Source organism: Haliotis cracherodii, unplaced genomic scaffold, assembly GCF_022045235.1.
Source record: "Haliotis cracherodii isolate W230 unplaced genomic scaffold, xgHalCrac1.p SCAF_17, whole genome shotgun sequence".
In the NCBI taxonomy this organism is placed as follows: Eukaryota; Metazoa; Mollusca; class Gastropoda; order Lepetellida; family Haliotidae; genus Haliotis; species Haliotis cracherodii.
In genome coordinates this window covers 6,055,381-6,178,952 of record NW_027266272.1, presented here as the reverse complement: position 1 = coordinate 6,178,952, position 123,572 = coordinate 6,055,381, and the positions used below count along the sequence as shown (strand labels likewise).

The 123,572-nt window shown below is 40.8% G+C and overlaps 2 protein-coding genes across 3 annotated transcripts; both read right to left on the bottom strand.

The window, feature by feature from the left end:
* Positions 1-26,920: 26,920 nt before the first annotated feature.
* LOC139464858 (uncharacterized) lies at positions 26,921-51,989 on the bottom strand. Its single transcript, XM_071246411.1, has 23 exons — positions 51,877-51,989; positions 47,193-47,261; positions 46,789-46,886; positions 46,455-46,550; positions 45,265-45,387; positions 44,691-44,984; positions 43,645-43,780; positions 41,971-42,190; positions 39,741-40,431; positions 39,349-39,517; positions 38,717-38,834; positions 38,440-38,619; positions 37,597-37,633; positions 35,976-36,239; positions 32,460-32,504; positions 32,173-32,351; positions 31,788-31,980; positions 31,560-31,679; positions 31,074-31,228; positions 29,225-29,338; positions 28,860-28,974; positions 28,133-28,226; positions 26,921-27,683 (listed from the first exon to the last, which is right to left on the bottom strand). Exons 1-23 carry the CDS (start codon positions 51,945-51,947, stop codon positions 27,545-27,547), a joined length of 3,720 nt encoding a protein of 1,239 aa, XP_071102512.1. The 5' UTR covers positions 51,948-51,989; the 3' UTR covers positions 26,921-27,544.
* A 6,483-nt stretch (positions 51,990-58,472) lies between these two features.
* On the bottom strand, positions 58,473-86,033 carry LOC139464856 (uncharacterized). 2 transcript variants are annotated; one of them, XM_071246407.1, is made up of 23 exons: positions 85,817-86,033; positions 77,465-77,533; positions 77,050-77,147; positions 76,729-76,824; positions 74,672-74,794; positions 74,118-74,411; positions 73,447-73,582; positions 72,031-72,250; positions 69,197-69,881; positions 68,835-69,009; positions 67,782-67,899; positions 67,488-67,670; positions 67,169-67,205; positions 66,457-66,720; positions 64,680-64,724; positions 64,380-64,558; positions 64,000-64,192; positions 63,771-63,905; positions 62,539-62,693; positions 61,567-61,680; positions 61,212-61,326; positions 61,029-61,122; positions 58,473-60,236 (listed from the first exon to the last, which is right to left on the bottom strand). In XM_071246407.1, the coding sequence occupies exons 1-23, from the start codon at positions 85,885-85,887 to the stop codon at positions 60,098-60,100; spliced, it is 3,738 nt and encodes a 1,245-aa protein (XP_071102508.1). In that variant the 5' UTR covers positions 85,888-86,033; the 3' UTR covers positions 58,473-60,097. The 2 variants fall into 2 exon arrangements, with proteins under 2 accessions (XP_071102508.1, XP_071102509.1); XM_071246408.1 differs by having other exon boundaries at positions 63,771-63,890; positions 85,817-86,032.
* Between the last annotated feature and the right edge of the window lie 37,539 nt (positions 86,034-123,572).

The window sequence follows — 123,572 nt, the reverse complement described above, 5'->3', positions numbered from 1 at the left end:
AGGGCAGCTTATTTCTTCTATCCTGTGTATGTAGGGCAGCTTATTTCTTCTATCCTGTGTATGTAGGGTTGCTTGTTTCTTCTATCCTGTGTATGTAGGGCAGCTTGTTTCTTCTATCCTGTGTATGTAGGGCTGCTTATTTCTTCTATGCTGTGTATGTATGGAAGCATGCTCTTACCCAATGTATTCTCGCGTGGGCGTGTGCCAGCGTGCGTGGAGGAAAGTTAATGTAACACTCTAACAGGAAAAACTGACTACACAATGCCGCGCTATTATCATACAAACGTGCATTGTAATATTTATCAAACACATGTTCAATGTTTGTATATTCTGTTAATGTTAAATTTGAAATTTTCCTCACCCAGGGTGCACAGTAGACATTCCTCGTCGTACAGAGGACAAGTGTTAACATGGAATTGACAATCATGCTGTTATCTACAGGTAGATAAGATCACAATGCAAAGGTGTAAACATAACCACAACGTGAAATTGAAATGCATTGTCCGACTATGGCATTCTAGTGCCCTCGAAGTGATGCGATCTTCCCTGCGGGCAGTTCATGTTGCCATTTTAGGTAATTTCAAATGCGATCTCATGTCGGTGTATAAACTTACAATAGTTCTTGGTAGTTTGCCAGACACATGCAACTGTTTACCCAATATTACCCGCTAAGCGTCCAAGGTACAACTACGCAAGCAAGCAAACAAGCTTTGTTTTGTTTATTTGTTTGTTTGTTTGTTGTTTTACGCCGCACTCAGCAATATTCCAGCTTTATGATGGCGGTCTGTATATAATCGGTACAATAGATTGACATCATGAGCGTCGATCCACGCGATTGGGATACGATGACATGCATCAACCAAGTCAGTGATCCGGACCACCCGATCCCGTTTGTCGCTTCTTACGACAAGCATGGTCACCTTTTACCGCAAGTATGGGTTGCTGAAGACCTATGCTACCCCAGATCTTCACGGGTCAGCAAGCAGGCAAACAAGCAAGCAAACACGCACGCACGCAGTGTGGTATTCAGGAAGCTATGTCATTGAAAACAGTCAATTTAGAAATATATCGATAAAATCCTGTTTATATTTAAAATCAACCGTTAATAACATCCGAAGAACAATTAGCGCTCTGGCCGACTTTCTTATCTTTATTATTCTACCTTGAATAGAGTCTGAAATAACGCCTATACACATTGTGAATTTATAAATAAATTGTCCGACATTGCTTTACAGTGTCCTTGTAGTCATTGTACCTTTTCTGTAGGCAGTTTCTGCTGTCATTTTAGGTAGCTTCTAGTGCGATATGATGTCGGTGTATAAAGTGACACCTGCTCGTGGTAGTTTGTCACATACATATACATGTTTTGCCAATATCGCTGAGTGTAGGTTTCAGTTCCACGGCATTACGTCGTACTATGATACTCTGCACTGAACACAGGTTATAAGTAAGTACCGCACAGTTAGGTGGTACTCAGAATTCAATCGGATATTACATATTACATGAAATAATGTTCAGCTCGTTGTATATTAACTGTTATTAGTTTTGGAAGGATAACTACCATGAAACGTCAGAAAATGAACACCCCTGTGCCTGAAGTTATTTATTTCCTGCCCAGTATTGACGCAAGCACGCACGCACATACGCACGCACGCGGTAACTGATTCTTTGAAACTATAACGTAAATAACTTATGCAAACACATACATTATACTGGATTACTTCTTTACTTCTTCATATCTAAACACGTTCAGTCGGCTAATCGACATAACTGTGAAGATATTTGTGTCCGTAATGTTAAATCAATTCTGTCTCACAAACCGGGCTGTTTTAAAACAGCTACTCTGTCTGTCGGCTCTCTCACAGCGAATATCAGTGTCACGGAGTATACTGTGTGTACAGCGGATTCTCATGATTATCGAACGTGTTCTGTCGCTTATATATATTCTCTTGCATTGACAAGTTATACCTTTTAGAAATGATACTGACATTTCATAAAAGCGGCTGACGTAGTTTCCTAACTGTGTTATCCACCTCGGTAAATACGATGAATCACGATTCAGATATTTCTATAATAGCTTCAAAGTGACAATATATCCTGTTTGTCAATGCTTGAACAGGGCAATACGGGTGAAGTGGGAAGGAGGAAAGTTTCTGGAGGAAACGTACTGATGAGATATGTGTCATGATACGACATTACTTTATTCTGCTCGGCTTTTTATAGCTAAACTGACGATGTTTGGAAAGTATACCGATTAGTGCTCGCTGGTATTTTACTGTTGACTGATAACGTTCGCTTGCCATGCCACTGTTTTAATACTGTTATGTGCACGAATATAATGCCTCACTATTGCAAATGTTCTTCACAGGGTCATTTTATGCAGCATCGCCCAAACGCAGCAACTTGCGACGATCTGTCATTTGTTACGTTCTGTCGAACATTACTATTACCTAACTCACCTCCCATGAACTATATATATTGTTTTCAATTATATTGTTTTATTCTCAATTACGAACGTACGTTTATATGGTTATCACACAACGGATGAGGTGTGGTTGTTTGTCATCCTGACATGAAGACAAAAAATAGCAAAGTCCACGAGCACCAGGGACATTGTACATAAGTGAAGGATGTTTGTGTATTTATGAACAATAAAAGCGACAATGCCATTTCCATAATCATGTGAGGGCTCTGAACTATATTATTAAAAGGGAAAAAACTAACAGAGGAAAGCCTGTTCACAGAATATACACCTGGTTATTATCAGAACAGAAATAAACGACTTGTAAAACTATAAACTTCCCGCACATATATGATACAAGTTGGACTACAGCAGAGAACTCGAGCTCTAAGCAAAAAGTAAGGTTCTTAAAAGATTTTCTGAGTCATATAGACAAACAACAGTGGTCATTTGAAATCTTGGAATACAGAGAAGAAAAAGTAAATGGGAAAAAAACAACACTCAGAAGTTTTAAATTTGAGTCCGCTCCTAGCTCGTATTTTAAAAGTATTAAACGAAGAGTCGAAATAAGTATTCTTTCCAAGTTCAGGTGTGGTTACCTTCCACACTTCATTGAAACCGGATGCTATGCCAAGCTACCCACCCCTTTGATGCAAAGGACATGTACATACGGTACAAGCTGCAATGGTGCTCTTAAAGATGAGACACATTTCCTCGCCGACCGTCATCTCTATTCTGACAGGATGCGACCTAATTCGTGCTGCCGAATCTTTGAACCCTGACCTTACCTTATATGACTGCGCATAAATTATGTTACATAGCATAATACAACCTATAGTCTCTCTGTGCCGACATTATAAGACTACAGTATAACAGAAGAATACAGACTAAACTTCAGTCAAATTATGTTACATTCCATAATGTGTTTATCTAGAGCCTCTCCTTGTCAAAATGTTAAGGTGAGGTGAGATGGGGTCTAACGTAACGTCCAAGATTTTTGCACTTACATAACGATGCGCACATGTGTATGACTGCGTACAGTTTAACATGATTACCCCACTCAGACAAAGTATACCGACTCCGATCCCTTGTTTTAGCATCTTAAGCCGAGCCTCAGACAGGGTAACAAGACGTACCATTTTAAGACTGCAGTAAAACAGATGAATGCAGACTAAAGTAATTTTATGAATGATTCAGTTACCTTTAGCCGTGCTTGTGTCTCCATTTACGAATGCTTCAGGTTTTGTTTGTTGTCAGTGTGCAACGTCTATTAAGAGGGCTGTAACAGCTTGTTTTTGTTTACAATACAAATCTTACTACTCGATGTATCTGGATTACTGGAACCGTGGTGACATAGGAGCTAGAGGTCCCTTATATCCCCACATACCCAGGATAGGAGTAAATTATATCCTCACATACCCGAGCGAAAGCTCGTCAGATACCACAACTATTCACGAGTTTCATAAAATTGGTATTACACGGGAGCTCGTTTAGTATTCTATATTTCTGACATACACAGGATGGAAGTAAATTATATTCTGACATACCCAGGATGAAAGTAAATTATATTCTGACATACCAAGGATGGAAGTAAATTATATTCTGACATACCCAGGATGAAAGTAAATTATATTCTAACATGTGACAGTGAGATTTATATTTCCACAGTAAGAAGTATATGTCCACCTTGAGATTCATATGTTCACTGTAAGAAGTATTTGCCCACAGTGAGATGTATATGACCACAATAAGAAGCATATGTCCACAAAGAGAAGTATATGTCCACAGTAAGAAGTATATGTCCACAGCGAGAAGTATATGTCCACAGTAAGAAGTATATGTCCACTGGGAGAAGTATATGTCCACAGTAAGAAGTATATGTCCACTGTGAGAAGTATCTGCCCACAGTAAGAAGTATATGTCCACAGTAAGAAGTATATGTCCACTGGGAGAAGTATCTGCCCACAGTAAGAAGTATATGTCCACAGTAAGAAGTATATGTCCACAGTAAGAAGTATATGTCCACTGGGAGAAGTATCTGCCCACAGTAAGAAGTATATGTCCACTTTGAGAAGTATATGTCCACAGTAAGAAGTATATGTCCACTGTGAGAATTATCTGCCCACAGTAAGAAGTATATGTCCACTGTGAAAAGTATATGTCCACAGTAAGAAGTATATGTCCACAGCGAGAAGTATATGTCCACAGTGAGAAGTATCTGCCCACAGTAAGAAGTATATGTCCACAGTGAGAAGTATATGTCCACAGTAAGAAGTATATGTCCACAGTAAGAAGTATATGTCCACTGGGAGACGTATCTGCCCACGGTAAGAAGTATATGTCCACAGCGAGAAGTATATGTCCACAGTAAGAAGTATATGTCCACAGTGAGAAGTATATGTCCACTGTTAGAAGTATATGTCCACAGTAAGAAGTATATGTCCACAGTAAGAAGTATATGTCCACAGTAAGAAGTATATGTCCACTGTGAGAAGTATATGTCCACTGTAAGAAGTATATGTCCACAGTAAGAAGTATATGTCCACAGTAAGAAGTATATGTCCACTGTGAGAAGTATATGTCCACTGTAAGAAGTATATGTCCACTGGGAGAAGTATCTGCCCACAGTAAGAAGTATATGTCCACTGGGAGAAGTATCTGCCTACAGTAAGAAGTATATGTCCACAGCGAGAAGTATATGTCCACAGTAAGAAGTATATGTCCACTGTGATAAGTATATGTCCACTTTAAGAAGTATATGTCCACTGGGAGAAGTATCTGCCCACAGTAAGAAGTATATGTCCACAGCGAGAAGTATATGTCCACAGTAAGAAGTATATGTCCACTGTGAGAAGTATATGTCCACTGTAAGAAGTATATTTCCACAATAAGAAGTATATGTCCACAGTAAGAAGAATATGTCCACAGTGAGAAGTATATGTCCACAGTAAGAAGTGTATGTCCGCTGTGAGAAGTATCTGTCTACAGTAAGAAGTGCATGTCCACAGTAAGAAGTATATGTCCACAGTAAGAAGTATATGTCCATAGCGAGAAGTATATGTCCACAGTAAGAAGTATATGTCCACAGTGAGAAGTATATGTCCACCGTGAGAAGTATATGTCCACAGTGAGAAGTATATGTCCACCGTGAGAAGTATATGTCCACAGTGAGAAGTATATGTCCACAGTGAGAAGTATCTGCCATCAATAAGAAGTGCATGTCCACAGTAAGAAGTATATCTCCACTGTGAGATTCATATGTCCACAGTAAAAGGTAAATGCCCACTGTGAGAAGTATATATCAACAGTGAGATTTATTTGTCCACAGTAAGAAGTATATGTCCACAATGAGATTTATATGTCCACAGTGAGACTTATATGTCCACAGTAAGAAGTGTATGTCCACAGTAAGAAGTGTATGTCCACAGTGAGAAGTATATGTCCATAGTAAGAAGTGTATGTCCACAGTAAGACGTATATGTCGACAGTGAGATTAGTATGTCCACAGTAAGAAGAATATGTCCACAGTGAGAAGTATTTATCCACAGTGAAAAGCATATGCCCACATTGAGAACTGTATTTCAACAATGAGATTTATATGTCCACAGTTAGAAGTTTTGCAACTTCAATATAAGACCAAGTCTTTTGCACTTTTGTTTTTCAATGTTATCTCCATTCACCTCTATGTAATCCGCAGATTGGCCCCCTAACCACGCCTCTGTGGCAGCCTTTGTGTCCTCTTCATCCTGGAAGCGTCTTCCGCGTAGGGCAGATTTCTTTTGCCGGAGGAGAAAATAGTAACTGGGGGGCTAAGTCTGGGCTGTAGGGTGGGTGATTTAACTGTTCGAACACAGACTAAGCCCCCAGCGACTATTTCCTGTTCCGGCAGAGGTTAGAGGGCCAAACTGCGGATTTCTATAAAAGTGGTATTAAAAGTTTGAAGGACAAATGGAATAAGTGCATTGAGGTGAATGGAGATTACAGTAAACAACGGTTATAACGAATACGCTTATAACGAACTGACGGATATAACGAACTAAATTATATATATGCTTATAACGAAATACGGTTATAACGAATTAAAAATAGTAGTCCCTTTGAGTTCGTTATAACCGTAGTTTACTGTATATTGAAAAATAAAAGTGCAAAAGATATTCTGCGACTTGGTCTTATATTGAAGTTGCAAAACGTATTGAACGCCCCTCGTCTATATCCACATTGAAAACTGTATTTCAACAGTGAGATATATATGTCCAAAGTGAGAAGTATATGTCCACAATAAGAAGTATATGTCCAAACCAGAAACCAACTATTAAGAAAAAGACCGCTTGATGAATTTGAAATTTTCAAACTTTTTTAGGTACAATCGAGCATGTTCTTTAAACAAAGATTTGAATGAACGGTACACGACCAGCTCAAAAGTTGTTTGATCAGACCTATAGCATTCAAGATTTCAGAAAACCTTTCAAAGAGCTCTATGGTTGAAACATGGAGGACTTAACAAAATGATGTCCCTATCACTTTTATTATCTCATAGGGTAAGAGCCCATCTACTCCCATACAGAGAAGATATGTGTACCAGATAACCTAACACGTGAAAACATCAAACTCGACAGTCGGTGATGAGGTCAAAATATTTTATAATACCATCACAAAAGGAGAGCGAAATTATCCATCTGTAAACAGGTTGGTTGAAAGGCATTCTGTGGATTCAAATGTGCATCTTTTCCCTGCTAGGTTTTTGGTAATGTACAAAGTGCAAGCTTTGACAGGTTGCAAAATACCACAGGCAGCACTAAGGGTTTTCAGAAAGGAATACTTGAGGCACAAGACAAAATTATAGTCGCGATTTAGGACAGGCAGAATGATAGTAGATATGGCTACTGATTCCGCTTGGCTAGGCTTCGTGCCCTCGCAAAATTGTTTCGAAATTTATGTCTCAAAAGTTGCCAAAACATATAAAATGCCTGAGCTACGTCACAGTTAGACACTGATTTTCAGTATATTAGACTGTTCTTTTGATAATGATAGCAATTATCTCTGTAGTTTATCCAGATTCCCGAGGGTTAATTCTGACTGGATCGCCGAATGACGAGGGCGACGCCATGTTTGTTTATAAACAGTGAAAGTAGTCCCTACTTTCCTTTGATACTTGCATCTCTATCCGCATATGACCCCAACGGATATCGTTTTTATCCGTTGGCTTTATCCTGCCGAGAAACCTACCCATTATATGATAAAAAGTATTATCATACATGTGGACCTCACAAAACATGCAGATGTTTAAACTCAGTTTACGTTTGTAGTAGCTGGCACCAAGGTTAAAGAGGGATGTGGCAATTCAAGGTTATATACTCATTCAAATCATTCAAGGAGCTCAAGGATCTGAACTCATACAGCTATTTTGCCAAGTTACCCTGCTTTGTCATCATGGAATTTGTTCGCGTGATCACCCTGTTCATCAGCCGACGAACGTCACCAAATACTACGTCAAGCCTTAAAATGCATAACGAGTGGCTGGGACTCTCAACTGCTCCTTTTAATATGGATGTATGTAGGACGGCGAATCTGTACAAACTGTCTAATCTAATCTGATTTTCAAGAAACGCAAGCGATGAAATCACTCGAAAATTCGTGCATTTGAAGATAGTTTGCTTGGATTAGTCCGTGGGTTGATGTAGTTGGCTTTGATTAAATGCAGGACATGCGGACAAACACTTGACATCGAGAGGGTATACGCCTCACATTACTACGCTCATCCCGATGAGATAATGCTTTCGCTCGTTACATTTGTTAAGAGACAAACGTTTGTTTGATAATAATGAAATTAAACAAGCGTTTCATTGAATTTACAATGTCATAATAATAGAACAGTCCACTATGTCCCATTATTTGTTTGTAGTGAATGAATCGCATTTCTGAAAGTCGCTTACCCAGACCACTGGACGCTGAAGTTGACAAGTACTCCCAGAAGGACAACCGAGAGAAGGAAGTGTATCTTCATTCTACACAAGCTGCCCTCAACACCCCCGATAAGTCAGACGCTAACACTGTTGTCTCAACAGACTGTTGAATAGAGTGCGGCTGTATACCGACTGTATAGAGGCGAGTGTGGGTACATTTTATACCAGAAACTCCATGACGTATATTACTGTGTCGTTTGGAAGCTTTTGTGTTCACCTGTCTCGTCATGTTTTAATATAATGCTTAAGGCACACCTGAATTGAGGAAGTTCTTATCCAATAAGAGGTCTTTATTTGATCAGGTTGACTACACCTAGATTGCTGTTTGAACGCAGCTTTTATTGATCAAGTGGTATTGTACTGCGATAGAAATCAATATGTTGTGTCTTCAGCGTTTCTAACAACATGTCGTCCAAGGCGCCCCGAGTTGCGTCCCTTGGGCAGGCCAGAAACCTATGATTGGGGGTTCGAATCCTGGTTCGCCACGATTACGTCAGCTCCATACCCATGCTCGGTTTCATCGAAGTTGTGAACATCTGAGACTACTTCTACTTCCGGAATCTAGATTCGAGTGATTTCTCTGACTTAAGCCATGTTATAGTTGATATACAGTTTCTCTATAATATTGCATGGTGACCTATAGTTTCGTCTTACAGACTACATTGCAGAGATTGTGACCTCGAAATAAGAGTTTTATACTAATTAATAAAGTAATCTATAGATACTAATTTACAGCTTGTAATGGAAATTTAAGACCTGCAGATTGATTTATTGGTTCTACTGTATATTCCGAGGCACTATCATTACCACCACTTACTTACCAATATTAATCACAGGTACAACATTATTGCAATATCATTTAGACGTTTCAAAGAATTAATGGGTGATATTCTGTTCTTCATTTATTTCTTCATTTCGATATAAATGTTAATAAAATAATATACGATTGGAAATGTTTCACTGATTCACCGACACGGAAATTGAAGCTTTATCTGTACCGTTTCTCCTCATACTTATTGGCATATCTCTCCCTCTTTGGGGTGATATATTCGGCCACTGTGCTTATCTGCTCAGCCAAGCTACATCTACATCTCAGTTGCGAGCACAATCATGTTCTAATCGCCAGAAATGACGTCATGATAGAACAATGTTTATCGTGAAATACACCACGCTTCGATCTTCTTTGCTCTTTGCGATTTATTGCGTAGCTTTCTTGTGTATACGAATATAATGCCTGCCCGTTTGATATGAATATAGACCAATACAAAAAGACATTGGCTGACATTGGGTTGACGTGCATCTCGACATTGAAAGACACTACCTCGCCTGTCAAGGAAGTGCAAAGTGAATCGGGACTCTTCGGGAAACATGGCACGTGACGAGCAGCGATTACCCCAGTTTCGACGTTGTGTAAACATTGTCCATTGTCGTTGTTGGCAATATGACGATTCGTAGGAGTCGGCACACTAACGGGTGTTTTTGGGTGTTAAGGTTTACAGACATAAACGTTCTTGCGTAGTTCAACGCTTATCCTTGTTCTAATACTTGGATATAAAATGTATGTGTCATGATCACCTACATTTTTGTAACAGTAAAGTTCTTATTGCACGTATTTGTCTCCCTTATAATCCACAACTGATATGCAACAATTATAGAATAACCCACGAGGTACGAGTGATTACAGAAAATATTTCACGAGTGAAATTAATGTTTTAAGTTCCGAGCTTTAGCGAGGAACTTAAAACATTAATTTCACGAGTGACATATTTTCCGTAATCACTCGTACCGAGTGGGTTATTCTATTTATTATCCATATTCATATTAAAGACATGTTTCAAGAAAAAAAACAATCAACTGTCGCCGATCAAGAATCAGCTGTTTTGTATCAATCCGCGTGTGAAACACCGTCCACTCACTCCAGACGCATTACTTAATTAACGTGTTGCTACATGTGTTAAAAAATTAGTTCTGTTACAAAACTGTAAAGATCATATTATTGCAGTTATATTTCTGTCCGATTTACACAGCGTACACTATCTAGCATTGATAAGGAAGACAGGTTTCCAAAAAGGTTCATCAGTTTTTTTAATCAAAGCTTGTTTCGCAACTGACAGACAGGCCCCGTCGTGCATCGGCAGATACATGCATTTTACATTGAGAAGAGGAATCACGGAAAACCTGTCAATTTTTGTATGTGTCATTTGACAAAATTGCCAAAACCTATAACAACAACATAGACGGAATGTACAGAAGTCTTGTTTGTTAGAGAAAAGTTACGAAAAGAAGGTAGAAATCTAAACTTTGAAAAGTACGATTGCTGTCACAGTGTCGGAATGAATGACCCGACTTGACTTGACTTGAAGCAAAGGACTAAAAGAATTGCCCTGAAATATTCATCTTCTATTGGAAGTGGGTTTTCGAAGTTACCACCTGCCCTTGCGAATACATCTCATCAGCAAATCATTAAAGACTTGAGTAAAACAAGTAGCCGCTATGGGGGGTCACATATTCCAGTGACTTCAAAATCCAATAGTAAGATACAGAATCATAGCCTTTTCTGTAGTCTATCAAGCACAATGAGAGGTGAAGTTAGTAAGTTTTAGAATTTATTGAAAGATCATTTTAACGAGCAGCCCGTAATGCCATTGGAAGATCTGTAAGACTATGTAAATAGTAGATTATATATATAATATCATTGTATTCAGACAAATAATATGGCGGAAGATTTTGGGATCACCTTTCACTTGGGAGTAGTATTGTTCGACCTTTGCACAAACACGGCAGAACATTTCCTGTATCCACAAGCGAATTATAACAGTGAAGTAATTGTGTTTGGACAGTTTCCAATACCGGTTTCGAAAACCATCAGGCCCTGACGCCGTATTAGATTTAGACTTCTCAATAACTTATTGAAGGCAATCGTGTGTATTGAAACACTCCAATGGTGAACTTATTTTGTCATATATATTATTTCTTTTATCCACTACCCATTGTTCATCGAGGTTCCAGTTGCCGGGTATAGACCACGGCTATTACCAAAACCTTTCAATGGAATCCACGGCTGGTCTTTCCTTATCAATTCCAGTTTCATTAGTTTTAAACAGCTTATTTCTTAATATAAATTTATTTTGTCCCAGTTTCTTTTCCTTTGCCTTTAAGGAATCAAGAATTTGATTTAGAATTATCTATTGTCTTATATTTTGTTTCTAGCTTTTTCAAAATTGACGTTTTGACATTGATTGCCCTGAGAAACGTCATTTCAAGAAAATTTCTATCCAGGACATACCTTTACGTTTTTCAGTTAGTTTGACCTGGAACCAGTTTTTATGGTAGACATGTGGATGACATTTCCAAATTTGATGTCCGATGCAATTCGCTTATTTGACGTGAACCATATGTTCCCGTGGTTTTCCATGTGAACAAATGACATGTCGTTGCAAGTGTTTGTGACGGGTGCCACCGGTGGGGCAGGCCACGCCCACCTTTTCGTTAACACCTGGTATACATTTGATATTTGATAGTGATTCATAAACACACGTTCGTGATATAGTCGGAATCGGTAATTGACTGATTTCATTACAGAATAACACAAACATAATATACAACGGATCATCAGAAAGAGGGGTCGGAGTCGAGAGAAAACTCAAAATCTTCGAGGCCACCATCAGGAATTTTATTTTGTGAGCTCATGAATGGGTCATCAGTGACAATTGTATCAGGTAATGCGAACTTTAATTTGCAATTTCGAGTCTGCTTCTGTTGGACCTGGGAGTTCATGCAATGGTGCCTGACGAATGTTGGCAGTCAGCTCGCAAGGAGCAAATATATACTTTTCCCCTGAGCTGGTCACGGATGTCATATAGCTGGAATATTACTGAGTGCGGCGTACTACACAACAACCAAATAATCAATAACCATGACAACCACTACTTCTACTACTACAATAATTGCTACTTATTAATCTCAAGAACTACGAGTTCCACAGATACAACTATTATAGCTACTGTTTTGAGAGTCAACTTGTCACGTCAGCATGGTCTTACGCAATATCATGCACAACGGGATAAAGGACATACAGTATTCGCTATATTCAGAAGTGTTCTGGTCATAATAGTAAATATCCCAAAGGGATATGTGCAAATAAGAAAGTCAGGGCTTCGCGTTTATCCGCAACATTTCAAAGAGTGAGCATTCACAAGATCTTCGTTTTTTTCTCCTTTGTCAACACAAACAATGCTAGTCTTAACGCCGGGCGTGACGAATTGAACATGAAAAGATCAACTGTGAATACCTTCTGCGGCTCAAAAGGTGGCGTTTTATTTATTTATTGCATGCCAATAATCCACCTAACAGTGGGAATGCAGATCGAAAAACCTGGATAATGCGAGCACAAAGAAAATTGCCATTTAATATATTCACTTTGAAAGTGTCTCCCATAACAGACTAATCAAATATATACTGAGCAGCAAAAGAAACGTCACCCCAAGTAATATTGCATGAAAATTTGTCATTTAAATATCTGGGTAATGTGTGTCAAAGTTTCTGAAATTGAACATTAGCTTGTCCTGAAAAATGAAATTTGATGATAAAAAAACCAAAGCAGATGACAATAAAACCGATCGCCCAAACGCATCACGGCTACGGCCATAGTAACCCGATGCGTTCCCCCATTTCATGCCCTATATAAATCCACCAAGACCGGATAACATTCATTTGTTATTGAATTGCTACCATATGCCAAGATTGACAAGAAATCAGCGACACCAAGCCCTGGGACGATTGCAAGCTGGACTAACCGCCCGGCAAAAAGCCAATGCATTTCAACCAACACTACAGATGTCCGACCACGTAGTGGAAGACAAAGTGTCAGCACCCGACGTCAGGATCGTCAGATTGTTCGACAGCATCTTCAAGATCGCTTTGTTACTGCTGCGGAAACTGCTCGACAGACCACACCAGTGACACGTTAGGGCGATGCCCACACTTCGAGAGCAACAAGAAGCATAATGGCATCAGAACCATGCAGTGGCCTGCCCTCAGTCCAGATTTAAATCCCATTGAGCACCTGTGGGACCAGATTCAAAGACGGCTGAATGACGTCCGACCAAGGCCGACAACTGCAGCTGAACTGCCTCAGGCGTTCCTCAGAGCGTGGGCTCAAGTGCCTATGGCCTTCATCAACCGCCTCATCCATTCCATGTATCGAAGTTGCACGGCAGTGATCAATGCACATGGCGGACACACGAGATACTGACTTGTGATGCTATTTTCTCAGAGACAAGTGTTGTGTTTCACTTTAAGAATATTTGACACTTTAATTTCAACCTTGATGATCAGTTTTGCCACGTTTCATTTTTTTCAATACGTTTCAAAGTATGTTTACAATGTTTGGACAAATCAGGTTGCTTATATATCTATCCATGGTGACGTTTCTTTTGCGGTTCAGTATATAACACACCTTGCCGGCATTGGTCACCAAGTCAGCGAACGTGACCACCCAATCCCGTTTGTCGCCTCTTACGACAAGCATAGTCGCCTTTAACGGCAAGCTTGGGTTTCTGAAGATCTATTCTACCCCGGATCTTCACGGGTTGTACGCTTATGTAGGGCACTTGATAACACGTCTAATGCGAACTGTGAAATATTTACTATTTGCTCTGGAGACGACCCCCTCTTAATCCGGTTTAAGCAAGACACCTGCCTGATTTCGAGAAAAGTTCGCAAGACGTCCAAGAGGAAAAATTAGTTGATCAACTTACTGCGAATTAACACAATCTTGTGAAACACCTTTTAATCCCTATTGTCTAACCCTTCACCGCCGCCTGACGGATTATATATCATATAATTATCATCGTAAGTGATGCCATAAATAGTCAGAAACTTCAGCCAAAGACCAACATTATATTAATAGAGCATTTGACATGTTTACATACAGTAGGGGCCGAAGTGAAACACAATCATAATAATAATCACTAAACGTCGTGAACAGGTGGAAGCAGCGAAAGACACAGGGAAAACAAGGATGGTGGTGTGTGATAAACTTTCCATACCATGGGAAAAGATGTGTGATACTGAAAACAGTGTTGTGAAACTTCTATGAGAAGCATTTAGAAGTATAAGTACAAATTAAGGCTAAGATTTATGGAAGAACAATTACTTTATTACAATTAGGAGCGACGTTTTGGTGTAGATTCTAACACCGTTAGCACGTTGACAAGTATGTATACAGGTAGGAGGGAGTGTTTATACTGTAGATTTATATCAGATGTAGTTACACTGGAATGGAGAAGTGTGTTAGGTACACAAATGAGTAGTAAACATATTGACCGGCGAAGTCAGTAATAAACTTTTGCTTGTATTACTGAGGGGCGGTCGGGTAGCCTAGTGGTTAAAGCGTTCGTTCGTCACGCCGAAGATCCGGGTTCGATTCTTGTGTGAAGCCCATTTCTGGTGGGATTGTTGGAATATTGCTTAAAGCGACGTTAAAACATACTCACTCACTCATTCATTATATTACTGACTTCGCTGGTCATATGTTTACTTCCCTTTTGTGTACATAACAGGCTATACATGTACAGATTGAAATGAATGCAGCAAACACATATTTTGCCATGTGTCTCCGAATCTTGTCAACCACATTAGTGTAAAAAGGACAGAAAATTCAATGATATAAATGATTTCATTGGATTTATCGAAAAGGACAAGTTCAGGTTTGTTGGCCTGGATACGTGTGAGGTTGTATACGGGCCTATTCCAAATAATGTTTGTATTTATAATTTTCCATGACGCCCTCTACATACTCCGGGTCGTAGCATTGATTGACCTCTGTGTCAAAATCACAAGCATTGCGAAGACGGTAATAAAATGATCGAGCCACTCAATCATGTCGCTTAAGATACTGTGTTTGAGTCAAAGCTGGGCATCCACTGACAATGTGTTGGATAGTCTCATTAATTCATTGCATCATCTACATTTCAAATGTACATTTTGATGCAAAATCAAACATTGACGGTTTCTATTGGGAAGTGACTGGTCCTGAGCAGCAAGCAGAAAACCATCTGTTTCCTTTTCAGGCCAGTCGACTTCATCCAAGCAAAGGACTCTGCAGGGTTGCTTATCTATACACACTGCACATAAACTCAATGCAGTGGTCGTTCAGATAGCCTGTCCTTGCATAACTGAGTCTGGGCCGATTTGATATGGCACTTCGCTTGGTTGATACGCATTTCTGTATCGTCAAGCAGTACCGAACTATCAACAAAATCAACACTGACATTGAGATTATGTCAAACATCCTTAGCTTGTTTAAGAAAACTCGAATGTCTTGTTTTCATCATGATTCTTGACATGCTTTACAAGAGGAAAAATGAATAAATAAATAAATAATAAATGATAAATAAATGTGTGCAAAACTGCACAATACAATTGTATCACGAAGAATCTTCACGTTAATCAAACCACGCCCTACCAGTATAAGTGGTATCGAAAAACGATTGAGGGACGGGCGAGGGTGTAGGGATCTATTGTCTGATATTATCCTTCGCGTTAGGGTGTCAATACCAGGATTTTTTCAATAACTTGCATTTGTCAAGTCCAAAGGAGAATCTATTGTTTTACTGTGGATCCTCCATTGGCAACAAGTTCAAGGTCATCCATGTAAAGGAGGTGAGCAAGGGGTGTTGGGGATCTGTGTTGAGGAGGTCCAGGATGATAATCTTCCTCTTTGCTGAGCAAAAAGCTTAAAGGATTTAGTGACAAACAGAAAACCAAACACATCCAAAACATTGAGTGGTTTCGGTGGTTTTAGCCTCTTCAGGGATCATTTTTTGAAGAACCAATTGATCCTTACAACCCCAGCGGCCCTCTCTGGCTCCTTTCTGCTCCATGTGAATAATGTAATTGGAAGCGCAGTATGATGGCACAAGATCTGTATATAAGACACCCTGTAAATATTTTCTACAGTGTATTCAGACAAGTAATAGAGCGGAAGTTTTGGGGAATCAGTCAAATCACCTTTCTTTGGGAGAAGTATTATTCGATCTTTGCACAACCAAGGCAGAACAGCCACTGTAAACACAAGAGAATTTAAACAGTGAAGTAATGGCGATTTGGACACATGGGAACAGTTTCCAATACCGGATCTGGTCTGAAGATGTGTAAGCCACAATACTAACCGTTTTCAGATATATAGATTGGTTGCGGCTGTATTGGGTTTAACTTCTGATTTATTCTTTCTCATGAAGTTTGTATTAAGAAATCGTATCGCTACTTGTGGGCTATGTCCTAGTCATGCACAACACGATAAAGGACAGCAAGTATTCGTTATATTCAGAGGATTTTGGGTCATATGCAAATATAACCTTGAAGGAAACAACGTGCAGGCAATTCGACCTCACACAAGTATCACCATTCACACAGACAGACCTGCAGCTTTGTCTGTTGTCATTTGAGATATACGAGTACGGTGTTTGAATTGGTTGGTGTTGTCACAGCAAAACATGTGAACAGTGTTCGATGGTTTCAGGTTTATCTGCTATTATGAATCTTTTGAATGGTATTATGTCACAGCATGTGTAAAGTTGTACACATGCTACATTTCAAAGAGTGAAATTCACAACAATAAAAAAAACTTCGATGCGTTCTCTTTTGTCAACACGAATAATGCTGGCGTCTTCGCCAGGCGTCGTACACGGAATACCTTCAGCCTTTCAAAAGCTAGCTAGCAGTTATGGCTTTTCATTTACACTTGAAATAAATCGTCCTATATGAATAACACCTGAATTTTAATACCCCCATTTATTATATGCCTATAGTCCACCTAACGTTAAGAACGAACGACAAAACACCTGAGCATACAGGAAGATATGTATATTTATACGTGTACGTAAAACAAGTGTATACCATATTTTGAAAAGCCTATTATCGACACGTTTCTATAGCCATTTAGCCACTATTACCAATACTCATAATCCTTTGTGTGTTTTGTATATTTCCATGAAATGTGACAACCTTAATGCATTGACCTATACATTCACTCCGAAAGTGTCACGATCGACTGATCGAATTCTTACATCGACCCAGTTGCAATCATCTAATCGTCTATAGCTGGAGATACACTAAGGTTGAGATGTTTTGATTATACATTTGGACATGTATTCTGAAAGTAATATACCACTGTGCGTCTGCCTACTTTCATACGTATTTCATACACTTAATATCCAATGTTAATTGTTGAACAGATCAAACAGTTGATGGACGCTCTTTTATTTGTTATGCAATTTTCTTTCTGACATGGCTGTGTTGTCCGCATTCTACCCCATCTGATTTCCATACGTGAAGTTGGGTTCTGCCTGCTATGGTTGTAACTAGGCTATTGCAAAGGAAATGTAAAAATAAGAATAGCAATTAATAAAGTGCCTAAAATACATCAAAGCTGCTCATTTGCGCCGCCTATAAGAATAAAATCAATCCACACACACACACACACACACACACACACACACACACACACACACACACACACACACACACACACACACACAATTGTATGACGCTCTTTGAAATCTTGGTAGAATGAGCATGCTCGATTGTATCTCAAAAGTTGTGAAATGTAAACACCAAAGGCTGGAGCTGCTGGAATATTGCTCGACATGAAGGGAAAATTGACGATTGGAAAGTTGAAATTATCCCTCTTGTCATACAGTCTTTTGGAGGGTGTTGTGTCACTCTGAAACTCTATGCATAGATCTAAATATGAAACAGATGATTATTTCTGGTTCAGGTTGGTAAATCAGTGGAAAGGAATTGGTAATTTGATTGTTATTGAACGATATCAAATAATCGATATGCCTGAAGCTTAAGTTAAATTTCTTGGTCACATTACCTTGTTTTGACTTTTCCAATCCCAGCTGAAATTCGGATTTATTTGCATAAAGAAACCGATCCGCAAGAAGGTAGGCACAATTGGTGCCCATGGGGATGCCTACTTCTTACCCCTACATTTCACGTAGATGTTATCAGTGAGGATGTGCGGCATTCCACATATTGTTTTCTCAGTATATATATATAAGGGTATGAGACCACATTCATCATAAACAATTACATTAGAAGTACTACGTTCAACACCAAATATTCTTTTACAAGCGTATGAATGCACGGATTCAATTTCGTTTATCAAACAATTAAAGTAGTGATGCTTACATATAATGGTTATGTTATATTAGGCTTTGTCAGTTGGAACAACTACAACCGTTTCATGTAGGGCAGCCAGACTTCGGATGACATTCAACAGGTTCCTCTTCAGGAAACCCTGCACACAAGGGACAGGAGTAACAAGCAGCCCTAGACACGAGGGACAGAAGTAACAAGCAGCCCTACACACGAGGGGCAGAAGTAACAAGCAGCCCTACACACGAGGGACAGAAGTAACAAGCAGCCCTACACATATGGTACAGAAGTAACAAGCAGCCCTAGACACGAGGGACAGAAGTAACAAGCAGCCCTACACATATGGTACAGAAGTAACAAGCAGCCCTACACACGAGGGACAGAAGTAACAAGCAGCCCTACACATATGGTACAGAAGTAACAAGCAGCCCTACACACGAGGGGCAGAAGTAACAAGCAGCCCTACACATATGGTACAGAAGTAACAAGCAGCCCTAGACACGAGGGACAGAAGTAACAAGCAGCCCTACACATATGGTACAGAAGTAACAACCAGCCCTACACATGAGGGACAGAAGTAACAAGCAGCCCTACACATATGGTACAGAAGTAACAAGCAGCCCTACATATGAGGGACAGAAGCAACAAGCAGCCCTACACACGAGGGACAGAAGTAACAAGCAGCCCTACACACGAGTGACAGAAGTAACAAGCAGCCCTACACATATGGTACAGAAGTAACAAGCAGCCCTACACATGAGGGACAGAGGTAAAAAGCAGCCCTACACACGAGGGACAGAAGTAACAAGCAGCCCTACACACGAGGGACAGAAGTAACAAGCAGCCCTACACACGAGGGACAGAAGTAGGAAACAGCCCTACACACGAGGGACAGAAGTAACAAGCAGCCCTACACACGAGGGACAGAAGTAACAAGCAGCCCTACACACGAGGGACAGAAGTAACAAGCAGCCCTACATACGAGGGACAGAAGTAACAAGCAGCCCTACACACGAGGGACAGAAGTAACAAGCAGCCCTAGACACGAGGGACAGAAGTAACAAGCAGCCCTACACACGAGGGACAGAAGTAACAGGCAGCCCTACACATATGGTACAGAAGTAACAAGCAGCCCTACACACGAGGGGCAGAAGTAACAAGCAGCCCTACACACGAGGGGCAGAAGTAACAAGCAGCCCTACACACGAGGGACAGAAGTAACAAGCAGCCCTACACACGAGGGACAGAAGTAACAAGCAGCCCTACACACGAGGGACAGAAGTAACAACCAGCCCTACACATATGGTACAGAAGTAACAAGCAGCCCTACACACGAGGGACAGAAGTAACAAGCAGCCCTGCACACGAGGGACAGAAGTAACAAGCAGCCCTGCACACGAGGGACAGAAGTAACAAGCAGCCCTACACACGAGGGACAGAAGCAACAAGCAGCCCTATACACGATGGAAAGAATTAACAAGCAGCCCTACACACGAGGGACAGAAGTAACAAGCAGCCCTACACACGAGGGACAGAAGTAACAAGCAGCCCTACACACGAGGGACAGAAGTAACAAGCAGCCCTACACATATGGTACAGAAGTAACAAGCAGCCCTACACATGAGGGACAGAAGTAACAAGCAGCCCTACACACGAGGGACAGAAGTAACAAGCAGCCCTACACACGAGGGACAGAAGTAACAAGCAGCCCTACACATATGGTACAGAAGTAACAAGCAGCCCTACACACGAGGGGCAGAAGTAACAAGCAGCCCTACACATATGGTACAGAAGTAACAAGCAGCCCTAGACACGAGGGACAGAAGTAACAAGCAGCCCTACACATATGGTACAGAAGTAACAACCAGCCCTACACATGAGGGACAGAAGTAACAAGCAGCCCTACACATATGGTACAGAAGTAACAAGCAGCCCTACATATGATGGACAGAAGCAACAAGCAGCCCTACACACGAGGGACAGAAGTAACAAGCAGCCCTACACACGAGTGACAGAAGTAACAAGCAGCCCTACACATATGGTACAGAAGTAACAAGCAGCCCTACACATGAGGGACAGAGGTAAAAAGCAGCCCTACACACGAGGGACAGAAGTAACAAGCAGCCCTACACACGAGGGACAGAAGTAACAAGCAGCCCTACACACGAGGGACAGAAGTAGGAAACAGCCCTACACACGAGGGACAGAAGTAACAAGCAGCCCTACACACGAGGGACAGAAGTAACAAGCAGCCCTACACACGAGGGACAGAAGTAACAAGCAGCCCTACATACGAGGGACAGAAGTAACAAGCAGCCCTACACACGAGGGACAGAAGTAACAAGCAGCCCTAGACACGAGGGACAGAAGTAACAAGCAGCCCTACACACGAGGGACAGAAGTAACAGGCAGCCCTACACATATGGTACAGAAGTAACAAGCAGCCCTACACACGAGGGGCAGAAGTAACAAGCAGCCCTACACACGAGGGGCAGAAGTAACAAGCAGCCCTACACACGAGGGACAGAAGTAACAAGCAGCCCTACACACGAGGGACAGAAGTAACAAGCAGCCCTACACACGAGGGACAGAAGTAACAACCAGCCCTACACATATGGTACAGAAGTAACAAGCAGCCCTACACACGAGGGACAGAAGTAACAAGCAGCCCTGCACACGAGGGACAGAAGTAACAAGCAGCCCTGCACACGAGGGACAGAAGTAACAAGCAGCCCTACACACGAGGGACAGAAGCAACAAGCAGCCCTATACACGATGGAAAGAATTAACAAGCAGCCCTACACACGAGGGACAGAAGTAACAAGCAGCCCTACACACGAGGGACAGAAGTAACAAGCAGCCCTACACACGAGGGACAGAAGTAACAAGCAGCCCTACACATATGGTACAGAAGTAACAAGCAGCCCTACACATGAGGGACAGAAGTAACAAGCAGCTCTACACACGAGGGACAGAAGTAACAAGCAGCCCTACACACGAGGGACAGAAGTAACAAGCAGCCCTACACACGAAGGACAGAAGTAACAAGCAGCCCTACACACGAGGGACAGAAGTAACAAGCAGCCCTACACACGAGGGACGAAAGTAACAAGCAGCCATACACATATGGTACAGAAGTAACAAGCAGCCCTACACACAAGGGACAGAAGTAACAAGCAGCCCTACACACGGGGGACAGAAGTAACAAGCAGCCCTACACACGAGGGACAGAAGTAACAAGCAGCCCTACACACGGGGGACAGAAGTAACAAGCAGCCCTACACACGAGGGACGAAAGTAACAAGCAGCCCTACACATATGGTACAGAAGTAACAAACAGCCCTTCAAAAATGGGAAAGAAGTAACAAGCAGTCCTATATATGCGCGATTAAAGAAACAAGTAGCCCCCGCATACGTGGCACAGACGTTCGAAGCAAGCCACCATACAGAAACAGGATAGACGTTATACACAGTCCAACATACCTAGGATAGCAGAAACAAGCAGCGTTACACGCACGTGACAGAAGTAACAAATAGTCTCACAAACACGTGAAGAAGTAAGAAGCTTCCCCAAACAGTCGTGACAGGAGTAAAACCCAAACTTATATAACTAGACTAAAGATATAAACTATCTTACATACATGTACACATATGATAGAAGTAACGAAAGGTCAAACTTACATGACAATGGGATTAACATGACAATCCTTAATGTTCATGCATGAGGTAGACATGCTATGAAATCCTAGAAGGGACATTGTTGCGTTGCCGCGATGTCGCTCTTACAAACTCCCTTGAAAAACGTCACCATGAGCCAAAGCGACAATGCGACATTTTGACCATTTTTCTCATTGTCGTGTTGTCGCATCATCGTGTTTTGAAAACTAATTTTGATTGTTATGAAAGGGAGGCAGTGCGACACCGTGACATTGTACAAAGTCAAAATATTGTCGACAATGTCCCATCTAGGATTCCATAACATGCAATTACAAAAGAATTGAAGTAACAAGCAACCCTACACACACGGGATAGATGTGAGAAGAAGTGCTGTCAACATGGGGTAGATGTAACAAATATCTCGACATACCAGGGAAAGTAGTGGTCAAATCCCAAATATACCCGACCGAGATAAGTGTAACATATATCCCCACTTTCCCAGAAGAGAAGTAACAAATATTCCCACAAACCCGGGAATCTAGTGACACAATCCCCACTTATCCAGGAAAGAAATGAGGACAGAAAACGAAGACAGAAATAATCCTCTAGATTTCATTTCATTTCATTATTGTGTCCACAGTGAGAACTGTATGCCTGTAGTGAGAACCATATGTGTACACTGAGAACTCGGGCAAAAGAAAGTATACACTTGAAAAATGGATTTGACCAAAAACATTATGAACGTTATAAAAACGTTGCTAGGCTGAAACAGTCACCGAAACACTGCACACCTAAAGCACAACTATGATACCAGTATAACATACATCTTCATCGAATGACAATTTTTTGTTTCCTTAATTTTAGCCACCATTAAATATGACGTATACATTCTTTTGCCCGGCAGTTTACATGCCAACGCAGAGAAATTCACAAGTAGTTTACTGAACCTATACTGGGATATTGTAGGCTGCACATCTTCATAACATTAGTCAAATGTTGTTTGTGTCGTAAGGAAGTTGTACCACCATGCATGTAATATCCCCAACTTAGTTCCATCTGTGACAAGATGATTCTTAAGCTCATTCCCTTCAGTGTGATTCTACGGTGCTTCAGTTACTTTCATATACAATGTCTGTGTTATTCTATCAAGAGTGATGGGGTTAACGTCACTTCAATGAGTACAGTAATCAAAGAATGAGGGAAGCCCGTAGAGGCGTAGGTCAGAGAGGTTTACCATTGTTTCGAAGACGTGAGCACGATCATTTCCCCTAAAGTATATTTAACAATCTTCAAATAGCCCTGGGCAAAACGGTTTATGATTATAGAACAAACACAATATATTTTAACTACGTATGCATACTTCAAATGACAATTTATAATATTTTTCAGGCTTGACAGCTCGACAGCTCTCACGATATTAATAGGCGTCCGAGAGTCTAAGAGGGGAAATACGGTACGCTACGATTTTGACGTTCTCGGTTGTAAGCCTGATTGCTTTGATGAGATTACGACATTTAATGGAGGCATAACTTATAACGTTTATGAAACTGTTAGGGATATGTCGGTGCGAACACGGAATTTCCACATTGAAACAAACGATAAATAAAGCAAATCATAGCAATTGAAAGTGTTGCAAAAATCTTTATTTATGACAACATGTTTTGAAACCTTTTGTGATCGATATTTATTGATACGTTAGAAATTGGCATGAGAGGATTTGAAAGTCCATCGAAAACCAACACAGGAATTTGATCACAAGAGCTATCAAACTTGATGAAATTAAATTCAGAACACACACAATTAAGCAAAACAAACCCGAATCACTGTGTCAAGGCCATAACTGTACCTATTCTTTCATATGCTTTCATATGACATCTTCAAACCCTCGTGTCAAACTGCCGGCTCATCTGCAACAACGGCTGTTCAGTCGTACTCAATGCAGCTCCCCTGGCAATCACGTTGTACCAGCAGGCTCATGCGTACTCAGTAAATCTACAGATTAATGTTGAATCGCATCATAAATCGGAGTTGTCATCTTGTTTCTGTAACTTGTCAGAGGCACGGAGAGATTTAACAACAACGTTTTGCAGCCTTTGACAGTTGTGTGTTTTCAGTAACCGTGATGTAAGTTAAGTTCTGCTATATCCAATTCCAGTGTGGAGAGGCATTTATTGTTAATTTGTATTATTTACTGGGGGTAATTGCTATTTAACTGATCAGACTTACACACGAAAAGATGTAGTTAATTCATAAAGTTTGTTCGAGAAATAAGTTAGTTCAGCATTTTCTAAACTATGTCTACAAATTGGAAATGGCGCTCCGTTCCCAGTTAAAATAAGAGATATCTACTCTGCAATGGGAAACATCAAATTTCAAATATAGTTGGATTATCTCCTACATATACAAATTCAAAACATTTGGAGGCAAACTGTTATTGTTCACACAGTCCTACTTCTGGGGAGGTACACGTTGTTATAACGTTAGTAAACATTCATTTAAGTGGACGTGCATGCTGCAATAACGTTTGTACACATCGTCGTAAGGTTATATACATGTTACTGTCACCGTTTAAACATATGTCAGAGGTGACTAAGACTTAATCAGAAATCGGGTATAGTTGATTCCGTCATTAAGCACTATCGAAGGTAATCCATTTTAACGTAATATCTATAGCCTCTGGTAAACAATAGATGTAATATCAATGACCAGTTTGTCTGCTCCAGACAAGGCACATCGTGACCTCAAATTAACGTACGGGTGAGAGATGAACAACTTATCGCCGAAAGAATTTCTGATTGATAATCGTTTTAAGTTTGTTGAAAATCTCCAAATGAGGAAGTACTAGTATTGGTGTTACAATACCGGTGACAACAATCGTTTGTGAAGGCCTCAAATGGAGAGATTTTTAAAAACCTGGGTGGAGTTGTACCCCTTTCACCTCACGGATCGGGGTATACTCGGTGATGCTTGATTTGTGGTGTCACTGACGATCAGTTTCTCTTGTTGTACACCAGGCCTAGCACTGGTCACCTCGCTGTGTCGCTCACATTCCGAACCCGTAGCAATGACAACGAGAAGACATACATATTTTACGTTCTTTTTATTAGAAAAATATTTAACATTGCAATTACCGGGATCTGTATTGAATAAACAAACACAGGTTATATTTTGACAAATGTGCTAGGCTATAAAAAGGGAAATAAAAATTCGAACAACGAAAATAAAATGATGAAGGGGTTTCTCTACCTACCCATCCGCGTTCCGAAATTCTGTACAGTTCCACGTATTCACACACAATTGAACACATGTCATCTCTTTATTTTGTGGGATATATATGCTTTAGGAAACACCCGAATACAGAGTAGATAGCAAACTCACTCTCGCATGCTGAACCACGGTCCTTTTATCATATACAGAACAATGCACCAGCTTCCATACAGAACATCTGGCACACGGGCGCATACACGTCTTTCTTGTCCTTACTCTTGCCGCACACGAGAGCAACTCCCAAGTGATTTGTTACCGTATCACAAAAGGCCTAAGATCTTCCATTACGGGCTTCTCACCAATAAGACCCTGAACAACTAACAGACCAATGCCGTTATTTTTTCAAGTACCAGCACACTACTAAAATCAGAAATAAGATCTTTGCCCCAAGAAACACAAACATGATCAATATCAGTGACCACACCGAACCAGCCCACACAGAAGAGCTCTTTACCCCCAGATATACCGAACTCTATGGCCATAAATGTTCCGCCCTTTTCGCGCCATCAAACCATTTATGACCTATAATATGACACTTGCTACTCCTCCACTAATAAGACTACCCTTTTATGACCCTAGATGATCCCAAGATGATATCTCCACTAAATAAAGCGACAAAACCCTTTCCATATCAAATAGAGATCTCTGCATAAAGCAGGATAGAATTTCGCTTCTGACTATATCATGAGCGTGTGTTTATGAATCACTATCAAATAGTAATGATACCACGTGTTCGCGAAAGGATGGGAGTATTCTGCCCCACTGGTGGCACCCGCCACAAACACATGCAAAGGCAAGTCATTTGTTCAGCTGAAAAAACAACATGGGAACATATAGTACAAACCAAAATAGGGAACTACATCGGACATAATTTGTGTCAATGATGCGTCAAATTTGGAAATGTACTAACCTTGATCAAACAACTTCTGAGCAATAGTCGTATGAAGAAAGAGCATGCTCGATTTTATCTCACAATTTGTGAAGTGTAAACGCCAAAGGCTGGAGCTGCTGGAATGTAGCTCGACACGAAGGGAAAGTTGACTTTGGAAAGTTGAAGTCATCCTTCTCATCACACAGTCTTGTGAAGAGTGTTTTGTCACTCTGAATCTTTATGCATAGATCTGATCATGAAACAGTTTCGTTGGTCTCCTTTATTTCTCGTTGCGATGGGAAAATCTGTTGAAGGGATTTGGCAATTTGATTGTAATTAAAAGATAGGAAATAATCGATATGCCGGAAACTTAAGTTAAACTTCTTGGCCAAATTACTTTGTTTTGACTTTGCCAATCCAAGCAGAAATTCCGATCCATATGCATAAAGAAACAGATCTGCAAGAAGGGGAGCACATTTAAAGTTAAATGACCATCCTTCTGAACCATAACTCAATCCTTACTGACTGACCATTTCGCAAACATTGTCCACAATGCGTGGCAATCATTTCACGAAAAGACGTTATTTGAAGCACCTCTTATTACAACGATAGTTGAGTCTTAAAAGGAAAAGACAACAAGGCAAGGTTTCAGGAAATCATGCAATATGTATCTTCACTCAACAGTCTGGTATAGAGTCACCTAAAATGTGATGGTAACAATAGTATTAATGTGCAATTGTGGAGTCCATATGACCGGGTGAGGAGAATACAAAGAAAGTACCACTTATATAAGTAGAGTACACATTGTAAGGACACGTACAATTAATACTTCGGATAATTAGGGAGATATATTCCAAACTAATCACACCTTGTTTCAATTGTTGGGAATCGATCACGGACACACACACATTGTGTAAAATAACAAATGGGAAGAATGTAATAAAACTCTGCTTGTAACCCATAGCGGCAACTACCATTTCCACCGCTTTTATACAGTTTTAATTTACAGGAGGGTGTTATATATGAGAAGACCAATCTGTGAACCACGCTCGTTACTAACAAAACTGTATATAACGTACAACCTGTATTATAAAAAAAGTCAGGAAATATTTGTATAATTAAATGTCCGAAATAGGACAGGGGTCCACCAATGCCACTTTAGCGTTGGTAGTAGTAGTTCTGGTCGCTATCGTCGCTTCGCAGACCGAACGAAGTCTCAAGGTTGTCCACCACGTTCCTGAATGTGGGACGGTTCGCGGGGGACTCGGACCAGCAGTCCTGCATCATCCGGTAGTGACTGAAAACAGACAGAGAGAGTTGTACTAAAAACATGTTTATGTTTTTCTCTCTCTATATATATCAGTCTGGGCAGGTGTAAGTGAATGGTGTATATGTCAATATTGAACCGCTGTAACTATGGGAGTACCGATGAAAAGGCTTCACACATTGTGTTCTAGTGTGAAGTGAAACCTCTTTAGGATATTGAACGAAGCACGAACCACTTGGCTTCTCAAACATCCACGATGTGTGCGTTGTAAGATGGTTTCACAGGTATTGTATATTTCACTAAAACTCCAACATCACATTTTAAGAGAAATGAAGAGTATACCTGATGATTAAACAAATATAACGTCAACCATACCTGATAGTGAATGTAATAGTATTGGTAAATAGAAACAATTAGTTTAGCACCCAAAATAGTGTTGAAACATATAACACGTCTATTGATAGATGAATGTTACTTACATATCCTCTGCATACTCTGGCCTTGACATTCTGTAACCGCCCTTGACCTTTGTGGGTATATCACGACCTCTGATGTCAGGGTAAGGGTTTTCACCTGGATAGGAATTGGTATCAGTCTGTTGCTACCTTTCCTTAGACCTTGTTTAGAAGCGTCCATTGATTTCAGTGTAAGTCATTTTACATGTTCGTTTCATTTCCTCGGGGTTAGACTTTGTAAATCTACGATTTCGTAGTGCTTCCTACCTTCATTTAGATTTCCTAAAACATGTAAATGCAGGACAACTTCTAATTAAATCCGCACATGTTGCCGTTAATTCGATCGCTGAATATTATTAGAAATATATATCCCGAAGCCATGACTTTAAATGTTCCAAATGTTTTAAAAATATATTATTAGTTGGAGTCTATGATTAGATATTTGTTTTTAAATGATTATTTGTAATACGCTGTAAAACGCATTGATATCGCAATGGCATGAAACCCACCTCCATACACAACATTCCCATCTACCACTACGATCATCAACACATAAACATTCACATCCATACACAATCAGTCACATAAACAAACCACTGGGCTCATCAACATTCAACGAGACACATTCATACACAAATGGTCACATCCATACACATCCACAAACAAAAATACACGTCCACACGCAACCAGATACATTCACATACAACAGGATACGTCAGTAAAACTAGATACATGCAGAGCAAACACCTACCCATGCTGAAGATCTCCCACATTGTCACACCATAGGACCACATGTCACTCTTCTCGTTAGCATCCTTGAGGGACCTCAGACACTCTGGAGCTGTCCATTTGATAGGGATACGGTCCTACATCAGACACAAGCAACATTAAAATTAGATTCAGGCAATGAACGTGATGGCATTACATCGCACAAGCATATCAATCGTGAACATGCTTGATCGGGTGTTCAATGACAGTGTAGCAAAAAAATTGTTTAAAATAATAGTGCGTCGTGTATGTTGAATCGATGGGCAACCTTGAGAGTAAATATACACGTTTGCCCTTATAATTACGTTGATAAGACACACACACACAAACAGACGTGTGTACCCTTACCACCTTGTTTTCATCAGAAGACTCATCGACCTTCCTTGGACCACAGCCTGCAACCTTGATCTCCAGCAGGAAGGTCAACAAACAGTTACGTGCAGCTAGTTTGCGGTGAACGATCTGAAACAAGTGCACAAGATTCTAACACTGACGCCAACCTGGCATGAAGATATCTATGTTCGATGCCCTAAGTCGTCCTGACATGTACAATCCTGCCTTGTTATAATGCCACCTCTGTTGCAATGGAAGATATGGCATTATAACTAGTCTGGCATAACCAGGGTGGACTAACCAGGGAGGTGAAAAACAGACATTACTGACATGATATATACATATAGACGATTAAAATAAGAACCAAGGCATATCCCTTCAATCCAAGCTACTTCTTCGAATAGGACTTCAGCAAATCACTCAGGATGACAATTGGGGTCACTTTATTGTCAATATAGTCTTTAGAAATGACTATTTATTTAAGCTTATAGATAAGGATAATATCATTAATATCAACCTAATATGTTTGTTAATTTAAGAACATTAATGATTCTCTGTGTGAGCATTAGCTGTGAAATCAACTGAGCAAGTGGGGATTATTTCCAAAAGTTTCGTTTCATGGCATTGGCATTATAATCGAAAAGCATGGCATTAAGGCCAGGGGCATTATAACCAAGGAGGACTGAAGATTGAAAACCTCATCCAAGCATGGATGATCAAGATTCGTATAGTGAGCTCGCCATAGTAAGGACGACAAAGATGAATACGACCACGGCCATGCAATTTCGGTCAAGAAGCACACACGACCACCCCAGCCATGCACACGGGATCAAGGTAGATACACTGACCAAAGCAAGTTGGATCAAGACTGACCTCACCATTTCAAGAAGTACGAAGATGGACACACTGACCTCGCTATTCAAAGAAGTACGAAAAGGATACACTGACCTCGCCATTTCAAGAAGTATGAAAAGGATACACTGACCTCGCCATTTCAAGAAGTACGAAAAGGAAACACTGATCTCGCCATTTCAAGAAGTATGAAGATGGATCCACTGACCTCGCCATTTAAAGCAGTATGAAGGATGGACTCTCTGACCTCGCCATATCAGGAAGTACGAAGATGGACACACTGACCTTGCTATTTCAAGAAGTACGAGGAAGGATGCACTGACCTCTCCATTTCAAGCAGTATGAAGGATGGACTCTCTGACCTCGCCATATCAGGAAGTACGAAGATGGACACACTGACCTTGTTATTTCAAGAAGTACGAAGAAGGATGCACTGACCTCGGCATTTCAAGAAGTACGCAAACGATACACTGATCTCGCCATTTCAAGAAGTATGAAGATGGACAAACTGACCTTGCCATTTCAAGAAGTACGAAGATGGACAAACTGACCTTGCCATTTCAAGAAGTACGAAGATGGACACACTGACCTCGCCATTTCAAAAAGTACGAAGATGAATGCACTGACCTCGCCATTTCAAGAAGTATGAAGATGGATTCACTGACCTCTCTATTTCAAGAGGTACGAAGATAGACACACTGACCTCGCCATTTCAAGCAGTATGAAGGATGGACTCTCTGACCTCGCCATTTCAAGAAGTACGAAGATGGACACACTGACCTTGCGATTTGAAGAAGTACGAAGATAGATACACTGACCTCGCGATTTGAAGAAATATGAAGATGGACACACTGACCTCGCAATTTCAAGAAATACGAAGATGGATACACTGACCTCGCCATTTCAAGCAGTATGAAGGATAGATACAAAAACCTTCCCATTTCAAAATAGCCTCACTCTGTTAGTTCGAAATCAATAGAACAGACACATTAGAAACTGTAATGGCATTTACCCCCTTGGACGCCAGATACTCCATTCCACGTGCGATCTCAAGGGTGAAGTTCTGTATTCTGTCCAGGATGTCTTCATTGGTGTTTGATCTCTGCTTGGTCAGCCACTTGTCCAGTTGACCAGTCTCGCAGTACTCCAGCACCATGACGGGACCCACTGGCAGACACCACAGAAAAAGTCCCATGGTATGCAGGCAGACACCAATGACACATACATATACATGTTCTACTGGCATTAATTTCAAGACGTCAACACCAAACAATAATCAATCTCGTATAACTATTGTCGAAAAAGGCAACAGATGGAAATTAGAAGAATGGATAGTTAAAACGACAGTGATAACACCATATGTTCGCTAAATGGGTAACAAGCATGACCATTAGCAACCACCACTCACAATTGGCATAAACAGTAAGTGTTTTTTGACATCTTAAAACAGAAATAAACTAAAACATTGTTCAGCAACAAATTTAAGGCACAAACTCACGAGCATCGTTCTCCATGACGGCCCCGAGGAAGCCCAGTACGTTGCGGTGCTCACCGACCTGTGTAGCAGCAAAGTTGATCTTAGCCAGCATCAGAAGGATGTCGTCCTCACTCTCCCGCACTGTGAAACAAAGATGAAGATACTGAATTTGATACCAGTACCACAACACTATAATGTAACGTCAACCCATTTTGATTAAATTTTGTTCACACCAAAAGTTAGTTTTACCTTTCAGAACCTTAGCAACCACATCCTTGACGTTCTTTGGTGTCACTGTCCACTTGGCCGTATATATCTTGGCAAACTTGCCGGTAGCGATGACCTCTGTCAGGATGATATCCTCTGGAGGGACGTACCATGGCTCCCCAAGGTCCATGCTGCCGTAGATGTAGATATCGTCGTCCTTGGAGTATGTCGTGTTCTGTAGCAGATAAGGAGAGTTGTGTGAAGCTAACGGAAGTATATTAAAGGTAATTTTGTGGGGTAGCTATTTCGCTTTGTTTGTAATTCTTAACGATTCCTTACAAACCCAGTAGCAAGTTCTGTTTTGGAGAAAGATTATATCTTCATACTCTAATGCACATCGGAAAATACACAAAGTTTTTAATCTTACAATATATGCCCATCTGCTGGCGCGATTTCTTTGTTTGAGAGCTGTGGTACCAGTTGAAGTCTCTACATGTGGCCTCTCCCTGTACTTCTTGTGGCGTTGAAGGAGACCGCCGAGAAGCCCGAGTTTGAACAGGACAAGGCCCAGGATAACGATTATCACTATCAGCAGAATTATTACTCCTGGATAAAAAATACAACATTGTGTATTACATCCATTGATTGCGACGATTAAAATTCTATTGAAATAGTAAATCATTATCATAGAAACAATTATTTAAGTTCATTTACCTATCACAATACCAGCTACTGCTCCACCTGAAAGTCCGTCAGATACTGCAACAGAGAATAGGAACTGAAGTTGACTACATCTTTTTCGGTGAGGAAATGTATGTCACACTAAAATATATTCCTTATAATCTAAATCAATGTGACGTTTGATCCTGCGGATTTGACACCTGTTGTTTTTCATAAGCTACCAATTGTAGTTTTGTAACCGTCATGCACTTGGCAACTGATTGATTATATAGTGTAGTGAAGGTGTGAGTTAGTTGGGTTTTGACCCGATAAACAATCAAGTCTGGACAAGACAATCCAGTGATTGACATCATGAGCATCGATCCATGCACATGGGATACAATGACACTCATCAACCAAGTCAATGAGCGAGCGTGACCATCCGATCCCGATAGTCGCCTCTTAGGATAATCATAGTCGACTGGGCCACCCGTGACCCGATTATACAGGTGAAAGTCCATTCATGAGACACAATACACAATAAATTCTACTCCTAAAATGCAATATAGCACCGAGATATATTCTCTCAAACCAAGCACCAAGTTGATCCTTAACATTTGCTAGCTAATCCTACCAAAACATGAATAAAATATTCTCCAAATGATTGAGCCTTAGCCTATTACAAATCACTTCCATAAATTCAAAACTGCAAAATTTGGTTCGATACGACAGTGCGTGATACATACTACATGGCGATGTTTTGTGTTGTTTATCAAGACTGTTTTACATATATCAGATTGTAACTCAATATTTGGATCATTTAAGTAATATAACTTAAATATGCTGTTCATCCTCCATAGCGTTGATATTCCTCATTTTATGTAATCGTCCTGATCTTGGAGTTTTAGTATATCGCCAAATCTCGATGCTTAAATAATTTGATGAGCATCACAATCTTGCCAATAAATTACGAAATTTCTTTCTATTCATACTCTACAACTGGTCAGTATTATCTGGGCGTCTTCAACATTCTCTGATATATAAACAATTGTTGGAGAATGTAGCCACTGTTGAAAAGAATTGATAAATACACTCTAACATTTCACACATTATTCATACCCAACAAAACCACTATTGCATAACATTTTATTCCCATCATTTACGCAGGGACAACGTGTATCTGTATCATATAACATCATCATATTGTGACATTTCTTATGGTATCTCAATGAATTTAGTTTAAGGAGTTTTAGCCAGTTCTTTATATCTTCTAATGTCTAAGTAGAGGTAGTCCACTATGTATTTTAGATTTTGGTTTTGGCTCTAGGAACAAGAGTCATCAGAAAGATGACATATCCCCCCGGCAGCTGTCTGTAAAGTAACCACTAGTAAATGTGCAATTCTGTATGTAATGAGTCAACAGTTGAATTTTCTTTAAGAAGCATACATTGTTTATGAATGGTTTTTGAATTCTGGCCCGGAAACAAACCCGTTCCTCAATGAAGTCTAGGTCCAACTTCATTCCATAAAAAATGTAAAAAATAAAAATTCGTAAAAAATATATATCAAAAGGCACCACTTCAGTATGTGCCTGATGGCTTTGCCAAGTTTCGATCAAATAAACTGAATGGTTTTCGAATTCTGCCCCGGAAACAAACCCCATCACCAATTGAGTCTATGTCCAACTTCATTCCATACAATTTAAATAAATATAAATTAGAAAAATCCCAAAATATCAAAAGGCACCACTTCAGTATGTGCCTGATAGATTTGCCAAGTTTCGATCAAATAAACTGAATGGTTTTCAAATTCTGCCCGGAAACAAACCCCATCACCAATTGATTCTATGTCCAACTTCATTCCATAAAAATTTAAAAAAATAAAAATTAGAAAAATCCCAAAATATCAAAAGGCACCACTTCAGTATGTGCCTGATAGATTTGCCAAGTTTCGATCAAATAAACTGAATGGTTTTCAAATTCTGCCCGGAAACAAACCCCATCCCCAATTGAGTCTATGTCCAACTTCATTCCATAACAATTAAACAAAATAAAAATTAGAAAAATCCCAAAATATCAAAAGGCACCACTTCAATATTTGCCTGATAGCTTTGCCAAGTTTCGATCAAATACACTGAATGGTTTTCGAATTCTGCCCCGGAAAAGAACCCCATCCCCAATTGAGTCTATGTCCAACTTCATTCCATAAAAACTTAAAAAAATAAAAATTAGAAAAATCCCAAAATATCAAAGGGCACTACTTCAGTGTGTGCCTGATAGATTTGCCAAGTTTCGATCAAATACACTGAATGGTTTTCAAATTCTGCCCGGAAACAAACCCCATCACCAATTGAGTCTATGTCCAACTTCATTCCATAACAATTAAACAAAATAAAAATTAGAAAAATCCCAAAATATCAAAAGGCACCACTTCAGTATTTGCCTGATAGATTTGCCAAATTTCGATCAAATACACTGAATGGTTTTCGAATTCTGCCCCGGAAAAGAACCCCATCCCCAATTGAGTCTATGTCCAACTTCATTCCATATGAATTTAAAAAAATAAAAATTAGAAAAATCCCAAAATATCAAAAGGCACCACTTCAGTATGTGCCTGATAGCTTTGCCATGTTTCGATCAAATACACTGAATGGTTTTGGAATTCTGCCCCGGAAAAGGAAATGATTACGGACGGACAGACGGACGGACGGACGGACAGACAGACTGGCTGATCGCTATATCCCCCCGCATTATATGCCGGGGGGATAAAAATGAGTTTCCAATTATCACAGTTACATTCTAAAGCATCAAATTGCCAAATGTGCTTGAGAAGATGATATTATCACCTGCAAATAATGAAAGATAAGGGTGAACAACATCTAGATTTAATGGAATACCTTTTGCAAAACTGCTTCGTGTTTGTGATGCTAATTAGTTTAGAACGAAACTAAAAACGCAGTATACACCCTTGTCGCACTCCACGTTTGCATTCAAACATGTGATACATTAACCCTTGACACTCATTTTCATTGGATAATAATTTCACGATTTTGAAATTAGGTCCACCCGCATTTGATAATCTCTAAAATTTGCACCTGTGTACAGAATCAAACGCTTCAGAAATGTTAACAAACAATGCAGAGAATTGTCCACCTACTAAAGCGCTATATCTGAAAATGCAACATGCATACATCTGTCGAATATCCTTCCCTAAATCTAGCTTGAGATTCAGAAACATTATCAATATCAGTGACCAAGGACACAAGCCTGGTATTGATAATATAAGTAGATATTCTACTGAAAATAACCTTTTTATCGCCCTGTAGTTGACATTTTTAGAAGCACAAAATTTCAATCGACAATGTTTCCGGGAAGTATCCATTATCAATTATCACATCAAATACCAGTTCTAATCATCCGAGTTCATAGATAATTAAGAGATGGTGTCATCTATTCTATAAGCTTTGTTACATATTAGATGACAAGGCATTTTGAGAAAAATCTCAATGCAGAACGCGAAAAAACGTAGATTGTACAAATCGCAAAGCTTCACAATCAGAAAAACAGTTACCTGTTGTGGCGGTCACCGGGACAGCCCTGCTCTTGAACTCCCCATACTGGGAGATGACCACGATGGTGTAGGTTGTGTCCGGCTGGAGGCCGACCAGAGTGTGGGAGGTCGCTGTCTTGTGCAGTAGGGTCATCACCGTCTGTCCATTCACCTCGTAGTTGATCCACATTTCTGTCCGATTGTAGCAGCTGAGGGTGTGTTTCCACGTTACAGTCACTAAGTTCGTTTCTTTCTTTGTGACAGTCACGTCTACTGGTGCTAGCGCTGAAACACACAGAGAAGAGGCAACTTAGGTATAATGCCAGATACTGGAATTATCAAGGCATTGGAATAACACTGAATCCTATTTTTTTCAAATAAAAGCGACAGAGCTCTTTCCAGTCCATTTTACGACATTCGATTATATCATATAACTAACGACAAAAAATAAAGGAACTAATCATTTGAATGTAGCTATCGTTGAGCTGTACATTTACAATACCGTGGAGCTGCATCTGATCGCAATATCTAATCACAATGAAATTTGACAGCATGAAATCTGAAATCAAAAAGTGTAATTTAAAAAAAACTCACAACCTAAACTAGATCGTCTCATCACATGAACTGCACTACGACATGAACTCAAATCTGCTCCTATTATCAGCAGAGAATTCCGTACAATAACCGGAAGGCGAATTTCAACATTAATCGTTAAAAGCCGGATCCATGCAGCTCGCCTGAAGGCAGTCTGTCCTGTATAGTGTGTGACCCTAACAGTTTACCAGAGGCGATAGAGAACAGGCTAGGTAACATCAGGGACGGGGTGTGCGCCATTACCGTTACACCATGTTGAGAGACGAATCAAATTTTTGCCTCCGATTCACAGGTGCCAGAAAACGTTGATGGCGACGTAGCGGTGAGCCGTATGCCAGGGCAACAATTCTTGACCCAGATCGGGGCGGTAATGTCATGATGTTGGATCACACATGACTAGCCATCTGATTTGGCAATTAATTTTGAATGGACATATGTCTGGCCAGGGATATGTTGACGAAATTTTGAGTCCTGTTTTGCTAGAATTATCGGTAGAAATTTTGAACAGTGGTTACTGCAAGATGACAATGCCAGGCGACATCGTGTTCAGGTCGTCACCGATTATCTCCGACGAGAAGGCATACAGACATTGGACTATCAATCGGGCATCTGTTGGATGTTCTCGGGCGAAGGGTGTACGCCAGAGACCAAACACCCGCGAGCGTAGCCCGTCTCAGGATAGCCCTTCGGATGGATTGATTGCCAATACCAAGGGCAACCATACGTCAGTTAGGAACAGTATGTGTGCACTATAAATTTATCCGTTCATTAGTTTTTATCGGTAGTATAAAATCATGTTTGTATGAATCCACAAATAGTCGTGATACCAGTTCTCAGAGAACTTTCACAAACACATGCAAAGGAAAGTCAAGTGTTCACTTGTACAAACGACAGGAATTGCATCCGATATCCCTTTAGTCGCTAGGCGGTGTGTTTCGAAGTCGCCATGTGTAACAAGGTAACAAGGTAAAGACACGGTGAATCAGCATCTACTGTTTTTAACAAAGGCATTTAATTTTCAACTTTTTCCCTTTAATATACTACTTACATGCTTGTGTTCCATTCAACGTATCTAGTTTATCCACCTACAACAAAGAAAAGTGCTCTAAGCTATTAATAGAATACCCCTTGGGTGTTTCGGGTTAAGATAGGATCTCAGCAACCTGGCATGGCCGTAAGAGACGACCAAATGGATCGGGTGGTAAGGGTGAGTGACGTGGTTGATTGACCCGACGGCGTGGATAGTTGGGCATACTATGGATCACTGGGTTGTCTGGTCTAGACTCGATTATTTACAGGCTGCTGTTATAAAGCTAGGATATTACTGAGAGCGGCTTTGAAAACAAAACATTTAGGGAATATATCTTACATTGCATACATTAACACTCTTAGTGAGACGGGCCCGTGAAGATCCGGGGTAAAATAGGTCTTCAGCAACCCATGCTTGCCTTAAAAGGCGTCCATGCTTGTCGCAAGAGGCGACTAACGGGATCTGGTGGTCAGGCTTGTTGACTTCGTTGATGCATGTCATCGTATCCCAATTGCGTGGATCGATGCTCATGATATCAATCACTGGATTGTCTAGTCCAGACTCGATTATTTACAGACCGCCGTCATATAGCTGGTATGTTGCTGAGTGCGACGTTAAACAACAAACCAATCTTTTTTAATACAAAACGTACAACATGCCACCATGACTATCATGCAACTATTTCTGTTTCTGTGTATATTTATTTTGTGTTAATTGTGTTAAATTTTATTATATTAAACATACATGACATGAACGTCGTATTTGCAAGCAAATCTGAAACTCTTTTTCATGCAACAGAATAGAATCGTTTACATCATTACCCTTTGTCCAGCATTAAGAACTCGTATTAACCACACTCACAGTAAAGCTCCTTGTTGTATGGATGCCCGCCATGTTCACAAAATTCATGTCCATAGTCACCGTCTGTCCTTCCAACATTGGGTGCTTTAACCAACAGTTGCTGATGGGCAGAACCTGTGTCTGGTTGAAGCAGACTGGATTGACGGTAGTACAGTAACACGTTGTAAAGCTGTTACACGCCTGTGGAAAAAGTTGTGTTGTAATGCAATTACATTTGAGACCATTTTTTATACAAAGAAGCAATAAAATGAGAAACGGTTCTCTCAAAGGTACTTACATGTATGGTTCTGAGAGGCAAAGTTTCATTAACGATCACTAGGTCGTTTTTCACTTTCCTGACGAAAAGGTCCACACGTTTCAGACCACTCTGCATGTCCCGAACATTCACTTCAACACTGAAATCATAGGAGGGACTATTTAATTATTTGTTCTAGAATATAGCAAATTGATCTTTATGATTAGAACAAATAACGTCATTGTTTCAATGAAAGCGATCGTTTGGAAAAAATATGTCAAAATATATATTTAAAAGGGCCCGGTGTGAGAGTCCATTATCATTTGATTGTAATACTATTTTACTGTTATTTTAAAAACATGAAGTATTTGCTGTGATGACTGATGTTTTGCAACAGAAAGAAGCCAATATCCTTTCAGCAAAGGGCCCGCTAGTCACTGAACTTGAAGTCTGAAAAATCTGTATTCTTTATCTAAATGCCATAAGTTATTCTGACCGCTACTGCAGTGCCACGTATTCCACTCAGGCAACTGAATTCAATAACTAAATACATACATTCCATGCCATGAAAGGCTTTTAACAGGCGACGGGCAGACATGACGACAGACAGACAACAGGCAAGTCATTGTGTGGTGATGTTACAAAAATCACTATGTAGTTTAACAGAAACTCACGTTGAACTAAATGGTGCATTGTTCGTCTGGATGTTCCTCCTGAACATAGGCTGCTCGACTTCAGGCGGTGTATCATCAAAGTGAACCCTGGTAGAATCTATCCGGGTGTTACCTAGGACATCTGTAGCTCTCACCCAAACTGTTACTGTGTCTCTGTTCGTCAGTGAAGCTACAAATGGACGTGTCAATCATAATGTTTATTCCTCGTTATATATTTTAGTTATGAAAGGACTGTTTACATGATTAAAATGAATTAAATGATAATAAATGAATTATTTACCCCGATAAATTAACAATTGTAGCATATCATTTTCTGCAGAAAATGTGTTAAGATAACACACGAATAATTTGCACTGCTAAAAGAAAATAATACTATTTTGACGTATAGTAACCAGCATTTATGGTGTATGTTTCAGTGAGTCCGACATCAACCCAGTCTGAATCTGATGTTGGTATCGTCTGATTCATGCCATCATTGCTGTCCTTCCTATTGGCAACCTCAAACTTGACAACACCTCTCTTGTTAGGTATTGCGTCTACTGTCCGCTGTCCGTCGTGGTCATCCTGTCCGGAGTCTTTAGGGATGACCTTCAAGAAGTCCTCGAGCTGTGGGGGGTAGGCGCGGACTTCGTTCAACCACTTGCCCTCCTCATGCATCAGGTTCACAAAGTGGTTGGTCCATGTGACCGTGACGGGTCTAGAAGGATCGTCTTGCCAGTTGTATCCCCCTTTAGGATCAGCGGAGGATATGTAAAGTCGGTTATCTGCCCCTGTATCTATGGTAACGTTAGAAACAGCATCGTATATGGCGATCCTCCTTACAAAGACAGAGTTATTGGCCTTGTCGGAGGCCTCCAGGATGAAGGAGTACACTCCAGGCTGTGAAGGTGTGTAGGTCGCCTGGAAGGAGTTGGAGGCCGATGATGACTGATTGACTTCAATAGGTCCATATATAGGCCTCAAGGGTTCAAATTCTTTTAGAAGTTGATTTCCGTCCACCTGTAGTTTGAACACCTCCCAGGCGTAGCGGTGCATGCCAGAAGGAACATCAGTCCAGTTCGACCAGCGGAGACTTACTGGACTCTGAGAAACGAATATAGATAACATGTACCTGTTCCAAGTTGAGAATTATCAGACATATACATGTTCATGATCTTCCAACTCTTGAATGCAAGACTACATTAAAAGACTTAACCATTCCATATCTAGTTTTGTTTCCAAGAGATCTCATGTTCAGCAGTCCCGAGATTAAGCGAGGGACAAAGAAAATTATTTCACGAGGGACATACATTCATCAGTATCGGTAATTAATGAAGTACGTTTACTTCGTTTTACAATTAGAATGTTATTGATTTATAAGGGAGACAAAAATGAATTGTTGAGAGACCTAAATATCTGCGTGCGTGCGTACATGCGTGCGTGTTCGATTCAAACATTTGAAATCATTAGGATTTCTTGTCAGAAATATCAGTGGGCGGATTATTGTATTTACTTCGTTTCACAATTAGAAAACGAATTACTACATTTCGCTGTCCGAGACCCTTTAAAGTTAAATCTCTTCACATCTGCTCATCTATTCAACTTACAGTGTACAGTATTCGTATATGTTCGTACTTTTTCGTCGATACGTGTACTTTCAAAAGCGACTTTATTCCGTTAAGACCTAGAAGTTCCATACAAGTATTGACACACGCGTTTTCCATAACAATTTGGTATGATACCTGTTAACGTCGCACAACGCGAGTTATGATAATAAAAAGTTTAATGGCATATGAATGAAAAGTAGACATGTTATTATATAGTTTTTTGATTACCGATCACATGCTTTTAGTTAAGTTACACCGTATAAAACAACCTTAAAAATTACTTTTGAGAACTTTGCCGTGACAAACGTCATAAATAAAATTAAATATATTGTATAAATTGTAAATACAAAGAGCTTTGCTTCAAATTCCCAAAGTAAGATTAAAGAAATGAAACAATATTGTCTGCCGTCACCAACTCGTCATTCCAATACATTGATGTCAGCAAAACAGTGTTCTTGTTGTATCACGGTTATGTTAAGTCTTGCTGTGGAAAGAAAAGTGACGCAAGTCTCAGACGTCTACTAGTTATGGAGCTGACTAACCTAGATAATCGGGGTGAAACGGGATTCGAACCTACAATCAAATGTTTCTGGTGTGCCAAAGGGACACAACGAATTGCAGCGCATCAGACGACTGAGCGACCCGAGCCCCCCAAAGACCTTTACAAATATCTCATGATGACTGCGAGACCTGAATATTTGTGCGTGCGTACGTACTTGAATCACAGCTTGGAAATCATTAGGACTTCTAGTCTAATATGCAAACACGATTGTTATTGGGAGGACGACATATTCAGGTATATTCATTTTGTTTGCGAAGTCAGCGACTAGATGAAACGTTAGTCATTAAAACATATGCTATATGGGCATTATAACGTGACGCTGTATCACTTCACTATTATACAGTTACGAGGAAATGCTTCCCCAAGTCAAAGTCTTTACAAATACATTGTCGATAAACATTATGTTTGATGACAACTCCTGTAATATCAGTTGTCTGCCAGTGTGGATTTTTCTTTACAAGTGATAATTGCTACCTTCGTCACATCCTGGCTCAATGAAAATGGTCTATCTGTACAGGATGACGCTGGTCCCAGGCAGCTGTGAGTTGGTTTGGTGAAGTCGAAACGGAACTCCATTGACTGGTCAACCATATGCCCCGTGTACGACTGGTTCCATCTGTCTCGAAGACCGCTTACAGTTAGTTCCTGGAGTTCTCGGTAACCCCCGCTCCATGCCGTGAATGTTAATGTCAGTCTGAGGTTGAGAAAAAGACGATGCATAGAGAGAATGAATAGTTGGGCTTTTTATTCTTTTTATCTGAATTTCTTCAAGCAAGCTTAAGAGTATTAAAACAAAAAATATGTTGACCTTGCACGCTTGTCATGATGGCATTTTTGTCAACATATACACCCCCTCTTTCTTCTGATATGAAGGCATGTTTTTTTACTGCGTATAACATCATTCTGAAATTGTTTTTTAGAAAACTGTCATTTTAGTAAGTGAACAGTTAGGGAACAGTTTAGAGCCTGTTCCTGACACAAATTAACCATGTAGACACGTTCACTTGAATGAGCCGCGCTTGTGCACGCACATTCTTGAAAGAATTACACAAATGTACAAATACACCTAAATGAACAGCCCATCTCCAGATATAAACTTCAACGAACCGCGCATATGCACAAATAAGCTCCACTTAACTACCCATCTGCACACTTACACTGAATGAACCGCACATATGCACACGTATATTTGAATGGACCTCGTTTGCACTAATTTCTTCGAATTAACCGCCCATTTGCACACATAGACTTGAATGAATTGCGTATTTCAACACATATATACTTGAATGAACAACGCATGGGAACACGTACACTGACTAATATGCTTGGATGAACCCCGAATGTATTCGCATACACTTGAATAAACCGCACGTATGCACACATGGAATTCAATGCATCATTAAGTGAATTTTCTGAAGTCAAACATCGACTGTTTACAGCTAGTAATAGTAAGTAAAGGAACCTGTTTCTGTTAACTGAGTTTAAAAGTTTGACGATTACTTCAAAAGTGACGCTTGCCGAAAGTGCTGAGAACTATTATGGTTTGAAAACTAAGAATCATTATCAGGCCACATCTGGACTTTGAGAAGCGTATCGTACAACAAATAAGGGACACACAACGAATTGCGGCGTCCTTGGCTCCTGGCCCCTTTTATTATTAACCACAACAGAGGAACGTCTTGAGAGTTAAGCATACTGGATTTTGTTTCGGGATTATCTCACGTTTCAACTATTTGTTTTAAAAACATAGTCCAGCACCAAACAGTGCACGGTAGGTTGCCTTTCCAATTAAGGTCACAAAAGTAAGCTTATTTCTATTTTATCATCAGGTTGTGTTATAAATTACAACAGAACAATAGTTGATTTAATTTTGTATCGTTCCCAACATGAGTTTGTTTATGACTGGACACGTTCTAATGCAGAAATTTTATCACTTTTAATTCATTGCATATACCATTTTTATGGCATCAAATTCGACAGCCTGTCGAAAATAGATATTTATGAATTCATATAATACATCCATCTTTCATAATGAGCACACATTACGAATAAAGGAGCATGACATATTTTGTAATACAATAACCAATACCTCTTGGCTATGTTAGAAAATGTTCATGGAAGCAATTATCGACATTGCTCTTGGCTTACCTATCTCCATTTTCCAGAGATCTGTCATAGTCCGGCTTGGTAATGTCACAGTAGTAGGTGTCGGAGGTGGGGTTGAGATCAGACACTTCCGGTGTACAGGGCAGAGTTGTGTCAAGACTGACAACAGGGATTGACCCTAGAAGAAAGATTGTAAGTGAGTAGGTATTTTAGACAATCGTGTAATCGTGGTATTAGTACATTGACTGATTTGGTTTGATACAGCTTGCACGCCTGTAGATTTTGATACATGAACGATACTATTTCTAATGATGTCTTATACAGCAAATGAATGTTGTTGGGGGCATGAAAGAAACAATATTGAATTTTTACAATGAAGTACCCTGATAGTGCTAATCAGGAATGTGTTGTGTCTGAAAAGTGTTTTCATAGTCATAATATAATATTTTATACTACTACTACTATTACTACTACTACTACTACTACTACTACTACTACTACATTTGCTGTTTCAACTTTGATATGGCTACTTTTGGGAATTGCAATCAATAAGTAGTAAAGAATCCTTTATCGGGGAACCAATTGCATGGTTACGATGTTAGATTGAGCAGGACTCGGGCACCCTTCCTTTCAGCAATTCTACACCTTGAACATTAGAATGTAGTTAGGCACCTGGCTATGTTAATCTTTTATGCAAGTTGCTTGAGAAAGATCCATGTTGACTGATTATTTCTATTGTTAAATATGTTAGTCAGTAGCTATAATCACTGTCAATATGTACATTGCCTATATGAATCAGCTGATATACATATTTTTAGCCAATATACCTATTGCCTGATTATAGACATTAAGTGCCACATATGACCACCTTCATATGGACTACTAAATAAAGGCAAGCTTGAAAAAATGAGACTTTAATCAGCGCTGAAAGATCTGTAAAGTTGGAGAAAGTTGCAGCAGCAAAGGAAGAGGAGCGTTGAAAACTCGATGGATAAATATCGTTTGTAATAAATGTATGTTCATAATTCTACCATATTCATCTAACTTAGGCATTCCTTGATCAACATATACCATGAACTGTTACTCACCCGTCAAAGGCAGCTTCTCATGATGAATGTCTACTTCAGCCTTTGCAATTCCGATACCATAGCTCTTGATGAAGGCAGGTGACTCAGGTAGGTTTGTAGCCATGTAGTGGGCAGACGCAGTGACGTTCACCCAGTTAAATCTTTCCCTGTTTGTCCACACGGAGTCGGACACATTGGACATGGTTGAGTCTACGTACAAAGAATACTTCTCCATGGTCGGCATCCCGGTACCTCGCTGCCAGAAGGACAATCTGGCGCCTATCTCAAATATCTCTGGCTTCTGGGTTGATTCCACTGTAATAAAAATGTGTAGCTATATGTACAGTGATCACGGGAATTCCGTCGCTAGCTAATCCATGCATCATCACACTGTTTTTATTTTGTAATTTTGAATCTATCCATTTTGTCCAGTTATGTCTAGAAAACGGTATTAATAAAGGAATGATTCCTGTAGAGAACGACTGCAGAGCCATTTTATAAATTTGTACTTTGTGGTTGGGAGGAATATGGCGATGGGGCGTAATTGTCTTTGTAATTGACCTAACTTAGCTATGTAGAAATAATGAACCAGTACATTTTCTACAATAGTCACTCGGACTGCTTGATAGAGACTGGAATCCCGATGAACAGTCACAGTTGACACTGGTGCCTGGGGTACAGATGCCGGGGAAACAGGGCCGCTCGTAGTTACATACCACTGAAATAATAAGAAAACAATTCTAGATATAGAACAAGATCTAGATGACATATGGTTTATATATCAATTATAAGGTGAACACAAGATTGTTATTTTTGTTTCTCATTAAAGGTTGGTCGGTCTCCTGTGCTGCTTCAGTTCTACCATCAGGTTAATCGGAAGTTAGGGCCTGCTGTAATTAGGATGATGACTTCTTGGATGCAACCTGATTTGTTTAGATGGTCAGCTCGAAGACAGAACCTGTACATGTGGCGTGCCAAATCAGTCCTATAAACCACAGACGTCAAGCTCCAGGATATCACCTTTACATTTAGGATGATAGTCTTCGATCTATTATGACCTGCAGACCTGGGATTGTAATCTGTATGAGAGAATTTTAAGAATACTGGAGAGATTGGATAGTAAGTGCCAGGATACCTAGCATGAAGGCTTGATGATAGTTCCCAGGTTCTGAAACAGATCGTTAGGGTAGCAGCTGCATATTAGGATTTGCAAGCTTCAGTGTAGGGAATACAACGAGGAGCGACATGCACATGGCGTTGGCCAATAAATATTCTCTTGAGCAGACATGTTCTCAAAACATGGCATGGCATATATGAAGCCCGTTGAAAAGACTGGCCACTTTTGATGCTTAAATAGTTTCAGTTTGGTGTTGCTCAAAACAAATAGATAGTTTTCTAAACAACATTCACACTCTTTGGTCCATGCCTGTATGGCGGAAATGTTTTTGCCTAAAGGATATGTCCAAAGCATTATGCAAACAGGCACCCGACTTCCGTCATGATCAGTAACGATTCCGGAAGAAGTAGTTTACCCAGGGACTGAAGCAGAAACTATTGCAGAAGACCAGGCGAAACCACATTCTTCATACATGAACTGATTTCACCATTATGTAGCTACTGTAGTCTACAGGTAATTATAAGTAAGTATTCCATCCACCAATCGTTCAGATTTTATGTTAAATGAAACACACTGGTTTACAATTTTACTATTTTAAGTGTCTCTTGCTAGTAGTTTTACCCTTATAATTAGGGTGTCACAAAATGACATTAACAATATATACGTACACGTGTTGCACGTCGGTCCTACAGCTCCATCATTACACCGACAGGTGTTGGGTAGCACACAGGTACCTCCGTTCTTACAGGAAGGGTTGCAGATTGCTGGAAATACAATACCAAACTAATACATTATTCTCACAAGGGCTTTCAACACAATCGTAAAGTGCCACCTTATTGTAGAAACGAAGTTGACTGTTTCATTGAAAGACAAACTAGCTAGGAAAAACTATGTTTAACGACAGCATGTATGCTGCATGTATAGGAATTATACTGATTTGTGATTGCTATGTATTTATCATAAGTTAAGTATTACAACATGGTAAACAGGGACCAGTCTTACGTCGGTTACAGTTCTGGGAGGAGGAGGTTGTCCAGCCACTGCAGCAGAAATATTGCACCTGATAATCTGGCACCCAGTACCATCTCCATCTGCAGCATCTGAACAGAGGACGCAGAATACCGTCACATTGATGACAGTCAACAAACATATACCACATGCTAAACTATACAACTGTAATTGTTCAGTTGTTGCAATTAGTACACATATAGTATAAATATTGATATTATGGATATTCTATAAACTTGGATTAAGGTAGAACTTTAAACACACTATAAGTGATTTGTGTAGGGGTAATTGTGTATCATAGAAAACGACTGAAATAGAGAATGAATAAATTCAAGGAATATTTCACCATATAACTATTCATGTGAATGACTGTTATCACATGCACTGGGTGCACTTACCCCAGCCACGTCCGATACAAGCATCGCCGCTCACGTCTGTAACTACAGATTGTACGAGAACAAACGTTTCTGAAACAAAGACATAGGAGTAACCACATGAGCAAGCATGACGGACAATATGAAACTTTGTGACACTGATCCACAGGATTACACAATATGTATTTACAGTAAATGTATACAGTGAAGACGCATCTTTCATTGTAAGGAAATTGATAATTACATAATTGAAGTTGTAATAAATTATAAGAGAAAAGGGTGGGTGAATTGTAAGATCGAGACAATTGACAGGATAAGCCAAGGCGTTTATTGCGTTTATTGTTCACATATCAGTTCATAGTGGTAATACATTTATAAAAGAAAGCACATCAATATCTAAATAAACGGGACTAAATATTTCCACAGACATATAAAAATCTGCTACAAGCTAGCGTACGATTCCAATGAAATCATAAGCATGTGTTTATAAATCACTATCCAATAGTGACGATACAATGTGTGGTGGCAAAAAGGCAAGCGTAACATGACCCAATGGTGATATCCGTCACAAGCAGTTGCAATGCAAGTCAAGTATTCACCTGAATATAGACTTGAACATATGGTACGAGTCATTTTTTCCACTTTTAACAGTTTTATTCCCGTCGTTATCGTTTTTCTGAGGATTCAAATGGTTGCATAGTGTTTTAGGATAACTAACTACACTTCGGTAGGAATTACACATGCTTTGAGTGAACTATAATCCCAAAAGAAGAAGGATTTACCTGTATTTATTCCGGAACATACACTATTGCTTTCTGTTATGATCATTTTGCTTGTCTGCACGTTTCGTCACTCTACACTCACTCGGATGGGGCTTCAGGCTTCTGTAAAAGCTTTTGTGATTTCTTGCTTATTTCGTCACGTTCGTGTTCCTGATGCAGATGTTGAGTTTACTTTGATGGGATTTTTTACATCTTTTCTAATTTGGTTAATTAACAATCATGGCGATTAAGATTGTCTTGGAGATAATTCAAAAACCGTCTCCCACGAAAATTATTCAATACATTGCTTATATTTTCGAACAACGACAGAGTTTTACCAACTGTATATTTTTACTTCAGTAAAATTGCTATGGTCAGATAGTCTTATGGACACCTCATGTATTCAAGGATCCTAGTCATCCTTTTCAATGCAGGGAACACATCCCATTCAGTTCAAGAAACTCATCCCGCCCAGTGCAGCTAATACATCCCATTCAGAGCAGAGTATACATCACATTCCGTAAAGGGTGTGTATCAGGTCGTGTTATTGTTTACGTGTTACATTTTAGATGTATACGCGTTTCCGTGATGTCATATCATGACGTCACAGGTTTCTGCGTACGCCACTGAATAAATGGCCAGATGTGTTTTCACTGGGTTAGCTGAAAGTGGATGTTCAAAACATGACACACAACAAACACTGACCATTACTGGTTCACACCCACTGTCCACACTTACAAGCTGACCAATAAGAATTTTATAACTGATTACATGTGTGTGTGTGTCCTTATCCACACACTGACCAGTACTGATTACATAAGTATGTATTCATCCACACACTGATCAATTCTGAATGCATAAGTATGTATTCATCCACACACTGATCAATTCTGAATGCATAAGTATGTATTCATCCACACACTGATCAATTCTGAATGCATAAGTATGTATTCATCCACACGCTGACCAATACTGATTGCATAAGTATGTTTTCATCAACATACTGACCAATACTGATTGCATAAGTATGTTTTCACCCACACACTGACCAATACTGATTGCATAAGTGTGTTTTCATCAACATACTGACCAATACTGATTGCATAAGTATGTATTCATCCACATACTGATCAATACTGATTGAATAAGCATGTATTCATCGACATACTTACCAATGCTGATTGAATAAGTATGTATTCATCCACACACTGATCAATACTGATTGCATAAGTATGTTTTCATCAACATACTGACCAATACTGATTACATAAGTATGTATTCATCCACATACTGATCAATACTGATTGAATAAGTATGTATTCATCCACACACTGATCAATACTGATTGCATAAGTATGCATTTATCCACACACTGACCAATACTGACTACATACCTATGCATTAATCCACACACTGACCAATACTGATCACACAAGTATGCATTCGTCCACACACTGACCAATACTGATTACATAAGAATGTATTCATCCACACACTGACCAATGCTGATTACACAAGTATGCATTCGTCCACAAACTGACCAATACTGATTACATGAGAATGTATTCATCCACACACTGACCAATACTGATTACATAAGTATGTATTCGTCCACACACTGACCAATACTGATAAAACAAGAATGTATTCATCCACACACTGACCAATATTGATTACCTAAGTATATATTCATCCACACAGTGACCAATACGCCTAAGCCGTCTACGGCGCTGTCTAAGGCGCCGCAATTCGCTGTGCAGAGTTGCGTCCCTTGGGCAAGCCAGAAACCTATGATTGTGGGTTCGAATCCCGGATCGCCCCGATTATGTTTCTAGGTTTGTCAGCATAATACCCGTGCTCGTGGGTTTCACCGAAATGGTAAACGTCTAAAACCTTCATCACTTCGGGCTTTCCTCCCACATTAAGCTCACACGTCGTGATATGACTGGAATACTGTTAAAAGCGGCGTTTACCCCAACTCACTCACTCACTCACTCATCCACACACTGACCAATACTGATTACATGTGTGTGTCATCTACACTATATTTAGTGTCGTTGTTTATAGTCTTATTTTGTAAATGGGTCCAGCCACATGCAGAGGCAGTCGATGATGCAGTCGTATCGTATATGAATACGTTCAAATCCCATAGACAAGCATCCTAAACTCAAGGACATAAGAAACCCCACATTGTATACTTTCAAAGCCAAAACATAACAAAGCTATATTTTGTAACGGCGATTACTGTATTTCAAAACAGGTTAGGTTTACATGTTTGCATAAACACTGACAAAAATCAAGCAGAAGATTCGATGCAGAGAAAGTCAGTCGTCTTTTGGCGTGCACAGGGATCAGACGCAATTCTGCCTGCTATGCATGTGATAACGCCACTCTTGTCTCTGGACGTGGCTGACGATGCCTAATCTGTCGTCCCAAGTGGTCCCACAGATGTTCTGTTGGAGACATGTCAGGAGATCTTGTCGGCCAAGGTTCACGTTGTTGGCGTTGACAAATGCTCTGGTAATGCGGGCTGTATGAGGCGTGGCGTTATCTTGCGGGAATAACGTTTGCGGGTGACGTTGAAAAAATGGCAGTACAACTGGCGCTAACACTTCATTCATGTAGCGTGCAGCAGCTCTCAAACCATAGTGACGAAGTCGTCTGGACAGTCGTTCTGATGATGAGATGACGATTTGTTCCTAAGGCGAAGCAGTCGTAAATAGCTGTCTTGCTGAGTGGCAGTAACTCAGGGCCTACCGCTCCTAGGCTATCTGCTGTTCCACATGTCTGCCAAAACCGACTGACCAAACTCAGTATCGTCCTTCTCGAACAACCCATTACCACAGCAACATGGGCCTGCGTTGCCCCCATATCCAACATTTCCATTGCCCTTTATCTGTTTCAGTATTATCGAGGCATGACCACCTTTGGTAACTGGATGTGCCAAAAAATATTTTCGCACCCTTTATATTCCAGATTTTCATACGGGCATCTGTCCAAGGGTTATGACTTTTTCCGAGCAGGAAGGGTATACTCACACCCAGCACGTGCTTTTGCTCATGTCAATGAAAGATTTTAATCTATATTAAAGGTATTTTGTCATTGGTTGAAAATATATTGAAAACAATACTTGAGGTGACGTTTCTTATGAAAGCAAAATCGACGAATAATATTGCTTACATCTTCATGTAGCCTGCCATTATTAATGTTTAGTCAACTAGGAGCGTAGAAAAATGCTCATGTAACGAATATTTACCTCTGACCACTCAAAGGTGAGCACAAGGTATGTCTTTAGATGAAATTTGAACTAGCCTGATTTGTGTGAAAACAAGAACAAAATTTACCCGTGAAGATTCGTGGTAGAATAGGCCTTTAGCAACCCATGCTGGCCGTAAAAGGCGACTATCCTTGCCGTAAACGCCGACTATAATTGTCGAGTGGTCAGGATCGCTGACTTGGTTGATGCATGTCATCGTATCCCATTTGCGTGGATTGATGCTCATGATGTCAATCACTGAATTGTCTGGTCCAGATTCGATTATTTACAGATCGTCGTTATACAGCTGGAATATTGCTGAGTGCGGCGTTAAACAACAAACGAACGAACGAACAGTAACACGTGAACATTAGAGGCATCAGGGGAAACATTTATAGGTTGTTGTGGCAGGGTGTTTGTCCCATACATTGTTAAACAAGGACAGAAAGAATGCACCACAGTTATTACAGAAATATGTCTAATAAGTACTTAACTTAATATAGGATTATTATTTCAATGCGTGCTGTGTCATATACAGAAACCGAATAATTCTCTTTGAACTTATATATATTTCACATTCGTTGCCAACATTATTTCAAATGCATTTTTATTTTGAAACGAAAAAACACGACTTCATGTACAACTCATTGTGAAATTCTGGTTCAATGCCAAGTAGCAATTGGTCACTTACCCACTCCATTGGATGCTGAGGTCAATCAATCCCGCCAGGATCAGCAGCTGAAAGATGTAGGTTGTCTTCATTTTGGAGTAAGACCAGCTCCAGCTCACTCAGTTCTTGTTCCCGGTAGTATACGGTGCAGTGGGTGGACACCGACTGATGGCTGCGACCCTTGCCAATGCAAGCTATATTCTACAGACAAGGAAGTAATATTTAGTATCGCGATCCTGTTACAAGTAATCTGTGTGCACATCTTAGAGAGCCTCCAACCCCCACCCCCCCCCCCCCCCCCCACCCACCCACACACACACACCTTTATGATCTCAAATAACAATTTGTTGCATATATGCATGCATCGACGACAGAACACGCTCGATGGTCTCATGGGGCCTGTCTCAGGGCATTAAACCCGACATGTTTGGGGTTGGATGGTGGTTGGGGTGGGTGGTTGGCGGATGAGTTGGGAGTGTAGAGTGGGTGGGTTGGGGGCTTTTCCTCTCCCCTTTTTTCACCATTGGACCCACATGAATGTATATTAACTATACCGTCAATACAGATATGCATATTATCCTATACTTGCATGTATCTACAATATACTGTATTTACATGGAATTAATATATATACTCACACGCAAAAGAAACGCAAGTCGAGTATGCAGTTTACATGTTATTTATTTTCAACAGTAAAGACAAGAAATATTAATAGGGCAAGATTGACCAAAAATTTACTGGAGACAGTTTAATGGATTAAAAGGCAGATGACATAATTGTTTGTTTTTTTCAAATGTTAAGGGCTTACACAGTTTCGGATCAATACCCAAAATATCAGTCAATACCTGGTGTGACCACCATTAGCATTGATCACTGCCACACATCTCCTGTACATCGAGTGGATCAGACGATTTGTGAAGGCCCTAGGGATCCTCCTGCCCACATCCAGAGCAGCTGTGCGTAGTTCATCAGCAGTTGTAGGGACTGGGCGCACATTGTGCAGACGCCTTTGTACCTCATCCCACAAGTGTTCGATGGGGTTCAGATCATGGCTGAGGGTTGGCCACGGTAGAACACGGATATTGTGTTGTTGCAGAAAGGCCATGGTAGCTCTGAGGACGAGCGTTGTCCTGCTGGAAAATGTGTTGTTGATGTTGTGCAAAAAATTGAACAACGTGGGGTCTGATCACTTGGTTGACATACCGCTGAGCAGTGATGCCGTGGTCCCGACCATGACCAACATTCAGAAAGCACATGGGTCCAAGTCTCGCATTAGGCCCAATCCCTGCCCATATCATGACGCTAGGTCGAATCCATGGATCCCTTTCCACGACGTTTCTGTCAGCGAAACGATCACCTCGACGCCGCCAAATTCTGACTCTTCCGTCTGCATGGGACTTTCATCAGAGAAGATGACACGCTTACACTCACGATGACGCCAATTGTGATGAACCTGTGCCCACTGAAGTCGTGCTTGTCGATGCCGTGGTTGGAGAACATGACGACGTGCTGGTCGGCGACATCTGAGGTTGTTGGAACGGAGACGTCGGATCACAGTGTCCCGGCTAATGTGTCGATAATGTGTTCCTTTGGTCTGTCAGGCAACATCTTGGACAGACTCTCCAGCTTCCAAACGTCCGATAGCCGGATTTCTCTGAATTTGAGTTAGGCGTGGCATTGTTGACCAAGGAGTGGTAGGTAGGTCGAAGAATCGGCCACAGTTTTATATCCACTACAGTTCGTGACAGTTCGTTCATTTTCGATTTCGCGAGAAATAGGTGCATGATACCCATATAATCATTGAAATGGTGCGTTTTGGCGATTCGTTTTTTATGTTGCGTTTTTACTCGGGGCTTCCACTTTTGCCTATTTGTTTAAAATCACTTGCGTTTGTTTTGCGTTTGAGTACACTATACTGTACTCACATGTATGTAGACTAAACTTAGTTGCATGTATATATTCTATAATGTACCTACATGTATATTTTGCTTTGTACGTCCACTGGAATGGTTTCGGCGGATAATCGAAACTACTTGTTTTCTTGCGTTGACTGTTCAAATTTTCTTGAGGTGGATCGACTGTTCTGCTGCAGGGCTGAATACCCCATAGTTAATCATAAACACACCAGCATTTATCTGTGCTGAATGAACTACGAAAGAAAAAGATATGTTTTGGTCGAGACTTTTAACACCCCCCCCCCCCCCCCCCTCTCCCCCACTGTGCAAAACAAACATATCTTTCAAACGCTTTTCGTTATTTATGAGCATCAGTTTTGGGTTTCAAGAAAATCATTGCGAATTTTAATGCAAATTGTGTGAGTGCGGATGTTACTGGTAAGGCTGTAATATACATCCTTTCTAGTTGTATAGGCTCATTTCAGCCACACCTCCTACAATGTCGTGAGAGGCATAATGGACAACAATTGCTTTTAACGATTGAGTTCGTCGTGGATGGCGATACGTGCTCTGTCGTATCAATGGGAAGTAGGGACCGCCTCTGTTGTGCAGTAGACAGAACGTCCGTCCGTGAAGGTCGTTGGTTCGTTCATCGGCCGCGTGGCCCAAATACGTTAAAGATTAGTACTTGTTATTACCCTGCCTCTGGTGTTGGGCATTGGGGTTATCAAAGGAGGACTGGTCGGCTCGGCGTGAGTGTACATTGTCGGAGGCTAGTATAAGAAGCCACACACACAGACACAAACATGCACCCCATTTCAACTCTTCTCACCAGAGGCTGTGTAGAAAGCATATACACTCTTCAAAAACGCACAGGTAATTTTTTAGTAAATACATTGTACCTTATAAAGTCGATATATTTAATATCATAGATGCAATTATGAAATTTTGGAGCTCGAGAGTCACATGTTGTCGCTGTACAAAGGCATTGAAAACTGTTCATTGCCATGTCACTTAGGCCACAAGGTTTCGATGAACTCAGTATATCGTGTGTCCGCACCGGGCAGCAATCACGGCTCTGCATCTCCTCGGCACTGATTTGACGAAGGGTACGAATTCTGTCCAGGTGTGGGAGCGTCTGCGTTGTTATCTGACATTGACGTACACGTTCATCGAGTACATCCGAAAGGTTGAGATCTGGAGATCTCGACGGCCAGGGCAAGACAGTGATGTTGACATCATGACGGTTGTCTCTCGTGACACGAGCTGTGTGCGGTGGAGCGCTGTCCTGTTGAAACAGCTCCCTCTGGCGGTCAGTGATTGGAAGAAGGTGAGGTTGAAGAATTTGATTCAAAGCGTTTGGCTTTCAATTTTCCCTGAACCTCAACCAAGTCACATCTTGTGCTGTATTAGTATTATATGCCCCCCCCACCCCCCCCCCCCACCCCCACCCCCAACTTGAAAAAGGTTGACAATTGAATGACAAATTATTGACTTGTGCTTGCCTTTTAATAGCCACAACGACAAGTTACGAAAGCCATATCTTGCACGTGCATTTTGCTTTACTGTTTTCCTCAATGACATTTTTTAACAAATTATTTATTTATTTATTTTGCAAATCGACAACGCCTGCGTTTTGACGCACCGTTTGTCGAATATCAGGCCACCAACATTTTCCAATAACATATATCCAATTTAGATACCGGATGTTTTGTTAAGTCAGTTTCAGTGAACTACACTCGTTTCTTTTTTGAAGAGTGTATATTAACTGATAGAGCCTTGTGCCACATAGTTGCGTTTATATACACTGCTCTATCAGTGGCACAATTGAAGTATTCATACCATAAGAGCATGTCAACTCTACTGAGCTGTCAAGGACTTCATATGAACTTAAACAGAAGTGTATGCATCTCCATATTTGTCAGACATTAGTGAGCGTGACCTTTCTGGTGTCAAGCTTAAACGGAGACGCGATAGACTGGGAACATGCACGTTATAATGTAGATATGCATATATTAGCGTCATGAAGGACACGGGACTCAACTGTATCTTTTCGTGACTACCGCATTTGAAACAGGACACGGGTCTTATCTACACGTGACTTCCGCATTTGAAAGAGACACCATGCTCAAATTTTAATCCTTGATTCAAATAGAAGAAGATTTTTCATTTTCCGTTCGTTGGAATGCTTTATTCCGGGGCACGGTTTTATAACTTATTGTTTCAAAGGAGTTTTTTATTACCATGGTTTCGGGAATTGCCATGGCACTTGGAGCAATGTATCCGAAAACTGGGCTGTGGCAGATCAGAAAGAGACATGAGGACATCATATCTAGCCGAACCTAACACTAGGCCCCATTTACGTCAGATTTAAAACACTACAGGTAGTTGATGTTCCACTCTGTATCTGACTCAAACACGATATTACTGTACTGTACACTGTAACCTAAAAGCTAAACACGTCCCATTTTGTAAACATGCTTTGGGGTCTATAAATAGGTTACCTAAATACTTTAAGTGTAACACGCCAAGGATGCATTCTTCGCCCACCGATGTTTGTTATCCATAAGCAAACTTTATTGAAAATTATGGAGGACAAACAGAATTTAGTACTAAACACTGTCCAGAAATAAAGCACTGCAAAACTTAAGTTCCAACAAACAACTCTATTAATATTAAATAGATCACCATTGTATAACTATATAACTAATTGTTTGTTTCAATTTAGTCACTTCAAACATGGGTATATACTTTCTTTTGCCCGGCGGGTTACATGCCAACATTGATAACTCGCAAGTAGTTTACTGAATCTTTCATTGAAGGGACATTGTAGTCTGCACATCTTCATAACATTCTTGAGAAATACAGAGAAAGGTTGTAACAACATACATTTGTGACAAGTTGATTTTTTACTCAATCGCTTCAGTGTTATTCTACGGCGCTTCAGCAACTTGTATGACACTACTTTGTGTAGCTTACTCATTCGAAGATTTAGAGAAAGGGTGTGGTTTAACGCTACGTTTCACAGTATTTCTGTATCTAGTGTGGATGGAAAGCCCGTAGTAGCATAGGTCACAGGCATTTCAGGGTAGTAACTTTAAATGATTCCAAGTATCACTGCACATAACTGTTTACGATTACAGTACAAACACAAAAGGCGGACCAAATTGTTTTAACGACATACTTTTCATTCAATTCGTATAGTCCTAGTTGCCTAACAGCTAGCGAGTTTAGAATCTTTGACGAAACAAGATGTACGGGTGACATTCCACAATCGTTGGCTATATTAAGAAAGGTTGATGCAAATATACAAGCAAAAACATTTAGAGGCAAAAGTGTTTAACCGTAATGTTTATAAAGTCCTATCTCTGGGCAGGTACAAGTGGTTATAACGTTTGTAAACATCTATTAAAACGTTTAAAAATATGATCATAACATCATACATGTACCTCTCATAAACATAGCCTCTCATAAACAATACATAACGTTACATGAGGTTTCTGAGTTTGTTTGGTGTTCATCGTCGCACTCAGGAATATTTCAAATATATGACGCCGGCTGGTAAATAATTGAGTTTGGCTGAGAGACTGATATTATGAGCGTCGACAAAATGAATCAGGCTTGGTACCTTAATTGATTGGGTAAAGCCATACAAATACGTCGCTTATATTATCAATCACCCGTTTGTCAGGTCCAGACAAGGCACATCGTCATCTCAAAATAACGTACGAGAGAGAGATGCACAACTTATCGCGGAAACAATTTCTGATTGATAATCGTTTTATGTTTGTTGAAATATGTTTGGGCACACATGCATTATACCGGACACCAATCCGCCATGTTTGTTTGATGCTACTAATAAATATTGTGTATCTACTTTGGTAATAAAGATTTCATTTACTTTCGAAAGCATTTAATTCAAGCCGTTTAGTGGGGGGTAAGTCCCCCCAAACTCCCTGTACTTTCAGCGAGGCGACAAAAATGGCGTCTGAAAAAAACCAGAAACCGTTACTAAGGAATGAGATCGTGCACATTCTTAACCAGAATGGCTGAAGGTGTCCGGTATACTGCATTCCTGGCTATGTTTGCTGACAATGTATCTCCAAATGAGGAAGTATTGATGTTGCATTACCGGTGAAACCAGTCACTTGGGAAGATCTCAAATGGACAGATTTTAAAACAGGGATGGAGTTGCTCCGCTTCCATATCACGCCGGATATGCAGGGTGATGCTTGATTTTTTTTTTTTGGGGGGGGGGGGGGGGGGGGGGGGGGCGGGGGGACACAGGTGGCCCAGTCGTCTAAGGCGCCGCGATTCGCTGTGCAGAGTTGCGTCCCTTAGGAACGCCAGCAACCTATGATTGTGGGTTCGAATCACGGTTCGCACCGATTATGTTTCTAGGTTTGTCAGCACCATACCCGTGCTCGTGGGTTTCACCGAAGTGGTCAACGTCTGTCACCTGCACCACTTCGGGCTTTCCTCCCACATTAAGCTGACACGCAGTGATTAAACTGGAATACTGTTAATAGCGGCGTTAAACCCAACTCACTCACTCACTTGATTTTTGGTGTCACTCACGATGAAGTGCTCTCGTTGTACACCGACGTACACAGCACATCAGACCTAGGTGAGATTACCTCTGATACTGACCCAACGCATTGTGTCGCACACATTCCAAGTTGTGGCAATGACAACGCAAAGACATACATAATTTTTGTGCCCTTTATTAGAAAAAATGAAACATTACAATTTACAAAGTAATCGGTATTGAATATGTAAACACAGGTAATATTGTAGTAAACGTGCTAAGCTAAATAAGGAAATAACAATTCGTACAAAGAAAATTAGGCGATGAAGCGGTTTCTCTACCTATCCATCAGCGTTCTGAAATACTGTACAGTTCCAGGTGTTCACACACATTTGAGCTCACGTCCACTCTAGTTTGTGTGAGAAATGTGCTTAAGCAAACACTCGCATACAGAGCAGCTAGTGAGATCACTCTCACATGTTGAACCACGCACCTTTCCTCCAATACCGGGGGGCACGGGTGGCCCAGTCGTCTAAGGCGCTGCGATTCGCTGTGCAGAGTTGCGTCCCTAGGGTACGCCAGAGACCTATGGTTGTTTCGAATCACGGTTCGCCCCGATTATGTTTCTATGTTTGTCAGCACCATACCCGTGCTCGTGGGTTTCACCGAAGTGGTCAACGTCTGTCACCTGCATCACTCCGGGCTTTCCTCCCACATTAAGGTGACACGCCGTGATTAAACTGGAATACTGTTAAAAGCGGCGTTAAACCCAACTCAGTCACTCACTCCTCCAATACAGTACAACGCAACTGCTCTCGCAGACAGAACATATGCGGCCGCACACGCCACATACCGAACATCGGGCACACAGACGCATATATGTTTTTATTTTCCTTACTCTTGCCGCCCGTGAGGATAACTCCCAAGTGACATGTTACCCTATCGAAAAAGACCTAAGGCCGTTTCTTGATCACGAGCTGCTCACCAAAAAGACCCTGAACAACTAACATACCAACACAGTAAATTTCTCCAGTGCTAGCCCAACAGTGACAATATCAGAAATAAGATCTTTACTCCGAGGAACACTGAACCTAAATGATCACACTGACCCAGCCAACACCTCAGACCTCCATGCTACCTTATCTTTACCCCCAGATATACCCAACCATGTGACCATAAATCTTCCGCTTTAATATCACAAATGCTGCTCCGCCACTAATAGAAATACCTTGATAATCCCAAGGCGACACCTCCACTAAAGCTAAGTGACCATCCTTCTACACTATTAACCAATGCCAACTAACCAAAATATTGTCAACTATGTGTGTCGATTTTATTTTACAAAAGGGTCGCCCGGGTAGCCTAATGGTTAAAGCGTTCGCTCCTCACGCCGGAGACCCGGGTTCGATTCCCGACATGGGTACATTGTTAGATGCCCATTTGTGGTGTCCCCCGCCGGAATGTTGCTGGAAAATTGCTAAAAGCGGCGTACTCACTCACTCACTCACCAATTAGAAAAAGCCGTTACTTGAAGAAGCTCAATTTATAACGATAGCTGGAGGTTAAAGGAAAGGAAAGCAAGCCATTATCTCTACTACACAGTCTCGTATTCAGTTAGACTCTGCATGACATAACCTAAGATATGAGAGTAACAACAATATCAATGTGCATTATATTGGCGTCAGTATAACCGGTTGATGGGAATGAAATCAAGTACAACTTGTATATACAGTGTGCACTATGCACGAACACGTAATGCACCAGATACTACAGGGATACAGACTGGGATATAGACAAGGAAGGATCCTCCAATGCCACTTTAGCGTTGGTAGTAGTAGTTCTGGTCGCTGCCGTCGGGTCGCAGACCGAACGATGTCTCAAGGTTGTCCACCACGTTCCTGAATGTGGGACGGTTCGCCGGGGACTCGGACCAGCAGTCCTGCATCATCCGGTAGTGACTGAAAACAGACAGAGAGAGTTGTACTAAAAACTTGTTTGTGTTTCTCTATTTATCAAATGAACTTAATTCATAACAAGTAATATGCTGAACATTCGCGTTCACTAGAGGCATGATACGGAGCATGACACCTTCCGGGACCATGACACTGCCATGACCACGGCACTGTCATGAGAATGCAGTTAGGGCCATGCCGCCATTCGGATCACGACAACACTATGATGGTGTCATCACCAAAACCGTGACACCGTCAGAACTATGGCTACACCAGGAGCATGACACCGTCAGGATCATGCCGCCACATTGACACCGGGAACGTCATCATGAAGAAGCCGTTAGGACCATGCCACCATCAGGAATGCTACACGGCAATCATCATGCAATCACCAATATCATCAAGACCATGACCCATAAGGACGATCAAGACCAGGACACCCAACATCTTTTGGCAGGTATGAGTGAATTGGGGTATATTGCAATAATCCACCAATGTAGCCACGGGGCTACCAATATAACATTTCACGTATTAGTTTGTGAAATGAAACATTGGTCTTCAGCGTGTGAAACAAACCCCGGATCACTTGACTTCCTAACCATCCACGATGTGTCTATAGAGTTATGCCTTAATGTTGTATATTTGCCTTGCACTGCGAGAACACATATTATAAGAAATTGACCATACATTAGTCATATAGTGTACGTAACGGTATGTGTATCAACAAGGAAAAACAACAACAACCAAAACTAATGTTGGAACATATCATATGTATATTGATGGATAAATGTTACTTACATATCCTCTGCATACTCTGGCCTTGACATTCTGTATCCACCTTTGACCTTTGTAGGAATATCACGACCTCTGATGTCAGCGTAAGGGTTTCCACCTGGACAGTAAATGGCATCATTTCAAATCTATTGCTACCTTTCCTCAGTCCTATGTTAGAAACTCCACTAAAGTCACTGACACACCTACCCATGCTGAAGATCTCCCACATTGTCACACCATAGGACCATGCGTCACTCTTCTCGTTAGCGTCCTTGAGGGACCTCAGACACTCGGGGGCTGTCCATTTGATGGGGATACGATCCTACATCAGAAACAAGCAGCATCATTGCAATGCATTAGATTTCGGGTAATGGACAAAGAAGGATGTAAATCGGGAACATGCTTGATCGGGTGTTGTACCCTAAACATCGTCTAAAATAAGTGTCCGATGTTTGTGTTGAATTGATGGACATCCTGGAGAGTAAATATACACTTTTGCCTCATAATTGCGTTGATACGACACTGACACTGACACATAGACATACAGTTGCTGTGCCCTTACCCCTTTGTTGTCGTCAGCAGACTCATCCAGCTTGCTTGGACCACATCCTGCAACCTTGATCTCCAGCAGGAATGTCAACAAACAGTTACGTGCAGCTAGTTTGCGGTGAACGATCTGAAACAATGCACATGATTCACATGCTGACTTCAATATGGCATGTAAGATGACGCTCTATGCCACAATTTCACCCTGCTTTGTAGATTGAAAACTAACCTTTTTCAAGCATGAATGGTCAACATTCATGCACTGACCTCTCTGCGATCAAGATGTATATGCCCACGGACATGCTTTTTTTATCAAGAACACACTAACCACAACCATGTACTAGGGATCAAGTTAGATACACCGTCCATAGCAAGTTAACTTGAGACAGCCAGACCTCGCCAGAAGATGGATACGCTGACATTGCCATTTCACGAAGTATGAAGATGGATAAACTGGCCTTGCTATTTTAAGAAATATAAAGAGTGAGTGAGTGAGTTGGGTTTAACGCCGCTTTTAACAGTATTCCAGTTAAATCACGGCGTGTCAGCTTAATGTGGGAGTAAAGTGATGCAGGTCTCAGACGTTTACCACTTCGGTGAAACCCACGAGCACGGGTATGGTGCTGACAAACCTAGAAACATAATCGGGGCGAACCGGGATTCGAACCAAAATCATAGGTTTCTGGCTTGCCCAAGGGACGCAACTCTGCACACGGAATCGCGGCACCTGAGACGACTGGGCCACCCGTGCCCCCCAGAAGTATAAAGATGGATAAACTGACCGAGCTGTTTCAAGAAGTATCCGAATGTTCTCATTCAGCCCTACACACTTTGTAAACCGGTCCTCGCCTAAGCACATGGTATGTAACAATAGTGAGAAAGGGATCACGAACCAGTGCTTTCTTGACGCCATTCGCTATGCAAGGACCCGCTGGTCGGGTGTTGAAATCCAAGTGTTGTTCTTCGTATGAATTCGTATGACACTTACCCCTTTGGACGCCAGATACTCCATCCCACGTGCAATCTCCAGGGCGAAGTTCTGTATCCTGTCAAGGGTGTCCTCGTTGATGTTTGATCTCTGCTTGGTCAGCCACTTGTCCAGCTGGCCAGTCTCGCAGTACTCCAGCACCATGACGGGACCCACTTGACACAAAACAGACATACAGAAACATGTTATACTGACAGACACCGTAGAAAGCGCCATCAAACAGGAAGTTGGCACATATGTTCTCGTGGAATCGATTTTAAGACGTCAACGGTGAAGAATAAGTAGTTTTTAAAGAAAACAAATTTATATCTTTCCGAGTTGTTTCGGACATTTTTGACAGAAAAATAGCACCATTTCTGCTGTATGGTTCAGAAATATGGGGATGTCATTATAATGATAACCATAGAAAAAATTCATGCCATGTACTTTAAACGTTTTTTAGGTGTCGGTTAATATGCCTCTAACAAAGCCATTCTAGGAGAAACTGGTCGTACCAGTCTTTTTGTTTCATCCCAGCTACGGGCAGTTAAATATTGGATAAAGCTACTTGGTATGAATTCAAATAGTTTTCCTCTTTATTGTTATAATATGTTAAAAGCCTTGGATGAAAAGGGTAAATATTGTTTATGGGTGTCTGATATCAAAAATATTCTTTGTATGTCTGTTTTTTCTCTTGCATGGATATCTCAAGATGTTGGAAATGATAAACTATTTATCTTCATGCTTAAGGAAAGATTAGTTGATATATTTTCACAAGATTGGCACTGTCAAATATCATTCTCAAGGTTATGCCATTATACGAATATAAAATCTTTACTTGTTCCTGAAAAATATGTATCTGTACTTCAGGATAGAACTTTGAGAAGATCTTTGTGTAAATTACGTATATCATTACATAATTTGAATGTTAACAATCTCAGAAAGAAAAATGTACAAGATAAAGAAAGTAGTTTATGCACGACCTGCATTATCTGTAGCAGCCATTACTCACACAATTTTCATAAAAAGTGTTTGTTTGTCAATTTATAACAGTAATGTACAAACAAATGTCAGATCAAAAACTGTTCAGCAATAATCTTGATCAGTGACGACACTATGCAGTGGCGAAATGGGCAGTAAGCACGATGACTTGTAACACCCACCACTCACACAATTTGCATAAAAAAGTAAGCATTTGTTGCCATTGTAAAACTGAATTAATGTTCTTCAACAAATTTAAAGCACGAACTCACGAGCATCGTTCTCCATGACGGCCCCGAGGAAGCCTAATACGTTGCGGTGCTCGCCGACCTGTGTAGCGGCAAAGTTTATCTTAGCCAACATCAGAAGAATGTCGTCCTCACTCTCCCGCGCTGTAAAACAATGATCTACATATTGAATTTGATACCAGTACTCCAATACTATGATCCAACGTCAGCCCATTTTGATTAAATTTTGTTCAAATCAAAAAGTTCATTTTACCTTTCAGAACCTTAGCAGCCACTTCCTTGACGTTCTTAGGTGTCTCAATCCACTTGGCCTTGTAGATCTTGGCAAACTTGCCGGTAGCGATAACCTCTGTCAGGCTGATGTCCTCTGGGGGAACGTACCAGGGCTCCCCTAGGTCCATGCTGCCGTAGATGTAGATGTCGTCGTCCTTGGTGTATGTCGTGTTCTGTGGCAGATAAGGAGGGTTAAGCGCAGCTACAGTAAGCTTCTAAAATGTCAACTGGTGGGGTAGCTGTTTTATTTGTAAATCCTTTCGATTCCTCACAAACCCAGTAGCTAGTGTTGTTTTAGAGAGAGACGATTTATTTCTTACCATATAGACACATCAGACAGTGTAAAAAGTTACATCTTACATCATATGCCCATCTGCTGGTGCGATTTCTTTGTTTGAGAGCTGTGGTACCAGTTGAAGTCTCTACATGTGGTCTCTCCCTGTACGTCTTGTGCCTTTGAAGGAGACCACCGAGAAGCCCGAGTTTGAACAGGACAAGGCCCAGGATAACGATTATCACTATCAGCAGGAGTAACACTCCTGGATAAAAAAAAAGAAGAAAAACAACAACATTGTGTGTGACACTATTTATTGAGATGATTAAAATTCAAGTGAAAGAGTGACTTTTGCTTATGAAAAGATCTGACTTAAGTACACTCACCTATCACAATACCAGCTACTGTTCCACCGGAAAGTCCGTCAGATACTGCAAGAGATGCCAACAACTGAAGTTGTGTACATGTGAATCAATGAGTAAATAATTTTAGTTTTGACTCTATCAACGCTCCAATACATTGATTTGAACACAATGTCAATAAAAGGTTTAACATCTGGCTATAACTGAATGCCGTTTGCAACTGCTATGGATTTCTGATGCTAATTGATTCATGATTCAATATACAATCTTTCCGCACAACGAATTTGCATTCTTAAATATCATGATCCGACATTACACCCTTGGCTCGTTCTCGCCTTCCCTAAATTCAGCTTGAGATTCAGAGAACCTATAGCATTGGCAAACGCACAGGTCACTTATTAATAATACGTAAACATTTTACTAAATATACAGAGTTATCCCCCTGTAGTTGTTGACATCATTGGAAGCACGCAATACCAATAGACAATGTATCCGGGAAGTATCCATTATCAAAATCATATAAGGTAATAATTCAATATATCAGACAAGACGATCAACCGATTTAGTAAACAATTCAGAAAATGTGTCATCCATTCCACGAGATTTGTAACATTTTAGATGACGAATGCTATTTAATATTTCACCTTTTGTGAGAATATCCTCGGTAATAACTTAAGGGAAATCATTTCTACAATCTTGCATCACGTATAACGTCATCCTGTACAGCTGTATGTTCACCAGCAAATAATTCTCCAAACTGTACACATGAGTCATAAAGATTAATATGATATTAAACATATTCCCTACAACTCAATTCAATTAATTCATTAAATAACAGATAAGAAATTCTTGGAATTGTTAATGTTATTCTTTACATATTGCTTCTTATGTTCAAAATGAAGTCATTCCTGCAACATTGTCATCTGGACGGCCAACGAAAATATAGCCTGTACAGCCGAATCTGGTACAACCAATCACACAACTTGCCAAGAATCGGTCCACACTCAGCAACGTAAGAAATGGCATAAGAATACCACAATGCTCATCAGCTTTTCTTCAGAAACGCGTCTCTTTAATTCAATGTACATATAAGACGTTTCTCACCAATGTAAATGGAACAAACTAAATAATTCTCCAAACTGTACACATGAGTCATAAAGATTAATATGATATTAAACATATTCCCTACAACTCAATTCAATTAATTCATTAAATAACAGATAAGAAATTCTTGGAATTGTTAATGTTATTCTTTACATATTGCTTCTTATGTTCAAAATGAAGTCATTCCTGCAACATTGTCATCTGGACGGCCAACGAAAATATAGCCTGTACAGCCGAATCTGGTACAACCAATCACACAACTTGCCAAGAATCGGTCCACACTCAGCAACGTAAGAAATGGCATAAGAATACCACAATGCTCATCAGCTTTTCTTCAGAAACGCGTCTCTTTAATTCAATGTACATATAAGACGTTTCTCACCAATGTAAATGGAACAAACTAAATCTGATAAATCAATAACTACTTGTATGTTGATGTTTTGTTTGCTTTGTTTGTCTGCCGCACTCAGCAATATTCCAGCTACATGACGGCGATCTGTAAATATACATGCATGTTACAATGACAATATGCCACCTTGTATTAAGTGAATGCTATATTAATACTAAAAGGTATTATATTACAAAACGAGCCAGATATTCATTCGCGTGTCATAAATATACATATCAGATCATGTAGAACGGGGAAACACTCGGTTTACTATAAACGCAAAAGCTTCACAAACACTAAAACAGTTACCTGTTGTGACGGTCACCGGGACAGCCCTGCTCTTGAACTCCCCATACTGGGAGATGACCACGATGGTGTAGGTTGTGTCCGGCTGGAGGCCGACCAGAGTGTGGGAGGTCGCTGTCTTGTGCAGTAGGGCCATCATCGGCTGTCCATTCACCTCGTAGCTGATCCACATCTCTGTCCGATTGTAGCAGCTGAGGGTGTGTTTCCACGTCACAGTCACTAAGTTCGTTTCTTTCTTTGTGACAGTCACGTCTACAGGTGCTAGCGCTGAGATGAATAAAAAAAGAGGAAACCTAGATATGTCATAAATACTGGAACCATCACGAGTCCAAGACATTGCAATAATACTGAGTCATATGCTTTCAAATAGTAACGGAGTCCATTCTACGATTCCCACTATTCCATAAGCACGTGTTTGAAACGCTATTAAATAATAATGACAACAGGTTTTTGCAATAGGGTGAGCGTATCCTGTCCTACCAGTGGTATCCGTCACACAAACATGAAAAGGAAAGCCTGGAGTTGAACTGAACAAACACAGAAACAAGTCAAAATAGGGAATTGCAACCGACATAATTTTTGTCGCTATGTAGCCTGAGTTTTTCAAAAGCGCGCTGACATGGTACTGTTATTCACAGTAAATCATCGTCCTTTGTATTTAACTTGGAAACAAAATGTTGACCTTAAATCGCAATCACATTAACATCCTACTTACATCCTTGTGTTCCAGTCAGTGTATCTAGTTTATCCACCTGTAATAAAGATAAATGTCACATTAATTGAACAGAGCAAATATTGGATCAAATTAACACTCTATGAAACAACATATATACATACTATGATATTGTTTTTAAATATTTATTTCATTTCTAATTGTATTGTATGCCTGAACATGGACATCGTATTGGTTTGCCTGAACATGGACATCGTATTGGTTTTCATAATCTTAAAATCCTTTTTTTACATCACAGAATAGAACCAATTGTATCATTATCATTTGTCCAGCATCTAAAACTTAAATTAACCACACTCACAGTGAAGCTCTTTGTTGTATGGATTCCCGCCATGTTCACGAAATCCATGTCCATTGTCACCGTCTGTCCCTCCAACATTGGGTGTTTTAACCAGCAGTTGCTGATGGGCAGAAACTGCTTCTTGTTGAAGCAGACCCGATTGACGGTGGTACAGTAACACGTTGTAAAGCCTGTGTCACACGCCTGTGGAGAAAGTTGTGTTAAATGGATATAGCGGGTGGAAATGAAATGTGAGCCAGTTTTGTTATGAGGAACAGTAAGTGTCCAACGGTTCACTACAATATATGTACTTACATCAATGGTTCTGAGAGGCAAAGTTTCATTAACAATCATTAGATTGTTGCTCACTTTCCTGACGAAAAGGTTCACACGTTTCAGACCACTCTGCATGTCCCGAACATTTACTTCAACACTGCAATAAAAGGATGTAGACATTGTTGATTATTTGTTTAGAATAAAGCCATAAGACAAACAGAAAGATGAAGATTGTTCAGCAGGAACGGTCAATGTGAGCTGAATGTAATATGAAATGATTAAGCAAAATAACGGCATCGTTTCTTGCAGCCGTAACGACCTTTTGAATAAGTGAGTGAGTGAGTTAGGTTTTACGCCGCTTTTAACAATATTCCAGCAATATCACGGCGGGGGACACCAGAAATGGGCTTCACACATTCTACCCATGTCGGGATTCGAACCCGGGTCTTCGGCGTGACGAACGCTACCCGACCGCCCTAACGACCTTTTGAAAAAAAATACAAAAAAGACATGGTATCATATGATTGTAATCGTATTTCATTGTTAAGGCAAAAAACAGTAAAATAAAGTATTTTGTATGATGAAGGGTTTTTCATATTCGAATTACCCCACAATAGCAAACGTTATGTGCAGTTGATCGCCCAAACAATGTTTTTGAACCAAATCTCTTTGTTAACTGTAAGTATATCCCACCAAACTATCACCTCTGGGAGAAGGATGCAGATGCCCAGAGAATTGTAGAATATTTAACGATAACTGAATAAGTTAATCCAATGCCAATGAGAATTTGAAGTCACATAGTGGTTCTAAACGTTTTAAGACTTTATAAGTATGAATATGTATAAACTATCTCCCCCCGGAATGAAAAGAAATCTAATCAATGTGAGTAACTTCACATCAACAAATGGTTTCGATTCCGAGACCACCCCGCGTTTGAGAGGAAGATTCCGTAAGATCATCATTAGTCGCAGCTTAACAGAAGAACGGACACAAAACAGGCGACGAACAATATGCCCTGCTGGTGAACTAACAAACAACACAAAATGTGTTAAAATGGACAGATACCAAATGAGTATGTATGCAACAACTCACGTCGAACTAAATGGAACCTTGTTGGTCTGGAAGTTCCTCCGGAACACAGGCTGCTCGACTTCAGGTGGTGTATCATCAAAGTTAACCCTGGTGGAATCTATCCGGGTGTTACCTAGGACATCTGTAGCTCTCACCCAAACTGTGACTGTGTCGTGGTTCGACAAATGAGTTGCGTCTGAACATATGAATCATACATGTATTTATTCATTATTTCAGAACCAAAAGATATTTACGTGATGTGAATGCAGTTATTTGTTGAGATACCATATGTGTTATTTGTCCCGTTTAATGTTATGTTGAAGCACACCTTGTCCTGCAGATGTTTTGTTACAATAATAACAATGCTGAGGCGAATAAGTTACCTGCAGGTATGGTGTATGTTTCACTGAGTCCGACATCCACCCAGCCTGTGGTTGGTTCCGACTGATTCACACCGGCTTTGCTGTCCTTCTTATAAACAATCTCAAACTTGATAACACCTCTCTTGTTTGGTACTGCGTCTACTGTCCTGTTTCCTTCGTGGTCATCCTGTCCGGAGTCTCTAGGGATCCTCTTCAAGAAACGTTCGAGCTGTGGGGGGTAGGCGAGGACTTGGTTCAACCACTTGCCCTCCTCATGCATCAGGTTCACAAAGTGGTTGGTCCATGTGACCTTGATATCCCGAGAAGGATCATCTTGCCAGTTGTATCCCCCATTAGCATCAGCAGATGATATGTACAGACGGTTATCTGCTCTAGTATCTATGGTAACATTAGAAACAGGGTCGTATATGGCGATTCTCCTGACAAAGAGAGAGTTATTGGCCTTGTCGGAGGCCTCTAGGATGAAGGAGTAAACTCCAGGCTGTAAAGGTGTGTAGGTGGCCTGGAAGGAGTTGGAGGCTGATGATGACTGATTGACTTCAATAGGTCCATGTATGGGATTCAAGGGTTTAAACTCCTTCAGCACCTGATTCCCGTCCACCTGTAGTTTGAACACTTCCCAGGCGTAGCGGTGCATGCCAGAAAGAACATCAGCCCAGTCGGACCATCGGAGACTTAATGGACTCTGAGAATGAAATATATAACATTATAAAACATTAAATGAGCTTCCCGTTGCATATCCAGTCTAGGTTCCAAGTGTAATAATATTTAACTGTGCAGAAATGTAGCAATGTACAGAGAAAATTATTTCCAAGGACATACCTGTATTGGTAATGTACCTTTACTATATTTTACATTAGAATATAATTGCTTTATTAAGGAAACAAAGCGAACGTTGTAGAATGTCTACATTTGGCTGTCCGAGACCCTTCATAGTTGTATCTTCTCGCATCACCTCATCTATACAACTATTCAACCAAACAATTTACAGTCGTTCAGAATTCGTCGATTTTCACTTTCGATACATGAATTTTCAAAAGCGATTATATTCTGTTTGAACCTAGAACATCCAATTTTATATGTTCTGCTTGCTTCTTGTTTAACGCCAAACTCAGCAATATTCAAGCTATATAACGGCGGTCTGTAAATAACCGAATCTGGGTCAGACAATCCAGTGATTGACATCATCAGCATCGATCCACGCAATAAGGATACGTTTTGTTTGTGCAATTACAAATCTCGCCGATAGAGATTATCCAAAAGAGCACGGAATTTACATTTACATGTTGATTGTCTTCTCAAAGCCTTTGGTGTACTAATCTTGCCTATTTTAACCTATGGTTGTGAAACCTTGGGATAAAAAGAACCATTCATACATTTGAAATTAATTAAACTTGCCTTTAATCTTAGAAACTCAACACCGGATTGTGAATTTGGGAGATTTCCAATAAGTATAATCATATATAAGAGAATGATTTCGTTTTGGCACAAATAACCGAATGTTATAAAATTTTCAACTCTAATATTGAAATACATAAATTCTATAAATAATGCCAATAACAATACAAACAATTAGATGGAGTTCAATAATAGCTTATCAAACAGGAGTGGTCTTCCTGTAGTTTGTAATCAACCGGATTCTGTAAGTCACGGCTGGTTAGTTTTAAGAATTGAAAACATTTAAAAAGATCAATTTATTCTAAAATGGAATACCCATTTAACTACAAAATCCAAAGCTTCCAATTATAGAATTTACAAAACTTATTTTAAACTAGAGCAATATCTCCTCTTATCATCACAAATCTTTACTCAAATTTTAAAATTCAGTACCTTAAATAACAATTTGCCGATTGAGACTGGCCGCTGGGAGGGCATTGCACGTGAATATCGCACATGTTAGCTTTGCACCTCCCCTGCCATAGCCGACGAGTTCCACTACCTCTTTAGATGTCAATATTTTGATCAGCAAAGAAAAACATTAATTGACTATAGATATCTAAATTGGTCAAATATTATTTCCTTTAAGCATTTGATGTCAAATATGATAACTTACAATCATAACAAACTATCTGAATTTATACTAAAGTAGACCACTGTTGCCATTTTATCACTCTGTATTTTTGTATATACACATGTTATTATGTTGCTCATGTACCACCGGCAGTTGGTTTGAGTTAATAACGAAATTGAAAATTGAAAATTGATGACATGCATCAACCAAGTCGGCGACCTGGCAACCCGATCCCGTTAATCGCCTCTTACGACAAGCATAGTCGCTTTTACACCAAGCAATGGGTTGCTGAAGACCTATTCTACCCCGGATCTTCACGGGGGTCCCAATTTTATATGAAATTTAATTAATGTAATTTATGATGCATTTGTATAAATAACAATTTGGATTTAATGAATAAAGCCATAAAGTCTTTGTAATGTGGATATATGAACCAAACAAACGTACAAGGTCAGCAGTCTAAGATAAGCCAATTACGTTCCTTGCAAGTATGGAGACACGCGTTTTTCATAGCAATTTGTTATGATGCCTGTTTACGTAGTACAACGTGGGTAATAATGTCGAATACATTTTTGGACCCAAGTTTCAGGCAATATGAATGCAAATGAAACAGGGTATCCTTTAGTTTATTTTGAATAACGAACATATGCTTGTGTTAACGTTTAGTTCCACCGTATTTGGACTTAACACTGAGCTTTTTCAATGACAAACATCATAAAATGATATCAAATGTATACAATAAACTTTAAATAGCATTTTGCTACAAGTTGACAACGTGAGATATTATTTCTCATTATTTCTCTTTACAAATAATGATTATTACCTTCGTCACATCTTGGCCCAATGAAAATGGTCTATCTGTACAGGAGGACCCTTGACTCAGGCAGGTGTGAGTTGGTTTGATGAAGTCAAAACGGAACTCCATTGACTGTTCAACCATATGTCCTGTGTAAGTCTGGTTCCCCTTGTCTCTCAGGCCGCTTACAGTTAATTCCTGGAGTTCTCGGTAACCTCCACTCCATGTCTTGAATGTTAAAGCCAGTCTGAAGTTGAGAAAAGAATATATGTTTATAACGATTTTTAAGGTGGACGTGCTATTCTTTTTATCTCAACATGTTCAAAATGTATCAAATAATCATGTTGACACAGCTAACTTGACATGATGCTATTTCCGTCAATAAATACACGACCTCTTCCTATAGATATGCAGGCCATTATTCTTCATGGTGAAAATCATCAAATGTTTTATTTCACCTTTCACATTTTGAAAAAAAAGAAAGTTATCATTTCATTAAATGACCGAATGTCTTCAAAATGGGTATCAGTGTACAAAACTGTTTTAAGCTTACACATTGCATACACAGACTTGCAAGGACCAAGAATGTGCACACATATACTTGAAGGAACCACACATGTGCACGCATATACTTGAAGGAACCACGCATATGCACGCATATACTTGGATGATGTCCTTAGGTGCATTTCCTGAAGTCGAATATGTTTAATAATAGTAAAGTAAGTGCAGGAACCTTTTTCTTTTTACTGAGTTTGAACGTTTGAGGATCACTTTGAAAGTGGCGCATATCGGAAGCGACCAGCACGATTAAGGTTTTGACACTAAGGATTATTAGCAGGGTGCATGGGGACTTTGAACCAACTCAAGCACACACTGCGAATTGCAGCGTCCTTGGCTACTGGCCTCCTTTGTATACAAGGACAGAGGGACTAGTAAGTTTAGTGAAAAGAATCTTGCCTCCATATACTGGAGTTAGTTTCGAGGATATTATCTCAGGTAATTATTATTTGATTTGAAAACATAGTCAGGACCCAGAACTGCACGGTGTGTTGCGCTATAGACTAGGATTACAAAACTAATCTTTAAAAAACTATTTTATCATCAGATGATCTTATCGAATTCTGAAGTCAAGAACAAAAACTGATTTAATCATTCTTAACAAGGTATGCTGATTACAGGACATGTTCACGTATAATAATATTGTCACATTTAAGTCATTGAATATACCATTTTTATGTGATCCAATTTGACAGCTGTCTTGTCGACAATAGATTTCCACTATTTCATAATATACTTCCTTCTCACAGTGAACACACATTATGATTGAATGAGTCTTGTAATACAATAATCAATCGCTCTTAGCGATGTCAGAAAATGTTCAGGAAAACTATTAACAATGATGATGTTGGCCTTCCAACCGTTGACAAATAGAGTACAGCTTACCTGTCTCCGTTTTCCAGAGATCTGTCATAGTCCTGTTTGGTAATGTCACAGTAGTAGGTGTCGGAGGTGGGGTTGAGATCAGACACTTCCGGTGTACAGGGCAGAGTTATGTCAAGACTGACAACAGGGATTGACCCTAGAAGAAAGATGGTGAGGAAGAAGGTATCTTTAACAGTTATTAACTTCAGTATTAATTGAACACATCAGGGAAATTTGGTTTGATATGTTTTAAAAGTATCGGGTTTCTGATACAATAACAATACTATTTCTAATGATGTCTTATTCCGCTGATGAAGATTGTTTTGGACGTGAGAGAAAATCATGGCTCGTTTTTAACACCGTGTTATCAACCCTACAAGCGTCCGTAATGAACACGCTCAGAATGTAACGCAATGATAGTATTGACCATGAAGGTGTTGTCTCTTTGGAAAAGTGTATTGATAGTCTTAATATAATATGTTAATATTGTAATGAACAACTTTTGACCTCTGTCTTATGACATATGTTTATGCCCAAATATGTGATAATTATATTTAGTGACACAGTGAAATTAGGAGTAAAACCGCAAAAACGAAATAAAATGATATTATTTGTAACAACAGTAATTCATATGTCTTTTAAGATCTTATTAAGATATTCCTTGATCAGCATATACCATGAACCGTTCTCACCCGTCAAAGGCAGCTTCTCATGGTGAATGTCTACTTCAGCCTTTGCAATTCCGATACCATAGCTCTTGATGAAGGCAGGTGACTCAGGTAGGTTTGTAGCCATGTAGTGGGCAGACGCAGTGACGTTCACCCAGTTAAATCTTTCCCTGTTTGTCCACACGGAGTCGGAGACATTGGTCATGGTTGAGTCCACGTACAAAGAATACTTCTCCATGGTCGGCATCCCGGTACCCCTCTGCCAGAAGGACAATCTGGCGCCTATCTCATATATCTCTGGCTTCTGGGTTGATTCCACTGTAACAAAAATGTGAAGCTAGATTTACAATGAACACGGGCATTCCTTCGCTAGTTAATCAATACGTCATCACACTGTTTTTACTTTGTAATTTGGATTCTATCAATTATGTCCAGTTAAGTCTAGAAAATGGTATTGGTAAAGGAATGATTCCTTTAGAGAACGACTGCAGAGCCCTTTTATAAGGTTGTACTTTGTGGTTGGGAGGAATATGGCGGTCGGGCGTAATTGGAACTATGTACAAATAATGAACCAGTACATTTTCTACAATAGTCACTCGGACTGCTTGGTGGAGACTGGAATCCTGATGAACAGTCACAGTTGACACTGGTGCCCGGGGTACAGATACCGGGGAAACAGGGCCGCACGTAGTTACATACCACTGAAATTATACAAAACAATTCCAAATATAGAACCAGATGACATATGATTAAATATCATTGATAGGATAAGATAAAAATGAATAAATATTGGGTTTTGGTCATTATGAGTTGGTCAGTTTCCTGTTATTCAGTTTCTCTCACACTTCTATTCTGTCGTTCAACCTGTCTTTAGACTGGTGATTGGTTGGACCGGGTTTGCACGGGAGAAAAGGTAATCTGGGACGCGGATTTGCAATCATATTTGAAGGTCGGCACAGACCCAGAACCATCAAAACTCCATCCAGCCCAGCAACCCTCTAACCCTTCCCGAAATCACTTTGTACCAATGGGGTGGTAGGTTCCAGGAACGGACTTTCAGACTTTTTCTAGTTAGATCCAGGATATACGACTTGTGATGACAAATAAAGGACAGGATCTGCAGACTTGGGATAGGGTGTAACACTATTTGCCATGGACATTTTGTGGGCCCTAACAACTGCACTGAATAGTCGTGCAACTGCACTGTATAATTGACAAACTCAGCAGAATAATAATTGGTCAGCTGACGTACTTATATAAGCAGCCTAACACTGATGGCTGACATATCAATGTCAAGTGCTTATGTAAACAACATAATTGCTGACATAGCGACTGTCAAGTTAATCAGAACTGACTAGCTCAGCAGAATAATCGGCCAGCTGCCTTTAAAAGCAGGCAGGTTGTGTTAACAAGTGAGAACCGGCAAACCATCGGAGGAGCGCAGTCTCAGTAGTAGAGAGGAAAACCAGGGACAAGGAGAGACGAGAACTGACCAGCTAGTCCAGCCCTCAGCTGCCCAAGTGTCAACGTGACTTCCTGTGTTCGACTCTGTAACTACTGATCGCCCGCTTCTGTAGTTCTACTGTGTTAATAAAGAAACCATTCTTTGCCACCACTACGGCTCGTCCTTCTAAGTTCACGGAGGTGTTACAAGGGAACTCCAGTAGAGGACTTTCAGAATGATAGTGCATGCACACGTGTTATGGACAGATCAATGACAGAAACTTCAGAGTTTAGATTGTAAACTAGAGATAGTATTTCCAAGGAAAGGACGTTAAATTTGAAACAGTAAGTTCCAGTGCAGAACCTGCAGAATTGTCATCAGTTAAACTTGAAGGTAGGTCCTGCTATAACTGGGATGATGACAACTAGGCTGCAACCTGATTATTTTGTATACAAGATCAAGGATAGAACAGGTATATGTACTTCAAAATCAGTCCTAAACAACTCAGATAACAAGCTCCATAAGCTTCAGGCTATTGCGACCTGCAGTCCTGTTATTGTAAGCTGAATGACATGATCATAAGAAAGGTTTAATGTGAACAGGAAGTACCAGGATATCTACGAGCAATACCTGGGATAGTAATCCCCGGGATAGTATATGCAAATTGGGATTTGTGAGCTTCAGATCAGGTAAGACATGCAGTAAAAGTGCCAACTTGCGACTTGTGGCAATCTCAAAGTAAGGGCCTGCACGTTGCGTGGGTCCTTGATATTCGCGCGAGCAGGCATGTTTCAAAAACATGTCATGACATGGAGACCGATTTTGAAGATGAAATAATTTTCAGTTTGCAGTAGCTGAAGAAAATTCGAGAGTCTCCTCTCTTTAGTCCTTGCCAGTATAACGGATATGGTTTTGTTTGAAGGATATGGCCTTAGCATTGTGCACACAGTGACATTTCCGATTGTAAAATAGTCCCTGTCATGGCAACAGGCGTCTGTTCAAAAGATCAGGCAAACCCTTGTCCTTTAGAAAATAATTGATTTCATCACTGTGAATCTTCTGTAGTTTCAGTAAGTATTCAATTCACTTATGAAAACAATTGCAGTAAATATTTCACTATTTTAAGTGTCTCCTGTTAGAGGTTGTACTCTTATAAGTAGGGTGTCACAATATTACATTAACGATACGTACACGTGTTGCACGTCAGTCCTACAGCTCCGTCATTACACCGACATGTGTTGGGCCGCACGCAGGTACCTCCGTTCTCACAGGAAGGGTTGCAGATTGCTGGAAATACAATTCCAAACCAATACATTACCCTCACTGCGGCCTGACTGAAATACAAACAACAATAAAAGACGTATGTTAACGACAGCATGCATGTTGCATGCTCAGGTTCTTTTAGTCCATTTGGAATTGCCATGATCCTCACTGACTTCAATCAATGAATTATGCGCCTGTGAGAAGTTACGCAAAGTGTGATAACGTGCTACAAACAGGGACCAGACTTACGTCGATTACAGTTCTGGTAAGAGGAGGTTGTCCAGCCAGTGCAGCAGAAATATTGCACACGATAATCTGGCACCCAGTACCATCTCCATGCGCAGCAGCTGAACAAAGGAAGCAGAATACCGTCACATTGATGACAAAAAATATATACCACATGCTGAACTACAGGCACGCGTACGGTAAGTTTTCACTTTTTTTGTCATAAGTATATATAAAGCAAATATTTTGATACTGTAAATATATTTTAAACCAGTAATAGAGCAAGGTGCTGCAAACGCTACGAATGTTGTGTAGGGATAATTTAATTGTGTAATCAAAGTTAACTATTGAAATAAATAATGAAGTAATTTGTAGGTTATCTTTCACCATATTACAAATTATGTGAATGATTGTTATCACATGCACAGGGTGCACTTACCCCAGCCACGTCCGATACACACATCGCCGCTCACTTCTGTAACTACAGATTGTACGAGAACAAAAGTTTCTGAAACAAAGACGTATAGATAATGAATGTCATATATTTACAAGGTTACAATAGAAACAAGGTTACACTCAATACTCATGTATACTAAACACCAAATACCTTTCTTATTTTGACGAGGAAATAATAATTTAATAATCGAAGTTGTAATATATTTGTGATAATGAAAGTTGAATGCATAGATTCACAAAAGACAAGATAAGACAAGATGTTTATTGTTTATCAGTTTTCTGGTACGTATATAAAGCTACTTTTGTTTACAGAAATAATATTTTTGTTACTAAAAGCACATCAATAAACAAAACCCTCTCCATAATTATGAGAAATACTTGAATCTGTTCCATTGTGTTCCCGTATATGTTATAAATATGTGTTTGTTAATCACTATCAAATAGTCATGATACCATGTGTTCGCGAAACCGTGAGTGTATCCGACACCACCAGTGGCACTCTTCACAAACACAAGCAAGGCAAGTGACGTGTTCACCTGGACAAAGACGAGAACACATTTGGGATGTCAAATGAACACGGAGTGTTTGAATGGCGTTTCATAGATGAAACAACTTATTGTTAAAGCGATGTTTCGGTGTAGATCATCATCATCACTAAAGTGTTCTAGCGTCCACTTCAGAAAGTTTTAATTCGTAGACTTGATCAGGTGGGTTTACATAAAAATGAGACATCTGAAAAGTCGTATGAAAAAAATCTGTATCACAGGGAGAACCGTTGTGTTATATATTTAGGGTTAGTTGCCAAGAGTTATCTCTTGTTTCATTTTAAGGACGCTTCATCTCTCAGTCTTACTCCTGGTTGTCTTTCCGGCAGTATATCGTGCACATACCTGGGGTGTGACTTGGACACTTTCAAATGGCACCTTTTGCCACGTCATTATCGAGGTTAGGCATTCATTCGCCCTCGACTCATCAATTCATGCTGATGTCATTTATATCTTTGTACAGGAGAGAGAGAGAGAGAGAGAGAGAGAGAGAGGGGGGGGGGGGGGGGAGGGAGAGAGAGAGATTCTTTATTTCCTCCAGATGTCATTCCGAAGATTACAATGAAAATATATTCAATTACACGCAGTTAACACCAAAACAAGGCATAACATATTTACAATTACACACAGTTTATCAAATTCAGATACCTAAATGATGACAGATATTCACTAGAAGATATATATCAAAAGATGCCTTAGTTATAGATACGAGGCGAATTGTAATATAATAGTTTCCCAGGTGTGTTGATTCAGATAGTGAGTAAATTTTGTTTCGGCCCCAAATAAGACTAATAACATATCTGTTTCGTCTTGCATTTCAAAATCAACATATTTTTAACATCAAGTACGTCAATGAGAGAAGAGAAAAACGCATTTCTTTCTGATAACATCTTACCACAATATAAAATAATGCGGCTTTCATAGTCGAAAGCATTCCTATTACCTATGCCTATATTAAGATATGGTTAATTTCCATTTTTATCATGAATATATATTTTATTATTACATATAAGATCGCAGCACGTTTTAATGTTGTCACGTGTGCTGCCAAAAACATTTAATCCTTCATTTAAAGTATATAAAGTAACAGCGTTTGAATATTATATTGTGCTATTCTATTCAACGTAATTGTATTAAGACCTTTTGTCTCGCCATTGCCGAGGGAAAAATTCTTTCTCCCTGTCAAATCCGTGGTTTCTGTTTGGTTGCTTTGCTCATCCTGAGTTGGCAGTAGGTCTTGTGTTTACCAAAGCAACGTATCTACGCCAGCACATTAATTGGAGCCCATCACGCCAAGACCAAGGATTTCACCCTGGTCACACCAATGATCAGCATAGCATAGATCACCGTACGAATACAGAGGATCTCTCAACCAGCAGATGTACCAATTTCAGTTGCTTAGGATTTCCCACCTTTTCGCCGGAGAAACCCCAGGACCGAAAACGGAGTCATCACTTGATCATATACCCAAATGTTATGTACCGTACAACCTTACAACAGGAAGCACCAACAAATCTAGTTTGTGACACGCATAATGCGATGTATTGATTTTAAAGCAAGTGTTCGTAATATGACTGGTGTGAAAAGCAGCATTTCAGAGTATAAATATTACAACCGTCATGATCGTTCACAACGTACAACCTGTTATGTCTGTCTAAATGTCCCGCTGGCTTAATTATTTGTGGTCATATCTAAACTGTTACACTTGTATTCAATTTACATTCGTCTACATTATGTTTAAAGTAACAGGTTACCGACACATCTTGGGAGACAGCTGTTAAGTGTTAAGTCAAAATGAAAATATAAAAATACACCCATAACAAATAACACAAAGGGGCGAAAATATTGATTAGGTATTGACATATGATCTCTGGAACTTTATATTTTATCTCTGAAAAACAGTTGATGATGTACTTTATAAACTGTACCTTCCTATAAATCAATAAGCCACATTTTAATCAAATCTTAATCAATAAAAGTGGCAAAACCCTTTCAATATTCATTATCATACAAACGTCTCTGCTAAAAGCAGGGTCGATTGTGCGATTCCGACTATATCAAGAGCATGTGTTTTTGAATATCTTTTAAATAAGTGAGGATACCAGGTTTCGCAAAAAGGTGGACGTGTCCTACTTCAACGGTGGAACCCGTCACAAACACATGCAAAGGTAAGTCAGCTATTCACCTGAATGAACACGGGACGATATGGTACAAGTCAAAATGGGGAATTGCATCGGACATCAGTTTGGTCACATGCCCTCCACATGTCTACAATACTTATTTAAAAGCTTTGCTGAGACCTTAAATTGCAATCTTTATCAAAAGCTTTGCTGAGACCTTAAATTGCAATCTTTATCAAAAGCTTTGCTGAGACCTTAAATTGCAATCTTTATCAAAAGCTTTGCTGAGACCTTAAATTGCAATCTTTATCAAAAGCTTTGCTGAGACCTTAAATTGCAATCTTTATCAAAAGCTTTGCTGAGACCTTAAATTGCAATCTTTATCAAAAGCTTTGCTGAGACCTTAAATTGCAATCTTTATCAAAAGCTTTGCTGAGACCTTAAATTGCAATCTTTATCAAAAGCTTTGCTGAGACCTTAAATTGCAATCTTTATCAAAAGCTTTGCTGAGACCTTAAATTGCAATCTTTATCAAAAGCTTTGCTGAGGTTTTGAACTGTAATCACGTACAAATGAAAAAACATAGCAAGTAACAGAATGGGATACATGATCAGTAATGATAATTCCCCTTATTCCAAATAATACAACCTGATCATCCATTTCAAAATATTAAACAAAGAAGAGCCGTTGCCTGTACATGTTACCCAAGTCAGAAGATCTTTCCAAACATATCTGAACAAAGCGACATTCACAACAAATGTAAAATATTTCCTTCGTTAGCAAGACAAAACAAAGTGCACTGATCATGACCTGACATTTTAATCTTAAGTAAAAACAAATGTATTCATATGTGTGCAGTAATCTATAGTGCAACCATCTAAGTGGTGCGCCGGCCTTGGTGAACTTTAAAATTAAGTGTTTGACATAAATGTGGGCTCATACAAGATTAAAATCATTTGTAAAGGTACAGCTAGAAAGTTAATATCATACAGAAAGCAAAATGATTTCTCACTCCAATGTTCATAGGTAACTACCTGAAACGAGATAATATCAGATACTAGCAACTGAAAAGCTTGTATACTGACGTGCATGAGTGAGTGAGTGAGTGAGTATGGTTTTCACGCCGCTTTTAGCAATATTCCAACAATATCACGGCGGGGGGCACCAGAAATGGGCTTCACACATTGTACCCATGTCGGGAACCGAACCCGGGTCTTCGGCGTGACGAGCGAACGCTTTAACCACAAGGCTACCCGACCTCCCTCCGACGTGCATGAACGAGCGTGAGTGTGTTTGGCTTCTTGTACTCGTCCGGCCTAATGCCGATTTATATTGCTTGCTCACTGGCATACCATGTCGTAGTTTCGACGACAAGTGGATGGTTATTCAAGAAGGCATTAATTTCAAATGTTTACTCCAATAGAGGTAACTGCGAAAGGAACATCCAGTGGATAGACATACATCGCATTAGCTTGAGATAATACATCCCATTTAATGCAGGGAATGCATCCCATTCAGTTGAGGTAATGCATCCCATTCATTGCAGGTAATACATCTAATTTAAAGCAGGGAATATATCCCATTCAGTTGAAGTCATGCATCCCATTCAGTTGAGGTAATGCTTCCCATTCAGTTGAGGTAATGCTTCCCATTCAGTTGAGGTAATGCTTCCCATTCAGTTGAGGTAATGCTTCCCATTCAGTTGAGGTAATGCTTCCCATTCAGTTGAGGTAATACATCTAATTTAATGCAGGGACTACATCCCATTCAGTTGAGGTAATGCTTCCCATTCAGTTGAGGTAATGCTTCCCATTCAGTTGAGGTAATGCTTCCCATTCAGTTGAGGTAATGCTTCCCATTCAGTTGAGGTAATACATCTAATTTAATGCAGGGACTACATCCCATTCAGTTGAGGTAATGCTTCCCATTCAGTTGAGGTAATGCTTCCCATTCAGTTGAGGTAATGCTTCCCATTCAGTTGAGGTAATACATCTAATTTAATGCAGGGACTACATCCCATTCAGTTGAGGTCATGCATCCCATTCAGTTGAGGTAATGCTTCCCATTCAGTTGAGGTAATGCTTCCCATTCAGTTGAGGTAATGCTTCCCATTCAGTTGAGGTAATGCTTCCCATTCAGTTGAGGTAATACATCTAATTTAATGCAGGGACTACATCCCATGCAGTTGAGGTCATGCATCCCATTCAGTTGAGGTAATGCTTCCCATTCAGTTGAGGTAATGCTTCCCATTCAGTTGAGGTAATGCTTCCCATTCAGTTGAGGTAATACATCTAATTTAATGCAGGGACTACATCCCATGCAGTTGAGGTCATGCATCCCATTCAGTTGAGGTAATGCTTCCCATTCAGTTGAGGTAATGCTTCCCATTCAGTTGAGGTAATACATCTAATTTAATGCAGGGAATACATCCCATTCAGTTGAGGTAATGCTTCCAATTCAGTTGAGGTAATACATCTAATTTAATGCAGGGAATACATCCCATTCAGTTGAGGTCATGCATCCCATTCAGTGAAGGGGACACAAATGTACAATACAGTGAACAATTTACAGTATACTATGTACCTTTATGGGTAATAGCGCCGCTGAGGACATTACTGGTACAGCATGGAACACCAAAGTACAAGGGCAACAATGTACACTTCACGATGTACTTCATTTGCTATAAACACGTCGCAGAGAGCAATAAGCAACACACATGTTAACTTAAAAGTATGGTTAACGATGTGCATTATCACTTGTACTTATTTGGCTCAGCCTGGGGCAATATCAACCTATCTGTAGGCTACTTGTACCACGATATACCATGTAATGCCCTGAAAACGACCCCACCCCGACCCCCAACACAAGTACCAGTACGGGCGAGTACAATCAGCGTCACACACACACGCACCTGTGCATCACACCCGAGGAAGCGTTATAAAATCGCCTTTCTTGTCACTGTACGGTCAGACTCGTGCGGAATTTGTGACAATTCTGTGATTCGACTAAACAAAGTACTGAGCGGCAACACAGTGGTTTTATGAGACGCATAATGTGACATAACAGATCAAACCATTGGGCAAATCTGGGAAACTAACTGTTCACACAAAACATATAGCATTGCAGCTGCACGGAATATATCACGACATTGGGTTCGGTGTCTTACTATAAGTACATTACCCTACACTCGACAGCAGTATCAATACGTCATCTTGAAAAAAACAACACAGTGTCAACATATACATTTTATAGTTATCGACACGCTGAAAATGACACACATACATCAATAGAGTGCATTATAATTTGTGTGGCGGTAGGGTAGCCTAGTGGTTAAAGTGTTCGCTCGTATTGCAGGAGGCTTCGGTTCGATTTCCCACATGCGTAAATGTGTGAAGCACACTTCTAGTGTCCCAGCGTGGTATTTTGGGAATGTATCTAAAATCATTCTCAATCATTTACTTACTCACTCATTATGATTAGTATTGAATGAATAGCGTGTGTAAACATAATCCCTGGAATGATTATGACAAAAGGAATGCATATCAAATGTCGAGGTAAGAGATTATTCCGCTAGGAATGTGATCGTTCAAGTACAGCGGAGAAAACAATCCTCTATGTATAGCTCTATTGAAACCGTAATATACTTCCTCATTCCTCTTCCCTAAAACACACTGTGAGTTTTAATACTTGCAACTGGTTGGTTATAAGTTTAATCTGAGAATTCAATGCGAATATTACTAACATATGATACATCCACAATATCATGATAATACAGATAGTTACTCATCCCACCCATGTATGCTATTGTTGTTACTGTTAATCCCACCCATGTATGCTATTGTTGTGACTGTTAGTCCCACCCATGTGTGCTATTGTTGTGACTGTTAGTCCCACCCATGTATGCTATTGTTGTGACTGTTAGTCCCACCCATGTATGCTATTGTTGTGACTGTTAATCCCACCCATGTATGCTATTGTTGTGACTGTTAGTCCCACCCATGTATGCTATTGTTGTGACTGTTAGTCCCACCCATGTATGCTATTGTTGTGACTGTTAGTCCCACCCATGTATGCTATTGTTGTGACTGTTAGTCCCACCCATGTATGCTATTGTTGTGACTGTTAGTCCCACCCATGTATGCTATTGTTGTGACTGTTAGTCCCACCCATGTATGCTATTGTTGTGACTGTTAATCCCACCCATGTATGCTATTGTTGTTACTGTTAATCCCACCCATGTATGCTATTGTTGTGACTGTTAGTCCCACCCATGTATGCTATTGTTGTGACTGTTAGTCCCACCCATGTATGCTATTGTTGTGACTGTTAGTCCCACCCATGTATGCTATTGTTGTGACTGTTAATCCCACCCATGTATGCTATTGTTGTGACTGTTAGTCCCACCCATGTATGCTATTGTTGTGACTGTTAGTCCCACCCATGTATGCTATTGTTGTGACTGTTAGTCCCACCCATGTATGCTATTGTTGTGACTGTTAGTCCCACCCATGTATGCTATTGTTGTGACTGTTAGTCCCACCCATGTATGCTATTGTTGTGACTGTTAGTCCCACCCATGTATGCTATTGTTGTGACTGTTAGTCCCACCCATGTATGCTATTGTTGTGACTGTTAGTCCCACCCATGTATGCTATTGTTTTGACTGTTAATCCTCTACCGTTAATCCTCCACCTACTATATATATATTCTGTACGTTGTCCCTCATTCACCGTGTGCGACATACGCTTGCAGTCGGAAAGCGCACGTTAAATCTCCAATATAAGTAAGTAAGTAAGCCTCATTCAGTCCTGCTTGGCAACGGTATAAGAATCTTACCGAAACGTCGCTTTTCACAGTATTAAAGAAGCTGTTATCCATAAAATTGTGTCTACCTTGTCACAGTCACTAATGTGTGTTCAGACAAACACTGACCAATTAGTAAGTCCTTATCCACATATCCAATCCTCATCTACACTATATTTCGTGGGGTCGTCATATGGTCATATGTGTAATAGTTAATTCAGCTGCCAGCCACATACAGAGGCAGTCAATGATATCAAGTTACTGATCGTATACGAATATATCACTGTCACAAGACAAGCGTCATATATAAAAGCAAAATAGACGAATTATAATCCCCACTTATTCATAACCAAGCTAGTCACGATTTTTCACGTTTCATAAAAAAGGAACGAGCAAATGTTCACCTAACGATCATTCGCGTTTTAATACGCAATCAATATTTAGTTGAAGTATGGCGCCTAACTTGAATTGTGAGGAAATTTGACTCGATAACACATGCACATTAGAGGTATGAGAAGGGACATTAATAGGTTGTAGTCGTTGGGTATTTGACCTATAAACAAGGACTGCGAAGAGTTGCTGTTGAAATATGTGGGGTAGTTAAGAACTAAGCGTATAATAGATTTTCTAACAATGCGTGCTGTGTCATGTACAAGAACCGAATCATTTCCATTGAACTTAAGCCTATCTTTCTCATAATCTTCCAACATTATTTCAAATGTATTTCTATTTTAATAACATAAATTATTTTTTAACAAAACACGACTTTAGTTTTTGGGTAAAATGTTATTATATTCTGATTTTCTCAAGGTACGTCTGGTGCTTGAATGATGATTGAAAGCCTTGGTATGACCAATGGTTACTTACCCGCTCCATTGGATGCTCAGGTCGATCAATCCCGCCAGAATCAGCAGCTGAAGGATGTAGTTTGTCTTCATGCTGGACACAAAGTAGGACCAGCTCCAGCTAACTCAGTTCTTGGTACCAGGATGTATAATGCGCAGAGGGTCTACATCGACTGTAGGCTCCTACCCGTGCACAGGTAGGCTATACCGGACAGACAAGGAAGTAATATTCAGTGTCGCATAATCAGCGTGCGCATCTACTCAGTGCTGCACACTGTCAGGCATCGATGTCAGAACACAATGTGCGGCTGTCTCAGGGCACACAGTTTTCACATGTGAGGGGTTTCGTGGTTGTGGGGTTGGGGATAGGATGCTAATAGGGAATTTGGGGGATGAGCTGGCGGAATAACATTGGTGGATTGGGGGATTTTGTTCTCCTCCCCATGGGGCTTGACAAATGTTCTCAGATCGACGAAAATTAACAATACCGTAAGAACAGATCTAGAGGTACATATTAGCGTACAAGTGCACGGAGCTACAATATACTGTACTTACATGGATGTATACCATACCATTCTTACATGGATGTGTACTATACCATACTTACAGGGATATATACTATACCATACCTACAGGGATATATACTATACCATACTTTCATGGGTGTGTAATAAAATATACAGTGTACTTAAATTTACAGACCGCCTCCTTGGTCTACTGGCAAATCGCCTGTCGGAGAGCGGAAGGTCCGGGGTTCGATCCCCGGCGTCATACCAAACGACGTTAAGAGATGGTACTTGTTGTTACCCTGTCTGCCCCCCCCCCCCCCCCCCCCCCCCAAGAAACCTATGATTATGGGTTCGAATCCTGGTTCGCCCCGATTATGTGTTTCTTTCTTTGTCAGTACCCGTGCTCGTGGGATTCACCGAAGTGGTAAACGTCTAAGACCTGCATCACTTCGGGATTTTCTCCCACATTAAACTGACATGCCGCGATAGAACTGGAATAATGTTGAAAGCGGGGTTAACCCCAACTCACTCACTCACTATGCAATGTTGGTGACTGACGGGTGCTATCAGTATGCCAAGACATTTACTCATTTCGCGAACCCTTCAATAACGTGTTTCTGTCATCCAGCCGTATACTTTTCATCGTTTCCTGTTACGCCCAATGGATTCGGCAGATACTCGAGATTGGTTATCCTCTGGCATTAACGCTTATTACTTACATGTTATTACACTGTACTGAACATGGCTATATACTACACTTTACTTACATATATGTGAGTGAGTGAGTGAGTGAGTTGGGTTTAACGCCACTTTTAACAGTATTCCAGTTATATCACGACGTGTCAGCTTAATGTGAGAGGAAAGCACGAAGTGATGCAGGTCTTAGACGTTTACCGCTTCGGTGACACCAACGATCACGGGTATGGTGCTGACAAACCTAGAAACATAATCGGAGCGAACCAGGATTCGAACCCACAATCATATGTTTCTGGCGTGCCCAAGCGACGCAACTCTGCACAGCGGCGCCTAAGACGACTGGGCCACCGTGCCCCCTACATATATGTATGCTATACTTGTGCATACAATGCTATATACTATTATGTACTGTACCGGATGCATATTATATCATACTTACATGGATTTATAATGAGATTTACTTAAATGTAAATATGATATACTTACATGGATGTTTGCTACACTTTAATTACAATGATATGTACTATACGTACAAGGATATATACCATATTGTGATTACATTTATGTATCCTATAATGTACCCACATGTGTATACAATATACTGTACTTACTTAAATATGCACTGTGCTATTGTTAAAAAAATGTACTATACTTACATGGATGTACATCACACTTTGCCCGTGAAGATTCCGGGGTAGAATAGGTCTTCAGCAACCCATGCTTGCCGTAAAAGGCAACTATGCTTGCCGTAAAAGGCGACTAACGAGATCGGGTGGTCAGGCTCGCTGACTTGGTTGATGCATGTCATCGATCCCAAATGCGTGGATCGATGCTCATGATATTGATCACTGGATTGTCTGGTCCAGACTCGATTATTTACAGACCGCCGTCATATAGCTGGAATATTGCTGAGTGCGGCGTTAAACAACAAACCAAACCAACCAACATCACACTCTACAGGAGCAGGAGTACGGCTGTGCTGCGTCAGGCAATAAATACTTCCTTTTATGCAAATTATATGAATGGCGGGTGCTACCGGTCGGATAGGACATGCTTACCATTTTCGCGAACACCTGGTGTCATCACTGATTTTCAATGGTCCATTCATATAAATGCCACAGCTATTTTACCCTTTATGCCAAATATAATCTGTATCGGCAGAAAGTCTAAGCTAATTATTCTCTTGCATTTACAATAATATTTACATATATGTACATCATACTGTCCCGTGACGATTAGCGTTAGATACAAAGACGGATGGTTAAGCTGACTGACATGGTTGATGCACGTATTTCATTCCAATTGAGTAGATCGATACCAAGGATCATTGGATTGATCATACATAGCTGTAATGTTGCTGAATGAATGTTTAAGATTTAAAGAACTTGCAATGACAAATGACACTTACAATGATAAATACAATACGTACATGGGTCTATACTACATTTTACTTACATGCACGTCGGCTATACAGCAGTTAGGAATAGATACAAGACTGAAGTACAGTGATATATACCATATGTACTTTCAATATTTAATATACTTTCATGGACATGACGATTTTCTGTATATTTTTTTTAAAACAAAAGCTATTGAACTTTTGCCTGCACTTTATGGACGATAGTCCGTATTTAGTCAACGGCGTTAAGGCAGATGGTGTTATTTCTCTCTGATGAGAGGTGTGATAAGTGATAATTTCAGTCCCCAAAACATATATTCTGGTTGGTACACCAGGAAAAATAATCAGATTACAAAGTGTTGGAACAAATGGTACAACCATGTGCATGTTTCATGTCAATATAATCTGTACCCTGTTGCAAACTGCGAGCATGGGAAACTCCATCTTTGCTTTTTGCTATTGCTGTTTGTGTTGAACAATAATATTGTTTTATTGATATCTCATATACACAATATACGTTTAACGCCCGCGAAATCGTTTCCGTTGGTTTGACACTCTTGCTGAGCACAGATCGTTGTATGATATAGACACAAACAAACTCTATTTCCTTTGCAACATTCTGTGTAACGTGTTGCAAAAGTGAGTGAGGGAGTATGGTTTTATGCCGCTTTTAGCAATATTCCAGCAATATCACGGCGGGGGATACACGTAAAGGGCTTCACACATTGTACCTATGTCGGGAATCGAACCCGGGTCTTCGGCGTGATGAGCGAACGCTTTAACCACTAGGCTACCCGACCCTTGTTGGAAAAGACACGCATCTAAAATGTATGAATGATCTGAACACTCTTTTTAAATAAATGTAAAATGCTGTCATCTATAATGATAAAGAATACAATAGATTATATATGCATATAGTAACACTGAGTACAGGGGGAGCCAAAAGGCAATGTTCAAAATATTTCAATGTTCTATATGATATATGAAGCCAAGTTCGTGTATCTACAGTTTGGTCCCTTCTAATGAGCTTCCTTTAGGCATTGATCACACAAGGACATGTTTATTATTCAGGTTTGGTGGTGATAGTAAACATTTAATTTACTTTTAGTCTCTTAAACTTTTCCTCTAAAATGGAAACCAAGCGTGAACATGGTGACGTCAAACATGTATGTATACAGCCGAGGGTTCACATAGTGAGGTAGTATGGAAATGTACACGCGTTTTTATTTGAGCTCAGTTACGGTAAAACGTGTGCGTTACACGGAAATGTTGAATATGTGTCATGTGTATTTAGGGGGAGTTAAATGCTCGTATACCCAACATTACCTGATGGCAAGGGTTAAACCTACAATAGTCAAACTAACGAGACAATAAATAAAGGAAGGGCTTTCTTTATATTCATAGAAAATATTTGAAACAAGTGGAATGAATACAATGTGGGTTCTCAAAACTCACAGGATTTGTTTTACTTTTTACAATCTCAGGAAAGAAACAAATCTCATTCTGTCAAAATATTTGATTTGTTCACCACTATACCACACGACACAAAAAAGGAAAAACCTCTTTCCTTGATCCATGGGACTTTTGTTACAAAACGTGGTGACCATACATGCAGTTACGCATCTAGATTTAGAGGTTCAGGACAACTTCTAAAAACAAAAGCAAATACTATCTGAAGTTTACTGAGAAAAATATATGTGAAATGCTTGACTTCCTCATCAATAACATCTCTGTAATCCGCTTCCCACATCTTAAAAGGACAGTTTTCATACAGTTGACATGTCTGCATAGGTGGCTGTTGAAGGTGCTTAATGGCAGCCGCGATTGCCAAGTTTGTTCATTTTCATCAACAGAACACCTAGTCAGCTAAATGCTACCTGGTTGTGTAAATGGTTCAAATGCCAGTAAGCATGACAAGTATTGAATGAGTGACGAGTTCTAACAGACCATGTGTACCCTCTTAGCGATCCCCTGGTGTCATCACAGAGTTTCAGTCATCCATTCATATATTGTCACCGCTATTTTTTCGCGCAATGGAATCTGATTCGTTGGACATTCGTGACTAGTTCATCTTATCATTGACGCTCAACTAGTTAGTGTGTATAGTGTGTTTGTTTCGTTAAACAACAAACAAGCAAAACAAACAAACTATACACACTTCCTGGTTGAGCTCGAACCTCTTCAGCCATCGCTGTTACAATGTCATGAGAGGCATAATGAACAATAATTGATTTTAAGGTTTGAGTTTCCCGATGCTGACGATATCTGCTCAATCGTATCCATGGAAAGTGGGGACCGCCTATGTGGTCTAGTGGATAGAGCGAATGACCGGTGAAGGTCGGTAGTTCGATCATGGGCAGTACAAAAATGGTACTTGTTGTTGCCCTGTCTCGCGCTTGGTATTAAGGAGATAAACAAGAACACGGCTCCGACACGGAGTCGATATTCAACGTTGATCGGGGTATTCATATTATAAAATGAATTGCTGGATACAAGGATCTATACAGAAACGTCCCCCACTACAATAAAATAAAAACGTTGTTGCCATAAGTTGTGCCTTCCTTGTCATATGAAACAGCTGCATGGTGTATCAGTGGCTAGCACTATAAAACGGTATTTCGTATTGACTTGATAAGGAGCCACACAGCCTCACACATACCCACACACACAGTACAACTGTACAAAGCCCTTCTCACAAAGCACTATTCTACTAACTAATATGGAGCTTGTGCCACATGGAAGCATTTATTTTCACCGCTGTATCAGTAACAGTCATTCATACCAAACATATGCTTCTCCACATAAGTTAATCGCATATCAACCCTACCGGGGTTTCCATGACATCACGAGAAGGTAAAAGGGACTACCATTGGTCTGGCGCCTTTAATCGGGTGTTGGTCTAGTGCTGGAGTTGGTACAGTTAATGGAACTGCGATATTGTTTCTAAGTTATTAGGAGAATCACCTCAAAGCGAGGTATATGTGCAGAACCTGATCTGTCACACATGAGTGAGTGTGATCGTTGTGATATCAAGCTTAAATGCAGTGCGACGATCTGGTTAACCACTTGCTGCATTAATCTTCTCAATGTTTCGGAGAAGAAAATATATAAAACAATAAACTGGGTAGTTGTGTGGGTGTGTGGGTGGTTTGGAGGGAGTGTGTGTATGCAGCGGTGGATTGGTACTTTGTTGGTGTCTTTGTGCGTGGTTGGTGCTTCTTTTTTGTGGAGGCGGGGAGGGATGTGGATGTGAGTGAGGACGTGGTTGATGGAGCGAAGGTTCGGTTGTGATTGAACGGATGTCAATGAGGGTTTGGATGTGTCTGAATGAGCGGGTGTGTTGGCGTGTTTGCGTAAGCTGCTGTGAGTGAAGGCCTGGATGTGGGAATGGATGTGGTTGTGTGCATATAGGATGTTTGTATGGGGGATAATATTATGAATTATTATATTATTTTCATAATTACTATTAAATGTGGTGTGTACACATAAAATATTGTTTATATGAGTCTTTAAGTGTCTCGTAGGCCATTTTGGCCGGCCGCTGAATTTTTACACTCTTGCCTTGTCATTTTATATGTACAGCGGGTGACACTATAATAAAATATTCTTCTTCTTCTTCTTCTTCTTCTTCTTAAACGGAGACGCGGCATAAGGTATATCAGTATACTAGCACAACAGGCCGACAGCTATTAACATACCTGTTTAGAATGTATATATGGATATAGTAGCGTCATTGGAGACAGGAGACTTTGTTGTAGCTTTACGTGACTACCGCTTTGAAATAGGCCACTGGTCTTATCTACACGTGACTTCCGCATTTGAGAAAGACACGATGCTCAATTTTCATTCCCAATTCCCCAAAAATGCTTTCATTCACTTCCTCTTCGTTGAAATGTTTCTTCCTGGGAATATTTTATAACTAATTGTTTCAAAGCAGTTAATTATAATCATGATTTCGGGAACTGCCATGACACTTGGAGGAATGTATCTGAACCAGTGACCAATGGCAGATCAGAAAGAAACATGACGACATGGAGTAAATCATATCTAGCCGAACATTACTCGAGCCCACATTAACGTCACATTTTAAACACTGCAGGTTATTTATGTTCCACTCAAACTGTGTTACTCAAACATGAGTTTGCGCTTGTAAAATTTATTATTGTACAAACAGGTAAAACATGTATTTCTAGAAAATCCCAACCTAAACACGTGCCATAATGTAAATATGTTTTGAGGGATATGAATGTTTGTTAAATCCAAAACATACATCTCTTAAACGTGTTTTAATTAAAACATGTTCATAATATTGACATTTACGATCACAATGTTTAGCATAGCATTTCAGCTTGTATGATTGCGCTCTGCGATGGCTTAGAAGAATTTTATAACAGGACATTTTCAAACGTGCCAGTTCAAATAAGCATAAAATGTGTTTTGCCAATTACCATATTTATGAACAGTTACTATATATACAACGTCAATGCCAGAGAATAACCCGGCTTGTTTATCTGCCGAAACATAGCCTATTGGGCGTAAGATAGCAGTGACAACAATATAAATGGATCACGAGGTGCATTAACTATTGTGATTGTTGCCAGAGACCGCACAGCCAAGGCCAAGTTATAATCAATACCATTAGTAAATCTATACTTAATGTGTAGCTATTTTTGGACCGGTATATATTTCCGGAACAATTTGAATATACTTTGGTACGAATGCTACCACATGATTTTATTGGCCAATGGCCACTTTCCTAAATGGTTCAACAACAACTGATGATCATAGTTGTTATCCTGGTGTGGGGTTATGTCAAACCTTATACATTCATATGCAATGTCACCAATATCAATATTTTGTTAAATGTAGTGTAATATTATCACGGGTTGTATATGGTTGTGGTGTCAAATCACTCAGAGAAATATCATTGACTTCCTGTGACAAAGAAATCACTTTGTGAAATACACCCGACTTACTTGTATTGAGAAATCACTTTGTGAAATACACCCGACTTACTTGTACTGAGAAATCACTTTGTGAAATACACCCGACTTACTTGTATTGAGAAATCACTTTGTGAAATACACCCGACTTTCTTGTACTGAGAAATCACTTTATGAAATACACCCGACTTTCTTGTACTGAGAAATCACTTTTTGAAATACACCCGACTTACTTGTACTGAGAAATCACTTTGGGAAATACACCCGACTAAGTACTGAGAAACCACTTTGTGGAACAAAACTGACTTTCTTGTCCTCAGAAATACTATCGTGAAATAAAATAATGAGAACATTGAATATCAATGTGAGAATACTTTGAACCCTCTTAGATTAAATGTCTCATACCTGTAAAATATTTTGTCTGTGCAACCACCTTGGCTATACCGAACCACGTGACGTCATCGTTAACCTAGTCAGTCGGAGGAGCACATGATCTGTAATCATTCTTCCCTGCCACTCTAGAGTCAGTGTTAATAGAGCCCCTGTTGTAATGGGTCCTTGGTTCCCATCGGTTTGAATTTCATCAGGTTTCTCCGTGAAGTCTAATCATGTCGATTGCCGGAACAAGTCTAGGAATTTTGTCCTAAACCCACACCTTTGTACTTAATAGAGTTTTGGATATTTGGTTTAAGTTGTTCCTTCCCCTGTTCCACAGTGGTATAAGTAAACATTATCACTGTCGACATTGGTTGGCCCAAACACTTGGTGACGTATAGCATTAACTACCTCAACTTAAACCACAATTCACTCGGTGTTTTCATACAAGCTAACACTGACCTATGTTGCAGTCAAAATGATCCTTCACATGTTATTCAATCTGGCAAGACTAACACAGGAAGATGAACTCAGAACACGGAGAGGCTGATCACTAGATGCTTAACTGTAAGCAGAGATACCCTATTTCACTACGGTTCACTGACGTAACACACTGACACATGACTCATTGCACTCATACATGGGAAGATGGAGAGATACGCTCAAATATTGACACTGACATAAACAACCCAGGATAATATGCTACTGAGAAGCATATAACTTGTTCAACATAACAAGACGAAAGGAAGTTACTGTTTGTTACATGACTTGCTGAGATGGTTGTTAAATGTACCCTTCAAACTCGTAATATTTAAAATGATCACATCAAGTGCTTACTATATTACGTTGTATATATCATACAAACAATTACTCTTGATGAGGTCAATATGCGAAAAAGAAGAACTCGTGGGCCAGAGCCCTGATGACGAAGTGGTCAGATCAAGGCGATAGGGTATCCTACCAAGTTTCGGAGATGTTCAAGGACCGTTTCCGTGGTCTAGTGGATAGAGCGTATGTCCGGAGATGGAAAGGTCGGTTGTTCGATCCCGTACCGCGTCATATTAAAAGACGTTCAAATATTGTATTTGTTACCCTGCCTGGCACACACACACACACACAATGTCAGCTGGATATGATAGATGTCTTACAAAAAGCATCGTGAAAATGAGTGACGCTCCTTTCAGATAAAAAAGGAGTCTCTGGCAAATTTCTAAACTCGCCTCACGCCTCACATCACAGCTAGGCCAGGCAAACACTTAGAGCTATTTTTACAGTGGGCTTTGCAATGTTTAAGACGAAGACAAAGGCGGGCGTCAGAGAAGCTGTGGTTGTTACACAAGCCAGTACGTCTAGATTTCTCCACTCATGGGTTGACATGCTTTACAACTACTTGATGTGAACTGAACGAGAATAGGTTATATTACAGTCACGTTTAACGTCAAGGTAACACAGCTTCTAGTATTGCAGCTACTGTCGCTATGTTAAGCTTTGTTTGATTGCGCCTTGTTCAGGGCTCAAACATATATCGCTTGCCCTTACCCTACAGGTTTGAGCGGGCAATCAAGGGATCATATTACTGATATGTACAAACCATTGTACGTACATGCACGTGCAGAGTTGAAACGATAAACACTACTCGTGAATTGTTCGCTAAGCGTGTTGCATGCCACTGACCCATAAGATGAAATCAAACGAACTGCAATGCATAGTATAATGTAAACACCTTGAAACATCCCCTGTGGCATCAGATCAAGATCCCGTGTACTTCCAGGTCCGAGCTATTGACTTGAAGATGACTTTCCCGATGTTTATACACAAAGCCACATTAATTTATAAAAGACTGACGTTCCGACATCATTTTTTTTCAAAGTTTATTAAATTGTGTAAGTTAAACAGCTCAGGAAGAGGTGAAAGAAAAGCGACCCTTGCTCAAACGTTGCTTCATAAATAGGGTCGATCAGCGTGTGTGGCATGGGTAGCCAAATTGTTTCAGATTCCTTTTTCGAATTCATTATGCTGAGTTGCGTCCCCTGGGCGTGCAATGATCCTATGATCTTTGAATCCCAGAGTCATCCTGATTGTGACAATTGTTTCGTCATCATCATGGCCGTATTCGTGTGTTTCATCATAGGATAAACGTCCAAGATTATCATGACTTTTGGTCTTTCTCATATTAATCTGGCACACCTTGATCATCTGGGGGCAAGCGGGTAGCCTAGTGGTTAGAGTGTTCGCTCGTCACGCCGAAGACCCGGGATCGATTCCCGACATGGGTGCAATGTGTGAAGCAGATTTCTGGCGTCCCCCGCCTTGATATTGCTGGAATGTTGCTAAAAGCGGCCTAAAATAAAACTCAGTGATAACAATCTGACACACTATAACTCATTCATGTTACGTGAAACAGGCAAAACAAATGCTCAAATTATATGTGTGCGTTGCAATCCTAACGCGGTATCACTAACATATCAAAGGTACCAAATTAAGTGCTCTCTTTAAATTTAGAAGCGTTTTCGCAATGTTGAATACAGTTAACCCCTGACCAACACTACATCAGCGTGTCGTGCTGTCATAGACCAGCGTAGAAATGGTAGAAATAAACGTATGATTGCATTTACGGATTAAATCAAAACAACAATATCCGTGTGACCGTTATCCGAACAGGTAACAAATTAGACACCAGTGGTGACTATTAATAAATTAGAATTAACTATAGACACAATGAAAGTTCCCCATGTGTAAAGGCATGTTCCTTCTCGATGTGTATGCACACTGCCGGGTAGTAAGAAATCGGCGTCACAATGAAATAACCAAGAAGAGTGAGGAAAAACGTCGAACGGTTTTAGGCAAGTAATCATAACACTCCATGGTTGAGTAGCCACGAGTCCCAAGAAGACGGTCCGTTCCCGTTTGAGTCGTGTCTTGTTACATAGCCTGATCCCGTTTGAGTCGTGTCTTGTTACATAGCCTGATCCCGTTTGAGTCGTGTCTTGTTACATAGCCTGATCCCGTTTGAGTCGTGTCTTGTTATATAGCCTGATCCCGTTTGAGTCGTGTCTTGTTACATAGCCTGATCCCGTTTGAGTCGTGTTGTGTTACATAGCCTGATCCCGTTTGAGTCGTGTCTTGTTACATAGCCTGATCCCGTTTGAGTCGTGTCTTGTTACATAGCCTGATCCCGTTTGAGTCGTGTCTTGTTACATAGCCTGATCCCGTTTGAGTCGTGTCTTGTTACATAGCCTGATCCCGTTTGAGTCGTGTTGTGTTACATAGCCTGATCCCGTTTGAGTCGTGTCTTGTTACATAGCCTGATCCCGTTTGAGTCGTGTTGTGTTACATAGCCTGATCCCGTTTGAGTCGTGTCTTGTTACATAGCCTGATCCCGTTTGAGTCGTGTCTTGTTACATAGCCTGATCCCGTTTGAGTCGTGTCTTGTTACATAGCCTGATCCCGTTTGAGTCGTGTCTTGTTACATAGCCTGATCCCGTTTGAGTCGTGTCTTGTTATATAGCCTGATCCCGTTTGAGTCGTGTCTTGTTACATAGCCTGATCCCGTTTGAGTCGTGTTGTGTTACATAGCCTGATCCCGTTTGAGTCGTGTCTTGTTACATAGCCTGATCCCGTTTCACTCGTGTTGTGTTGCATGGAGGTGATTCTGCTTGGGTCGTGTCATGTTGCATGAGACTGATGCTGTTTGAGCCGTGTGTTGTTGCATGAAGTTGATTCTTTCGTGTTGAGGACATTTTCGGATGGATGGTTGATGACACAGAGGTCCATGGATAGACTGTTGATGACAGAGACGTCCATAGATGGATTGTTGATGACACCGAGGTCCACGGATAGACTGTTGATGACAGAGACGTCCATAGATAGATTGTTGATGAGAGAGACGTCCACAAATAGATGGATGGTTGATGACAGAGGCGTCCACAAACAGATTGTTGATGACAGAGAAGTAAAAAAAATAGATGGTTGATTGCACATACCTATTTTGACAGATGGATGATGACACGTACGTACATAAACAGATGGTTGATGACAAAGACGTCCATAGATGGATGGTTGATGAGAGGGACGTCCATAGATAGATGGTTGATGATACATTCGTACATAGACAGCTTGTTGATGACAGAAACGTCTATACATAGATGGTTGATGACAGAGACGTACATGAAAGATGGTTGATGACAGAGGCATCGATAGATAGATAGATGATGACAGAGACGTCCATAGATACATTGTTGTTGATAAGAGAGACGTCCACAAATAGATGGATGATGACACATGCGGACATAGACAGATGGATGAAAACACAGATCTTTTGGCTGCCTGCGTATTCTTGCATAGGACAATGGCTCCCGGTAACCCATTAGAGTATTGTATAGTTCGACGTCCGAACAAAAGCGTATCAAAGATGATGAAATCTATTTCAGATCACACCTTATTCAATACAACACACACTAACAGCTTTGAAATGGAGACATAATTATCGGTCACAAAAATGAAATGTCTCTCTCGTGTCATCATCTGGGGCTAAGTCTTCAGCCAGGTCCAAGTTCTGAGTATACAGATAGTCGTTCGTAATAAATATGTATAACTGTTGGGGGATATTTCAAGCAAACTGTTACATAAGCACAACTTCGAAATAACTAAAATCCGGTTATTACATTCTTTAAAAAAAGAAACGCAAAGCCACATTTGTGTGAGGTAGGAAAATACATTCATACGAGGAACCGTACAAGGCATTGAACCAAAATGTTGTGGAGAGAACACTTGGTGATTGTAGTCATCTCAGTTATCGGTACATAGAAAACGGCCAAGGTGAAGGTCAGCTACAATCAATAACGCGTATGTCCCCCGTTGGAATCGATAGCGATCTGACATGACCTGCCCATGGAAGAGACGAGTATGAGAATCACATCCCACTCAGCCCACAACGCAAATGCCAACTGCCGCAACGTCTGGGGTTGTGGTTGACGTTGGCGTAGCCGTCTATCCAATTCATCGCACAGGTGCTCTATTGGGTTCAAATCTGGGGATCTGGAGGGCCAGGGGACAGAACATCAACGCTGGTGTTGTGTAGACAGGCTCTCGTGATCCGTGCTGTATGCGGTTGAGCGTTGTCCTGCTGGGTACACCGTTGACGTTGGCTGCAATTGGGAGGACGTTTGGTAGGAGAATTTCGTCGGAGTATCGTTGAGCCGTAAGATTGCCCTGGATATGGACCAAACCTGTCCTCCCACATCATAACGCTACCCCCACCAAACCTGTCCACTTCATATACGAAGTTTCCGGCGTAACGTCCTCCCCGACGTCTGTAGACCCGTGCTCTTCCATCCCCTCGACGGAGGGGATCATTTTGATCCTGGTAATTTGTCACTGACACTATTACACATTAAAATCTTTATTTTGCACCTTTTGGTACGCTAATTTTGCTTTTATGGCCACAAATATCCCCTTTTCGGAATGTTTAGATATTGGTCCTTTGTACCCATGTGCAATTACGGGTTCAAAGAGCACTGCACAAAGCGCACTTGTCGTCATGGTTGATCGCGCTAGGACAAATTGAGATAATTTGTCGAAGCTTCATTTGGACTATATCAAATTAAAACAAATGAGTAGGTTTGTCTCCTAATGTAACCATATATTTTGTGTTGTATTTGGTTTGTGAGGAAAAGTTCAAAGGTAATTATTTAAACCTCATTCAAGTGTGCTTGTAGGTTTTAACGTTTAACAATATCAGGAAGTTACCGCAGTTTCATTGTTTGTCAGTTATGCAGTGCTCGTGATAGCACCTGTCTTTCTGTTTCGACCGCCTCCGTGGTCTTGTGGTAGAGCGTTTCAGTTTCATTGTTTGTCAGTTATGCAGTGCTCGTGATAGCACCTGTCTTTCTGCTTCGACCGCCTCCGTGGTCTTGTGGTAGAGCGTCCGCCCGGAGAGCGGAAGGTCCAGGGTTCGATCCCGGGCCGCGTCATACAAAAAGACATTAAAAGATTGTACTTGTTGTTACCCTGTCTGGCGCTCGGCATTAAGGGGCTAAAACAAGGACTGGTCGGCTCGGAGTCAATATACTGTGTCTGAGTGGGGTATTCATGTTAAACTGCGGCATGGTATCTCAGTGAGCTAGCACTATAAATCGGCATCAGTCCGGACTAGTACAAGCAGCCACACACACACATACACGTGCATGCACGTCGCTATACAAGTGCAATAATCTTGGACGCGACGTTAAACCCAATTTCACCTCACCTCACCTCTTTCTGTTTCCCGAGACATACCGAGTGTAACCCAAGAAATTCACACGAGGGACATTTCATATGTTTATGACTCACGCGATCACTTCCTGGTCAGGCAATTACCGTGTCGTGTCTGCTCACTGAAGCAGTCACAGAGATCCCTTGTTATGCATGTGTAGCCTAGTCCTCCATTCCCTGTGCCAGCTATACTATCTCTCTACCCACGATGAGTCGCTGTCATCTTTGACCCTGTGTTTGCCCTAGATTACAGGCTTTACTGAATACTAGGATGTAAACAGATTCGTTTTGCCATGTGGAGATGCAATAGTAAGCGACGACTTCATGTCCTAACTTAATGGACATCCTCTCTCGGTGTCACTGACACGTCGTATGTCCTGACACTCTCAGTGTGTAGGTGTTAGTTCAATTAGGAGATAAACATACTGTGTTTTCAATGTAGAGCTAGGTTACCTGTAGATTTAACCACGCTAAATTGAATTTGTAACCGAACGCGCCTACCGACATTCTACCATGACTAAATAAAAAGCGAACTATTTGGTGTTAGCAAATATACTGAGTGAAGCAGCATGGGTTGAGTCCAGTGTTTTGAGTGGGTTATGGATCTGAATTACGGAATCACCGAACAAATAATGGCGCTGTATACACTCAAGCAGTTTCTTTACACCGTAATACTTCCCTCGAACACATGACATGCATTGAAAGCATAGAAGCAAGGCAACTTGGTAAGCTTGGTGAGCTTTCGCGCTACATCGCGGGTCAACATTATGACGTCATATCGCTCATTGTGACGCAAACAATATGACGTCACAGTCGTATATAGAAAAGCGCCAAAATTTCAAGCTCTCTGTTGTCTCCAAAACGTAAATACATTCCCTTTGTAGATTTCTATCGTGTTTTCTGCACGAAATGTATTGCCACACACCCTTTGAATATTGTAGTAACCGCATCTGTGCATTTTGTGTCCTGTAATTGTAGATATAATTATTTAAAAATGCCTACCGACAATGACTGAAAATAGTACTATTCTATGAATATTAGCTTCCGCGGTGATGCGGCCATCAAACCACCTGTTTCAAACAGAGGGGGTTTATTGTGATTTAATAGCCTCTGATTGACCAATCAAAATCGAGTAAATTTCAAATTCATCGTAGAATGTATCACTGACACGTCGTATGACATGACACCCTCAGTGTGTAGGTGTTCGTTCAATGTATCACTGACACGTCGTATGACCTGACACCCTCAGTGTGTAGGTGTTCGTTCAATGTATCACTAACACGTCGTATGACCTGACACTCTCAGTGTGTAAGTGTTCGTTCAATGTATCACTGACACGACGTATGACCTGACACCCTCAGTGTGTAAGTGTTCGTTCAATGTATCACTGACACGTCGTATGACCTGACAACCCCAGTGTGTAGGTGTTCGTTCAATGTATCACTGACACGTCGTATGACCGGACACTCTCAGTGTGTAGGTGTTCGTTCAATGTATCACTGACACGTCGTATGACCTGACACTCTCAGTGTGTAAGTGTTCGTTCAATGTATCACTGACACGTCGTATGACCTGACACTCTCAGTGTGTAAGTGTTCGTTCAATGTATCACTGACACGACGTATGACATGACACCCTCAGTGTGTAGGTGTTCGTTCAATGTATAACTGACACGACGTATGACCTGACACCCTCAGTGTGTAGGTGTTCGTTCAATGTATCACTGACACGTCGTATGACCTGACACTCTCAGTGTGTAGGTGTTCGTTCAATGTATCACTGACACGTCGTATGACCTGACACTCTCAGTGTGTAGGTGTTCGTTCAATGTATCGCTGACACGTCGTATGACCTGACACTCTCAGTTTGTAAGTGTTCGTTCAATGTATCACTGACGATTCGTATGACCCGACACTCTCAGTGTGTAGGTGTTCGTTCAATGTATCACTGACACGACGTATGACATGACACCCTCAGTGTGTAGGTGTTCGTTCAATGTATCACTGACACGTCGTATGACCTGACACTCTCGGTGTGTAGCTGTTCGTTCAATGTAACACTGGCACGTCGTATGACCCGACACCCTCAGTGTGTAGGTGTTCGTTCAATGTATCACTGACACGACGTATGACCTGACACCCTCAGTGTGTAGGTGTTCGTTCAATGTATCACTGACGATTCGTATGACCTGACACTCTCAGTGTGTAGGTGTTCGTTCAATGTATCACTGACACGTCGTATGACCTGACACTCTCAGTGTGTAAGTGTTCGTTCAATGTATCACTGACACGACGTATGACATGACACCCTCAGTGTGTAGGTGTTCGTTCAATGTATAACTGACACGACGTATGACCTGACACCCTCAGTGTGTAGGTGTTCGTTCAATGTATCACTGACACGTCGTATGACCTGACACTCTCAGTGTGTAGGTGTTCGTTCAATGTATCACTGACACGTCGTATGACCTGACACTCTCAGTGTGTAGGTGTTCGTTCAATGTATCGCTGACACGTCGTATGACCTGACACTCTCAGTTTGTAAGTGTTCGTTCAATGTATCACTGACGATTCGTATGACCCGACACTCTCAGTGTGTAGGTGTTCGTTCAATGTATCACTGACACGACGTATGACATGACACCCTCAGTGTGTAGGTGTTCGTTCAATGTATCACTGACACGTCGTATGACCTGACACTCTCGGTGTGTAGCTGTTCGTTCAATGTAACACTGGCACGTCGTATGACCCGACACCCTCAGTGTGTAGGTGTTCGTTCAATGTATCACTGACACGACGTATGACCTGACACCCTCAGTGTGTAGGTGTTCGTTCAATGTATCACTGACGATTCGTATGACCTGACACTCTCAGTGTGTAGGTGTTCGTTCAATGTATCACTGACGATTCGTATGACCTGACACTCTCAGTGTGTAGCTGTTCGTTCAATGTATCACTGCGATTCGTATGACCTGACACCCTCAGTGTGTAGCTGTTCGTTCAATGTATCACTGACGATTCGTATGACCTGACACTCTCAGTGTGTAGGTGTTCGTTCAATGTATCACTGACGATTCGTATGACCTGACACTCTCAGTGTGTAGCTGTTCGTTCAATGTATCACTGACGATTCGTATGACCTGACACTCTCAGTGTGTAGGTGTTCGTTCAATGCATCACTGACACGTCGTATGACCTGACACTCTCAGTGTGTAGGTGTTCGTTCAATGTATCACTGACACGACGTATGACATGACACCCTCAGTGTGTAGGTGTTCGTTCAATGTATCACTGCGATTCGTATGACCTGACACCCTCAGTGTGTAGGTGTTCGTTCAAGCATCACTGACGATTCGTATGACCTGACACTCTCAGTGTGTAGCTGTTCGTTCAATGTATCACTGACGATTCGTATGACCTGACACTCTCAGTGTGTAGGTGTTCGTTCAATGCATCACTGAGACGACGTATGACCTGACACTCTCAGTGTGTAGGTGTTCGTTCAATGTATCACTGACACGACGTATGACCTGACACCCTCAGTGTGTAAGTGTTCGTTCAATGTATCACTGACGATTCGTATGACCTGACACTCACAGTGTGTAGGTGTTCAAATGTTAAATTTAGCGCGGTTAAATCTGTGAAGATATATCTGTGTGTTTAAGGTTGATTTTGACATCCCGGGCCAAGTCGGACCCAACACTTCTGATAGAGACTATGTTGAGAATGTAGAGGGAAAAGGGCTTCACTTTGAGCACCTTGTTTTCTTTAAGTACAGCGATGTGAGACACTGTAAATGGATATATATTTAGATATAATACTGGTCTATAGATGTGAATCCATTTGATGATACATCTATGAGGTTTAAGTTGATTTTGACATCCCGGGCCAAGTCGGACCCAACACAAGCCAAACACTTCTGATAGAGACTATGTTGAGAATGTAGAGGAAAAAGGGCTTCACTTTGAGCACCTTGTTTTCTTTAAGTACAGCGATCTGAGACAATATAAAGTGGTATATAGGTGGATATAATACTAATATATAGATGTGAATCCATTTGATGATACACTTGTGCGGTTTAAGTTGATTTTGACAGCCCGGGCCAAGTCGGACCGAACACTTCTGACATAGATTTTCCTACGAAAATATAGCAAACGTGTTTGACTTTAACGGATCAGTTTTCTTTAAATGCGGTGTACTGTGACATAATAAAGTGGTATATAGGTAGCTATAATACTAATTTATAGATGTAAACCCATTTGATGATAGATCTATGTGTTTAAAGTTGATTTTGACAGCCCGGGCCAAGTCGGACCCAACACAAGCCAAACACTTCTGATAGAGACTATGTTGATAATGTAAAGAGAAGGTCTTCACTTTGAGCCCCTTGTTTTCTTTAAATACTGCGACCTGAGACACTATAAAATGGTATATAGGTAGATATAATACTAATCTATAGATGTAAACACATTTGAAGATACATATGTGTGTTTTAAGTTGATTTTGACAGCTCGGGCCAAGTTAGACCAAACACTTGTGAGACTGTTGCGAGTATGAGGAGAAGAGGTCTACTTTAACCAACGTGTCTTCTTTAAACACGATGAACAGTGACATTATAAAGAGGTATTTACTTAGATATATTACTATCCTATAATTGTAAACGCTATGACGACAGATTGAAATTTGTATCACGACAGCTAGAAGTATTTGATACTTTCAAATCCTTTTTCGTTTAACGATTGCTCTTTTACATGTTACCTAGATTAACGACGCTTACACACAGCTCAACTTTCTGGTTTTCAAGCGATTTACTCCGAAACACTTAATCATGGTGCACGTTTTTGGTTTGTGATTTTTCATTAATGTCATATGTGTATGTTGTACGAATGATATGTAGGTATGGTCGCCGATAATGGAGTAATTAGCCAATAAAACTTTGGCCCGTCTTGGCCAGGCCCGGTCCGACTTGTAGGCAATCCCCACGTTTTCTTCTCCTCTCCCTTTGGCAAACACCTCTTGTAACGGGTCTAACGAGGTCACAGATCATAGTACACTCATCAACTGTTTTGAAGGAGGCTGCTGTGAAGGGTGCGGGAGGATGGCCATACCTACTTCTGGAGTTCTGGGACTGCAGCCTGATGCTGTGTTTAATAAGGCCAAGAGTAAGATTATCAGGACGACAACTGCAAGAGATGCACGTGGGTTGTAGACGAGCCATTACGTGATCTGGCCGTATTAGCTCATTTAGAATATGATGGAGGTTTACAGGTTACATGTAAACCAGCGCGAGCTGGGCAGCTGGGATCCGGGAGCTAAACAGTATACACGTAGTGAAGTTCTCACAATAACACGTTGTGATCCCGCAGACAGACTTGTGTCGTCAATTGAAGAGAAGAAATATATTCTAAAATTGCTGGCATTGTGTTGTAACTGTTAGGTTGTGGTTGCTGTCATAATGTTGTAACTGTTTTGCTGTAGTTGTCATCGGCTCAGGGCCCTTGACCCCTCTACACGCAGCCCAGACAGCAAATGGGACTTCTCCCAAGCCCTGCCTAGTCAAACCCACCCAGACCTATTCGGAGAATGTGAAAAATTCCCCAACACTGCGGACTTCTGCATTACCCAGATTGCCAGAGGGGTTGTATTCCTGGTAGCAAACCCGGGTACTTTCCCAATGTCTGTCAACAGATTTGGACGTACCAAAACTTAGGCACCAAGAACAATGGGGAGTCAGACAACTTGGTACTTGGGATGCAAGAGTGACATTTCGAAAGCGAGGTCTGCATATTTGCCATGTTTTTCCTGAATCTTGTTAATCACATTAGTGTCAAAAGGGACAGAAAATTCAATGATATAAATGATTTCATTGGATTTATCAAAAAGGACAAGATCAGGCTTCTTGGACTGGATACGTCTGAGGCTGTATATGGGCCTATTCCAAAGGATTTTGCATTTATCATTTTCCATGACGCCCTCTACATATTCCGGGTCGTACCACGGGTGGACCTCTGAGTCAAAACCACAAGCATGGCGAAGACGGTAATAAAATGATCGAGCTACACCATCATGTCGCTTAGGATGCTGTGTCTGTGCCAAAGCTTGACATCCACCGACAATGTGTTTGACAGTCTCATTAAATTCATTACATAATATACATTTCATATTTACATTTTGATGCAAAATCATACATTGACGGGTTCGGGTGGGAAGAGACTTGTCCTGAGCAGCAAACAGAAAGCACTTCTGTTTCACTTTTTCAGGCCAGCCGGCTTCGTCCAATTAAGGACTCTGCAGGGTCGCTGACTCAACACACTGAACATAACCTCGATGCTTTGGTCGTTCAGATATCCCAGATCATTATTATTATGTACAGATTAACATAAACATGCAGCAAATATGGCTTGGGTGATCCTGGCAGTCAGGCTGGTTAGGCTCATCATCAGCTCAGTGCCCATGCCCCCTCTACACGCAGCCCAAACAGCGAATGGGACTTCTGCCAGGAAGCGCTGCCAATTCAAACCCACCCAGAACTTTTCGTAGAATGTGAGGATTCCCAAACACTGCAGCTTTCTGCATTACCCAGATTGTCAGAAGGGATGTATTCCTGGTAGCAAACCCGGGTACTCTCCCAATGTCTGTCAACAGATTGGGAGGTACCAAACCCAAGAACACCGATAACAATGGGGAGGAGGGCAATTCTTGTCAATCACATTAGTGTCAAAAGGGACACACAAAAACACAATAATATAAATGATTTCATTAGATTTATCAAAAAGGACAAGATCGGATTTGTTAGCCTGGATAGGTCTGAGGCTGCACACGGGCCTATTCCAAAGGATTTTGTATTTATCATTTTCCATGACGCCCTCTACATATTCCGGGTCGTACCATGGATGGACCTCTGTGTCAAAACTACAAGCGTGGCAAAGACGGTAATAAAAGGATCGACTCAATCACGGCGATTAAGAAACTGTGTTTGTGCCAACGCTTGGCATCCACTGACAGCATGTTGGACAGTCTCATTTAATTTAGTTCATATTGTACATTTCATATTTACATTTTGATGCAAAATCACACATTGATGGGTTCGAGTGCGAAGTGACTGGTCCTGATCAGCAAACAGACAGCCTGGTGACGAAATACGATTCATCTTGGTTAAATAGGAGACACCATGATGGCAGGATATGATTGCCAGGTACAAGATTCCCGAGAATTACACATGTAACATGACATCATTCATTATTTTTTCAGGAAAAAACTCAGAACAGAAGTTGTTATATTTTATCTCTGCAGGAGGAAAATGATAAACGTACACCCAGCACCACGGTTACCTGATAAGATGTTGACACATGTAAGGGACGGTCACGATTACCGTGAGGTAATTTATTCAACGTTGTTTTCCTAGTAAGCTATTTGCACATATTCAGTTCCCCGTGAAAGTGTGCTTATGTAGATCAATAAGAGCATTTCAAACAGCCCAGAAGATAAAATGAAGTGTTAAATGAAGCTTGTTTAATTAGTGATTCATTCAAATTCCTTTGTATGTGAGTTGTGAGTGAGTGAGTCGGGGTTAACGCCGCTTTTAACGCGCAGTTATATCGCGGCGTGTCAGCTTAATGTGGGAGGAAAGCCTGAATTGATGCAGGTCTTAGACGTTTACCACTTCGGTGAAACCCACGAGCATGGGTATGGTGCTGACAACCTAGAAACATAATCGGGGCGAACCGGGATTCGAACCCACAATCATAGGTTTCTGGCGTGCCCAAGGGACGCAACTCTGCACAGCGAATCGCGGCGCCTTAGACGACTGGGCCACCCGTGCCCCCTGGTGAGTTGTGATGATTATGTGGCTGAAATATTGCCGATGTGACTTTAACTATTAACTCACTCACTCACTCACTCACTCACTCACTCACTGTCATGATTATATAAACTATCTAAAACAATATTTACAAACATATATCAATCATAATGTGGCTGCAGATTTAAATATATTTCAGTAAACTGTGGTCCTTCCTTCCCCATTTAGTGATAATCTGTGGGGAATTAAAACCTTTCATTTCTTTGTCTTTGCTTTACCTTGATCTCCAATCATTGCTATTTTCCTTGTTCCTTCTCTTTCAACATTGGTGGTTCGGTCCTTGGCTTCAGGTAAACGACGTAAAAAACTGCACTTGTTAACCTGTCTGGTGTACGGCATTACGGGGATAAAATAAGGACTGGTGGGCTCGGTTTCAGGATACTGTGTCTGAGTGGGGTAGGCATGTTAAACTGCGGCATGGATAAAAAGGGGGATGGTTGTACCTAACTGTATTTGATACCATTCGCAGAAGGAGAGATGAGGTGAAATAAGGTTTACCGTCGCGTCCAAGATTCTTGCGACATGCATGCACGTGTGTGTGTGTGGCTTCTTGTACTAGTTCAGACTGATGTCGATTTATAGTGCTAGCGCACTGAGATACCATGCCGCAGTTTAACATGAATACCCCACTCAGACACAGTATACTGACTCCGAGCCGACCAGTCCTTGTTTTAGCCCCTTAATGCCGAGCGCCAGACAGGGTAACAACAAGTACCATATTTTAACGTCTTTTGGTATGACGCGGCCGAGGATCGAACCCTGGACCTTCCGCTCTCCGGGCGGACGCTCTACCACAAGACCACGGAGGCGATCTTACAAATAAGGACTAACACACATGATACCCTACGTGGTAAAAGAAATTATCTAAATTGCGGTGACAAACATGACAACCCTCATTGGGACAAACATTATACGTCTCAAGGCGTGTCGAGTACTGGTGTTCTCGGCTCTTATGGTGATTGCAATCGTTCAAATATCAGTGTAATTAGAGTGGACTGGTAGTTTAGCGCCGTGTTATTCGAAAACGATTCAATGCGAAAACATTATAGCATCTGTTTCTATGTTTGTTGTTTGTTGAATACTCCAATTATATGACGACGGTGTGTAAATAATCGATCACACAATCATCTGATCGATATTGAGAAACGATCCACGTCGGTAGCAATGACACACAATCAACCAAGTCACCGAACCGTTCCACCCGATCCATTTGGTAGTCTCTTACGACCTGCATAGGTCGCCGTTGACCTATCTTACCCCTTAATCCGCATAGGGGATAGGGTGGGTACCGTCATGTCAGCCCTACAAATAAGGTGATGTGAGGTGAAATTGGTCAGTATATACTGACTCCGAGCCGAGCAGTCCTTGTTTTAGCCCCTTAATGCCGAGCGCCAGACAGGGTAACAACAAGTACCATCTTTTAACGTCTTTTTGTATGACGCGGCCGGGGATCGAACCCCGAACCTTCCGCTCTCCAGGCGGACGCTCTACCACTAGACCACGGAGGCGGTCTTACAAATAAGGACTAACACACATGATACCCTACGTGGTAAAAGAAATTATCTAAATTGCGGTGACAAACATGACAACCCTCATTGGGACAAACATTATACGTCTCAAGAGGTGACACACGTGAACAGTCATTGTGACAAATCAGTTCAATTTCATGGTGACAAATATAACCCTCATTGTGACAAACATAACAACCATTCACATCAATAGGCAAGAACACACCCATGGGGAGAAACTTTATGAGGACAAATAAATAAAGTAAATGAGTGAGGTTTTTTTAATAAATCCGATTGGAACAGTACTTCAGGTTTATCACAGCGTGACAAACTTGATGTGGTATGAATGTCAGCTTATCAATGAACATCCAACCACAGATGTAGACAGTAGGACTCTTATCAACATTGTGTAAATATTGCAAGTAATATTGAAACTTTCTTCCTTCTCTTTGCATTGTTATACTGACCCTCTTACTGAGATACAAAAACATCCAAATGAAGGTCATGTGTGTACGTCAGTCATATGTGTACATAAGTCCACGAAAGTCTCTCCAGGAAGAACACCGCGCATTTTATGGCAGAAAAAAACCCATAACTGACACTCTCTTGAAAATTGCCTCAAACCATACATCTTTTATATAGGTCTGTGTAATGTACATCCTTTTTGCAGCAAAGGCTCACCTGCTGAGAGCAGCCCGTGTATAAAAGCGAGGCGAGTTATCTTGTTGCCGAGAGCGAAAATGATTATGAGGTATTATGATATAAAAGATTAGATGTATTGGATAAATATGACTCTATTCTTTTACTGGGCTCATATACATATAAGGTCAAACACCGTATGTCGATGCTGAGGGGACTACGCAAAAACTTCGACGTATACGAGGTTCGACACAACCAAATATGGTGAATTAAGAAGGAAAACGCAGGGCCTACGCTTTTTCTTCGAGACAGCCGTAAGTTCGACACAACGTTTTTTTACTGTGCGAGAGTGTTTGGGTTGCGATCATGGCATCCGGTTATATAACGGGACACCTTTTCACTGTTATGCTCTTGTAGCATTTAATACATAGTGAGTGAGTGAGTGAGTATGGTTTGACGCCGCTTTTAGCAATATTCCAGCAATATCACGCGGGGGACACCAGAAATGGGCTTCACACAATGTACCCATTTAATACATAGAGTAATAGGTTACTCATATGATTTTGTTGAGCAATGCGTAACTATTGTTACGTCTTGGGTCCATCACTATCAGACAGATTCCAAAGGAATCCCATTGTTGGACTACCGCCCGAAAGGTCAGACCAAAAGTGGCCAATATTGTGCTTACCTGCTCAGGCAACTGCGGTCGTGGAAAACCCACTGAAGGTGTGTCGTTCACCCAGAACAATGCAGGCTGTTGTCATGGCTGCAATGAATGACTGGCTCATTGGACATCCTCCGTTTTCACCAGATTTGGCACCGTCAGATTTCAACCTCTTCCCAAACTGAAATAGTGTCTGGCAAGCATGATGGCGCCGTTTCTGCTGTGAGCGACGTTTGAGACAACCAGTTGAAAACCTTCTACACCATTGGTAGAAGTGTGTGGACCTCGGATGGGATTATGTTGAAAAATAATTAGCACCTGTATCCATCAACGCAGCTAGGCTCAGAACTCTTCAGCCACTTCTCGTACATACAGTAAACCAGCGTTAGAGATCTCATGATAAATGTCCATACAGCCCGTGAAGTAAGAGTAGTTAAATACTGGATAAAGTTACTGAGAATGGAAAAAAGTAGATATCCTCTTCAATGTTATAAATTGTTAAAGCAGTTGGATGATAAAGGTAAACAAAACTGGGTATCTGAAATAAGAAATCTATTATTTACCTGTGTTTTTTCTTTTTTGTGGATTGCACAGGATATTGGAAACATTCAGGTATTTATGGGAATATTTAAGCAGCGTGTGAAAGATATATTTGCACAAAACTGAAACGAAACTGTTTCATCTTCGCATTATCTTAGCAATTATAGTAAACCAAAGACACATCTTCAACAGGAAATGTATTTTTCTGTCTCACCAGACATATTATTATCATTAATAAGATCGTTTTGTAAATTTAGAATCTTATTACATAATTTTAATGCAAATATGTGTCGTAAATCGAAAGATATTGATTCTGTTAACAGTGTTTGTTCCAATTCTGACAGAGGTGAAGTTGAAGATTAATTCCATGTCTAAGTGTAACAAGTATTCCAAGTTAAGATCTGCATATCTCCCCTTCTTGAATAATGACTATAAATCTGAAATGATCAATATTATCAACTCACAAAATAAACATGTTCTCTTTTCAGTGGCGACTTATATAAAGCATGTTTTTCTCTATCAGATTCAAGAAGATGTAATTTCTGTATATGCACGTGCCATCATAAATGAGTTAGTATCAATTGTACTTCAGGCTATATGGCCACAGTACTGAATGTCTGTCTCTAAAAAATGAACTTTTGATTGTTTCAAAAAAAAATTTCCATTACCCACTGTTTAATTTTAAATTGCTTTTGCCCCGAAATGTTAATGTTATTCACAAAGGCAATCGATGTCCCGAAGCGTTCAGCTTAGGAAGGCAAGCGGAACGCGCAGAATTCTCATTCAAGTGAGCTCAAAACAAACCTGGTACCCAAAGGACGCAGGTTATGAGTGTAAATCCACAAAATAGTGACAGTGGTCTCCGCCTCGCACACCAAGGGTAGTAGATAGCATTGCTTGCTGGTACGAACTCCCTCCTATGTTGTTCCAACCTTGACCAGACACTGGTGTCTTATGTCAGACACAACACACACGAAACAACTCTGGGGACAATGCGTCGTTAAGATATGTATACTAGTTAAATGATTTATCATTTAATGATAAAGGAATCGTTCAGTCTGAGTGAATACATTTCACTCTTATGATTGAAGGTGGTTAATGTTACCGGTGACGTGTGATGCCACACCTATACGTGCACCAGTCCCCCCACCACTGTATGAGAGAAACAAATATCACCTGTGTCTCTCGGGGACGCAGTAATAATCCCAAAAAGCCGCCTGGGCGTTCACCTGTCATCAAGGAACATAAATTTTAAACACATTGGCCGCATCGGAGAGGTAAGATGAGAAGGACTTGCAGCATTAGGATCCTTGGCTATTTAATCATTATTAAGACAACCACTATATTATTTGTACCAGTGTTACGCTACGTCTTGCACCGGCATCGGGTGGACACTGTTGAAGATTTAAATGATCCACAATTGAGGTGTGGGGGTGGGGGTCCTGGTGGAGGCGAGGGGAAGGAGGAGGGGAATGAGGGGTCGGGGTTGGGGTACAGGGCCCCAAAATGATCCTTTAATGTTATTGTATATCTAATCACTAGTTGGTTGATATACTCGTACGTGCGGCCGACACTTTCGAAATTCAATCAACTAGATATACAATAACATTAGAGGATAATTTTGTGATACCTGCTACATGCACTCGGTGTACCTGTGATTCCTGCTACATGCACTCGGTGTACCTGTGATTCCTGCTACATGCACTCGGTGTACCTGTGATTCCTGCTACATGCACTCGGTGTACCTGTGATTCCTGCTACATGAACTCAGTGTACCTGTGATTCCTGCTACATACACTCGGTGTACCTGTGATTCCTGCTACATGCACTCGGTGTACCTGTGATTCCTGTTACATGCACTCGGTGTACCTGTGATTCCTGCTACATACACTCGGTGTACCTGTGATTCCTGCTACATACACTCAGTGTACCTGTGATTCCTGCTACATGCACTCGGTGTACCTGTGATTCCTACTACATGCGCTCGGTGTGCCTGTGATTCCTGCTACATGAACTCAGTGAACCTGTGATTCCTGCTACATACACACGGTGTACCTGTGATTCCTGCTACACGAACTCAGTGTACCTGTGATCCCTGCTACATACACACGGTGTACCTGTGATTCCTGCTACATGAAATCAGTGTACCTGTGATTCCTGCCACATACACTCGGTGTACCTGTGATTCCTGCCACATACACTCGGTGTACTTGTGATACCTGCTACATACACTCGGTGTACTTGTGATACCTGCTACATATACTCGGTGAACCTGTGATTCCTGCTACATACACTCGGTGAACCTGTGATTCCTGCTTCATACACTCAGTGTACCTGTGATTCCTGCTACATACACTCGGTGTACCTGTGATTCCTGCTACATACACTTGGTGTACCTGTGATTCCTGCTACATACACTCGGTGTACCTGTGATTCCTGCTTCATACACTCGGTGTACTTGTGATTCCTGCTACATACACTCGGTGTACTTGTGATACCTGCTACATATACTCGGTGTACCTGTGACACCTGCTTCATACACTCAGTGTACCTGTGATTCCTGCTACATACACACGGTGTACCTGTGATTCCTGCTACATACACACGGTGTACTTGTGACACCTGCTTCATACACTCGGTGTACCTGTGATTCCTGCTACATACACACGGTGTACCTGTGATTCCTGCTATATGAACTCAGTGTACCTGTGATTCCTGCCACATACACTCGGTGTACTTGTGATTGCTGCTACATACACTCGGTGTACTTGTGATACCTGCTACATATACTCGGTGAACCTGTGATTCCTGCTTCATACACTCAGTGTACCTGTAATACCTGCTACATACACTCGGTGTACCTGTGATTCCTGCTTCATACACTCGGTGTACTTGTGATACCTGCTACATACACACGGTGTACTTGTGATTACTGCTACATACACTCGGTGTACTTGTGATTCCTGCTACATGAACTCAGTGTACCTGTGATTCCTGCTACATGAACTCAGTGTACCTGTGATTCCTGCCACATACACTCGGTGTACTTGTGATTGCTGCTACATACACTCGGTGTACTTGTGATACCTGCTACATATACTCGGTGAACCTGTGATTCCTGCTTCATACACTCAGTGTACCTGTAATACCTGCTACATACACTCGGTGTACCTGTGATTCCTGCTACATACACTCGGTGTATCTGTGATTCCTGCTTCATACACTCGGTGTACTTGTGATTGCTGCTACATACACTCGGTGTACCTGTGATTCCTGCTACATACACTCGGTGTACCGATGATACCTGCTACATACACTCAGTGTACCTGTAATTCCTGCTACATACACTCGGTGTACTTGTGATTCCTGCTACATACACTCGGTGCGCTTGTGATTCCTGCTAGATACACTTAGTGTACCTGTGACACCTGCTTCATACACTCAGTGTTTACTGTGATTCCTGCTACATACACACGGTGTACCTGTGGTACCTGCTACATACACTCGGTGTACCTGTGATACCTGCTACATACACTCGGTGTACCTGTGATTCATACACTCGGTGTACCTGTGATTCATACACTCGGTGTACCTGTGATTCATACACTCGGTGTACATGTGGTACCTGCTACATATACTCGGTGTACCTGTGATTCCTGCTACATACACTCAGTGTACCTGTGGTACCTGCTACATACACTCGGTGAACCTGTGATTCCTGCTACATACACTCGGTGTACCTGTGATTCCTGCTAGATACACTTAGTGTACCTGTGATTCCTGCTACATACACACGATGTACCTGTGATTCCTGCTACATGAACTCAGTGAACCTGTGATTCCTGCTACATACACTCGGTGTACCTGTGATTCCTGCTACATACACTCAGTGTACCTGTGATTCCTGCTACATACACACGGTGTACCTGTGATTCCTGCTACATACACACGGTGTACTTGTGACACCTGCTTCATACACTCGGTGTACCTGTGATTCCTGCTACATACATGTACACACGGTGTACCTGTGATTCCTGCTATATGAACTCAGTGTACCTGTGATTCCTGCCACATACACTCGGTGTACTTGTGATTGCTGCTACATACACTCGGTGTACTTGTGATACCTACTACATATACTCGGTGAACCTGTGATTCCTGCTTCATACACTCAGTGTACCTGTAATACCTGCTACATACACTCGGTGTACCTGTGATTCCTGCTACATACACTCGGTGTACCTGTGATTCCTGCTACATACACTCGGTGTACCTGTGAAACCTGCTACATACACTCGATCAAAAGAAACAATGATGTAAAAATATAATAACTAAGATCTAGCATTGAATTGATTAAACACAGAAATCCCAATCATAATAATGTGAACAAAAATATAGACTTCGAAGGATGTTTCTACTCAGTTGTTTTACCTGGTGCAAATACACGGAATCATTCTAATACATGGAATCCTTTCTTTCTATAAATTGTCATGAGTTGTCTCTGAATTACTATTAATGTCCAGCCATCCCGGTGTGACAAGACGGCAAAGATACTTCAATTCGTGTATTCCACCAGTGTCCTATTCGCCGCCAAACGCCAATCGTGCCAATCTAAGTGCAGGGATAGCCATAGGGTCAGGGTCATTCCATGACTCCTAAATATTGACAGTTGACCTGTCAGAGGGATTAGCCAATCAGAAACCAGACTGTGGCGTAGAGGTACGTTGGGACATGACAGTGGTCTTGATATAATACTATTTCAGATACATGATAACTTGTTGCAGGGAATCTGATCAAATCAGTACAAGCTTCAAGTGATGACTATTTTCTCTGGCGGAAGTTCTCAAATAAGACCGGATACACCGCCCAGTGCAACCTAAATCTCCCCTTTGCGAAGGTTCCGGTATGAGATCACTGTCCCACTGTAAATTCTATAATCTATGAATCCTTTTTAAAAACTCATTTAAGCGGTATTGTTGATTTGGTACAACAAAAATATTAAATCCCTATGAGCAGTGGTGAATATTGAATCTACACGTTGTTATACATTATATTAACTTGAGAATGCAAATTTAACCAAAATATTCACAAATATCGGAACATTGAATTGCTTATATATTATTGGCAAAAATAGTCACAATCACATTTGTATTTAACCATTGTTTTTTAGGCATCCCCTGACGCTGCTTACACATGTCAAGCTCCCAGCACCATCATGTTCTCCTACAGCCAGAGCGACACGTCTCCGTGCGACTTTTACGCCGTCGGGTACAGGGACACAAGTCGTCACGAATCGGGAGAGGATCGGATATTTCCAGAGATTCGTTTATCTTGGAGAAAGATGTTCATAGCGAAGTAGTCAATTGTTGAATTAAGGTGTGTGATATCTACACTGTTGTTTTGGTGTTTATATATGAATGATTAGTTTGGAAAAAAATACTGTTCCAGTGAACTCATTTATCGTGTTAAGTCAATAAATGGTGACATACATGTATATGAGAGCACAATCATTGTACATCAATGAATGCTCTAACCACTAGGCACACAACATATTTCAAAGCCTCAGTCACGCAGACAACGCGATGCAACCTTCTGGCGAACAAAATATTGGACAATTGCAATGAGGTTTCAGAGGTCTCTGAAAGGTTTCACTGAGGTCGCTACAAGGTGTCAGAGCGGTCGCAAAACCAATTCGTTCTCAACCAGTCTTTTCAACATGCACAAAAGACAAACTGCAAACTATTTGGTCGCTCGGAGGTTTCATTGTTCTCCCAGAGGTTCCCGAGTGGTGTTATTGTTATCGCAGATTCGTTTCCACTGTGTAGCGATCGGTTTCGTCAACACAAGGGTGTTGACTCTTTGCAAACTAGTGGCGACCTATCAGTGACTGATCAGTGATGAGGCGGTGATCGACCGGTGCTTCATCAGTGACTGGTTGTCAATCGGTTGCAAAGTGGCTTCCAAGCGTGCGTGGATCATTCGCCGTTGGGTTTGCATCATGTCATCGGATAAAAAGACCTGTCTGTGCATCACAACATCATTTGGTCATAAGTACTGAGAGAGTTCACATCATTTATTTCCATTCATCCGTATGGTCCGTAAAGGCAGGAAAATTAAAAAAAACAGAAATTGTACAAGATACAATAGATACAACTGCTGTGGTGCACAGGTCTGCTACAATTGAGCCAGAGCCAACAACATCTTAACAAAGGACCAGAAGAGGGAGCCAGATTTACTGGGTGCTCTAATGTGCGACTTGCTTTCCATCTCTGGCCCCAACTGCATGTGGAAAGTTCCTTCTTGTCTCTAATTTGTCGCCACACCTCAATTGGCGCCACACCTCAGGTGTTGAGGGTGTCTGCACTATTTCATCGCCATGCTCTTCGATGATGGTTTCACAAACTTCACGAACAAATACTAATATTGTGTTGTGTGCCACTCTGAATGAAAAGACCAAGCTGTGATAACTGTTTCCAGTTGCCAGGAACCGAAGGGTGACAGCAAGCTTCATCCGTGGACTCAAAGATCTTAGCCAATTAGTGTCTTCTGTGTTAAATCTGGGTATGAGTCTTTGTGCGAGTTCGTGAAACATGTCAGGCTCCATTCTGAGGTAGCCCACGAAATCACCACTCTGCCATCAGATTCTCAAAGTCTCCTAGCTGTGGCCTTCTTGCGATCCAAGGTCTCAGACAATACTGCCTACGCCTTGTCCTTCTCATTCTTCTGTACACAATCATGGCATCAACTGCAGCATTTTGATTTTTCTTTGCAGGCAAAGCAACTGCAACTGTTTTGCTGTTAACATCTTGACAACTTCCAAAGAAGATTTGATTCAGAAAAGCACCCTTTTTATATGCATTATGTTTTGATCTGCGATCGATCGACAACTAGTCACCGAGTAGTCCCCGTTCATTTGCAACAAGTCACCTTTGATTCTCTGACTAGCAAAACCTATCGCTGATTGTTCGGCGATCAGTTGCACCGGTCTCAGCAATCGCCAGTCAGTCCCAAAGGAATCAGCCACCAAAGGTTGCATCACGGTCGCAATGTCTGTGTGATAGTAGCTTGAGGTAAACTCTGTCTAACCCAGCGACCAGACTGACCCCTAAGGCCTTGCTTTTTCTGACCACTCAGAGAGGTGATGTTGTGACAGAAAAATCAGTTGGGGAAGAGGTCCGGCTGACAGCCCGACTGACCGATTAGGATAAGTAACCAGCAGGCAGATACTAGTGTCATGTATTCACACAAACAATCTATGGGGGGCTTGGGCCATCATTTTAGGTAAACAGGACACCAATCAGGTGAAGTTAAGCAGTGTTGGTCGAGGATCGGTGAGTCCTTATAGGTTGCAATATATTAATAGTCTCCCTGGTCCTTAGATTCGGGACCGTGTTTGGAAGCTAGGCTCCTGAGAGTTTCTGGGGGGTCGGGCCCCAGACTGAAGCATATGTAACACATGTGGTGTCTCCTTCCTCTAAAGACGCTTCCAGGATGACTAGGACATAAAGGATGCCACAGGTTACAGGGCCAATCTGCGGATTCCATAAAAGTGGTATTAAAAGCTTGAAGGTCAAATGGAATAAGTGTATTGGGGTGAATGGAGTATATTGAAAACTAAAAGTGCAAAAGATATTCTGCGACGTGGTCTTATATTGAAGTTGCATAACTTATTGAACGTCAATGGCAGTTGCAACTGGACTTCGACAGACAACCTGCCTGGAACGCGCATCTCGTGATACGGAGCCGATCGTGTCTCTGACGATGTCAGACTGGAAAGTGACGCTGGGTTGCACTTATGCATCTTCTGTGATCAAACCAATGGTAAGTATATCAGTATACCTTTACTGCAATGTCCACACACGTCAATTCTCAGAAAGTCAAATACCTTTGGCGAGTCAGCCAACAGACATCAGAGGTGAGTAAATCATGTACCGAAGATGATCAAACAAATGTCTGAGGAAACTAAACCATTACTTGAGGCAATAAAGCGAATATGGCAAGTAAATAAACTTAAACGAGGGGCACAAGAAAGCGGAAGCGTTTTTGCTTTATGTAATTGAAAATTGAAATTGAATATGTTAATCAGATTATATTTAAAATAAAAGAGCATGTGGAAGTAATCTTAGATTGCTGACTGAGTACAGTTCAGTTTTGATATACTATATATATAATTATATTTAAGATATATTTGAAAATCAAACATATGTTAAAATCATCTGAGTTGTATGGCTTATTCGGCAACTCAGTTTATCTTTTTAAGGCGAGCAGACAGACGCGCATGTACGGTATATGTGTATACAACAAACAGGGAGAAACTAACCATTGTAAGCCGGTGATTGTGTGCTACAGCAGATCTTCTAACACTGTCTATCATTATCTTAAGAAGGTATAATAAGGCTACGTGGAGAAACTAACAATTGTAATCCGGTGATTTCATGCTATAGCAGACATACACATGCTAACTGCTGCAATACGATTTCATGTAACATAATATATGTGGTCTGAGTAAAGATTTAGTCTGAAAATATTTGTTCTCTTCCTAGTTGTTCTTCCGGGTTACAACTTAGCTCCCCTTTCACGGGTTTGCTACCAGATGGCGCCGTAGCGCAGACTAGCGTGTTCCTAGCTTTCAGTTCGCCGACCACGACATCCTGCTGTTTTTATGCAAAGTGGAGTTTTATTACAGCAAGATCGTTATCAACTGTGTCGGGGTATAGCGTGAAGGCGGACTGAACTTGAGATGTGTATCTAACACTTGCCTTTCAAGGGAACTGCAATGTTGAATGTTGATGTATAGTTTACATTGAATCTTCCAACGACACACCCACAGACAATATGCACACAATTACACGTATGTGTATTTATCATTGGATGCACAGTTAAACAGCTGTGGAAATAGTGCATATGAACGCAGTGTTTGTTTGTTTGTTGTTTAACGCCGCACTCAGCAATACTCCAGCTATATGACGACGGTCTGTAAAATAATCGAGTCTGGACCAGACAATCCAGTGATTGATAACATGAGCATCGATCCATGCAATTGGGATACGATGACATGCATCAACCAAGTCAGCGAGCCTGACCACCTGATACCGTTAGTCGCCTTTTACGACAACCATAGTCACCTTTTACGGCAAGCATGGGTTGAACGCAGTGGCATATATGAGTACATATGCTTGGTGTACAAATCCACACGTTTTCACGAGGTAGTGTAAATGCATTTTTACACGTATTTATATTTGCCTCGTGTGTATTTGAGTCATGCTATTTTTGTTTGTTTCTTTGTTGTTCAACGTCGCACCGTTGTTTAGGCGGTCTGTAAATAATCGAGTCCTGACCAGACAATCCAGTGATTGATATCATGAGCATCGATCAACGCCATTGGGATAGGAAGACATGCATCAACCAAGTCAGCGAGCCCTTTAAGGCAAACATGGGTTGCTGATCGATGAAGACCTATTCTACCCTTGATCTTCACGGGTCTTTAGTTATATTAACGCATGGCAAAAAAAACTATGTAAGCAGTTGGGTTGGGTTGATTGGGGAAGGGATAGCCTGTTCTGTACTAGCCTGAAGAAGTTGACCAGTAAATCCAGCTGGGTGCTCAACATCCACGGGTTGACATATACTTGATATACTAGTTTTAAAAAAATCATTCGAGCTCTCGATAATGGTAACATATTCCTTTTTTCGTTCGGAAATGTCAATCCATGGCCGTTTATCAAACGTATCATCCATAATCCTGTATCACCAAACCAGACTCCTCTCTTTTTTTATATACTTCTATTTGACCAAGAGGGATTGCTGTTGATAGGATACATGGAAAATAGTTATGTTTCTTCTACGAAGCGCTACAAGTGTTTCCATCATGATAATCGATGGTCAAATGTTAAAGGATTACAAACATACAGATGATGTCAGTGCATGAACGCGTTGTAATTATACTATTTACATACATGGATAAATGTACACCTATTACATGATTACGTAAATAGGTTCATTGTGTATATGAACAGGGGTCTGAGACCGCCTCCGTGGTCTTGTGGTAGAGCGTCTGGGATTCGACAGCTAGGTCATACCAAAACAAGGCTAAAACATGGACTGGTCGGCTCGGAGTCAGTATACTGGGTTTTAGAGGGGTATTCATGTTAAACTGTGGCACGGTATCTCAGTGGGCTTGCACTATAAAATCTGCCTTATTCCGGACTAGCACGAGCAGCTGCACACACACACGTGCATGCACGTCGCTATATAAGTGCAATAAACTTGGACGTGACGTCAAACCCCATTTCACCTCACCTCACTTATGAACAGGCTCTAAAATGATGTAAAAGCATTATATATCGCCCAGGACCTATCCGACGTGGTGGGAGCACACCAGCATGTATTATAGTAGTGTCAACATGCGACATGGCTTTGAAACTGTAGTGAGTAAGTGGGTTGAGATTGACGTTAGTTATATCAGCCGATCATCTCAATGTGAAAGTAAAATCCAAAGTGATGCATGTGGTTTACAAACAAAGAGCACAGATAGTATGCACACAAACCATGAATCACAATTAACTCGAATCATGATAGTAGATTCTGGGACGCCTAGGATCGTAACTCTGCATATCGGAGCCTTGAAACTGACTACTGGGTTATTACAGCTAGAAACCGTTAATTTGTGTCCTGCGTCATATCAGGTCGTACGTGGATACGCGACACTGACCTTTTGGCTATCCATACTCTTCAAAAAAAAAGAAACGCAATGCCAGATTTATGCGAGGTAGGAAAATACATTTCTATGGGGAACCGTACAAGGTATTGAGCCAAAATGTTGTTGAGAGAACACTTCGTGAATGTCGTCATCTCAGTTATCGGTACAGAGGAAAAGTCGAAGGTGAAAGTCAGCTACTATCAATAACGCGTATGTCCCCCGTCGGAATCAATAGTGTCCTGACATCTCCTTTCCATGGAAGAGACGAGTAAGCGAATCACATCATGGGTAATGGTAGCCCACTCGGCCTGCACTGCAAAAGCCAACTGCAGCAACGTCGGGGGTTGTGGTTGACGTCGGCGAAGCCGTCTATCCAATTCTATCCAATTCAGGTGCTCTATCGGGTTCGAATCCAGGGATCGGGGGGAGGGGGGGCGGGGGGCGTAAGATTGACTCTTACCACCTCAATGTGTAAGTGCGCGGACTGGTCTCCTGTACACCCACCTCGCCAACAAGCCCTTATATAAATGGAGTGAGTGAGTGAGTTGGGTTATACACAGCTTTTAACAGTATTCCAGTTATATCTCGGCGTGTCAGCTTAATGTGGGAGGAAAGTGATGCAGGTCTTAGACGTTTAACACTTTGGTGAAACCCACGAGCACGGGTATGGTGCTGACAAACCTAGAAATATAATCGGGGCGAACCGGGATTCGAACCCACAATCATAGGTTGCTGACGCCTTAGACGACTGAGACACCCGTACCCCCTATATAAACGGATGTTATATGCTAAATAATGTTCGTGGTAAGGTTTACTAAGGTTCATTTAAGCTTGAAGAATGTTGATATATTTGATATGAAAAACACGCTCAGGTGAGATTCTCTGCTGTTTATCATTAAAAATATTTCTTCAAACTCTTTTTATTTGGAAACAGTAATCACCAGGGTTCTGGTGTAAAAGGTATAGCTTACAGCTTCAGTGGCAGAGAGATTATTGATGTCATTGATTGTGGCGTCATAGTAACCGATGATGCACTGTGAAGAAATTTTCATTGTATCGCTTAGAAGATGTATTGTTATGAACATTTGTGCTCAATTTGCACTACAAAACGAATCCCAAAATGTATTCACGATCCCTAACTTTTTCTGTTAAGAATATTGTGACAGTTGTATGCTTTACGGGAAAGACAGGATGTGTCTTGCCTTGCGCCTCCTCGTGGTCAGGGGAAGTTGAAGCAGCTGTGATCTCCCTTGCGGGCTGTCCCTGTGTGTGTCTGTGTGTCTCAGTGAGTGAGTGAGTGAGTGAGTATGGTTTTACGCCGCTTTTAGCAATATTCCAGCAATATCACGGCGATGGGCTTCACACATTGTACCCATGTCGGGAATCGAACCCGGCGTGACGAGCGAACGCTTTAATCTGCATGAGATAAGGTAAACAACCATACTTTATCACTGACATATATCTGAAATAATGCCGATATCGATGCGACGTTAAATTCAAAATCACTCACTCACATATATTCTATCACTTCAATGAAATATGTGTGAAAGTGTTTTACTTCAAGAATGTTTTAAAAAGCTTTGTTATGTACAGATTCAGAGGTGATAAATGCAAATTATTGTAAATAAAATGTGTGTATTATCTTGTTCAATAGATTAAATGTTAAATAGTGTTTTAGTCTAGGTATGATCAGA

Coding starts and splice junctions, on each gene's coding strand:
- LOC139464856 (XM_071246407.1), bottom strand. CDS start 85,887: ATGAAGACAAACTACATCCTTCAGCTGCTGATTCTGGCGGGATTGATC. Junction 77,534..85,816: donor CTGAGCATCCAATGGAGCGG/GTAAGTAACCAT, acceptor TCTTTGTTTCAG/AAACTTTTGTTCTCGTACAA. Junction 62,694..63,770: donor CGTCATGGAGAACGATGCTC/GTGAGTTCGTGC, acceptor TTTTGTGTCAAG/TGGGTCCCGTCATGGTGCTG.
- LOC139464858 (XM_071246411.1), bottom strand. CDS start 51,947: ATGAAGACAACCTACATCTTTCAGCTGCTGATCCTGGCGGGATTGATT. Junction 46,887..47,192: donor TTGTATCGGACGTGGCTGGG/GTAAGTGCACCC, acceptor TCCTCTGTTCAG/ATGCTGCAGATGGAGATGGT. Junction 45,388..46,454: donor AGGACCGACGTGCAACACGT/GTACGTATATAT, acceptor TTATTATTTCAG/TGGTATGTAACTACGAGCGG.